The sequence below is a fragment of the Phragmites australis genome, chromosome 6 (genome assembly GCF_958298935.1).
Source record: "Phragmites australis chromosome 6, lpPhrAust1.1, whole genome shotgun sequence".
NCBI classification, from domain to species: Eukaryota; Viridiplantae; Streptophyta; class Magnoliopsida; order Poales; family Poaceae; genus Phragmites; species Phragmites australis.
Window position 1 is genome coordinate 2,057,037 of NC_084926.1, and position 122,312 is coordinate 2,179,348.

A 122,312-nucleotide genomic window follows, 5' to 3' on the forward strand; every position below is an offset into this window, starting at 1 on the left:
CCAAACCCAAATGAGATTTCTTTTCAGAAATCTGGTGCGGAAAGTGTGAAAGTGTCCGAATTGGGTTTCAGATAGTTCCTAGTTTGATCTTATGGGTTTAAGGTCATGAATTCAGTTGGGATGTGTATCCCTCTGAGTATATTTTCATAGAGTCCAAAATCGTCGAAATCGAACTTTGTGCTAAAAGTTATCGCCGTTTTTAGGGGTTAGTTCTGTTCAACTCGGATACTCCAGGTTGACCCGGATACTCTGGATTGTGCGAAGTCTTCGGGTGAGGTTCTGAGCCAGGTGATCTGTTAGGGTCTAAATATTTCACCCGGATACTCCGGGTTGAGCTCCGGCCATGGCTCTCGGTTATGCGTTCTAATGCTAAACTGGATACTCTGGGTTGACCTGGATACTCCGAATCAGTACAAAAAGCTGTGTAATAGCTAGTTTTTAGGGGTTAGGTATAAATACCCCTTATCCCTATCCTTTGTTGCTGCTGCTTAGCCACGAAAGAAAACCTTTTAGAGCCAAAAGAACTCTTTTCCACTCCGATTTAGTGTGAGATTTGAGAAGAAAAGTGAGTTGAGTTGAGAGATTGGAAGATTGAGTGCAAGTGAACTAAAATCCATCCTTGAGCACTCGAGCCATCGGCAAGAAGTTCAGTATCACATTTGTTACTCTTGGAGCCTGAAGCTCCTATGCGGTTAGGCGTCGTAGGCAAGCACCCAAGGTTGTGGTGTGTCGCGAAAGTTTGTGAAGGATTTGATTTCGCCTCCGCAAGGGAAGAAATCAAGAGTGTAAGCCAAACTCAAGTGTGATCGAGATTGGAGAGAAAAATGGTTGAGAGAGACCCGGCTCAAGTATGACAAAGCCCCTAAATGGAGATGTAGGAACCTCTAGAATAGGTGTCCGAACTTCGAGAAATAAATCTTGTGTCTCCTCTCTTGTTTTCTTGTTCTTGTGTTCTTACTTAATATTTGTGTATTTTTCTCGATCTAATTGTTCGTGTGTATTCAATTGTAGGTTGTCGGAGGATTAACTCCTGTCGCAGGGATCCCGAGAGACCCCTTTTTAGAGATTCGGTCGGGGGGATGATCCTGAATAAGTTCGTCGAAGAAATGAATGAGAGTAAATGCAACGGCCGGTGGTGGGGGTGATGATCTAGTGCAAAGAGAAGTAAATGCACCGGAAATTAGACAGGTTCGAACCGCACGGGGGCGTAATACCCTACTCCTGTATGGATGTGATAACTGTCATGAGGAAGTCCCTCAAGGATGTTACTGGTTACAAGAATATTTGTCTAACTAAGAGCTTGAGGCTCCTTGTTCTTGGGCAGGGACTATGCTTTGAGTTGGTCTATGGTTCGATTCTTGGTGCTTCTGTGTTTGATGCTTGCGGTCTCTTGCTCGATTGCTTGTTCGCTTGTTGGGTCACTGGGTGGTTTGTGGGATGTATGCTTCTCTTCTGTGCTGTCGGCTCTTTTAAGCACTTGCCGGCTGCGACACGCCCCGAACGGGAAAGAGGGGGCACTAGTTCCAAGACACCACGACCGGGAAAGGCGTCATCATTTCTTCTGGGTGAAGTGACCGGGGGGTGGAAAACGCGGCGCACGCCCGGTCACCTGTCACCATAAACGCCCTGGCAACGGGCGCCGTAGAGGGGGCCCACCGGGCAGCCGCAGAGCAACCCGGCGTGCCCGCCCTGTCTTGTTCCTCTGCCACAGCAGGGCGGCAGACGAAACGCCTTGATCCTGGCGATGTTATCCCGAGACACACCGGATGATACGGGACGGGACCCGTACAATTAATAGCCCCACGCTTCTCTGCCAAAACATGGCAGGAACTGACACTGCGACGGGAGCAGTTGGGGATGTCAGGCCACGCACGCTCATTGAATGCGGCCTTGGACCTCTGACTGATTGACACCCCATCGGCGGGTATCTCGGGGGTCTTTCTGAGTCGTTGGGGCACCGAGTGCTCGGGGGTACTGTTCACCTCCCTGGGTACTCTCTCCCGAGAATGCCTATCCTTGCCCTCGGGGTACCGGGTGCTCGGGGGTACTGTTCACCTCCCCGAGCACTCTTGCACGAACCTTCGGGGAACTGAGTGCTCGGGGGCTGCCACGTGCAACCCCGAGCACTCTCTCCCTAACACTTTTGCACAGATCTTTCGGGGAACCGAGAGCTCGGGGCTGCCACATGCAGCCCCGAGCACTCCCTCCCGAGCACTTTCACACTGACCCTCGGGGAACCGAGCATCGGGGGTTGCCGCACGCAGTCCCCGAGCACTCTACTTCGGAACTTAGCTCTTCTGATCGTCGGGGGACTAGGGTGCTCGGGGGTGACCGGGCACTTCCCCGAGCACTTTCTTCCTGGAACTTAGACTTTACGGATCATTGGAGAACTGGGGTGCTCGGGAACCAGGGACTGTGGCCCCGAGCACCTTCTCCCGGGACTTGAACTTTCCTCACCCCGCAGGAGGGGCCTCGCGGGATGGCGACACGTGGCGGATGACCGGCCTGGCCTCGGGACTCAGGGACCCCCGGTTCCTGATACACCGACATAGGTTCTCCGTGGATCTATTTGAAATCATCACTTGAAACATACAACTTTATTTGGTTTGAGCTAGAACTCTTTAGCCGTTCTTTAATATCAGTTTCGAGCTCATTCTGTACAGAACCCGGATATTCCAGATTAATCCGGAGGTTCCGGATACTGTACAACCCGAAGTATTCAGATTGATCCGGAACCGTGCCTCGCAGTCCTCAATGGAGTGCGCCCACACCGGGAACTCATCGTCCACTGCTGCCGCCGCCTCGCCCATCGTTGCTGTCAGTGCGTCACGCCCCCAAGACGTGATCTTTCGCACGGAGGATCAATCTCCTCGCGGAATTCGACTCCACAAGACGTGATTTTGGCGGCCAGCCACCAACATCGGAGGGACTTGAGGTCGCCACTCGGGCAATAGTCGATGGCGAACTTCGGCCTCCAATGGCAGAAGCAAAGAGAGAGATTGCGGGAGGGAGAGAGCAAGTTTGTAGGGAAGTGGGGAGAGAGGAGCGGAGGGGGAGATTCTAATAATCTGGTGCTATTTATTTTAGATCGTATAATTTATATTATAACAATCTATATTCTAGATGTAAGAATCAAAATCTAATGGTTAGAATAACAATAGAAAACAAACAGACTATTAATATATGTATAGCTTGCTTAGTTAGTAAGCATTACGTTTGCTACAATAGCATATACGTGTTTGGAGCTGGTGGTCGAGACACTGCTAACCTGGTATGGATAGGGTTTAGACTGTGGTTTTTAAACCTATCATCTTAATTTCTCTCTGTTTTAGTTAAGATTATGTTTGGACTTTTGTTTAAGGTCTATTTTGTTTTTAGTTTTTTGGCTGTGCACGTCTCAGTTACGCAGAGGTTAGAAGTGGGCTTGGGCTCTCGTACAATTATATTATCTTATATAACAATAGGAGTTAATAGAAACTTACTTTATCGAAAAATAATTTCCAAGCTCCGATAAACCTTGAACTGCCTTTAAACACCGAAAAGTTTTTTTTAAAGGAAACACACACTTCGATCCCGGGGAGCATTATGTAACAGTTGGCACGGCTGCGGCCCAACTCTAACTTGTAGTTGAGGCCCTATAAAGAGCGGCCCATCTGGACCCCGCCAAGACCCGCTTCCGCGTCCTAGTTTGCCGCAACGCCGCCTCCAATTCGCGCCTCGGCGAACCTCTCCTCCCCGTCGCAGGCTCGCAGCCGCCTCTCGGCAGTTCGGCACCAGTGCTCTTCGCCGGCGTCCGCTCCTCCTCCACTTTTCGACAGTAGTCTGAGGTGGGCTCCGCCGCTGAATCGCTGATGGTAGCCATGGCGAGGAAGGACGAGGAAGTGGGGCCCTCGGACCGCGTGCCGCACCTGCCGTGGATGCGGCGCCCTGTCGACATCGACGCTTTCACCGGCTGCCCCGTCGAACATCTCCCCCGCCTCCACCCCAGGTGCGCTCCCTATGCTTTCGCTTTGTCCTTGTGATCATTTGAACATGTGATTCGCTAGTTTTGGTTGCGGCTCCTAGGACTAGAAGAGTACGCCACAGAGTTAACTGCGCGGCTTTGATTTTGATTTAGCTGTTGATTAGTGGGTGGGGTAATGACAGCGTGGATGCTATTTAGTTTTCACTCTCGTGAACTTGGGATTGGCCTGGAATAAAGTTTGCCTTTCTTGGTTGCACGTTGGAACTGTATGCTGGTTGATAGGTATCCTTCTGCAATTCGTTAGGCCGGCCTCTATATCAACAGCACGTCAAGACGTCAAGAATATATATAGCAATTTTTATAAATGTGAGCACTTATGCCGAGTCTAGGACTCGAACCTGGGTGGGTAGGTTCCACCACAAGGACCCTAACCAACTAAGCAATTCTTTAGGTCTGAGGCACTATTCCAACTACGCTGCATTAGCAAAGGTACAGTTGTGTTTGTATGCTTAGCATTTTAGTTCCCAACCTGGCATTCTGCTGAATGGCTTGTGTTTGTATGCTTAGCATTTTAGTTCCCTCGCTATTAGTGTTCAAATACATTTTCAGTACAGTTAATCTATCAAGCTAGGAAAGTGTCCGCTTAATTGTGCAAATATGTCAGAAATAAGTAAATAACACATTTAATTCTCTGCTGTCTATGTTTTATTGTTGTAGATTGGCGGATGCTTTGCAGAGAATGGGAATTGAATCATTTTTCCCGGTTCAAGAAGCAGCTTGGCTGGAAACAATTGGTCCTGGTGCTTTTGAGAGGGATATCTGTATCAACTCCCCAACTGGATCTGGCAAAACGCTTGCTTATGCCCTACCTATTGTGCAAATGCTATCCACTCGGAAAGTGAGGTGCTTACGTGCTTTGGTTGTGCTGCCTACACGGGATTTAGCCTTGCAGGTTTGTGCAATTTTCTTTTACCTTTTAGAAACATATCTCCGCTAGTCTATAGTGTCAACATTCGAGGTCATTTAACAAATTACGAGTATAACCTGTTGTTATTTAATTCCAGGTTAAAGAGGTTTTTGATGCTATTGCTCCTGTGGTGGGCTTGTCAGTAGGTTCAGCAGTTGGTCAATCGTCAATAGCAGATGAAGTTTCCAATCTTATCAGGAAGCCCAAACAAGAGCTTTACCCAACTATTGATGAAAAATATGTTCAGATGGAACCACAGACTAAAGTTGATATATTGGTCGCAACTCCTGGAAGACTGATGGATCACATTAACATGACAAAAGGTTTCAGTCTAGAGCATCTTCAATACCTGGTAGGCTTATTAACAGCAATTTATATGCCCTTTTTGCATAACTTGTTCTCTGCCTCCTTAATGCTTTATCTGTTTACTTTGGTCGAGAATCTCAGTTTGTTCTGGACCCACTGGTCCTTTTGTTCTATGGAATTGTTGTTTAAACCTTGAAAGATTGCTGTAGTATTGTGGTTGCATAGTACACAGCACACAGCAGTATAAATATAAAAGGAATGTGTCGTGCTGATTATTAGTGAGATTATGCCCTGGCAATGAATTTTGGTCAGACTATTTACAATGCTTCTTTGTGCGTGGTTTATATGCAAATATACAATACGGTATTGCATATGATATCTTCTATAATGGCGTCACTGCATGATTATTCATGGCCAATTTGGGCAACCAAGCAAAGCTCCCAGATTCACATCTTACTTTTGATCCTTACTATTGATGTCTTTCAGAAAATCACCATGCAAGTGTTACCTTTGCTTGCAACATACTTTGACATATGATGCCCTGTTGTTTTCAGAGAAATATTGGACTTAGACAGGCATCAGTTTGTAGTATTTGCCTACCTAGGCTGACATACAAACTTTAGCGTTAGCATTTTTAGACTGCTTTAGCCTTATCATGATTGTACTTTTCCAACTTATTAGTACCTTATACTTCACTTATTCATTATTATATTGGGACGCAGGTCGTTGATGAGACAGATAGGATGCTAAGAGAGGCTTATCAATCCTGGTTGCCAACAGTGATCCAGCTTACTCACTCAATTGGCCAACGTCATTCCTGGCTTGACACTGCCGGGAAAACTCTACTACATCCATTGACTACCATTAGAAGATTGTAAGCCCTATTTTTCCTAATTATATCCTTGTATATTTCCTTCTCTTTTATTAAGGATCACATTTCATGCTCATAGTTCGCCCCCCCCCCCCCACCTCTTTTATTAAGGGTCACATGTTCGCTCATATCCTTTGTACCTTGCAATCTTGTCCTTTCCTGCCATATTAACAGTTTATCACAACGGTTTATATTGACTTGAGGATTTTATTAATTTACCCTGTGCCACATAGGGGTGTCGAGCGTGGGTTTAAAGGTAAATGCTTTCCAAGATTAGCAAAGATACTTTTGTCTGCTACACTGACTCAAGATCCTAGCAAGCTTTCTCAACTTGAGTTGCACCATCCCTTGTTGTTGAATACTGGGAAGAAGCGTTACAGAATTCCTACGAAGCTGGAGTCCTACAAACTGGTTTGTCTCTATCTTTATGTGGCACCTGGATCTTATATAAACAGTTTTGATGCATCCGAAGTGTAAACAAACTGTCTGACACTATTGTGCACGCATGCTCATATTTGTTCTATGTTGCTGCTGCAGATCTGTAAATCAAACTTAAAACCATTATCTCTCATTGTTCTTCTCCAAGAGCTGCAAGGGAATAAGTGCCTAGTTTTTACCTCATCAGTAGAATCAAGTCATAGACTAAGTACTTTGCTTGGATTTTTTGAAGACTTACCCTTCAAGTTTAGTGAATATTCACGTTTGCAGCGTGAATCTACTCGGAGGTAAGTTACTTATATTTGTTTAACTTGGGAAATCAGGTTTCTTTTTGTGCAGTTGTGAGCGAGTAACCACAAGTTATTTTCTTTCTTTTTTTCAAATGTCACCTCTAGCTGGATCTGCCGTGCTCAAGTTCTGTGGATCATAACCTTTGGACCACATGAATGTAAACTTAGGAAAAAAAACAGTACTTAGAAAGTATGTGTTCTACTGATAATGGGATGAGAGGATGATATGTTGAACTCATTCCACCACCTTGAGACATCAATTGAACTTCTCTCTTGCAGGAAGACACTGGATGCCTTCAAGGAAGGCAAAATAGATGTTCTAATCGGTACAGATAGAATGGCTCGTGGAATACATATCGATGGTTTAAGATATGTTATCAATTATGATATGCCTCCATATGTGAAAACATACATCCATCGTGCCGGTAGGACTGCTAGAGCAGGGCAGTCTGGTTCTTGCTTCACCTTTTTAAGGAAACATGAGGTAATGCACTTTCTAACAATAATAGGTAGCTTTCCCAATACTACATCGTGGGTTCGTTTATTATTATTCCATGTTAATATGCATGACTACATATGTAAAAAAAGATGCAAACTCATCCCTGTTCAGCTGTACCGCTGAGGTTAGACGCATGAACAACAAGTTGATTATTTGTTGACTTGGTGCATGTTAGTTTGGTGCTACATGCTTTAGTATAGAAAGCTGTTATAGGGGCACTACTGACTACAAGCACTGAAATTTCCTGATCTGGGCTAGGACTTCAGAATGCATAAAACACTTTGATGTCCATTCTGGAGTGAAACATAACTATGTACACTACCAGATGCCTCCTTTTTTATCACCAAAAGAATACCCAAGTGTCCAGTGCAGTTGCAAATTTGAAATAGAATATCCTCTGTGTAAATATTTTATTTCTATTTCGATTGCTGAGCCAAATCCTTTGTAGGTTAAAACTTTTGACAAAATGCTCAAGAAGGCAGATAATTCCAGCTGCAGTCTTCATTCACTGCCTGAGGAATCAATAAAAACACTTTGTCCAGTTTTCTCCGGTGGTAAGATAATGGTCCTCCTGTAATTACGATATTCTGCAGTTTAATTACTTATCAGCCATATTTTTAGTGTTCCATTCATTCTAACTTTTGTCTTCTCGTTTGGTTGTTAAAAGCTCTGAAAAAACTGGAAGAGTCTCTACAATCAGAAGCAACAAGGAATTCTAATTCGGGAGATAAAATGCCAAGTGGCTCTAAAAGAAAGAGAACAAACTATGATCAGTAGATTAGCTCTAGTTCTGAAGTATTGGGCTGCATTTGCTACACAGATTTGGTGAGATTTACTTTCTAAGATGTCATGCAGTTCTTCTGTTGTGCCATTATATTTTTCTTATGTTCAGTGTCATGATGGTGTCGTGAATATGTTTATCCTTATTGCTTGGTGTAAGATGATCCGTCAACAGTAAATATTTGTCAGGCGACAATTGATTCCCAGTAAAATAAGTGGGCTAGAATGGTGTGATAATCAATTAATCATGTAGTTCAAAGTAGGCTTGACTTGGTTAAACAAATTTGAGCTTGGTTATTCTGATTCAGGCTTAAAGGATTTTAGCCAAATCTTTGTTCTGCCATTTAACTTGTGGATTTAGCCAACCTCTTGTATCAAATCGATTTCTGTTGCTTGATTGCTTGATTTGAGCTTGGTTGCTTGATTTGTATGCATGTCTCATGAGGTTTGACATTTCAACCATTTTGTTGTCCACTAACAAAAGATGGTTATATATGGTACTGCTTGGCTAAAGTCACCCTATTCTTCTATCGCGACATCAGACCAGTGGCTAGTGCCCCTTCCTGAAAAATTTAGAAATCAGGAATGACGAGAGTGGGTTGCATGCAGTTTGTGTAGAAATTGCATTCCAGCTGTTGGAAGAAAATTGGTGCATAATGTTAGAGTATATGGTAAAGGATCCGTTAAGATTCAGTTGTTATGGTAGGATATATAAAGTATATGGTGGCTTGTATCTCAAGCAATCCTAGAGGTAAGATGGAAACTAATCCTACCGTACCATAACAACCAGATCTTTTACCATATACTCTAACACGTAACATGAAGCACAATTGCTGAGAACTAAATAATATTCCATATCCTTTGTCGCACATATCTATTCGTCAGCATTAAACTTATTCAATTATTTAGTTATTTAGCTAATTTCCTTAAGAATCAAGGTCAGAAACCTTGAAGGATCTTACCTGTCCAGGAGGATCTAATGTTCTTATGGACTAGTAATTTGACAAGCATATTCTTCTACTACTTTTCTTTTTAGCGGTTATCATGGCTTGTTAATTGTCTGATTGACAAATTTATAGTTCCCTACTTTTCTAATATGCCCGTATCCTTTAGGTAATTCTCAGCCCCAACAATTCTGTAATTGGCTGAGCATTCATCACGGATATCCAAAACAAGATGGATGATTGCATATGTTTGCTGATCCATTTGCTGTGCTCTCTCCAAACAGCTTTCGCCATGCCTGCAACAGGCTGATCCATTTTAGTGCACGGTGCAGTAAGTTTCTCGGTATTACGCACTAGGAAAGTATTCTTCTTTTCCTTCTGTTGTGTTCATCATTCACTGTACATTTATGGCTAGGACGCTATCCCCAAAGAAAAGTTGGCTACCTTCACATCGATGTATCAACACTCTTAACCTTTCAGTTATGCTTTACACCTGGAATATTCTTTTACGTCTTTGTCAAACCTCAGTTTTTTACTCTATAATTTAGTGCCATTGATCGGAAAATATCAACCCAGCAAATCACTCTTTCTGAGGATTCCATTTCCTTTGTTTCAGCTTTCAACTTAATTTTTCCTGGTAACAATCGGGAAATCTTATCTGCATCCTTACAAAATTTGCATTGCCTTGTGGTCCAATTTTAGACTACCCTTCCTTGTGTTGCCCTTGTTCCTTATTATCACTACGAGTTCTTTAAAGCACGATCAAAGATGCCCTTCATTTACTTCACCAACGTGGGTGCATCTCGTACCAGAATCCTTCAATCTGTTGGCCGTTTCTGGTAAATATGCCCATGATTCTCTCTTCTCGATTTCCTTACGTGGAGCCAGCCCATCGACGTGCGAATTGAAATTGAAGGCAGGGAGAGAATATTGCCACTTAGTAGCCTGCATGCACGTCCCCATTCCCTTGCCCTTCTCGTGTCATCTAACTTCGTTATCTCTGCGTTGCAATCATTAATGCTGCTTCATAATTAAGAGATATGGTTAAAGAAACCAACTGCAGAATGTCTTTTGCCGTTGTAAAGTTGGCAGGATACTCCCTATGTAGACCTTGATGCTCTTTTTTTAGGGTTAATACTGGGGGTCATTTGTCGAACATTAGGCTTAGGCGGTTGGGCTTAGCGCTTAGTCTTGGCCTGGCCCGAGGTCAAGGGCGGACTTAGCCTAAAATTTGAGCGGAAGCATACTAGTCACTGCGTCTTTGTAACTTAAAAAACAAAGACTTCAGTCTACTTAATGCACTGAAAAACAAGAATTTAAACGGGAATATGTACCCTCGCTTGGCCTCTCCTGGTCCGCCCCTGCCGAGGGGCCGGGGTTGGAAGACCTGTAGTGTGAAACTTCAATTAAGTTTGAGCTATGCTCGGTTTCTCATCTTCAAGCATTCGCGTTTTCTGCCAGTGTCCAGTATTTGCGCAACTGCTATTACATGTTTGTTTTACAAGAGAGTATTCAAATCACTAGGCACTCGACACTTGTTTAGCACCGTACCTCTGTAGATAGCGACGCGCTACAAAATAAGCACCTTATCTGCCCTCCCCTCTATAAAATTGCATCGGAGATGGCTTTACGTGCTAAACTTTAAGTTACAAGCTCTGTATCTAAGGTTATCTGGTGGTCCGAAAAGCACCCAATTCCAGCAGTGGAGAGGAGACTTTGCAGCTTAGCTATAACGAAACAGCAGGCCTCCGCCGGTTTGTTGGCCAACTTTGCACTTGACACCGCCCTCGGTCTAAAACAAACATCCATTTGATGATTTCTACGCGGGATATGATCAGGCACCCCTTGGACCAATAATTTCGAATCCTCCTTACCTCCACCCAACAACAGACACGACAGCTCCACGACAAATTTAACAGAAAAGAAGGCTAGGGATTAGAGAGCAGCTCATAGCCCAAAAGAGGAGAGGTAAAGAGATCAGAAAAGCTATTGCACAAGAACATGAAAAGATGGAACTAAAGGTTGCATGATTAAACATCATTTCTTATAAACAAACAAAAGGGTCAGGAAAGGTGGACGGAGAAGGCCAGCTGCGCCATTTCACAATTCCACCCCTAGAAGACACCCTTCTGAATACACAACCTCCCAAGAACACTGCCCGACTAAATGGCGTCCAACTTCACTGTTTGCCGCCGGCACCATCATCCTTGATGGCCCGGGAGCCATCGCCGCCAGCACCATTCACCAATGGAGGCGACGCGGGGCTGCCGCCGTCGTGTAGGGGGCCTCCAGCGCCACCTGTTGAGCGGATGGAGGGGCGGCATACGAGGGACGACGAGGTCGCAGAGGAGATGGCTGAGGCTAGAGAGACCGGCATCAGGCAGAGCCCCTTGCCCTGCAGGTACTGCATGGCGGAGCCCATGTCCTCCTCCATCAACCTGGCCACTTGTTGCTCCGTCACCCGCAGGCTGCTGTCACCATTTTCACCGTTGCTGTTACTGTTGACAGCATTGCCGTTTCCGCTGTTGCTTGTACCATTTCCATTCCCATTACCCTGCGAGAAGGATTTAATTTCATGTGACTGGCAATTTGACTGATGCACAAGATAATAAAACATTGATGGTCATATGTCATTTTTGTCGAATTCGGAGTTGTTGACCTTAGAGTAGTTGGGACATGTTCAGGAGTTGGAAATTTGGAACTGTCCTTAGTGGGCTAGTACCTCCTACAGCTTAAATGCTTGATCAATACCTTGTGGGTCACTTTTCAGGCGTGTGTTTCCTTTTTGGCTCCAACCCTGAACAACAAAGATTCCTACAATATTTTTCTGTTGTGTTGGCCACTAATGCTTGATCAGTTCCTTAAGCAAACTAATGGCACATATCTCCTTTTGATTTCTTGCAAATTTATAGGCATGTTGTTTGTTTTTGTTAGCTCTTTTTGGTGACTTTTGGCCTCGAAATGACAAAAGTGGAATCTGTGATAAGATTTCACATATTTATTATATTTGTCATGTGGACTTCATCAGGGATCAACTTTAGACCAACATAAACATTTTTCGATGGCCCAAACGATTGTTAAATGGATCAGAATCAATATGCCAAACTTTAAAGATGAACAAAATTATGAGTACCTATTTGCACCTAAAACAATGGTAAAAAAGCGAACACTTTACTTATTCACTTTGTGCTCCAGTGAGCATCATTAGAGAATTTCAAGGTTAAACATATTTGGCCCACACAAGTTAGCATGTGGCTAGTATCGATTGGGTCATTGCTGGCACTTTAGTTTTTAAAATAAAATATCATATCACACAATATAGGTACCTCTGATGACATGTTAGCGATTAGAGGGCCAACCGCAGCAGCTCCGCCCAATCGACTCATGCTAAGAACCTGCAAGATCGGGAATATTTGATCAGGAATCATGAATTAAAGTTGTTTTGACTGCCCAATTTATGGGTATAATTTAGGAACTCGTCCCATAGTAACCTAGGTGTAGCAAAGCAGAAATACCTTGACTTGGAGCTGGAGGAACTTCACATAATCAACGATCTCGTCAAGCATTGATGCCTTGTCGGTCTGCAAACAAAATTCCATATTATCATTTCAGTGACAGTGATCTATGTCCACTCTAGTTTGTGCTATGGCCTATGGAAGCTCTATCAACTAAGACATGAGGAGTGATGTTTTTATTCCAAAGGGCAGCGAAACAGTATTCGCTGATGCTATTGCTTCAGATACTCTAACAGTGACTACAAGTTGTGCAAAAGGATATCAGATGTGCCAGTGGAAGCTCCAGAACAACTGTGGCACGTGGTGTTCTTGGAGAATAGAAGAAGCTGGAGTATCAGACGTTGCCCATGTCTCCTACTATAGTGTTTTGCAGCCGTCGTGTGGTCCAACTAAGGTACGTCTCGAAGTTCATGTATATATGTGCATTTTTATACCAAAGCCTGCTCAATCTGCCATTCCCCTCATGACCTACAATTGTATAGGAATCTAGTTGCTTACAATGATCATTGAGCCCCTAATTTAATCTTCACTCCCTCAGGAAATGTCATGTAGCTATTCACATGCTATCGCACTAGTTGATACCAGTTGTGGCCTTATCGGCAAAACATTTATCAGTATCCCCTTTCCAACTGCTTCCTTGCCACCATTTCGAAGTTACTAATCCACATCCTCCAGTGGAGGTCCGACAAGTGTCGCATCGCCCCAATCAGTAAAGAGCAATGCACCATATGCTGCCTCAATTACCGTGCATCGTTCCTATTCTATCACACTATTTTTTTGGGTCTAATCTTACATATAGCCTATGATATAGGAGAGCATGACACGTTATACTATAACAAACCAAGATAGTGGATCACTCAAAGACTGAATTTAAGGATATTGTACTCGTACAGCTCACAACAGTGTAAGAAAAAAAAAAAAGAATGCATCCTTGCCACATTTCAAGGAAAGCTTCCTACTTTGTTAAAAAAAAAAGAGCAAAAGGAGAAGGGAAAGGAGAAAAGAGAGGAAATTTTGGTCTACCTTGTTGGCGTTAGGGACCAGCTCCTGCAACGCCTTCATCCTCTCAGCTATCCTCTCCCTGCGAAGCTGCAAGAAACGCACGGCAAGAGTGAGGAAGACGACACAGGAGTCACAGCTGAAGAAGATATGACAGTGATCGGCAAAGACCCAAACAATTCGTCATACAGTTAATCTCTGCTGTATCTGGATGCTGAAGCCAACATTTGGAACCAAAAAATTGCTGCGAAATTGAAGTACGACTGTACGACAGTAAAGTTGAAGTATGCGACAGGGCAAACTGACACACAAGGTCCAAGAATTGTGGAGCTCCAGGCGCAGGAACACAGGAGACATGCAAACACTAAAAAATGGGGGGAGAAGGGAAAGGTGGTGGGAGAGTGGCGTACACGTTCGGCGATGCTGTGAGGGTCCGTGGCTTGTCCCCTCCTCGCCCGCACGCGCTGCTGCCGCGGTGGCGCCGCCCCTCCGCCTGACGACGCCCCGGCAGCCGGTGCGGCCGGCGCCGACCCGCCACCAGCGGCTGCGCCTCCCCCGAAGCTCTGCGCCAGCATTGATCCGCCCTTTGATGACACGAGGAGAAAGGACACGATTTTTTTCAGTCCAATTGATCAACCAAGAAAACAAAACTTGCCGTGCAAAACCAAGAAAAGAATTAGTAGTTTTGTCAGTTGTCTCCGCCATGAGTGAAGAAGTAAAAGTGGTTGTGAAAGTGAAAGTACAATCGCGCTGAACCGGACGAGGGCACTGGTTCTTGTCGTACCTGCCCGAACGGCGGCTGCAAGGTGGCGGCGCCATGCATCCCGGAGGCTCCGAATCCGTTGTACAGCGCCTGGTCAGCTCCCTGGAAAACCGCAACCCAAAACCACCTCAAAAACTGGCAAGCCGAAAGCTTTCCAGGAGGCAAGCAGCGGAACAGAAGAATCTTACAGCGGCATTGGGGCACTTGAAGGTGGCGTCCATGTCCTCTCGCGACCTGTCGGTGAACAGCGGCAGTGGCACGAACCCGGCGGCGCCGCCATCCTCGCCGCCGCCTCCGGCGGCTATGCCGTGTAGGTCGCTGAGGTGGAGCATGACAGGCTTGTCCCCGCTGCCGCCGATCTGGTGGTGGCGGAGGCGGGAGGCGAGGAGCACGGACTCGTCGAACGCGGGGTCCTCGGAGCCCCCCGCGGGGAGCTCCCAGGAGAACTTGCCGGAGCTGAGCTCGGACCACGCGGACGGCAGCTTGGACAGCATCTGGTAGAAGAAGTCGTCCTGCCCGCCGCCGCCCTGCATTTCGCGGCCGCTCGGCTGCATGGGTGGGGGTGGCGAGGTGGTTCTTAGCGGTGAGAAGAGTCCTAGAGTGAGAGGAAAGGTGCTCGTTGGGTTTGGAAAGGAATTCAGGAAGAGAGCAAGCGAAGGGAGGCTTGTAGTGTGGAGGGTTTTTATAATCGCGCTTTACGTGCCAAATAAACGTCTGTTTTTCACGATGAATGTGACGATCTTAATTCACGGTGATATCTTTTTGTTCTATCTTTCATCTTCAACATATCATTTTTCTTCTTACTCTGCTTAAGTTATTTTACCTTTACATCGTCAACCTCCTATCATCTCCGGTAGAGGGACCATCACCGTATTTACATCCACCGTCACACTAACCAATTTATTTTCATGTTCCCGTCGCCCCTAATTTATTTTCATGTTCCCGTCGCCAACCGCACCACTGCCCATGACGCTGCCACCTTGCCATGCTACAGCTCATCGCCGATCTGATTGTGACCTAGTCTCCCTCTAAATTTGACATCCGGTGAACCCAACCATCCCAAACTCTAACCTCCTCCTACTGTCAACTAAAATCAAATCTTCATACCAGCGTCTGAGACATAATCTCATTTTCAGGGACCTAAATTTTAGGAAAGGAGCCAAATAATGGTGTCCGGTTGTTCAAGTTAGAAAATGGCGTAGGGAGGCCCTTGGATTACCTGGGGTTTTTGTATTGTAGGACCCTGAAGAGTAGAGTAATCACTTTTCATTTTAGCATCGAAAACCACAATTGGATCTAATCGAAAAGATCCAAAACGCATGACTAAATTTTACTGCGATGGGAATGGGAAGAAACATCAAATTCAGGTAGAACTCTAAAAAATCCAGCGTTTGAAACATTGCTTTGTAGCTCAGATTTGGCTTTTTTGGCACAGCCAAAAATATTTAGCAACTACTCCCTTCACTTATAAATATATGATGTTGTGAATAAAATTCAGATAAACTTTTGATACTTGACTATCAATAATTTTTAAAATATTGGTTTCAAAACCAGAAAAATTATAAGCGTGAATTTATCTTAAAAAATATTTTTATAATCTCATAAATTTATTAGACTTTAGAAACATATTATAGTTAGAAATACTGATAAATGTAAGCATTGAAGAACATGACATATAAAAAACATAAGTATTTTTTATCGGAGAGAGTAGTAAGTTAGTATCCGCTAAAGTCTGGGAGGATTCCGGTAGGCTTACTGTCGCTGATAAAAGGGTGAGAAGGACCATGGCAATACGAAGCTACCGCTCCTGTCCTGTCCATTTTACAGCGATCACATCCGTCGGATAGGAAGGAAGCTGCTATCATCATGTGACTGGTTCTACCGTTGTTGTGCACCTGCCAAGCAGTTGGTGCCGCGTTTGACCACAAGGGCAAAAGACGTGTCCCGTTCCGTTTCGTTCCGGCCTTCTTCCCCGCTCGAGCGGTCGAGCCACACCACCGGTCGAGACTTCCTGCAGCTGGAAGCCTGCCTGCAATGGCGCGATCTCGGATATTTTTTCGCCTGCGTGCACCAGTCACGGATATTTTTTGTACAGCACGAGGACGATGAAGATTCACTGAAACTCTCTAGCTTGTGAAGAGGATAGTTATTACACGGTAAAATAAAATTTCCATGCAACGCAAACACAGTTGAAACGGTTTAGTAGCTTCATTTCGTGGCAAGCAAAGTTGAGGCTTCGGCAGGCCAAAAAATTGCTGATTTGTCATTCTTAACAAATATATCCGCAGAGACTGACGTATAAACCTCCGTATTAAAAATGGTAAATATACAAATCTCTCCTCCGCAGGCACAGCAGGAGAATCCGGCTAGATTTTCCTAGGAAATTCCTTCCAGAGGGGGATCAGAAATCGCGAGCGAGACTAGGGGCATCGGAATAATGTGACGGTTGACAAATGACAGCCAAAGCCAAAGCCGCCGCCGGTGTCGGCAGCATAGCCTACTCCTCCCCTTCCCCTCTACTGGATGCAGGCAGGAGGAGCAGAGGAAGAAGAGCAGATACTGCCACATCTGGGACAAGACAAAACACAAGCACACCCTTGCTTCTTGGCTTCTCCTATCGAGAGAAAGAAAACGCAATGGATGTCACACGCTCGCAGGAGAAGGCCTGTGACTTCCTTTGTCCTCCCTACCACTGTCACACCTGCTGACTCGTTCATCACTATCCGTTAAGAAGGTTATCATGCTAATACGTCCTACGTACGTACAAGACTAGCAACAGCGTCATGTCAGGCCAAGCCTTTACTGGTTGCGTGCTTACAGAGAATATATTGTATCTATCACAATCTTATGATGCCTGCTTTGGACGTAACCCCGGAGGGCAGGAGACATACGTGCGTCTACTACCTATCGTGTAACCCCATTTCTCACGCTTCTCGTGCATGTTTCCAGTGCAGTATGTAGGTCTCATTTGGATATGTTTTTTTCTCTCTTTTTCTTAAAAAGTCAAAAAGCTATCTAATAGACTGGTCTTTGTTCTAGTTTTTTCTCTGTTTTTATTAGCTTTTGGCTGACTGAGTAATCGATTATAGCTGAAATGAACTAGAAGCTATGATGAGTTTTTCTAACTTTTAAAATGCTGAGAAATTAAAAAATTATTATAAAAAATAACAACTAAAATTTAACAGTCACGACCGTTTTTTAAGATAACGAGAAGCTCTAAAGTTACATTCTATTCAAACAGGGCCATAGTCCCTCTAATCTCTGTGTTTTTTTCTTGTGAATTTCCCACGAACACGTTACACATTTTTTTGCATTTTTAACAGACTCTTGGTATGTCACTCCAAAGATAAGAGGCAAATGGTATTGAAATATAAGTGAATTATCCATTTTTTTCTCATCACTTTAGGTTTTTGGATGAGTTAGTCGGTGCATGCAACTCAATGTGATATCAGAGCCAAATATCTCGAGTTTAAGTTCTAGCGAACGAAATTAAATAAAAAGTTACATCAACTCTTATTTCTACATCTAAAGCCTAAGAGAGTTTACACGTGAGAAGTGGTATTGAAATAGAAGTGAATTGCTCACTTTTTTATTAGCTTAGTTTTTTAGATAAGTCGGTTGGTGCATATAACTTAATAAATAGCTATAGCTTGTTAAGTAGAGCTATAACTGGTTAAGTACTCACTAAAGCAACAATATTCAGTGGATCCCAAGCCTCCTCCAGCAGTCATGCCCTTGCCACTATTTAACCACGCACGATAATGATCACAGCAGCTACCAGAAGTGTGGTTCTATATCTTCTAAAGTGATACTGCTACATTGTTATCTATGACAACTTACAAATGTGATAAAGACTTTCAGATTCCTCGATCAAAAAAGGAGTACATGACAAGGCCTTACAACCAATAACAAAGTTGAGAAGAAAGAGACGCTTAATTAGTGTACCTCTATTATTCCCCGTCAACTTTATATCTGATAGATAGAAGTTAATTGCAATATCAAAAGTTGCGAGATTTACTTCTATATCTAGTGATAATTGTTAGAATTGATCTTGGCAAGCAGCTAACGTATCCTAACTAACGAGATCGAGAGATGAGAGGGAATCCTATTCCCATACGCATCATGATCGGAGACGCAACCAACACATAGTTACGGTTCCAAATCGAACAGCGCCATATAAAAATAAGAGGGCCACACACCTAGCGGAACTAACCAATCCTGTGAGGTTCAAAATGCCCTAACAAAACTTCTCCGATCCTAACGGTGACGTTGAATCGACTTGAAGACCGTCGCCGTCATCACCATCACCTCTAGCTTCACCGACTCACCCACGACTACATCGTCCACACGCCGACACTGCATCAACTTACATGGATAACACCTATCTGATCAACTATTGATGACGCCACCGAATGCAGGTTAGACTTCATGCTTTCGCAATTACGTGTATCTGTTGTTAGGGCTAATGATTATGAGTTAGGACACGTATTAACTGTAACAATAATTGCAGCACATATTAATAAAATCGTACTACGCTCTTTTACTACCAGTTGGCAAACAAAGCAAAATTACAAAAGCCATGGCAGATTGACACGTCACTTGAAATTGCACTTGATGGAGACATGGACACTACGAGGATAAAATATTAAGACGTGTGACACCGGGAGGAATCAAATAAGCACATCCGTGTATTAGATATTGTAATGATGTGCTAATAATCATAGTCAAAAAGTAGTTGAAGTTGAATGAACTAAAGAAACATTTGGGCCCTGAAAGATGCACGGGGTGGCGAAGTCAGCATCATAGCGGTTGCAACACATTCTTCTTGTAGTTGTAAACAGAAGAGAGATCGAGAGCTCAAGGGGGAAGAACATGCAGAGGTAGTGGCTGTTTCTGCATCACTGGCGGCGTTAACTGCGAGCATCGGCTCTCAATCAAATCTCTTCGCGCCATATCTAATGGCTAAGCTCGTGGATTAGTTTAAGCCTCACTGTTTCATAAGCTCCGAGCATTTATATATGCATTTATATATGCAAAAACCCCCTAAAGTCACTTGGATTTTAATTTTCCCCTCCAAAAATTATTTTGTTGCAAAAAAAAAAAACCCCAAAGGTTTGATTTTGTTGCAAAAACACGTCCAAAAATTTAAAAAATTTAAAAAAATCACAAAAAATTCTAAAAAAAAACTAGAGACAATTATAAGACCTTTTGTGAAATTTGTTTTAAAAAATAATATCCTTTACATCATATTACATGGAGAGTAAGTTTGAAAAAAAAGAAAAACGTGCAACTCATTTATTAATTCGAGTTAAATGCATAGTTAATTATTTACTAATCCAAAAATTATAAAACAAAATTTTTTAGTCTTCTTACATGATCCTCTATCTTGTAAAAATACATAAAATCTTGAAATAGTTATTGTAACATGCAGGATTGAGTAAATGTGTTGCAGATAGATTAATTCATAACTAATCCATAACATCCCAAAATTAGTGAAATCACTTTTATTAGTTTACTAAAATAATTAGTTTACAATTTGCTGAGTGGTCTGATGAATTGAAACAGCAAAGATATATATACGTAGTATATGTGCTATATACTTAATTTTTTTGCAAAAAAGTTGGGTATTCAATTGAATACCCATGCATCATGGTGGGTCCGCCCATGTGCATGGGTGCCACGCTTTCTCCTTGCCGTATCGCATGTTGCAGCCGATGATGAAGTGAAGTCTCTTGAACTTATTTTTCCCTTGGAAGGAGCCGAGCAGATTTCATGTTTAATGAGTACCAGAAGAATATTCATTTCTTAGGTTCGAGTGTGTAGATTTGCTTATGTCAGAAAAGCTAGTAGTCATTTTGAACAAACTTTGGTTAGAAGTCCTGCAAAGGTAAAAGCCCAGAAGAAAGAAAGCGAAAATTTTCTGGATCCTAGTCATCAATCACATTCATATTTTATTTTCTTTTCTTTGTAAAGTAGTACCGGCTTGGCTTAACCTGAATAAAGTTAAGCAAGTAGATCAATATCAGTATACGCCTTTGCCCTTTGGGAAAGAAGATTGACGAAGGCAAAAGGAGGCGTGACAAAAGAAAAGTTTTGCCCACAGACCTGTTTGGGCTTTCTCGACAAAATCATATGCACTACGACGATCGTATAACTAGAACAGTTGGGCAGAATGAGACTGGCAAATTAGATTGCACCTTTGTTATTCATCATTGACCATATTGATCTGGAAACAGTAAATATTACCTCACATATCAACCAACATAAATCTCAAACGGTGTACCACAGACCATGCCTCTACTCTTTCCGATTTAGCATACTTCTCGCCACTAGTCAATGGATGATCAACTTTTTTTTAAGAAATAGACTTTTCTCGGCTTATATTAAAAGTTAAATTAGACATTACAAAGTTTTTAATATTTGTTAGGCTACTAGCTTACCAAGACCGGCTCAGACTATCAAAACAGAGCCAACGACTTAAAAGAAGTCTAGCTACATAATAAGCTCAGAAATACAAATCCATCTGAAGAACAGAATAGAAGGAGTGCAGGACACACGAACAAAGACTGAAAAACCGACAACATAATGATGTCAGTAAGAGTCTCCTAAGTAGGTGCAAAAATTTTCAATGGATGATCAATTCAAAGGGTCTGATCTCTTGATGAGGCGAGGAAGAGTCCAAAGCGACTCGAGGTGACAGGTAAGGAAGAAGATGACGGTGTATTCGTGTGGTGAAGGCAAAATCTTGACAAATCTTGCAATCCTGTTGCGGTCGGTCTTTAAACTTTGATTATATGAGACCAAACTGTGAATCCAAGAAAACAAAACTGAATTTGACGCTAATCCAGGAGGAAAGCTCGTTTGGGCCCAAGTCCATAACTACAGCTCATTTGAGCCCATAAAAAAATTGCCACTAAATAATACCCATCCGGCCATAAATACATATCGTTTTAAATAAAATATAGTCTTCAGTATATAGATTTGACTACTATTTTATATTAGAATATATTTATAAATTTTATTAAATTTGTGATATTATGTAAACATTTTTTAAGACACATATGCCCACTAAATACTTTGAAAAATATTGTTAGCCAATATTTTAAAATTTTAACTGAATTTTTTCTTAAACGAGATGTATTTATAATTGAAGGAGTATCTCATATACGATGTGGCTGCAAATGGGCCCGACTTGGTCAGGCTTTATAGGCTCAAAATGGAAGCAAATCAAGTAAATATATTATCGAGCTAAGAATCCACATGCTCCTAAGCCATCTACTACTGTAGTACTGTAGCACCATATCTCCGCGGTCCAACAACGATCCAACGGAGCCCGCGCGCCAAAGCCCTCATGCTTCCACGTTGCATCGGACGTGGCCCCTGCCGATTGTTGGTTCGTGCCTTCCGGTCGGCCGCTGACTGGCTCGCAGCGCGACGTGTGGCGCACGCCCTCCGCTCACTAGCTAGCAAGAGAGAAGCTGATGAGTATACGTGCATGTTCATATTTTTTTATTTACCTCTTGATTTTATTTACAGGGATTAAAACTTTTTAAATATTTTTACTTGATTAGATCTTACTAGCAACCCATTTTAATTAGTTTATCCAGAATCATACGCCAATATTTAATTAAAATTCACAAAAAAGGCATATTTTTATAAGTTCCAGCTATTTTTTACATCTCAAATAAATTCCATTTTTTTAAAAAATAAACTAATATTCTTTACATGTGATATACTAATTTTTAAAAATGTTTCCAACCCTAGATTATTTGTAAAAAAGTGATTTCTTTATAATGCTCTATTTATATGTATTTTTATTATTTCATATGAATTCTCAGTCATTGATGCATTGTTTGCGTACCATCCCCAAATCACTGACTCGCTAACAAAAAAGGTGTTGTTTGTGTGGCATATGTGCAGCACCAGATCAAGGGGGATTTTATAAGATATAGCATGAGTGTATTGGATCCTCCCTAACTTTTGATAATTTACAACATATAAACAAAATTACATACATACGATTAGAACATATATACATAATTGTATAAAGATCTTACACTATAAGATCTTACATCCACGATCAACCGAATAAATTAAACAAAGTAAACATCCTAAACCCAGGATGTCTTAGCCCATTCGGCATGTGGACATAGGTTGCTCCAAGTTTACGTAAGCCCCCGTCTCCTGCAAAATTACGTAGTTAGACAACAAAACAATATACGTTTTATGTTTTGACCCTTGAGTTCGGTACATATCGTACTTCCTACTGTTCAAAAAACATTCCAAACACTATATATTAATTAGGTTAAATATTTTAACCTGATCCAATGGGTCCTGAACCCATCAATGCAGACTGTAACCAGTGGATCACAATAAAAAAAAATATTTCAGAGTATTTTGATTTTTGAGAAATGAATATGCCGAAATAAATATTAGTTATATTGATAAATCGATTGAAATAATCTAAAATCCATAGAAAAACATCTAGAACTCAGAAAAAAAATATTAAACCAATTTTGTTGGGTGCATATTTTTGTCGTCTACATTTCAAAATTATGTGCATGTATGAAATTGATACTGTTTTTACTATAATTAACTGAATGTGTTAGATATTGAAAAATTCATATCTAAATCCTGAAATGCCCAAAATTAATGAACCTAATTTGTTTAGACTTCTTTTGGCATGCTCTGTACATGAAAAAAAAAGGTCTAATCACGAAAAACAGAACGGGTGCGGCATAGCATGTCTTCCGCCCTAATTTTTTTAGTCTTCTTTTATCAGATAACATTACCGTAATCGTATTGCCCAGACATTATCTCCTCTGCTCTAACCAGGTACTAAAATCTCACAGGCGCGTATAGACGCACCAATCAACCTAGTTTTATATTATAGAACCGGGTCTCGATCCTCTCCTGCATGCGACACGTGTTGTAGGAGGGGGTTGACGTAGCTGAGGTGTCGTGTAAGGAGAGGGTCTCACCGACATCGTTTGCTACGGGTGTTATACAATTTGCTTCGGCCTAAAACAGTGGCCCACAGAAAAGGACAAGCAGAAGCCGCCGCATCCCCGAGAACGCGCCGCCTCAAAGCCGAACCCGCCTCCCATGGTCGCAGCCTCTTCGTCGACTCCGCCGTTAAATTTTGCCTCGGTCCGGTTCGATTCGCTGCGGGCGCACGAGCCCTACGCTCCGGCGGCGGCGGGGGCAGCGGCGCGCTGCCCTTCGCCGAGAAGCTACTAACAATGGCGTCAAACAGGTGAGGGAACAGCTGCCACCTCCTCTCCCCTCACCCCCTTCATTGCCCCCCATGGCTTGCCCTAGGGTTACGGCACGGAACCGCAACTCCCTCTTCCCGTCCGCCGGCCGCGTACGACAGCAAGGCGCCGTGGTCCTTGACCACCATCAAGGCGCGGCCGCCGTTCTACACCTCCCAAGTCTCTTGCTATGCGTTGCACCCGGACGGCCGCGCCCTCTTTGTGTCCGCCCGACGGAGGAACTGCTCCTCGGAGCAGGGCACCTTCTCCTTCGACGCAGAGCACCTCGAGTAAAAGAAACCCTGGCCGCAGTTGCATCTAGGCGCCAAGCTCGTCTACATGGGCGACAGCAGGTTCTGCCTCGTTGAGTCCATGTTTCACAAGGACGAGGAGCATCCGCTCCCCGACTCGACGGTCGACCTCGACATGCGCGACCCGCTGCCGCGCCGGAGTTTGCTCCGCATGACCACGTTAAGAAGGGACAGCTGCGGACCATGCTGCGACGAGCTAGCGCGTGTAAGATGTATAAGTAGTCTCATGATTTCATGGGATCATTGGACCTTGCTTCGGCATTCTGGCTCTAAGTTTCAACGTGATGATTGCAAGCCATGGATCGAAGACGAGGTGGAAGAGAGCGTGATTATTCATTCATTCTCTTGATCAGTTGGTTGCGTGGATTAGGTTTTTGTATCTAACTTTTTGTTGCAATATGCTTAATTAGCTGTGTATTCATGCCCATCTCTATCGGACATTTCAGATGAAACAGAGATCGTGCTGGTACTTCTCATGTAATCTTTGTCATTTCAGCATGTCGTGCTTTGTGGGTTGAGCATATCTAACAATTGTGCAACTTTTCAGCATGTAATCACTGTTCTGAATGTGCTGTACTATCATCCACGGTCCACGCCTCAACTTCTCCATCAGTTGCATTCTGTGATTCAAAAGTGCAAATGTCCTATTGGCAATATCGACGTATATATTACTAAATAAAATTCGAGAAAATTAACATAGCACAATTGCAAATAGGCATGAACATTGTAACACACTGTCTAATGTGAAGATAAGGATACATATAGTTTACAACTTGAGCGATGTTTCAATGAATCAATGCCATAGAGGTAATACATAGAACAAAGGGGGCTTGGGCTTGCCAAAAAAAATTGGTAACAATTCAGATGAGTGCCAAAGCCTTGAGGATAACCAAAATCTGGTATGGCAAATTTGGACACAGACCAAACATGCACACACAATGCATAGAGTTTAGTGTTAATTAATATGCAAACTAAACAAACATCTAGCATCAGCAGACATTTGAATTATTGAAAGAGCTACGACAAATTTAACTAGTATTTGAAATACGCCAGATATCACTAGATGGGCAAGTTGCCTAGCTAGCAGAAAAAATAGCATATATATGGGTCTGTTTGGCAGAGTTTCAACTCCAAGAATTCTTAGAGCAAGATATCTGTAGCTCCAGAAATTCGTGAAGCTAAAACTGAGTATACACTGGAAATATTTATGTGAGTTATTTTGTTTATATTCTAAACTAAAAAATATATGCTTAAGCCATTTTATACTCATCTACAAATACCAAATCTAAAGTGAATCTGAAAACCACAGCTCTGCAAAACAGGATCATAACTATCTTTGATTCTCTTCCCCTGTACATTTGGAACTCATTTGCTTTCTTTGTTTTCTCTCGTACATAACTCCAGGTGGGCCATTTTTTATTGGGCCCACCTACAGGCGAGAGTTGGGCCGCGGCGGTGCCAACTGGCAACAGAGCTCATCCATCCGAGCGGCTGGGCTTGGCTTGCACAGGAAGGCAGCAACAAGTTGGCACGGCCGCTCCAACGCCGCGCCCATTTCATTTTGGCATTTCGACCCGACTCCCCCTCCCCACTTCCCCAGCCGTTGCCGTGCGGATCCCCACCTCCCCGACCACCGCTCGCCGGGAGGATCCCGCCGCCGCCATGAGCGAGATGAAGCAAGGAGGAAACGACGACGACGCCCTGCGCTGCCCCCCGCACCCTGGATTCATCCGCGGGCTCTGCTTCCTGTGCGGGGTGAAGGAGGAGGACGCGGAAGGAAGTAACCCCGGAGCCGCCGTTGGTTACGAGATGAGGAAGCTAGGAGGAGACGACGCCTCCGCCGCCGCGCGCTGCCCGCCGCACCCTGGGTTCGTCCGCGGGCTCTGCTTCCTGTGCGGGGTGAAGGAGGAGGACGCGGAAGGAGGCGCGTCCCGAGGAGCCGCCGTTGGGTACATCCACAGGGGACCGACGCTGCCGGCTTCGGAGACGACTAGCATCCCGCGCGCGTCCGACCTGGCGACCCTCCTGCGCACGAGGAAGCTGACCCTCATCCTTGACCTGGATCACACGCTGCTTAACTCGACGGGGCTCCACGAGCTCTCCTTCATCGAGCAAGACCACGGGTTCACGTCGAACATCAGGGACGATCCCAGCATGGGCCTCTTCCGATTGGACTCCTCTCCCCCTTCTGTGCTCACCAAGCTGCGGCCGTTTGTGCGAAGCTTTCTGGAGCAGGCGAGCGCCATATTCGAGATGTTCGTGTACACCCTGGGAGAGCCGCATTACGCGAGGGCGGTCGTCAAGCTGCTCGACCCAGACGGCGTGTACTTCGGAGCGAGGATCGTGTCGTGCGAGGAGTCGACCAGGCCGGACGTGAAGAAACTCGACGTCATCCCGGGTGCCGAGGCCGTCGCGTTGGTGATCCTCGACGATTCGGACTATGTCTGGCCGGAGCAGCAGGACAACCTGATCCTGATCGACAGATACCACTACTTCGCCTCCACATGCTGGAATTTCGGCTACCGCGTCCCGTCACTGGCGGAGCAGAGGCGGGACGAGAGGGAGCACGACGGCTCGCTAGCCGTGGTGCTGAGCGTCCTGAAGCGCGTCCACCGCGGATTCTTCGACGGCCACTGCTCGGACGTCAGGGAGGTGATCAGGAGTGTGCGGCGCGAGGTGCTGCGCGGCTGCACGGTGGCGTTCAGCCGGTTGATGCCCCTGGAGGACTTCGCCGAGGACAGCCCCATGTGGACGTTGGCCGAGAAGCTCGGCGCCGTCTGCGAGGTCGATGTCGGCCCGACGGTCACCCATGTCGTCGCGGAGGATCCGGGGACCGAGAAGGCGCGGTGGGCGCGGGACAACAACAAGTTTCTCGTCAACTGGGATTGGATCAAGGCGGCAAGTTTCCGGTGGTGCCGGCCGAACGAGCAAGAGTTCCCGGTGACCCGTGGACGTTGAACAAAGCCGTGTGGCTTCCTGCTGCGGAATGGTATCGCCAGCCTCCGTGACTTGCTTGCTTCAGATCGTTGAGATTGCCTACTAACCTGATCGGTGAGAGTTGTGTGGCGCATTGATTCACTCGGGCCAAGTTTTGTTGGAAAAATCAGCACTAACCAGATGTCTCTGTTCAGTAGCTATCAGATGTTCATCGATCGAAATGGGGTTGCTAACCTTCGACACTTTCATACTTCGGATAGTTGAGACTTGAGATTGCCAGGGTGGTATTGTGGAAGGTGGTATCTCGATTCACTCGGGCCAAGTTTTGTTTGAAAAATCATTTTCAACATCTACCTTGTGGAGATGTTTCAGTGTTACTGATCCGTTGTGGTGAACTACAAATGTCGTTCTGTGTGCAGAACCTCTGTTCGGTTACTGTCAGGTGTTCAGAATAGGGAGTTTGAAATCTTTTAGTTCCTGTCAATGATCTCTGTTAAAATGCAAAACAATGGAAAAGGTTAGAATACGGCATAATCTGTGATGATGTCAATAAAAGGCACATGTGACATGCCTATGCATTACACGGCTAACCTATGAGTTAATGACTTGCTGTATTTCATTTCTATTTTCTTGAGATGACCGCATGTTTTCCTCTGCTTTGGATACTGATATGCTTGACATAATCGGTCATTCATCTTCAAAATACATATTAAAGTTGCACTCGCAAATATAAAATTGGGAAGATCTATCGCTCTATCGACTGCAATCGCTTTAGATTTCATTCACTTTCCTGTTAAGCATGCATTTTTGACCCAAATTGCGATAACATTAGTCACATTAGTCTTCATTAATAAGATCATCTCCAGTAGCTACCTCAAATTTTCATTCTCAAAAATACTATTACAGTATCCTCTATCACTATTATAATATCTCTTATTTTTTCATCTCTAATAGCTACCTTATTTTCTAACTTCTACTACTCTTCCTCTCTCCGTTCGTGCTCAGCCTCTGTAAACAGCACTGCTACAGTGTCCCTGTGAACAGTACCGCTACAGTGATGCGCACTGCCACGGTACCCGCAAAGTACGGACCAGTGCTCTTTCGAAACACTGTAGCAGTACTGTGCGGCACTGTAGCACCGAATGAGGTATCTTTGCGGTACTATAGCACTGGATAACTCTACTGTTGAAGTTGGCCTAAGTACGCATCTAGACCAAGATCTAACAGCCTAAAAAATTCATTGCAATGTAAAATAATTTTCAAGCTCCTGAAACAATAGCAACACTGATAAATCAACAAACCAAAAACTAAGCACTAGAGATACTAATCAAATTCCCTATGCACTAACTACGGCGACGTAAGGTAATTCCACCGAGCCCATATATAGCTCGCCGCCTTCCCTCTCCACCACCTCGGTTGGCCTCACGCTCTTCGGCCCTCTCATCACCTGGATCACCTGCCCATCGGCCCCGATCCAAAGGGCAACTCCGACTTCTCCCGGTGCAGCGCCACCCAGAACCCGCCTCCACCGTCGGGCCTCACGTTGTCAGGATAGCCCGGCAGGTCAGCAAGCGGCTCGGACGTGCTGGCCCTGGGGCCCTTAATCCAATACCTAAGCAGCTTGCACAGCCTGGTCAGCGCGACCACGAGGTGCCTCCGATCGGCGCTGGTGGCGAGGCCATTGGGGTACGTGATGCCGCCCCTTAGCACGGTGACACGGTTGGTTCATGAGGCAGCCCGTCGAGTCCCCGGTGGCTGTGACCCTCTCGTGCTGCGACCGCTGGTAGTTCATGCTGCTGTCGGTAAAGAACACGTCGCCAGTCACTTGGTCGACGTCGACTCCATTGGTGAAGCGGGGCGGCACACCGTCAGCCTCCGCCTCCGTTGATGCAGAAGGAGAAGTGTGTTTAGGATATAAGGCTTGTTTGGCAAGCTGGCCATCTCTGGCTCCGGAAATTTTTGGAGCTAAAGTTGTGGAAAGATTAAGGGTTGGGCACAAAGCCAAGACAATCGAAATCGTAGCACGGCTACGTCCGGCCAGCACGAGGTTGAGCTGCTACACAGTCGACGGGTTCGGCACTTCGGCGTCAGTGGTAACGGTATGCATACGTTTTACGGCGGACCCGGCGCGATTGAGTCGGATGGATGATGATCTGTTGGGAAGCAAGACTGATTTATCATGTAATAATGAGAGCCGATATGAGCAAGACAGTGTTGATCACGAAAATGTGAAAGGCGTATCATTTGCTTGCGTTCATGATCAGAGTGATTTTTTTGACGAAATGCGTTGTGAAGTACAAGCGACGTTGGTGCAGTTGAGGGGGCAAAAGTAGCGGGCAATCCGTGCGCGGTGCTGGTAGGTGCTTTGCTTATTCGTCTACCTGAGCCGCGACTCGTCCGTGAAGCGGGTGGCGATCTTGGCGGTGTCGCGCCACCGGCACGCCTCGCGCTCGGCGTCTCGCAGCTTCCTCCGCGCGCGCTCCAGCGCCGACTCAAGTTCCGCGATCCGCGCCTCGTGCCGCGACTGCAGCAGCTCGTGCAGCCTTCGCTCCAGTTCGCGGGCCGACACGCCGCCGTGGGACGGGCTCTTCTCGATCCCCTCCTCGCACTCCTCCTCCTCCTCTTCTTCTTCCTCCTCCTCGTTGTCTTCGCCCTCGTCGCAGCCTTGGTCTGTCACTACGTCGTCGTTGTCTGAGCAGATAGTTGAGTGGCTCCCCGAAGTGGCATCTCTCTTCGCCTCCATCTGCGAGGATCGATCAGAATTGAGCGCACATTGGCAAAAAATGCCCTGAAGCATGCTTCTATCTGCACAGTACCTCGAGTTCGTGATCACGCCAAGGACTCGCACGTTCCTCGTCGTTCGAGGTCAGCTGCAAGCGCGACAGTTCCGCCTCGAGCTCGGCTTCCATCTGGTCCATCGGACGGTTCCCTGCATCTTCGCTCGCCCCGCGGCTCGCCGAGGCGGCCGTGCGCGAACCATCAGACTGGAACAGGGCGCCCTCCTTGTCGGTGGCGCAGACGACGGGCTCCTTGACGACACTGGCGCTGTCGGTGTGATTGTCGGACGCGCCGGGGCAGCCGTTGCTGCTCCGCACGTCCTCCCTGAAGTCCGTCAGCAGCCGCTCCATCTGGGCACGCAGCTCCGCCATCCTTCTCAGCTCCGCCGCGCTCTTGGAGAGCAGCAGCACGAGGCTCGCGCCCAGCCCCAGGCTCGCCGGCAGCGCCTCCTCCACCCCCGCCGCCTTCTTCCCTGCACGCCATGAACGCCATTTGGTTATGCAATGCTCAAGACACCAATGGGCAATATCCGCTCCGATCGCCATGGACACACGCATGTACCAAGAGAACTCCGAGGCGACTCGCGAGGCTCCGCTTGGCTGCCCACCACCTTCGGCGCGGGCATCTCCCTCGCCTCCTCCTTGGCCGCCGCGCCGCTGGAAAAGTAGCGGGGGAGGCGCAGGCGGCAACCAAACCCACCGCCGCGGCCCCTGTGGAGGATGCGCGAGAGCAGAGAGCGCGGCGAGGAGCACTCGCGGGCGGCGGCGGCGGAAGCATTGGCAGCCGCGGAGGCTTCGGTGAGGAGGGCTCCGACGGTGGGAGGCGACGACTCTGAGACGCGCGGTGGCAGTGGCAGCGCCGGCGCCGTGCTCCCCTCCACAGCCATTGGTGACGGCTTTGAGGATTCGAGAAATATTTGTGGAGGATTTGATGGGTTTGGATTGGAGGATTCGATCGAGGCCTGTGTATTTATAGATGGCGGCAATCATGGGGAGGAGAGGGGTTTATGCTGGGCTTTGAAACGCGTGGGTTCAGGCTGTGTTTGAAAATGGCATGGACGCCCATGCAATTCAAAGTTCAAACAGTTCGCGAGCCATTTCGACCCATGTAAATGCCGCAATGGAAGGTAGGTTCCCCATAATTTCTCAAACGCGTGCACAGCATCACAACTCATTTATGGCACCAACAAACCGTGGTTCTCCAAATTTTCAATAGTGTTGGCGACATTTAGGGAATGCAAATCCACCGCAGGTGTAGACACACGGGTTATCTCATTTGTCTATTCCTCACATATGATATTTATATATCCGTTGATTCTTTTATATACATATAATTTTTGTTCACCTAACTCTTCAACACTATAACTCATGCGTGTGCAAGAGCTGGTAGAATTTTCTCCTCTACAACATCCATCTTATTGGCGTTTTTGGCGTCAAACGCCGCCTTCAATGTTTGAATTGTTCGTTTGGCAAACGGTGACTAAATACTTATGCAAGGGTGACTTGATGTCAAATTTTGAATGCTACGTACGCCTTTTCTCCCCCCTCAACATAGATGAGATAATTCGCTCAGAAATTTAGTGAAAATCTAGACTACAGGTGCTTGGATTTGGATCCAAATCCATCTCGACGGCGACCATTGTTCCACATACTTGAAACCAAGCTTGATTGAAACCAACTCATTTACAAACTCCAGCTAACTTCGTCGATCCCAATGGGGGCTCTTTCAAATTTCCAATTCCTTTGGCTCGATTCACATGAGCCACTGCATGCAATGGACCTGATCACCTGAATGCTAAACAGTTTGTCTGGTAACACAATGGCGCGAATGGTTCGCCCACTACATAGTCACGATAGTATCAGTTTCTTTAGCGTAAACATAATTGGGCAAACAAGTAAATACATGACACAATTAAAATTCGACAGAAGAGTTTTCACTTCATTTCTCTATTAATTAATCGACAAAAAACAAATAATTAAGGTACAGTGATCGGTCCAAACACATAGATAACACACACTCCGAAAAAAAAAGAAAAGGAAAACTGATTTCAAAACTGAATGATACAACAGTCTGCTTCTCCAGTGTGTCATATCCTGAGAGGCTGGTTACCAGATCTGGCCTGGTCAGCTTTTAGTCTCATCCTCGGCCGTGATCTGATGCTTGCCGTCTCTTGGAAAGGGTTTGGCCCACTGAAGTCTCCCTTTGATTTCCTGACCTTCCTCCTTCCACGATCGTACTCCTCGTTCCTGGGAACAAGGTGCCATGAGTGTGCCTACTGTTCTGATTTTTTAAGAAGTTGTATAATCCAAAATCTACAGCGAACCTAGAAATTGCAATCTAAGCAGAACCATGCTATATCAGCATATTCTTGAAGGCTTTTAAAGCCTACTCAAGTCCGGCCAAGGGGCCAGCCTGCTCCAGCAGGTTGTTGAGATAAAACCATCCAGAGTCAATCTGATTTGCATTCAGGATACCCAGAGAGGTCTCACCAATGTTAGCACGAGGCAAGAGAACTCAGACATCCTTGCATCACCGTCAAAATGAAATGAATTATAGACTTATAGTACTACTACGTCTACATGTAAAACTTACCATTCATCTAAAACATAACCAATGCTGGTGGAACTCAAATATTGCAGCTCTTTTGCCGTGGTATTTGGCATGTCATTATCATCCCATCGTGGAACTGCAAGAAGAAAATGATAAGATATATTGTTGATGGTAGAATAAGGAAAATGAAGAAAATCTATGGCTTGCACATTTCGGTGAGGCTGCACATACGCATGCAAGAGTCAAGGGAGGAGTTGTACACTAACCAGTGATTTCTCTTAAACCCCTTGTGAGGAGATTAAAATGCCAGGAAACATTCTCATTTGTATATGTACATTTTCCTGAATCAGCATTTGCCACAGAGCTTGGGCATGAGCTTGCTAGCTCAGCACTAGCAAGCGTTGCATCCTTGCTGTCTTTCTTGTCCATGGTACGGTCAGCAGCACTGATGGAGTCTCCAAGATTTTGTTTCTTGTAAAAAATCTGGGCACCATCTTCAGAACTTGCAGTGTTATGTGAGCGTTTCCGTCTATAGGATTTACATGATATGCCGCTAGTAAGAACAGTTTCTGATGTTGATGTCTGCTGATCATTGGCAATGCTTTCAATGTCCATAGAAGATCTAGACTGCTTTTTAGTTCTCCTCTGTTTCCTTTTCTTGCGCACTTTTAGTGAAGCCAACAACAGTTGTTTAGATCCAAAAAACAAGTTGACAACTGGATACTTCACATGCTTCTTTGATTTGATTTTCATGTTTTTATGTAAATTGCCATGGCATGGATATTTATCTAGCACCTGCACAGAGTCTTCAGAGCACATAGCCTGTGCACAATCTTCAGAGCAAACCACCTGTGCAGAGTCTTCAGAGATTTTATTCTCAGAGTTGACCTGTCCAATGTCCAGTAAATTATTCTGCACGGAGATCTGCGGAAAAAACATTAACAAATGAAATCACATAACAATATGAATGAAGAACTCTCTTTTTAAACATGCAGTAGAGCAGCAGTGAACACATGGCATAACCATTGTTACATGGGGCAGTGGAATGCACACTGTTGTATATAAACAACCAAAAAGAAAAGTGAGAGAAGCAGTGGTTCAGTACCTGCTCATCCGCACCAGCCATATGGTCAGTGTCCATCACAGAGAGCTCCTTCACCAAAGCCTGCCCATCCTCCAGTGTATTGTTTAGCACAGAAGCCTCCAGAAGCAAAATATAAAAAGAATTTTTCGTGTTTAGCAAATCAACTTAGTTGTGCATGCATAAAACATGGGTCAGTAGCATACACAAGAAAAAAAAAAGAGCATGGGCAGGGCTTGTTAGATACCTGCTCCTCTGCATCAGCCATATGGTCAGTGTCCATCACAGAGAGTTCCTTCACCAAAGCCTGCCCATCCTCCAGTTTGTTTGGCACAGAAGCCTGCATAAGCAAAATATAAAAAGAATTTTTCGCATTTAGCAAATCAACATAGTTGTGCATGCATAGAACATGGGACCATAGCATACGCAAGAAAAAAAAAACATGGGCAGGGCTTGTTAGATACCTGCTCCTCTGCATCAGCCGTACGGTCAGTGTCCATCACAGAGAGTTTCTTCACCAAAGCCTGCCCATCCTCCAGTTTGTTCGGCAAAGAAGCCTGCAGAAGCAAAATATAACAAGAATTTTTTGGGTTTAGCAAATCGACATAGTAGTTGTGCACGCATAGAACATGAGGCCATAGAATACGCATGAAAAAAGAGAGCATGGGCTGGGCTTGTTAGATACCTGTTCATCTGCATTTTCTTTCTCATCAATGATTTTCACAGAACGCTCCTTCACCACAGCTACCTCATCATGTTGCTTAATAGGCTCTGTCTCTTTAGCTTCATTACCACTGGTAGAATCTTCATGGGTTGATACTGTTTCGTTAGAAACAGCAGTATCCTAACATGTTGGCAAGAGAAAACAATAGAGTAAGCATCAAGCATTAGAAACTCAAATCTATGCGATGAGCCCAAAAGGGGACTATGGCAAATGTCACAGGATTACCTCAGTTGGGATGATCTGTGCAATAGTCACTGTATCACTATCAGAAGTTGGTTTGCAAAAAGGATCTGTTTGAGGTTCAGTAGCCTGGTTGTTTGCCCCCAATAATCCATCAGAGCCATTGCATATTGGAAAGGAAACAGCAGCTATGTCTTTGCCTGAATCAGTGAGTGAACCATCAGATTTCAGTTGCAGGTCCCGCAATGTCTTCTCACATGTCTTCTGATCACAGCTTGCATCATGAAGAATACAAGCATCAGGCTCCCTTTGACTATCTGATGTTATTTGGTTTGTTTTGGTGAACAGGGTAGCAGCACCATCTGGATGAGGGCAAAGGGCTTGCTGCACTGAAGCTGGCTCATTGTTTTGGGATGTTGAAGCTTCAATAACTTCAGTTTTGCTATATGCATTTGAACACTGGTCTTGCAAAGCGTTACAAAAATTGCTGGGATGACCATTATCTGGGTTCTGCTTCTGCAACTTTGTATCTTCATTGGTAAATGAACAAGCATTCAATGCTGTTTCCACTAAACCATTTCTAATTGCACCATCCATAAATGCTATCTTCTCAGGGATCATTTTCTTATCTGGCAAACTGTAAACGCCATTATCTCTATGAATAACCGAGCTCCTTACTCTGTCACGCACATAAAATAGCATGTATGCTTTCTGCCTCAGTACATCTCCCTCACGGACTTGGCGGACCTGGAGGTAACCACAGATAATCAACAAAAAGAGACAAAAGCTTCAAGCAAAAGAATTATATATATATATATATACACACACACACACACACTGCATGTATATTCTGCAGATATGCTCACTGTAGTTTATGTCTACGCACACCCCATAAGTTGTAACTCACAGTGTTTCGAGTTGTAACTGAAGAATGTGCGCAGTGCGAATAACAAGTTGTAACACACAGTGTTAACTTCTCGTGTTGCAATTATGCATTTCTGGACATCAAGTTGTAACTGGTCTACCTAACAAGTTGTAACTCATAGTGTTTCAGGTTGTAACTGGGGGATGTGCGCAGTACGAATAACAAGTTGTAACTCACAGTGTTAGCTTCTCGTGTTGCAATTATGCATTTTTGGACGTAAAGTTATAACTAGTCTACCTAACAAGTTGTAACTCACAATGTTTCGAGTTGTAACTAGGAGATGTGCACAGTGCGAATAGCAATTGCGCATAGGCGCAGAATAGCCTCGCTGTACACACACACACACACACACATATATATATATATATATATATATATACAAAAGACGACATGTTCAACAATTAAGTGTAGCAGAGATGCGTATGCCGCGATGTATTTGTAGCTACACATGAAAGGATTGGATCCGAAATAATGATATAAGTGATAGGGTAGGGGTAGCGCTAATTGAAAAAAAACTTGTCCAACATCGGTTGAGATGGTTTGGACACATCCAATAGAGGCCTCCAAAGTCACCTATTCATAGCGGGATACTGATGTGCGCTAATAATATGAAGAGAACCAGGGGTCGACCAAACCTAACATGAGAGTATTTACAGGAGAAATCTATAAAGAGAGACTTAAAGGAGTAGAATATTCTCAAAAAATCATCCACGGATAGAAGCGTGTGGAAGTTAGCAATCCCCGTGCCAGAACCATAACTTATGCATCAGTCTCCTTATACTGTAATTCCTTTTATTTTGTTACTATTACTAGTACATTTATTATCATTATTGTTTTCATATCATCTTTTTAGTTGGATCTTATGGGTTTCATCTCTAGTCTACCCTAACTTGCTTAGGACAAAGGCTGTTATATATGCCCGTAATGCACATAACAAGGTACGAGTTAACTTAAGCACTCCAATAACTACCCTTTGGAACAACCCCTGTGCCAACCTGAACAAAAATCTCACCCACACAATCCCTTTTTTGGTAATAATGGCGCCGCCCCTTCCAAAGCCAACCATTCCCAACCCCAACCCCTTCAAACATCATACCCTTACACAAAATAGTGCAGCATGAAATAGATAGCAACTTACCTGACAAATGAGCTATCTGACATAAATATGGTAAAAGACGCAAGACAAATAGATTAAGAAATTAAGCAATGCGACAAAATCATTGCCATGTGCGCAGTATGTACTATTCGGACAATAGACGAATATATAATACGGCAATTTCTAGTGAGCAGGGGACTGTAACTGTTGCAGCGAAATAAGTATCAAGGCGTAGACTTCACCACTGAAGTTTATAAAGTCCCTGTAACATATGTTGGCTTTTTCTGTACCAGACCGGACAAAATATGGTTGACAAGTGTATGCAGAGGAAGAATAAAGATGAGAGATTTTGAAAGAAAAGAAAAACGTGGTGCCACTTGTAAATCAATAGTAAGTCAGATATGTGTAAATCAATAGCAGGATCGAAATTGCAACCTGGTTATCATCAAGATTGTGCCATATCCCACTGGACGTCCGAACAAAGCAATAATAATGACCTGACTGTGTATTCCAACCAGCATGAACCAAAACACCATAAAGGCTATATTTGAGATCCATACCCTAAACACATAAACATAACGGTTATGAAAGATAAATAAATCTTATTAAAACAAATGCAAAATTATAATATGAAAAGTTAGTAATTTCAGGAACTAGTTACTCACTTCAGAATTGCTGACAAATGGCTTCAAGTTTAACGTTGTTTGAAAATCCACCTTTTTGTCAATCTTTTGAAGAGGGTTGAAAGGACTAAAGCGCTTCAGATGAATCGTCAAAACAGAAGGAGCCTTATCAATAGTAAACCTTTTCTTGGCCACAACTTTCTGCTTGCAGTGCTGGCAGTTGTAGTGTTTTTCCCCACCATCTAATAGCTCCTCCTCGGTAAAATTTTCAAGTGCTTTCATCAATGTGGCGGCATTGCCAATTTCAAGACTGAGATCGAGGAAAGGATCAAATTTGTTGGAACAGTGTGAGCACCTTGTACATCTCACCTGTAATATAGACAGTGATGAATATTAGCTTCCTTTGATATTATTCAGACCATGGTAATTGAGCAATTGACATGGTATACCTGACTTCTTAAGCGGCCACCAAATATTCTGTGAACTAGACTCTTCTCATAAGCGCTTGGAGACTCACTTGGTATACCAGAAGGTAAACAGCATTTGTGCATCAACTCAAGCAAGTTGACCATTAGCTCATGCGCATCTTCCTGCCTATAATTGTGAAAACTATGTGAAATGCCTATCTTGAAGTTAAGGATTGCAATATCAACGCTTGAACGAATGTAGATAGGTTTTCATATTTTTAAATTTAAAAGAATAGGAATTGCTCAAATAGGCTATAGCACAAGAAAGGATACATCTTAAGTTCTTGATAAACTGCATTGGTGTCAAAATCTTCCCAGTTGACTGTAGAGCACACTTAACATGGTTCTGAAGAGCACATAATGCACAGAATCCAGCAGTCCGACCTTTTAAAAAATGATAAACTGAATTAGAAGTATTCACAAAACAACACCTGCCTCCTAAAAAAGGCCTAGCACTTGCCGAAAGTAAAGGAAAATGCTGGTATGTAATGCTCTGATAGATAAGGTGGAAGTACAAAATAGATTTTCCATTAATCATCAACAAGTCATGAGATATATGGCCTGTTTGGATTGAGACCTCAGGGGTATTAACCCCCACCAGGAGCTGCAACATAACAAGCGGCTAAAACAATGCACATATGTGCCCAAAAAACTAATGAAAGAGAGAGGAAGTTTATCGACAGCAACCACACCAGCAGGTTGTATAGCCGATTAAACTTTTTTAAATATATTAAAATAAATAATGCTCTTGGGCAACAACAAAGGATGTTCCACTGCTTGGACTTCCACAGGCAACATCAATCATACCATGCAGAACGTCTACTGGCCGGTTGCAAGTGGGCAGCAAACTTACATGAGGACTTGTGCTTGCCGCTCTGCAAGTAGGCCACGAACGGCTCCGTATATGTCAAGCACTGCAGAACCGAGTTGAGGTAGCACGTATTGCCGAGGTTGTGCAAGCCAGCCCCCTGAGTTGCATACAGCAGCCCACCTCAGTGAATTCGCCAGCATGTTTCAGGTGAATCGAATGGGCATAGTCCCCAAGTAAAAGGAAGCGGGGACGATAAAGATAACCGAATTTCAAATGCAAAGGATTCAAATTTTTGGCATCAGCGGCTTCAAAATTGATTCATACACTGACAAAACAAAAAAAATAACATTTAAGAATAAAATGCAGGGAAACTTGAGCACAAACAGCAATTCATCATTTTCGAACCAAGCGAAGTTTTTAAAAACAAAAGAAAAAACTCCGAACGAAATTGGGATTTATATTCATCAATCAGCTAAAACCCTCCAGACTGTAGCTTCACTAGCGAACGAAAACTAACTGCAAAATCGCAATAAAAATCACGAACTGCACACTCACAATTCTCCGCAGGTAGATCCTCGCCGCGCTGAGCTCCGGATCGAATCCACTCCCGCTACTCTCCCATTTCTCCAACCTCCTGCCCTCCCCATCACTCCTTGCCGCCGCCGCCGCCGCCACGCGCTTATCAGCGCCCGCGAAGAGCCTCTCCATCCGAAACCCTCCAGGCACGTCCACAGCCGCCGCCGCACGGGGCTTCGTGGCGGCGTGGAACTCTATCCTCCGGTGCATCAGCCCTTCCGCGCCCGACTCCCCCATTCTTTAGGGTTTCGCGCGGGAGTGGCGGCGCGCGAGCAGATCGGGTGGTTACGAACGATCAGACATTGTTCTCTAATTTCTGGGTTTAAAAGCTGCGGTTTCGATCGATTTGGGAATTTTGGGGGCTAGTTGATTGAATGGGGACGGGCCCGATTTGGGAGACGGGGGAAGCAAATTTTTATAGTATCCTGTATAGAAATTTTTTTCGGAAATCTTATTTACACCATCTATTATTTAATGGTTAGATAAAAAAAGTTAATATATATCATCGTAAGAGAAAAAAAAATTATAGAACATGATGTATAGAGTTTACTTTCGAGGTAGAGAGTGATAGGAAGAGGATAAGGTGCGAGGTGTAATTTATAGTTAATGTGTTCTTACTAGATGGATAACTGAGATTAGTTGAGTGGGGTTACAGGACGATCTGGGGCGTTGATCGCGGGACCCGGTGTGGTTTTGGAAGCTAGTTACGGTGGTAATAAAAAGAGGTGTAGAATCAAAGTGAAAGGTAGCTACTTTTCAGTCAGAATCTCAAAATATTTGGATATTGGTCTATGAACCTCATAGGTCCGATTTAGATGATATAAGTGTATCATATAGTCTAGTTAAGTATAGTTATATTTGTTAAAAAGAAAAATATTCGGTTGATTGTATTTATTTAAATAGGCTAAAGTGAGTTTCCTATCCATGCACCATCGTACACTATCAACGGGTCACCAATTCAGCAAGAAATTCCACAGATGAGTTTAACGTTAAACGGCCAATGCATTGTGCAAAGCCTTTTCAGAACACAGATAAAACGAGATCAGGCTGAGGCAACAGCTGTGGGACGGAGAGAACATGGAAAGGAAGGCGAAGAGGCCGGGACCCACGTGCGACACGGATAACCGGAATGGCGGAAGCCGACGGGAATCCATTGCCTGTTCCCAGTTGGACGGCATGCAACAACCCCACGCCGGGGAAGAAAAGGAGATCTGGGTCGGCAGAAGCGACGACGCGGCGTCGATCGGTGATTGAGCGGACACGCCGCCGCAGGCAGCCTGAGCCGAGTTGGCAACGCTGGATTTAACAACTCGCCGTGCCGTTCGCCGGCGGCGACAAGTGTCGACTCGACGAGCACACAACATGCTTTCAGCTTGCGATGCTACTGCTCTGCAACTTTCTTAGGCTCTTCGCGTTGCAGTAGCAGGCCCCAACAGTAGTCCGCTTCACGATCGATGGGCGCTAGATGGTTCGATAGCAAAGGCAAGCCATGATTGTCTCCTGGGATGGATGAATCATGTCGTGCCGGTTTTGATGGATGCCTGTGACCATCTGCTGGCCACGAGAAGCCACAATTCTCTCCGAAATGTTAGGTAGACAGATAGGAGTCCCCATCATGCTGTTATGCATCTCAAAGAAAGCTTCAAAATTCCCTGCAGATAGGTGACGTGCTACCAACCCCTTTGGCGCACAACACAAGCTTGTGGAGTAGGGCACATAATCCAACTTTAGGCAACCACCATTATGCTCGTAGTATCAACCAACTACCAGGCTGTATTAGCTTGGGCTTTTTCAGCCTGAAAAGGGAAAAGTGATACTACCAGAATTCACCCACAAATGCACCAGTGCATTCTGCTCATGTGTTTCTACAGGACTCATATTTCGAAAAAAGTTCCTACAGGATTCGTGCTCAGTAGGATCTTTTCCAGGCTCGTTTGAGCTTTGATGATGTGCCTCAGATATGGATCTGGTAAGTCTTGCCCAGAGCTTGGCGGCAAATCTAACTACCAACCGCCGACCCTACCCTAGAATTTCAAATCGCACATCACTGCCTCCTAATTTGTTTTTTCAGTTAACTACAAAACCAGTGTCACTTTAATTGGCGAAGAAACTAAAAAGCCAAGCCTTGGTAAGAAAAATAATTGTGACAGCATCTGAAGCTTCTTCTCAATTAGAAGAAACCGACATTTTGCTTCTAACGCATCAATTAGTAGAAACACCCTTTCTAAAAGTTACTTTTAGCAGTTAATTTATAAAAGAAATAAACACTCGTTCAGGAAAAAAAAAACTAGAAGAATTAACTCGAAAAATAGTATGAATTAGAAAAACGTAGGGTTGACATAAAGGATTATTGAAAATGGAATAAGTAGTTCAGGTTATATATCTGGCCTATGACACACTATTATAAATTAAACCACCGAATAAAAAATCTACTTGAGAAAAATTTAAAGTAATTATAAAGAAAGGGGTGGAGTAAAAGAGCATCTCAAAACGAAATTCACCGCTGCGCCTGAACACAATTTTTAAATTTAGTCAAACGCCCAACTCCAATCCCTCTTCCCTTATCATTTCCCAAAATCACCACCCAAATCAACTGAAATACACCTCCTTTTTCTGCGCTCTTTGATTCCAGACACCCTCACTCGGAGTACTCGGAAAAGATTTCTCGGAGCCGGAGCAGGAGCAGTTCTTGATTATTTTCCTGCAATCTTTCTGGTGTGTCTCAGCTGCAGACATGTTAAAAAAAAGGGCGCCTTGATTTGAAAAGCTAAATCAGTTACAGTCGTCAATTTCAGTAGAAACGCAAAGAAGTACTTTGTTTCCAAACTCTTACTAGTCACAGTTGGACCAACCAAGCTAAGGGACATATCGTTGTGCACGAAAATGTGTCGCTAATAGCATATGGCAAGAGCCTTTTTCAGCGAGAATGCTCAAGCTTGGAAATAAATTATGAGCTGAAAGGGAAGAGAGAGAAATATAGTCTATGTAATCGGAAAAATCTGGTGTCTCCTTGTCTATCTATACGGGGCTCTTTTACAGAGAGAAGTGATAGAAGAAATTACCAACTTGTTTTTAAGATATTGTGTTATAATAATATACATACGATGGCATTTTATGCCTTTCACCCTTTTACATGTGAAGTGGTAGGTGGGTGTCGGAGGATGAACTCCTAAAGCGGAGATCCGGAGGGACTATTTTGAGATTTGGTCTGGGGGATGATTCTGAATCTACCTCGTACGTGAATTAATGAGAGTAAATGAGATGCAGGTGGATGGATGATCGGATGCTAGAGAAATAAATGCTAATGGGATTTTAGACAGGTTTGGGCTACACGGAGCGTAACACCCTACTCCTGTGTGTATGCTATAAATGCTCTGAGAATGTCTCTCTGTGGATCTCTTGTGTTACAAGAATTTTTGTCTAAGTCTAAAGCTTCGTGTGCCCTATCTTCCTTATCTTATCTGCGTCTGTTGAACTTCTTGAATTTGTCTCGGTCTTCTCCAAGTTCTTTTCGTTGTCGGGGTGCACCCCCTCCTTTTATACTGTCGGGGGGGGGGGGCTTGGCGTGTCCAGAAAGGAGGGCACGAGTCCCCATGAGCCATAAATGGAAAGCAACCATCATGAGCTGCAGCTTGATGCTACAGGGGTTGAAAAATGCGCCCCGACCGGTCCTGTCGTCATCATGCCGCTTTTCAGCGGGTGCAGCAGGGGGGCCCACCGGGTAGCCACCGAGCAACCCCGCGTGCCCGCCCGGTCAAAGCATGCCTGACACAGCAGGGTGGCAGGCGATATGCCTCGAACCCAGCGACGATATCCCAAGGCGCATCGGATGACGCGCGATGGGACTCGTCGCATTAAATATCCCCACGCCTCCCTGCTAGGCAGTGACAGGGACTGATAGTATGCATGGGGGAGTGATTGGAAGTGACAGGCCACGCTCCCTCTTAAATGCAGCATCGGGCCTCTCAACAACTGACACCTCACTGATGAGCCCTCGTGAGATCCACTGGCAAGGGGCTTCTCAAGTCCTCGGGGAACTCTAGGTGCTCGGGGATTACTGTTCATAGCCCCGAGCACCCTCTCCCGGATATGCCTTTTCTCGGTCCTCGGGAAACTCGGGTACTCGGGAACCACTGTTCATGGCCCCGAGCGTCCTCTGTCGAAACTGTGTCTTCTCAGGTCCTCGAGTAACTCGGGTACTCGGGGACCACTGTTCATGGCCCCGAGCGCCCTCTCCTGGAACTTGTATTTCTCGGGTCCTCGGGGAACTCGGGTGCTCGAGGACCACTGTTCATGGCACCGAGCGCCATCTCCCAGAACTTGTACTTCTCAGATCCTCGAGGAACTGGGGTACTCGGGGACCACTGTTCATGGCCCCGAGCGCTCTCTCCCAGAACTTGTACTTCTCGGGTCCTCGGGGAACTGGGGTACTCGGGGACCACTGTTTATGGCCCCGAGCGCCCTCTCCCGGAACTTGGTCTTCTCTGACCTCGGGGAGATAGTCCCCGAGGGAAGGCGTCACGTGGCATTCTGTTGTCCTGGCCTCGGGACATGGGGACCACTGGTTCCCATGTCACCGACAGTGGGATACTATAATCACAATAATGATGGTGTCGCACGTCGTCTGAGTATCTCATGGCTATGGTGTTTCCCCAACAGCACTCCCTCATCTGTCAGTTCCGAGGTCCTGAGGGGCGAGCGAGTATTCAGAGAAGTAGCTTCAATCCCCCTCCTCTTCTTTTTTGAATTCAGGTTATCTCGGACTGTTCCCTGTCATTGTAGCGCGAACATCTAAGGCAAGGAGCGAAGGCCATAAAACTTATCGAGACTGCACACCAGGGGTTCCGGTGGCGGGGCTCAGAGCCAACGGCGATGAGGTTGTGACCCTCTCAGCAGGTAGCCGTGGCGATGTTCGATGGAGGCAGAACCGTCTAGAGCACCGTTGCGAGGTACGGAGCGCAAGGTGAGGCTCGGCGGAGGAGGGGGCTGGGGGTGAAGTCGACGATGAGGCTGAGGGGGTAGTCCGCGACCCCCTTGCATGTAGTCATGGTGACGCTATACGAAGGCGAGGTCGGCCGGAACATCGCGGTAAGGGTTGGGAGGGCTTCGATCGTGGAGTAGAGGGGCACCCCACCCACGTAACGAAGCTAGCTCGCGGAGGGACACCGATTGTGGAGGAGAGAGGCTCCTACACAGCAGAGTAGGGCCCCGACCGTCAAGTGGAGCGGCACCCCGGTCGTGGAGCAAAGCCCACGAATGGATGGACACCGGTCGCAGAGAAGAGGGCTCCGACGTGGCATAGTAGGGCTCCGGTCGTGGAGTGGAGCCCGAGCATGGAGGGACACTGATGTCGGAGAAGATGGCTCCATCGCGGAGGTGTAGATCTCAAAGCCAATCCTGAGGGCGGAGGATGACCTCCGAAGAAGGCAACTTGAGGCACGGCTAGCCAGAGGTGCGTGTGTATGGTGAACTCCGGTGTGGAGGTGAGCCGGTGGGTGGCATGAGCACGTGTAACTGGAGGGGGGGTCTCCGTTCACTGGGGCGCCTGAGCGCACAGTGAGCGGGAGTGCTATCACGACGGTGCTCTTAAGGGTCCAGAGGCCAACGCGACGGTATGCCAGAGGGTCCAGAGGGCCAGCACAACGGTGCGTTGAATAGTCTGGAGGGTCGGCCAAGCGCGGTAGTTGGAGGAGGCCTCTGGTTGAGGGGCGCTCGAGCGCATTGTAGTCGGAGTGCCATCGTGGAGGTGATGAAGTTGTTGGGTGCTTATGTCCTGTGGCACAACACACGTGGTCTCGAGCCATGGAAGAACTCTGTGTCCTGCATGCATGGTTAACCCAAACAAGAAGTGTGTACGACATACGTGGTGGTCTCCGTGCCATGCACGCATGAGAATATTTATGAGCAAGTGGGGCGTGAGCATGTTGTGCTGCCATAATTTAATGTGTCTGCCTCTGACAACAAGATAAGCTAGCCAGGGATAAGGGTACGCGGGAACCACAAAAGTCAAGAGCTATCCTTCAGCCACGTGAATTCTACAAGCTATCTTTTTCATCTTACATGTGCTTTCTGATGTAGACCGCAGACTATAGAGACTCGTATTTGTGCATGACAAGTAAAAAATATGTTATTACTTCTTACGCCTAGTGAATAAGCATAATAGCGATACGGTCTGAACGCTGGAGGACTTTAGTCAAGTGTTGCGATGCTATGCCCTGCTATGAATAGCGCTTATGTTTGGTGGGGCCCCATAGCTTTTGACTAACCCAGCCTTCCGTGGCACTTCTGTATGGCAGAGTAATTGCAGTCGTATTACTTAGAGATGGGCATGCTCTCTTTTTTTCTAGAACATGCACAACCCATCAGCTGATGCGAGTAACTACGCCAACATGGTCGGTTTGCAAGGCGCACTATAGCCATGCTTATGTGATGAAAGCACTATTATTACTATTTAAACCATGACGTATGCAACCATGCGAGCGACAGGTAGGGGCGGCTTAGCCTACATCCAGAGACGTGACCCTACGCGACCACATGTGTTGGATAAATGAAAGGTCACTCGAGTTTCCAACCCAGCAAGGAATTAAAATATACCCGAATGCATATCTGGTGACGAACCGGAGGGGCTCGAAAGGCCCTCATACTCCTTCCAGAGGGTGTGCGAGGGCATGCTCTGGGTCGCGTTTGTAGGTGTAGCTATGTATGAGCTGTCACATTTGTACGCACACAGTTTAGGTCACAACTCGCTCGTATGGTCGACAAAGCTCTTTGTGCGTCCCCACGGACAACACCATCTGTTGCTGAAAGGACAATGATATTGTCTAGGGGGGTGAAAATCATAAATATGATAGGCTCAACTAGTGCACAAACACCCTAAATAAGTGTGACTATTACAATCCTAAGGTGTGGCAAAGATTATTCAGATCTAGCAAGATATGCAACAAAACTCTAATTGAAAGTTTTAAAATTACTGTTCACCAAAAGTTTCAAGTTCAATTCGGAACTTCCGACTATATAAAGCAACAAAATGAGATCTAGCTACGCCTAATGAATTTTAGCTCAAACCAAAAGTTGACACATGCTACAAGAATTATTTTCTAGCTATTCCATAGATCCCCTACAGTCAAACAAGTATGATCACATAGATTGGGCAAAAACAAGTATGAAGGTTAATGAGCTCAAGAACACAAAGAATAAGCAAGCCAAGAGATGAGACACATCGATTTATTTCCCGAAGTTCAGACACCTCCACTTGAGGTTCCTACATCTCTATTGAGCGGCTTGGTCACACTTAAGCCAGGTCTCTTTCAACTATTTTCCTCACCAAGCTTGTTCACACTTGAGCTTGGACTTTCACTCCTGATTTCTTCCTTTGTTGAGGCAAAATACAAGCCTTCACAAACTTTCCACGGCATATCACAAGTTTAGGTGCCCATCGATGATGCCTAGCCGCCTAGGAGATTGAATCCCCAATAGTAACAAACACTTCGAGAAACTTCTTGACAACGAACTCGAGTGCTCAAAAGTAAAGTTTAGCTCACTTACACTTAATCTTTTAATCTCTCAACCTAACTCACTTTTCTTCTTAAATATCACACTAAATCTGGGAGGGGAGAGCTCTAATGGGTTTGGCTTTGAGTATTTTTGTGGAGGCACTAGCAGCTCAACAAAGAGAGGGTGAGGGGGGGGGGGGTATTTATACCTAACCCACCAAAACTATCCGTTATGCCTAATAGTGAATACAATATGGAACTTCCGGATTTATCCGGAACTTCTGGATTACTCGAGTTAGACCCACCCGAGGACCCATGTCCGGATCTAATCCAGAATATCCAGCAAACCCATAACTTCTAGGTTGAAACATTGGTTCACCACAGTGGACCTCTGGCCGGATTTAATCTGGAACATCCGTCAACCAGGAACTTCCGAGTTTACTTAGAAGTTCCGGGTTTGATTAGTTAAAACGACTATAACTTTTTACTCTGATGTCTAATTTCAATAATTTTGGACTCTATGAAAAGCTTATTCAGAGGGCTACCTATCTCACCAGAAATCATGATCTCAAATACATTAGATCAAAACTAGAAACACTCAGGAATCCATTTTCTAACTGGCTTTCGTGCTTTGGTGAGTCGTCCGAGATCCTTTCGATGACCTATGTTGTGTTGAAGGGATATCTATATGATCCGATCGATTGCATAAGACCCGCGGTAGCAATAGAACGGGGAAAGTATACAGAAAAGACAGTTCTTTTCAATTTCGATTATCTATATATTAGTTCGTTTCTATTTCTAGATATCTATTTCTATATATTAGTATTAGTTAGTAGTACTATTCTATTAGTTAGCGATCCCGGCTCTGTGAGTTCTTTCTTCCGTGATGAACTGTCGGCACCAGTCCTACATTTTTTCTCTGTGGACCGAGGAGAAAGGGGGCTCAGCAGGAAGAGGATTCTACCATGAGAGAAACACAGAGGTCAACTCGCTTCAAATATGGAACCCCCCCACCCCCCGGACCGCTTGGATCCCACGAGTGAATAGAAAGTTAGATCTACATGGGATCTCACCTGAATCGCCCCATCTATCCTCCTGAGGAGAAGTTTGTTTAGTTTTTCTTTACGGAAAGATAATAAGATGGCTCCCTGTGCTCTGATTGATTATTTGTATTATAATCTATCTAGGAGCAACACCAAAGTGTTTCAAAGGAGGATTCAGTGTTTGCTCGTCGTTTAGGCCGGTGAGTGACATTTTTGCTCATTGCAGTCACCTCCGGGGTTCTTTGCACCTGGGTAGTACCAGGACCCTTGTGCCCCGGACTGCACTGCCCGCCCTATGACCCAAAACTCAAAACGAGCCTTGCGACGAGACGCGGACATTCCTCATGCTACGGTTCCCTCCGGTCTATTCCCGGGTTGGGTTAGGGGAAGATCCGAGCGGGAGGGTTACAATTTTGAAGACGCAGTACTAATTAGCGCATATATAATAATATGGAACATTAAGATGAATAGAAATCCAATCTTATTTTCTTAATATTATTTGAGAATATCCATTTTTGGAGTAGGTTATTTCAGAGTATTCTTTTTTACTTATTGAATATTGCATTTTTGCAATCCATTGATATTGCAATTTGAATATTGCAATAATTTATATTGAAAAGATGATAGCCAATTTAATTTATTGGCTAATTCGAATTAGTATGTAGAATTCGTATAATTATGACTGTTGAAGCCTTAAATTCAAGTCTCTTGGCTCTTTTCACGCTTTCTCACAAACAGATTAAGAATCATTTGTTAAAGTTTGGATAAACCATTGCTTCGTCTGGTGTCTACAATACATCTAACTTATATAGTACTAATTTCATTTTTACCAGATTGAAAAATTTTATGTTGAAAAGGAAAATTAATAGATCCAATGTCACATTCTGTAAAAAATTATGATACATGTATAGGATGCACTCAATGTGTACGAGCTTGTCCAACAGATGTATTAGAAATGATACCTTGGGATGGATGTAAAGCCAAGCAAATTGCTTCTGCGCCGAGAACCGAAGATTGTGTGGGTTGTAAGAGATGCGAATTCGCCTGCCCAACAGATTTTTTAAGTGTCCGCGTTTATTTAGGGCCTGAAACAATAAAACCCGATCTAGACACTTTCGGCACCGGATTCCTAAAGCGAGCTCTCAACATAAACACAAGTTAGCACTACCCGGTGTTCATGGGTGTTTTGTATCTCTTACTTTGGGTTGGTTAGATACTCTTGAGCACTGAGACATGCCAAATATTCTACGTTGCATCTATCTTAATAGTGCGGCATACCTATACCCAAATTTAAATATAAAACTAGTTTGAACCACTTTGAGCCTTTTAATACCTTCAAGTACTACTTCTTTCTTTCAAACCATGAGGGTTGCCAACGTTCATATAATTCTCACTCCATCTTATATTGATTCTTCATGTTATTGATGCGAATCACCATTAGCTTTCCATGGCCTCGCACGATCCATTGGCACAAAACCTTCACTCGCCCTTCACCACCGCCTTGGTCCTTCGTCGCCAAGCACTTTGCTTGCCCTTCACCACCGGATGGTCTATCGCAGCCGAGCATCGCTTGCTCTTCATTGTCTTGTCATAAAAAATTACTTTGTATCTGGCATCTTTGATGAATCACTTTATCATATATGAAGTCCAATATTTGTTCTTCGCTCTTGGCATATTGGATATGCCAATTCAACTCATGCCTTCTTAGGTATCTTAACCCTAACTCACTCTCAAGCGCAAAGCACATGAGTTAGTCTATAAAACTCTATTGATAATATCATACATTTAGTTACTTGATCTTTCGCAAATAACTTTGCCTTTTTTATTGTCAAATTTCTTGAGCTTCTCATTCCCCTTATGAGCATCACTAAGAGTTCAAAGACATCGATGCATTTCTTGATCTCATGGCATTTCTCAACAAATTCATATTTTATCACTTATGCATTTTTCTATGGAGTAATCTACTAACAATTCTCAACAATATTGTTAGTTCATAAGTATTATCATTAACTTATCCAAGCATCACATAGAGCTCATTAATCTTGATGCATATCTCTTCTCCATATATCACCTATGGAACAACCTATTAACGATTCTCAGTAACATTATTAGTTCATATATACTATCATTAATTATCAAATTCACACTTAGCGACTAGATGCGCTTTCAGTTGATGCACGAAAACATACCCCGAACAGTATACGGCAAGAGCCTCTTCCAGCAAGGAGGCTCAAACTTAGGGATGAACTATGAGCCGAAAGGGGGAAGAGAGGGAGAAATGTAGTCTGTGTAATGGGGGAAATCTAGGGTCCCCTTGCCAACCTCTGTAGGGCTCTTTTAGAGAGAGAATGAATATGAGAAATTGCTAGCATATCCTAAGATATTATGTTACAACAATGTGCATACGACATACGAGAGTATTTTGAGACTTTCAACTTTTTACATGTGAAGTGGTAACTGAGATATTATAATCGCAAATAATGATATCACAACACGTCGTTTAAATATCTTATGGCTAGGGCGTTTCCCCCAACCCATATAGTTGTAGGAGTCCTTGCTCTCTGGTAGTTTGACACGAAATTGAAACCATCTAACCTCCTGCAGCATTTTGCTTTTTTTTTTTGCAACTTAGCAAACACTTTTGACGATGACAGAAATTGATATATGTATCCACCAAATCTTCAAATCAATACCACTTTACTTTTGGATTTGCTGAACAATAATTATTCCGTCATTTCTGCGGACAGTTGTCTCTACTTTTTCTAAGCTTCGTGAAAACGTTTGAACCAGCCCACGCTGAGAACGTTAGACAATGGAGCTGGAAAAGAAAAGAGCCCAAGTGGAAGCAGAAAGAGAAAAGGCGAAAATCTGCTCACAAGAAGGGGGGTCGCTGGAGCTAGGAATTCCAAACCGATGACTTCCTCTTACCGCATCTGTATAGAACACATTTCACTAATTTTGTGCCACTTGATCCCCTAGATCTGTGGCAGAAAGTTTTGTAGCACTCCTTTGAGAAGTTCAGCGAGTATGACAGGTAAACAGCTACGTAAATCGGAACAGTCATTTCATCATTATATCAAGATGACCTTTGACAGTAGCACAATCCTATCTACCTTGTTGGTGCTGACATTGGCTCTTGCAGTTTTTCCTTGCAGGGAGATAGGTCGAAGTAATACAATGTAGTCTTAATATGACAATTCACTTACCAGATAATCTAAAGTGTACAACTGGTTCTTAATGTACATAGGAGTTTCAGATCTGTTGCTAGAGTCAAGAACTGTTTCGCAGACGCGTTTTGTGTACAAAGGGAAGTACATTTTCTTGGTTATTTTGGGGATTCCCCTGTTATAACAAATTTGTAATCTTGTTTCCATACATGGAAGATGTGCATATTCTCCATGTATCGATGCTTTTGTACAGAAAGGTGTAACATTGTAACTACAAGAAACGATCACTCGAGCTAAACCCCTGTATAATGTATTGCAACACGACCAGTCAGCTACCTGCTGCTGCTGGAGCTGCCGATCAGCCTTGTCCTTCCTTCTTGTCGGAATCAGATAGGGAAATGATGTGAACCTATCACGCATGCTGCTGCGAGTACAATGGTTCAACAGAACTGCGAGTACAATGGTTCAACAGAACTCGCGTCATGCATGGCTGCTCTCGTATCGACGTCCATTTCGTTCCAGTGTCATTCGAGTGCAAACTGGGGTACTCTATGGAGCGCGCTCTCGAGTCTCGACGGTAGCAGAGTGCACGCCATGCTCCCCTCGCTGGCTCACTCACTCCCCTTCTTCTCCAAGTGGAGTACCATCCCTGCAAACTTTTCTGCCGCCTCCGCCCTTAACCGGCGTGCCTACACCAACAGCTGCCGTTCTCTCTCCCTCTCTCTCTCTGAAAGGCAGAAAAGCTCGCCATGGCCTCTCACGCTTTTCCGTAAAACGAAACCAATAAAAAGCCTCATCCACCTCTGAGCCGGAATCATCGAGCTGCACGCTTCAACTCCTAGTCTCCTGGTCTAAGTAGGGTATGTTTGGTAGTGTTATCAGATCAATTTTTAGAGTGAAAATAGTAGTAGTTTTGTTAAATATTAGTTTGCAGTTTTAGTTTTTAGAGGAATTTCGTAAGAGTAATTATCTAAAATAAACTAGACGTTAGGAGCTTAAAAAAAACTAACTTCTTATTATTCATTTCTCTATATAATTATTTTCTTCATAGAGTTTATCTTAAAAAATTATTTTCAACTATAAATTTACTTTTCCCAAAGAATTTGGATAAGGGAAGTTTTTCCAAACATGTCCACAGTTACACAGCTCATATGACAGCAGGGTTTCAAAAACTGAACTTGGATTGAAAACCGGTCCCAGTAGTTTCGTCAGTTTTTGTGAATTCTGCTCGAAAACCGACGAAAACCAATACAATTCAGACAATTTATTTGCCAAAAAATTTAATTCTAAATTTGAATTTGACCGAATTCTATCAAATTTCCCACCGGTTTCAATTATCGAATCGCAGCAAATTTACCAAAATTTGCAAATACCGACCGGTATTGGACGAATTTGTAAACCCTGGCTGACAGGTGAACCACTACCTCTCTTGGTCGCATCTGTCAGAGAAGCAGGTAGACACAGCGGGGAACCTCGGCGTGCGCGGAGCGGTTCTGCGGAGGGCAGCCGTGCCGTATCCGGAGCGGCTGACGCATACAAGGGCGCGTCCCGATCGGACGGCTGGGGACGCAACCGCGGCCGATATATACCTCCGCTCCCGGCTGCTCCCATGGCCACCGCCGCATCCACCTCCGCCGCCGCCGTCCTCGCGTCCCGCCTGTTCCGCCGCTCGCCGCGCCTGCTGCGCCGCCTCAGCCTCTCCTGCGCGCCGCCCGCGGCTCTGTCCGCGCGCCCGTCGTCGTCCCGCTGCCCCGCGCTCCTCGGCCGCCCACCGCCCGGTCACCGCGCTCGGATGGGCCACACAGCTGCGGCCACGGCCGCCGCCCCCGCGCTTGGCCTCACCAAGCCCAACGCCGTCGAGCCTCCTCAGGTGTGTTCTCGCGCGCGGGCTCCCGTCTCTGGTTTCTAGTGCTTTGAATCGTCGTGGTTTCGTCTGCTTTATCAGTATCTAGCATCCATCTGCAGAAAAAAAAAGCTGCCGTCGTAGGTTGACTTGATCAAGACTTACTGTTGAAACGCTAAACAAGTGCTAGATCGAGATCAAAACTAGTGTTTTCCTATGCAAAACCGCATCTTTGTTCAGATTTGCCGATTTGCTCCGTGGGAAGCCGCTGCCTTTGCCCTGCAGTGAGCTCAACCTGTACTCTCTTCGTGATCTTGTAGATTACTTTTGCTGCTAAAGACATCGAATTCTCCGACTGGAAGGGGGATATACTGGCTGTCGCAGTCACAGAGAAGGACCTGTCCAAGGATTCGGACTCCAAATTCGAGAATGCCGTCTTGAAGAAGCTGGACGGCCAGCTCGGCGGTCTCCTGTTGGAGGCTGCAGCAGAGGAAGATTTCACCGGGAAAGCCGGGCAGTCGGTGGTTCTCCGCCTCCCGGGGCAGGGTTTCAAGAGGGTGGGTCTGATTGGTCTTGGCCAGAACGCCCCGTCCACCGCCGCTGCTTCCCGGGGCCTTGGAGAATCAGTCGCATTGGTTGCGAAGGCTGCTCAAGCTAGCAGCGCTGCTATAGTTCTTGCCTCCCCCAGTGGGATCCAGGAAGAGTTCAAGCTGACTGCTGCAGCAGCAATTGCTTCCGGTACTTAATGCTTCTGCATATATATTTTTTATGGGATGGTTGTGGAATTCATTAGCTTGATGCTGTATTTTGTGCCTGTTGTAATTGCAGGAACTGTGCTCGGATTGTATGAGGACAGCAGATACAAGGCTGAGTCAAAAAAGGTGCTCCTTAAACAAGTAGATCTTATTGGACTGGGTTCTGGTCCGGAGGTGGATCAGAAACTTAAGTACGCTAATGATCTTTCGTCGGGCGTGATATTTGGGAGAGAGCTTGTGAACTCTCCTGCCAATGTCCTAACCCCTGGTCAGTAGATCTTTTCAGCGAACTGAGGGTTCTCCATATATTTCTTTTCAGTATTTACTTACTGCAGTTCTCATTCGTCCTTTCAGCTGTGCTTGCGGAGGAGGCATCAAAGATCGCTTCTACATACAGTGATGTATTCACTGCCACAATATTAGATGTGGAGAAATGCAAAGAGTTAAAGATGGGCTCCTACTTGGCAGTCGCTGCTGCTTCTGCTAACCTTCCTCACTTTATCCATTTGTGTTACAAACCCACTGATGGGAATGTCAAGAGAAAGCTGGCTATTGTTGGGAAGGGTCTAACCTTTGACAGGTTTGTAGTATTTTAAACATATTTCATGGATTTATTACAACGACAGATATGATTGAGTAGATATACATGCTAATATATTTTGTTACGATGAATGAACTTTGGTTATGATATTAATAATCATTGGCTGTTCTTATACTTGATTCACCTATGACTTCAGCGGTGGCTACAACATTAAGACTGGGCCAGGCTGCAGCATTGAACTGATGAAATTTGACATGGGAGGCTCCGCCGCTGTATTTGGTGCGGCAAAAGCTTTGGGCCAAATCAAGCCTCCTGGAGTAGAGGTACTAAAGTTAATTCTAGTATGAATAATATCTAGGTTTTACCCTTTTATTGTATTTGCTAACTGCCAAAGATTTCCCTTCTCACAGGTTCACTTTATCGTTGCTGCCTGTGAAAATATGATTAGTGGCACAGGCATGAGACCTGGTGACATTGTTACTGCTTCCAACGGGAAGACAATTGAGGTATGTTTCTTCCAGCACGTTGTAAAAGAAGCTCCATGATCCATGATGCTTATCCAGTTATCCTGCTTGTTTGAAGTGTTATCTAACCGGGTTTTAGATCATACTAGTTCTTATGGTCCGTGTTGTCTACTGGTTTTTACTAAATGTTCCTTTGAATGTGCTTCTTCAGGTAAATAACACTGATGCAGAGGGAAGGCTTACCCTTGCTGATGCTTTGGTCTATGCTTGTAATCAAGGTGTTGACAAGGTAATGAATTATTTCTATATTGATGACTTGGTCTGTTCATATAATTAGCATTTAGATGTTCTTCTGTAAATCTTGTTGTCATGGGCATTCCTATAATCCTTTTGTAGTTTGTACTACCGATACTCAATTCCTTGCTCTAGCATTATGGATGCTAAATTATTTGGTAGGTCCAGTTTATAGAGTTATCATTAATTCGATTCCATAGAAAGAAAAATAACATGTACTACAGTGATGCCTTTATTTAATGAGTCAGTTGCGCTTGTCACTTTGTAGGGATAATATGCTAAAATACAAAATTACAGACTTTGCTGTGCGTTGGTTATGCAAAATTCGATTTTGCTTTATTAGTCTATTTTGTGTATTTTTAGATGGTTTGTTGTCTTTTAGAATGCTGTGCGACTTTATGGACCATAACTTGCAAGTGTTCTGCTTGTGGACTCATCTGTAATTATCAATTGCAGATTATTGATCTGGCAACGCTAACTGGTGCCTGCATTGTTGCACTTGGGCCTAGTATTGCCGGTAAGCCTAACCAAATTCTACATCATATTCCAATCTGCACTCCTCGCCACCAATTGTAATTTCACTGTTTCCAAAATGGTTGCATACTAAAATGGGGCATTTTCTGTAGGGATTTTCACACCAAGCGATGAGCTAGCCAAGGAAATTACCGCCGCTTCTGAGGTATCAGGAGAGAAGTTTTGGAGATTGCCACTGGAAGAAAGCTATTGGGAGTCAATGAAGTCCGGTGTTGCTGATATGGTCAACACTGGCGGTAGGCAGGGCGGTTCTATTACCGCTGCACTATTCCTGAAACAGGTACATCTCTTCCTCATGCTTGCTTCTGGTTTGCTACTTGAATGAAATTTGAGCATAGTGATACCAGCGAGTAGCGACTAATAAGCAGCCTCTAATCATGACAAGTTATCATGTGCTCTAGAGATGTGCATTTTTCCCTTCCCGGTTGATTCAGCCATTGGTTTGTTGTCTTTGATATAAATGACATAATGATGCTTTGGCTATATTGGATCAGATGCAAAGTGGATAAACTTTCTTAGTTCTAGGCCCATATATCTTTTCAAGACAGAATTTCCAGAGCAGTTCACTAATGGCTCTCGTGCTTCTCTTGCAGTTTGTTGACGAGAAAGTTCAGTGGATGCACATCGACATGGCCGGGCCAGTGTGGAACGACAAGAAGCGGGCAGCCACCGGGTTCGGAGTCTCCACCCTGGTAGAGTGGGTCCTCAAGAACTCATCATCCTGAACAAATCCTCCCCTGCTTTTCAAAGACATGATCAGTGAAGGGAGCTTTGGGTGTTCTTTTGTACTACCATTTTATAGTTGCAAACTGCAAGCAAAGCCGACGCCGCTTTTGGCGCCCCAAGTGGGGTGATAGAATAAGCAAAAGGGTTGGCCTTATGAGTCGTGTGTGTTTGGGTTGGGTCCATGAAAGCATCATGTTGGTCGCGGTCAAGCCGTGCTGCCGTGTAAAATTCTCTCTGCCAAATCGAAATAACGGTGCTATTCCTTTCGTCTGTATCATCTGTTGTGTGATCATGTTTTGTTCGATTCTGCCGAGACGTTGTTGTTTCTTGCTTGCGTTGTCCTCCGCTGTGCTCGTGCCATCACAAGGCTGGCATGGGCCGTCGCGAGCCAGGACTTTTTTCTTCGCGCGGCGTCTTTCCCAGGGCGTGCGAGGTGAGCACGTAGCTCAACTTGAGCTGTGTGGGCGTGCTCAAGCGTATGCGTAGCTTCTCTGCAGCCCATGGGAACCATACAGCTGTGTGAGCGTGGAGGGCCCTCCGCCGTGTAGACCACGACGGAAAATCTTTTATTTATATATTTTTATTTTTTAATATTTAAAAAATACATAATTATTCTAAAATATTGAACATCTGAAAAAGATGTCACCCGTTAAAATGGTAACCTAGATGCATACTATTTTAAAATTGATTTTATTTTTATAAATATTAAAAAAAAATTACTACTTAAAAAATACATAATAATTCCTATTCTAATACCTCTGTTTTCGTTTACTTGTCACTAGCTTTTTACTGTAATAATTTTGACTTTACGTTTTTTCTAAAAAAAATTACAAATACTTAAAATTATCTAATACTAATAAAGTAAATTTCACGATGAATCTAATGATACGAAAGTTTTAATTTTTTGTAATATTTTTAAAAAACGTAAGGTTAAAATTGCTACAGTAAAAATAGTGACAAGTGAAAAAACGGAGTAGTAGTTTTGGTATTTTCGGCGCCCACGTCCCGTGCCCGTACAGGGTGCTCCCGCGTGTTATCGCGTGCTCTTGCATAGTACTGGCTGCCACCCACGCTCTCACGCCCGTTCCCGCGTGAACCCGGCTGCCGCGCGCTCCCGCCCACACTCCCGCTCCACGCAAGCCTACTTCCCACGCGCGGCCGCGCGAAACATGTGCAAAAATTCGACGACGACGCTCCGCCGAAGACACGCGGCCCCACCCGCGGCGCGCAACGGTTCGCTTCTCACTTCCACAGGCAGACAAGCTCTCACGTGATGTGAAGGGCCTGCTCGCTGGTGGCGGGGAAAAAGAAAGCAACAAACCTCGCGGGCCGGTCAGATCTGGGCTGGGCTGGGCCGGCGCGGCCTTTTGGCTTTTGCGTTTCTTTCTTGAGCCCCAAGAAGGGGAGAAGAGACGAGACGACGGGCTCGGCCGCCGCGCCGCAAACAAAAGAGAAAGAAGCAGCCGCACGACACGGTGCCGTCGCAGCCGCCGCGTCTCGCGGTTCACAGGAGCACAGCAACGCGTGTCGCTCGCCGGAGTTCCTCCCCCAGTTTCCGTCCAGGCAAGCGGTAGTTTCTTCCATCATATGGTTTGGGTGTCCGCTTGTTTTTGTGTTCTATGTTGACGCAAGAGCTTGCTCGAGTTGACTGCTTTACGATGTATTAGAGGGTATCAGGGTTCTATGCACTTGATAAATCTTGCGATCACTACTAGCATATATAGAGAGCCTCAATTGCTTGTTTGGAAAATCGAGTACCACAGTAGTATGTTAGGTTTGGCGAAGGAGCCAACTTTGGGGGCAGCTGATTCTGTAAATTCACCGTAGTAGTGTTATGCTGCAACGTCACAGATTATAAGGCGGATGCTGCTATATGGTTTAGCCTCTTCTTGAATTTCTTTCTGTTTGTGACTAGCCAACTTTTGTGACTACGTACCTGAGATGGGTGACAGTTCCACGTGCATCTCTTTCACTGAATAGGATGGGAACTACAAAAGAAAAATGTTATCCGAGGGGAGAAGGGTCTCTAATGATGGAGAACAGGACAGTAGTGCTGAAATTTTACTCAAAGCAGTTCATCCATCTCACCATCACGTAAATGTAGAGCTCAGTAAGCAGTCTGCATGTAACCATTGTTTCATATATGTGAGCTGCTTCTTGCCACAGTTTTGTTCTTTGGTAGACTCCAGAGATAAGACCCTGGAAATATGACCCTGGTGATGCACAGAATGATGTCTCCTTTTGCCCTCATTTTGCAGACAATACCTGCTGAAAATGGGCAGCACTGAGGTTCCAATGCCTGTGCCGTCACCTGAAAGCCCAGCTGTGAATGAAGGGTCAGCTCCTGCTACCGACTCGAAGCCAAAAAAGAAGATATGCTGCGCGTGCCCTGATACCAAGAGGCTGAGAGATGAGTGCATCGTTGACCATGGGGAATCTGCATGCACAAAATGGATCGAAGCTCACAAGCGATGCCTCCGTGCTGAGGGGTTTAAGGTCTGATTCTTCTCTGGTCTGCTTAATCTGTGGTGTGCTGGTGTCTGCTTGCAAATTAGAAGTTACATAACATGTCAGATGCAACCAGGACCCTGTTGCTCCTCCCAAACTTTCTGGGCTTTGGAACCCATGCTTATTGTTTTGCTATCCTGCTCTATTAATAGATGAGGCAACTCTCCTGCCTCCGTTCAAAAAAAAATACTGATGAGTGATGATTGTTGGTTATGTTTAGCAATTTACTAGCTGCTTTTTTTAATGGCATGGAAGAAAAGAACTGGAGGTGAAATTTGTGTCAGACACATTGAGAGCGAGGCTTGGAATTTATTTGTTCATCGTAGCAATGCTCATGGTTTCCATGGCATAACCATACTTATTCTCTTCTCATCCTTTTTCAAACACCAATCAATCACTCCTCACCTATCTACTACACGCCTATCAACTAGTTATTTTCTAGTTGCAAGCACTCCCCTCCCCAGTACCTTCTTCTCATCCATCTTTTACATAATTTTCAGACTTGTAGCTAGACACCAGCTACCCATCATCAGCTCATGTCAGAAACATTCAGGATTTCGGCAATGGCTCCCCTGCCAAGAACGACAGGAACATCCTGAAAGCCCTCCTGGGCTGAAACAGTGGCACCTCATGCCCTGCGCCTCTCACCGACGCGAATGTGAGCCCTTCATACACCTCAGACCATCCTCCTACCTGTACACACACAAATGCGTCTCAAAGATGTTACATAACAACATGCTTACTGCTTAAACTGCAACTGCTAAACAGCAATGGCAAATTCAGTACCTGTCCAGCTGAGTACCATGGGTACCAGCGGGTCTTGATCTTAAGACCGAGATGGCTGATGGCAAACCTCGTAGCGGTGACTGGGACGACCGAATCCGTATCACCGCTGCATTTTGTCAAGTGACAAAGCATCATGCTTACTGACAACTTCTCTGCTGCAAGTATAATTTTGCCCACTTCAGATTCTTCAACTTACCTGAACACCCATATCCTAAGCCCAGCTTTCATCAGCATCTTGTATGTTGGCAGCATGGAGAACTCAGAATCTTGCCATGTCTTGATGAGCACATCACTGTCAGTGTTAGGAAATCCAAAATAAATCCATCGTTACTCTTCGATAGCCAAATCGATCACGACAAGAATGGAAAAGGATGTCAGGAAAGAAGCAATGAAACAAACCTGCAAGCAGTCCATCTGTAGGGGATCCCTGTGGTGTTTGCATGCATTGCCTTCTGCACGTCCAGCCTGTTGTAGTACTTCTCGGCGTAGGTCTCCGTGCAGGGGTCGTAGCCGAAGGATCGCCGGCGGATGAGGGTGTTCTTGAACCTCAGCACGGTGGCGTTGGACCTGGCCGCGGCGCAGGACGGGGTGTAGATGCTGTACTGGTCAATGTCCCCGAACTCTTGGTTCATGGCGTAGTTCATGGCGCGGTTGCAGCTGCGCGAGACGTTGGTGCTGGTGAAGTTGCACGACTTGAGGATGGCCTTGTAGGTGCGGTCGGAGATAATGGCGTGCGTCCACCAGTAGGTGACGGTGCCGATGTTGTCGTAGTAGTTGTCTGTGACGCCGTTGCCTACCTGAGGGCAGGAGATGCATAGATTTTTCAGGTTAAATTCGCATCAGGGTGTGAAGAGCAGGTGAAGTAGTGTTAGCAGTTTGGAGTTGGAGTCTGCTCGTGTTTGATGATACTCACAAGGATTCCTTTTAGATTGATGTAGGGGTATGGTGAAGCCTTGTTGTGTTCAACGATTTTCCTTGCCAACTGGGGAACGTAGTGGCCTAGAATTAAGCGGGATAATAAGAACATGTTGCCATTACTGACATGGTTCCAGTATCATAGTATCGTAATTTTCTTCTAGTGCCGTTGAAGTCGGAGTACTGAATGAAATCCAGTGGATTCATAGCTACAGACTTACCAGCGTAGCTTTCTCCAGCTATGTAAAAATCTCTATGTCGATACTGCGGGAATCGCGACATCCAACTGATCAAGAACTGCAGTGCATCTTGAGCTGCATGAATTTCACAATGACATCAACTGAGACTTAGGCTACAATTCACAATGACTTGGTAGTTCCAGCCTTCCAGGATTTACAGCACCCAAAAGGACCAGTTATGGATTACCGGTTCGCTCGTCGCCTGATGTCTTGAGTTCCGAGGTTGTGTTCGTGTAGGAGAAGCCGACACCGGCAGGTGACTCCAGGAAGAGAAGGTTTGCTTCTGCAACAACAAATTTCGCCCTTCTTTTCATCAGTCATTGGTGCTGTATCACTTGGCACAAGAGTAGTCTCTTCTGAGGTCTGGTTACCTTACCTCTGTTCCATGAGTACTTGTTCAGAAAGAGCCCTGTCCCATTCGGTTTAATCCGGAACGGACCAATCTCTTCAGATGCTCCATACGCCACCGAAGAGCATCCAGGACCTGGCAAATGATCAACAGTGGTGTTCTTCAAATTGTTCGACAATGGCGTTCTTTTCAAGCCATGAGAAATGCAGATGCAGCAAAGAACGATCTACAGACAAACAGAGGAGCAACGATGTTTTGTTCTTACGGACATAAATTAAACGGATAGTTGGCATGTCAAATCGAAAATGATTGGATCATCTGTTCTGCAAGGTATCACTGCAATATGGCATGACTGAGACGGCCACAAAGATTCAAAGTTGACCTCCATAATGATGTTGACTGCTGAGCAGATAACTTTAAAAATTTCATAAGACAGTCTGCAAGCATAGTATCACTGCAGAAGCTCCAGATCTCCTAAGATAGTAATATTCTAAGAAAAAGGAGAAAATGGAGAATCCATGAAAGGGCCAAGTCGCATCAGAAGCGTGCACCGCCCGTTCTGCACCGCAGCCGCATTTCCCAAGGCACCAAGTCAAAGAAAACAAACCATGGTGCCAGTGGAACCCAAGCAGTGTGTGACTGTGTGTGTGTCATCGGCTCATCGCCTCCCATTCCACATTTTATTCTCATTTCCTTTTATGTGTAAGGAGACCCAAGGCCAGGAAAAGGCCACAGTCCCTGAATGACTGCATCCACATCTGTACAGGCACACACAAACACAGGGTGCCATGGTTAAACTTGCTGTGCCTCGCAATGCCAGTGCGCAGGCCAGTGAGTCGCCACACAGCCCTATCCCTGTGCACAGGGGCAGGGCTTCTTGGTGTTTAGCCCGTGTCTTTAGTGCTTTACCCGGTGTCTGATGCTGACCGGAGACGAAGCAAAGGGAATAATAAGCATAAGCGGTGGGAGCGAGCAGCAGCGAAAGATTACTATATAACAGCAAAAAAAAGGTGGCGCCTTGCCTGATCGCAGCTTTTGGATCACACTAGCTCCCAAAACATCTGCGGCTTTGGGCACCACGCAGCGCCATCATTTCCTCATGGGCCATTGCTTGCAGCAGCAGGCATGCAGTCACATGACCTGAGGCGGCTGAGGCGCCGCCACCCTGTGGCTAAGGTTGCATCGATCTCGAAGGACGGTTCATTCATCAGGATCCAGAGCTGCTGCGGCTGCTTGCGGCCTTCAGATTCAGAGAAGTTCTGAATCGACGACCGATGAAAAATTCAGGTTCAGAATTGCTGCTGCTGACTGCTGAGTGCTGGGTGATGAGGACAACCCTGCACGGTCGCGGAGGTCTGTGCAGCAGCAGAGAGCATTTGAATATCGCAACCCATGGAGCAGGAGGGAGAGAGAATGCGTTTTTTTACTGCTAATGATCAGATTGGGATCCAAGAAACCCTGGCTAGCCTCAGTAGTTAGAAGAGTCTGACGCCTAACTATTTGCTTATCCCTTCGCTAGTGACCCTGTCACAGACTGACAGTCGGCGATATGGATAAAAGAATGACCTGAACACTCATGGCATGACACCGTGGAAACAATCTCGGTACCACCACACCACATGCGGCAGGACAAGAGAAGAGATTGGAAGTTGAGGAAGTAATGGCGAGAGTCCAAGCGTTGGGATAACAGTTCGTCAGCCGGATCAACGAGTATGCATGCATGCATTGTTGGGAACTAGAGTCAACTGCAAATATCTGGACAACCTGCATGTGATCACTGATCATACTCCACACAGAACCATCTTGGTATCAAATCTGAATTGACCTTATGGTCCTTAATCAGCATGCAGTACTCCACTACTGTTGGTGGTCAAGTACAACAATACATATTCATGACCGTTGTGCGAAATAACTACAGAGAAACAGACTAAGTATAATGACACGTAGTTCTCCTTTGTATTTGAGAGGGGGGGGGGGGGAATCTGACTAAGCATCTTCTGCAATTGATGCTTGTAGATCAAGTTGAGTCCAGGTCGAGGGTCAACGTGAACAAATGAAGGCAGTGGAGTAGTACAGCAGCTATACTAGGGTTAGATCTTCTGTCGGAGCTTAGTGGCAATAATAATGCACACGAGAGAGACAGAAGCCAAGCATAGCATGCATGGTTTAGTATCACATGCATCTGTTACAGAAACAAACAAAACACTGTACAACAGAAGCGACACCACCATTACGAGTGCACTGTCTGATAAATATGCAAAGTTCGACAGTGCTTTTAGCAGATGACCTACTAATGCAGACAGTGTACTTAATTAGGTCATGCCTGTTATTCAGGATGAGTGAACATGTCCCTAGTGGCATAATCTATTACTAGTAGTACTGTAGCATAAACTGCAAAGATCATGTTTACAAATCACAGATGTACCAGCCCTAATGGTTTTTGACTTTTTTTGTCCCTCTCTCACAAACACTATTTTTTTGCGGGGCAATGGTAGGAATTCTGCTAAATTAATTAAGAGAAGGGAAACAAAAACATCTAATTACAGTTAGCGGACAGCTTTGCGAACGAGCATGGTGCTCGATGGCAAAGCCGCAGGAGGCGGCTGAGCCTATCAGGGTTCGATCCTCCGGCGTTGCACGCCGGTCTACCCTCCAAAGAAGATCACATGAAAAAGGGCCCGGTTCTAAAAAAAATTACAGCTGGCGAACAGTCGCGATAATCTGTCGGTCTATCACTCTATCCTAAGCTTTCATACCAAAAGGCTAAACAAAAGGGGCAAAGGGGCTGAAGGATAGAACTTGCCATGTTGCCCGTGTCCTGCACGTAGGCAGCCCAGGGCAGGCGGCTGCTGCTGCTGCCCCCTCGCTCATGTTTGTTTGTTCACAGGCAGTGGTCATGTCTATGCACACATTTACTCCGATCCCCTGCGTTTACTACTGCACTGCACCCTGTACCGCCTTGAACAGCAACCACTTTCTCAGTTAATACTCCCTCAAAACGCATTTTTTCTCTCATGACTAACACCACGTTAATGGTCTCTCTCTTTTCACACTCTTATTTGTTATAGTATGTACAATAAGGTTGGAGCTTCATGTCAAAGAAAAAATATCGGTGATAAACCCGGTTTACCAGTCTACCGGTGGACCTGGTAGAAAAATGTACTGTATTTATTGATATTTTGTTTTGTTTGAATTTTATCCGGTACTTCAGGTAAACCGTGTTTACCGGTAATCTCCAAAAGCTTTGGAAAGGTTTTGCCTAGACAAAAGCTTTGGAAAGTCTTTGCCTGATCCTTTTAAACTCCCAAAACCAGCAAAAGTAAGGGCACATGAAAAGACTCTAGCAAGGGAGTGTCTGGTCAACACGACTAAGGAGTATGATAAGATCATCTTATCATAACAAGACCAGTGAAAACAAACAATAAAGTACTATCATTAGCTATCTAACATGAAAAGAAACATCATTGCAGCAAGATGGAATAAGCAAACATGCACGGATCAAATTAAGAGCACATGTTAAAATTAGAAGCACTTGTGTAGGCACAGCAGGTATGCAAAGATGGAGTGTGAGTGGTTGCTGGGTCACTCACCTCCGTTGAGCCAGAGCACCAGCGGCTTCCTGGCCGAGTCGCCGTCGGCCTCTGTGAGCCAGTAGAAGAGCGCGCGGCCGCGCTCCTCGTTCACCGTCACGTACCCGGAGTACTGCGCGAACGCCACCGGCGGCTGCCCCGGCAGCGACTCGACGCGGTCGCTGCGCGCCCTCTCCTCGCACTCCTCCACGCCGGCGCCGGTGCCCGCAGCAACAGCACCTCCAGCCAGCATGCAGTTGATCACGACCAGAACGCTCGCGACGCCAACCGCCCCCCCACGCCGCCGCTGCATCGCCATTCAGACGCACCGAGGAACAGCGACCAGAGAATTGGTGTAACTAGCTATGGAAGAAGCTGAAGCACACGAGCTGCGTATTTATCCTTGGAGGTTGGAGCTCAGCTTGCTAGTGGCAACTGGCAAGTGGAGTGGTGGTCGTGGCAATAATGGGCCATTGGATCGGGCGAGACGGCGCGCGGGGGCATTTAAGCTTGCTCTGCGGAGGAGGAGAGTGCATGAGGAGGGGACGGACGGAGGGCAGGTAAGCTTTGCTACGCCGCCATTAATAGTCCTCCGACCTTGGCAGCTCAGCAGAAAGGGAACCGCATGGCCTGAGTGCTGGCGCTACGTTAAAAAAAAAGTTATTAGTGACTCATAATAACCATGTTATTAATAATAAGTTAGTAGTGACGGGTGATGACCCGCCAATAATGAGGTTATTAGTAAAATGTTATAACCGTGATATGTCATTAATATTCAGTCACAAGTGATGAGTCGTAACTGTTACCTATCATTATTGATTAAATATTAGTAACGGGTTGTAATTTTGATCCGTCACTAATGATTGATAAATATTTTCATATTTTTTTTAAAAAAGGTTAAAAATTATTTTTTTCACACGAGCTATCTCAACGCAGGCCCATCCCATATGCCTCACAAGTTACACTTTTTTTCACATTATTTTCAAGTTTGCGTTCCATGAGAATCGAACCCGTGACCCCTTCTCGCGTGTGTAGCCATCTTAACACCTCTACTATTACGTAGTTATGATAAAAATTGAATATTTTATCATTTTAATCTTCTTTGCCGAATATCATTAGTGACGCGTCATAACTATGATCTGTCACTAATAATTAATTTTGTCAAATTTCATCGAGGGTTATAATTTGATAGGTGACCCAAAGTGTATTAGGTAAAATGGGCATAATTGTTGCATACGGGCTTTAATTTTGACGTTTTTTTTACTCTATGGATATAAAGAAATTACATCCATTTCTCTCCCATTTTATTGGGTTCGGTGAATTTTTTAAGACAAAAAACGGTTTGGAAGATTGAGTTCTAGTCTTTGTAAGTTTCTGTACTATTTTTGAAACATGTATTTGTGTCTATAGCCGTCATAGCTTATATCAAACTTGAGTATAAATGTACAGTGATTCATATTCTAGTGCTGCTGATGTGAGAAAAAAAAAAGAAAACAATAAAATAAAAAATATTTGCGAATATTATCATTAGTGACTGGAGTTGATCATTAATGACGGATTACAAGTTAACCCGTCATTAATGATTGGCATATGATGACCCGTCACTAATGACTTGATTATTAGTGACGGGTCAAGTTGTGATTCGTCACTAATGACTGACCTAAGACGACCTATCATTAATAATTGGTTTAAGACGACCTGTAACTGATGACTTTATCATTAATGATGGATCACAACTTGACTCGTCACTAATGACTGGTATATGACGACTCGTCACTGATGAACTAGTGATTAGTGACGGATCACAACTTGATCTGTCACTATTATCATCAGCGACGAGTCTATATTCGGTACTGATCAGAAGAGATATTAGTGACACGTTTTTATTAGATCCATCACTCATCCAATATTAATAATGTATGTTGAGCAGTCTCTTTTGCTAGTTTTTTTTATGTAGTGTGGGCTGGAGCCGTAGGGATGAGATGACCAAGGCCATAAATGCAACGCAGCTAGCGGCTCCTCTACACACTGCAGTAGTCCACTCCACTCTCTCTGGCTACACACATTCGGTTTCCCTCGTCCTCACGCTACCGCATTATAGCTGGGCATTTGTATGGTTCAGTCAAAACAAAAGCTGCACCAATGTCAAAGGCATCTCTCTGCTGGTCTGGGTACTAAAGGCTCCCTGTACTGCAGAAGTTTGGAATGCTTGATTTGCTTGGCATTGGAGCAACTTTCTACTGCATAGTATTGGAAGAATTTTGTTTGACCATCTATCACCCTGACTTTCTGAGGCCCTTCGATATAGAGGAGGTGCTGCTGCACTGCATAGGGTAATGTTGGCTTGTTGCTCACTCGGTACGGGTAGACAAAAGAAGGTAGCAGTGGTACGTCGCAAGCAACACTGAGTCACTGACAAGGCAAGGAAGCGTGTGACGAGATCGATCATGGAATGATGGATCGCCTTGGTAAGGAGCAAGAAATAGCTAGAGTCAAGATGCAGCTAGCCGTAGCCTGCAATTGGCTACCAGCTGAGGCCGCGTATCCATTACTATTACTATTGTAAATAACAGTACTCCATTGTATGGTAAGTAAGCATGGTGTGCGCTGTCCCGATCACACATTTATACGTGGAGGTCACTACGAGCCCATACCACGCCATGCCATCCGAACCTATCGTCGCACTCAATCAAACAACAAGGGCCGCAGGAGAATTTCTTGGAGGATACAGCAAACGTTCACATGCGAGATGGCGTAGCCCGATAGCAACGACAACTCGACCACGAATCTTCCGATCCTTTTTACTGCAACAGTTTGTCTCCATTGCTAAAACAGAAAGAACACTAGTAACATGTACTGTCAAATTCCACATTCAGAAAGTATCATACGGTAACATGCAGCGACGTTTAAACCATGACCAGTTCTGCTCCAGAAACAGGAGATTAATTTTGCTAATGCTGAAGGCTGCAATGCAAAAACAAAAAACAAAAAACAATGGCATGCAGCATTGCTGGCTTGCAGCTAGATCCTCAATGCATGCGCAGACAATCACCAGATCGGCACGGCGCCGCCTGGGCTAGGATTGAAAACAATTTCTCGCGTCGCCGTCGTAGCTCAGCGACAACTCTGTCCGATGTTTGACAATTTGACTCGATTAAGAAAAACCCCTGCGCGCTGCCGCCATGAGGGCCCAATAATTTCTCTCCTGTACCATACTCCTCCGGAGCTAGCCCCGAGCATCTCACCTCCGCATCGCCTGCCGTGTCTCCTCGCGAGAAGCAGATAAGAATGATGCCGCTGGCACCCGTCGCGTCTCTTCAATGGACTAGATTAATCCCTCTTTCTGCTACTGCTGCCTGCTGGTGTGGTGTGTATGTGTATAAATGGACTCATGAGGATTATAGATTAATCATAGGATCGAGCACTGAAGCATTCATGCATTTGCTCTGTCATTAACGGCCTAACAGTTTCTTGCATGGAAGTACTCCACTCACTCACCTGCTACTGAGCATCTCTGCAGGCTTGTCGGGGCGCCCTTTATGTCCTTGCTTGGTAAATGGCGCCTAGGCTAGAACGAAAGAGAGGGGTCTCCCCTTCCAAGATGCCACTGCACTCTGCACTGTACTTATCTCTTGGAGCTTAGCATTTCCAATTGCAAGGCTACAAGGGTAACTATTAACTAGACATGCATCCATCTCTTCCAAACCAATGTTTACATTTGTAGGCTCACAGCACTAACCTGACCACCTCCCCTAGGTAGATCTTGCTTTGCTTGGGGCAGTATAGACACTGTGCCTACATTTGTTTTGTTCTCTACACAATGCCATGGCACTGTGTGTGTAAGCATCAGGGATCAATCATACTAGGTGATACAGCAAACCGTGTCATTTTCTCCATGCTCAAGGCCTCGTTCTCCATGCTTGTGCCTGCTGTCTTCGCCATTTGGACGACTGAAAAGGCCCCTAGGATGCCTGCAGTGGACATACATGACATTACTATGTGGTATACAACATAAACAATCACTAATCGCAAATTATACTACGGGCGACTACTAGTAGTAGTGTGTGCTCTTACACGAGACAAGCGAGCCAGGCAACCAGCATCAGGCTTTTGCATGACAGTACATAGCCAGCCGTATGCAGGGGCGGATTCAACGCCACCCCCCCACCCCCACTCTTGGAAACATTCGAGAGTCCTACAATTTTTGGGTATGAAAGAGGAGGGAGAAGAAGAGGAGAAGAAAATAGAAGAGAAAAAAAAAGGAGAAGGAGGAGGAATAAGTTGAGCCCCCTAAAATTTGGCTCTAAATTCGTCACTGGCCATAAGCTAGGTGGTAGGTGCGGATTGCTTCGAGGGTTTTGTTACCAATAAATAAAATCCAGCAAACATGATTTACCGGATATATTGAATATACCGAATAAAATTTAAACAAATATAGGTAAATCTGGTAAAATTTTCTATCAGGATCCGCCTGTAGACCCGAGAAACCGGTGACCTCCAATGTGAGCTTTTGAATTGAAGTCGTTGCATGGAATTGATGGTGTGTGAGGCCGACCTGCGATGAGGATAGGGCCCTGCAGCTGCAGATATCTCCGAACCTTTTTTTGGGTGGCTGAAACTTGCTTTCTGCTTGCGAAGGCCAAGGGGAGTAAAGGGGCTTCCATTTCAAGTAGTGTAGCGAGTAGGTCCGTATGCCGATGTTTGGCACATGAATTCAATGCCACACAATTGTATTTCCATTTTTTGGGGGAATTTCATAATATTGCTGCTAGAGCTGCATGCTGCGAGGAATTCAAGTGTGGTTCTCGGCCACCGACACAAAGATCATCCAAACTCTCTTCATGAGTTCGGGCCCACTTGTCAACGGTCCGGTTGTCCCTGTCTCACTGACAAAGGCCCAAGGGATCCGGGAACCCAATTGATGTGCTCTGCTCGCATCTGTGGGCCTACGTACCACCTCGTGAAAGAAACAGCACTATGTTCAATATACACAGATTGTATGTTCTCTTCAGATTTGAAACTAGACAATGGAACTGTCATTCCAAGGATACGAGATCAGATCGCTCCTGGCTCCCTGAGGCTGGTTTCCAGTCCGATGCTAGGATAGCCAGCACGAGAAAGGATCAAGGGGCCTGTTACTTGCTCCGGTACGTGTGGCACGGCCTCCAGCACCGTGGAGATTTTCATGAGATGGCCACAAGTTTCTTCAGAGCAGGAACATGGGAGATGGGACATGGAAGTACGCACGGTGTTACTGTCATTGAAGCCTGAAAGGTGAATGGAGCAAGACGCAGGGCGGGGCGGGTGTGCCCACAAACACATGCGCGCGCACTCATCTCCCGTCGCAGGGGAGCAGACAATCCACATGCGAGCACGAGATCCTGAAAAGGAGGCTTTCCTCTCCGAACCATTCGGGAACTACTGGTGGACGGTCGCAGAAGATCTGGAAATGTTTCACCCGCGCATGCATACATAGTTTATTACCACCGTTTATTTGTATTAAGATTTATGTTGAAGAAGTAAATAAAAAAAATTATAAAACAAATAAGAGAATCAATAGATATATGAATATTAAGTGAAAGAAATAGACAAATGAATGAGATTAGATATGTATGCAGCAGTGGATATTGAGTTGCATGTCTCGCGTTGATGAGCACAGCGTTTCGGAGTGGAAGCAGCGACCTACACTGCTCCACGGCAGAAGCTCTCGTCGTCGTTGCCGTTGGCGCCACGACTGACCGATCGAGCGAGAGATCCACACGAGGACACGCGTGATCGAGATCCAGGGACAGAGCGTGGCTGGACCGACGAAGACAGTCAGGCCAGGAACTTGTGCCCAGCTGGCCGGCTGGTCGATGGATCGACGACCAGTTCTTGCGATCGATCACAACTGGCGATAATGCCAAGTCGGCACACCATATGTCGACGAGTGGCCTAGGAACCATGCCGCGTGTCAGTTTCTGTTTTACATATATGCATACGCGAGAATGAGATGGGTTGATTCCATTCTTTTTTCTTAAATAGGCATGAGGGCTGCACATCTTTATATTATATTAGAGAAGAAAACGAAAGTATTACAACAACGCGCGGAGCTCGACACGACTGAAGAATTTCATTTTGCTGTATGTGCGCATGCATGTTGCATCCTGTGTTTCAAGGGGAAAAGGATGGTGATTGCATTTTGCAAGTACCACTAGCTTGGAGTAGTCGGTGCGCTGATCTGTGAACGATCGAGGAGGGCCTGTGCAAGTGTGTTGCAGATCTTCATCAGCACAGTACGTACGCGCGTGCCAGACCAGCAGGTCGCATCCTCGCACAGTGCAATGGCGGACAGCTCGGATCGGTCGTCTGACATGGCAGGAGGAGGATGTACGACGCGTGAAATATATGCATCCTAGCTACCACTGTTGCCTGGCTGAGGAGCAATAATGAGCACTGCCCACCGGCGAAGCTGCACGCGTAGGCGTAGCTAGCATGCTCCACTGTTTGGTCCCAGCACGATCGCCACCGATCTGCGCCCGTGCATGCGTGTTCGTGGCAGGGAGTGCTTGGTCCCAAGCAGCAGCACCGCGCGCGGGCTCTGCGCATCCCGTGGAGTCGAGTCGTGGGCGTGCGTCCGGCGCAGCGCCAACCACGCGAGCAAGTTGAGCTATAGCACGATCGATCAAGCGCTTGACCGAGCCCGTGTTGCGTCCACCTCGACCTCCACTGCGTTGCACACTACCTACTTGCTCCGCAAGTCCGCACGACCGCATCCGCGTGGTGCATGCCTCGGCTATAAAAGTTGGGAAACAATCATGCCACACATCAGCACCCCGCTCACCATGTATACTAGCAGCAGCTAACACATGCAGTGTGTTGTTACATAATCTAGGGCAAAAACAAACTCAATAAGAGACAAACGGCACATATAGTAAGCTTTTGATTTTTCCTTGATGTTGCATTTCCGGAGCTGAATCATACTCATTGCTTGTAACTGCAGGTTGTAGAACTTGGCAGTCAGTCTTAAGGACAACTCTTACCATCCCAGAGATATAGCTTCTCGCATTGTATGAAGGAAAGCTTTTGTTTATGCATGTAAATCATCCGCAATATATCGGATATGGCCTGCAACTGCTACTAAGAATGCCACCAGAACTGTCCCATGCGATGAAGCCCGATCCACCATAGTATCGAGTACTAACAAAAGCACCATCTGAATTAAACTTGATGCATCCTTCCTGCGGAGGATGCCATTTACAAGTCGGAGTAGAAGCACTTGTATTATAATTGCCAAAACAATCCCAAAACTCGCGTGCTTTTCGTTGTGTTACTATCTCAAAAGCATCAATAGATTGACTACTTTCCTGGGCATTCACAGCATTTCGATCTTCCCACCATGTCCATAATAAAGTCACAACCAACAACCGTTGCTTATCATCCATTTTTAGAATCTCCGCAACCACTTGGGATGCTGAAACACATCAATCAGCTTAAGGCATATCTCCTCTAAGCACAAGGACCTCCATCTCTCTCGAACCTGCTTGCATCTTAGGAACAGATCGATGTCCTCCATCTTCGTCAAGTCGGTGACACATCGGATATAATCGTATCAATTTGCATTCCACTGTGCTGTAGATTATGGAGAATTGGAAGGCTGTTATGTGCCAAACGCCAAAGGAATTGGTGCACTTTCCCCAGACATGGTAACAACCATATTTGCCTGCAGTTTAACTCTGGCTCATGTTGCAAAGAACACTGGCCCTCGCTTCTGAAAAATACATTGTATGCACTTTTCACCAAGAAAATTCCTCTATGAACCTTGCTCCATGCAATGAAATCCTTCACGTCCTCATGGACAGGGATGGATAATGTATCCACATGATCCTCAGGCCAAAACATATCCATGACAAGTTCTTTATCCCAGGTACCTGTTACTGGATTAATAAGCTCGACCACACGGGTCAGCAGACAAGGACCTCTCGGAGTAATAGGCCGTCGCATAGATCTGCCCGGAACCTAAGGGTCACGCCATATATATATTGACTCACCATTGCCAACTCTCCATATCATGCCCTCCTTCAACAACGCTAGGCCTTTCAAGATGCTTCTCCATGTATACGACATCCCTGGAATTGGTTGTGCTTGCAAAATACTAGAACTGTGAGGAAAATACTTTGCCTTCAAGACTCGGCCACACAGAATATGGGTCTTGAACAAGTCTCCACGATTGTTTGCACAGCATGGCTAAATTGAAGCCATATAAATCCCTAAAACCCAGACCCCATCCTTCTTTGATTTCTGCAACTTCTCCCATGTGAGCCAATGAATTTTATTCTCCTTATCATGGACACTCCACCAATATTCACACAAGGCCTTTGTTATATCAAAGCATGCCATTGCATAAGTATTGCCCGAGCCACGATTAGTATAACTTTTTCCCGCCTTTGACAAGAGTCGTTCTTTCCATCCTTTACTACGTTTCAGAATCTTCTCTCTCTCTTTTTAACAGCCGGATCCTTTTCTGGATCTACATTGAAGATCTTAAATGTAGGTGCACGTCCGAGGATCGAACTCCGAACAGGGAAAGTCGCGTCCGTGAACCTTGAGAGTGAGCCGTTCGCTCGCATGCGGAACCTTCTCCTTTATATACTTGAATGTCTCTTTCCTTGATTTGCCGACATAAACAGGTAGACCCAGATACTTGTCATTTGCTGCCTCGCTTTGTAATTGTAGTTCATGCATCATGTCTTGCTTCACCCTTCTCCCGGTGCTACTCTATTAATCATTTGACCTGAGAATTTCTCATATAAATCAAGAATTCGCTGTATTTCCTGTGCACTGTTTCTACTTGCATGCACTAGCAACAACGAGAATTTACAACTGTTTTAAGTAGAAACGAGAACTTGTATGTTATAATATATCGGAAACAACTTGCGGGGGTCTAGTGGGCTTTCCGACCGGCAATGAAAAAAAAGGGGCCTACGAACGTACCATGCACATTAGTGCTTCACATGCACACATCAACTAGGTTGCATCTTGACTAATGATGGCTATTTAGCAAAGCCAATTATTTTGCAACCAAAATACTATATTAAATACAGCAAGTATCGATAAACTGTTTTTTTAAGCGAACCTAGTTATAGGATGAGTGTGTAGCACAACTACACTACAACTGTGCAGAAACAACACCGAAGAGAAAGGCACACCCCACCCCCTCGGCTGCAAAATCTTAGGTGCTAAAAGACAACAGAACACCCTCCCAGAACAAAGTAACATAAAGAAGAAAAGACAACTAAGACCACACATAGTATCTCTGATTAGTGTCTTCTTTAATCAATCTTGCAACCAACTCCGCATCAAGGACTTTTCCTTGGAAGACCCGACGATTTCGTTCTTTCCAGACATGCCACCAAAAATAGATTACCCCTCCGTTCGGTTTTCTTTGGTAACTTTGCGTCGTGCTTCTTGCCACCACTTGGTTACCGTGACCCACTGTGAGAGGTGTGGCACATGGCTCCACCCTAGCCAAAGCGATATATGTTGCCAAACCTATCTAGAAAAGGTGCAATCTTTTGCCAGATGCCTGCAATCCTCATCTGCCACGTTACATAGCTTGCAAACTTTATCGTGGGGCCAGTTTTTCTTAGCAAGGTTTTCTGCCATAAGGATTTTCCTTTGGATTTGGAGCCAAGCGAACGTTTTGCACTTAAACTCAGTCTTCGCCGTCCAAATTGGCATCATGTTATATCTCTTGGTAGCCTCGGCAAACTGAAAGTTGTAAGCGCTCTTCGTGGTGTAGATCCCATTCGGTGTCCATCTCCATTTGATTGAGTCTGCTATATTAGGTTGCAGGTGGATCTCCTGGAGCGCATTCCACAGGTCGATAAATTGATGTAGTTCTTCTATTGTGGTCAGAGGTCGTAAGTTTCAGATCCAGTCCTCATTGTGTAACTCCCTACGGACTGTTCTTTTCTTTCACCTAGCCAACTTGTATAGATTAGGTGCAACCACCCTCAATGCCATACCGTTCAACCAGCTATCATTCCAAAAAAATAGCTTTGTTCCCATTTCCTATTGACACCTCCGTGGACACCATGAACAGATCTTTGTTGATGGGATCACACGATAGCGAGAGGTTGGCCCATGGCCTCTCCAAATTAGTCCACTGGTACCACATCCGACGAATATGAAGCGCACTGGCAAATTTCTCGATGTCTAGAATTCCCAGCCCGCCGAGCTCCTTTGGCCTTGCAGTGGAGTATCAGTTGACTAGGGAGTGTGCACTGCTGACCTACTCAGGCCCCTCTCCTCTCCAAAGGAAGGCCCTTTGGATACGGTCAATTTGCCTCGCCAGCCATTTTTGCAACAGGAAAACCATCAGGTGATAAGTGGGCCAAGATGAGAGCACTGATTTGACAAGCGTTTTCCTGCCTGCAAGCGAGAACAGATGACCCTTCCAACCTGGAAGTCTTCCTCCCAACTTGTCTAGGAGAGGTTAGTGATCAACCTTCTTCAGCTTTCTTATATGAAGAGGAAGACCGAGGTACTTGTAAGGGAAATATTTAATGTTTCTAGGGAACTTAGAACCGACCTCCTGAAGGTCTAAGCCTTGGCATCTAATCGGATAAATCTCTGTCTTTGACAGGTTGGTCAGCAGCCTGGTGCACTTGCCAAAAGCCAGGAGGATAAGGTTGAGAGCTCGCATTTTTTCCTTGTCTGGGTTAGTAATGAGGGCAACATCATCGGCATATAAGGAGCACCGGAGCTTAGCTTTGATTCGGAGAATAGGACGTAGAATGCTTTAATCCTCGACCATCTTTACAAGTCGCTGCAAAGGGTCTATAGCTAAGATAAATAGCATTAGGGAGAGTGGATCTCCTTGATGAAATCCCCGCGCGTGACTAATGAATTGTTCACTCACCATTAAGCAACACACGAGAAGACGCTGATGCAAGGAGTTGCGAAATCCAATCGCACCATATTTGGTCAAAGTCAAGAGCAGTCATGACCTTGAACAAATAAGCCAAGCTGACCGAATTGAAAGCTTTCGATGTCCAACTTCACAAAGAGGGAAAGCCTGTTCTTCCTTTTTAATTCTCCGATGACCCTTCGGATGTAGACAAAATTATCATGGATGCATCTTCTTTTAAGATACGACAACATCCAAAAAACTGGTTTTAAGATACTACAACATCCAGAGTCCAGACATGCCCTGAACGTTGGTTTGATCAGAATGTCTGGATCAGCACTTAGCACACGGCAATTTTAAAAAAGCTGGTTCCAGAAGGCAGAAAAGTTGGTTCAAATGTGGAAAATAGATCACTTTTATACAGAGAAATCTTGCACAACACATTCCTAGGGGAGGCAAGGGTAAAAAATTCGTGGTAGTAAGCGATTGTTAAATAGATACAATTGATCTTCTCTACAACGATTGGACATGATAACTCGAAAACCAAAATAATGTAACCGACTACATAGTGCTGGAGAATACTAGCAAATTCTCTATCTTAATGACTCACATCGGTTGCTTCCTGTGGTCGCACAGTTCACAACGAACTTCATTTTTGTTCAATACGAAATGATCCATAACTCTTCAAGTATCATCCGCCACTGCTGAAATAGCAGGCTCCTGCTTCTTTAGCCTTTGCAAACAAGTTGTGCAGTATTCTGCCTGACTGCCTAGTCGCCTAACCGAAAGCTTACGGAGATGATGTGAACAGATTTAGGCACGGACGGACGATATTGTTGTGGCACAACAGCACCAGCCTTGTATCTTACACAAGAACGGCAGCAATTACAGAAATGGTACCTACATGATTATATGACCAGAAAAAAGAGAAATGATCAATACCATAAACATTATAAACTTGGACAAATTGCATAGAAGGAATCACGAGTAAAGGAGCATTTAATAATAAAGAACGAAGCCTACCAGAACAATTTCACTAAACATGGTTAGCCTACAAATGCACGTGCAAATGAAAAAAAACAGGAGTTACAGGGAACGAGAAGAAGATTTAACATGAGACGCATCTCAAATGCATATATTTATCATTTTCAGTAATCGCTTTGAACAAGGTTCAGTGATGTGGGATCTTCGTTCTGATTTCATGATCTTTCGCAACACAGAATCTGACAGAATAAATTTCTCAAAGTGCGCTTTTAGCATCTGTTTTGTTGTTCCAAATTCCAAAAGGATGTCCAAATACATAGCGCAGAGCTTGACATCAAGAGTAGCACCAAGGGAAAGTAGATTGAGTCAACTACGAGAACAGTATTGTTTTAAAGCATAATATACCTTGTCAAATCAGAGAAGACACCCTTCATCTTTACTGTTTAATCAAACATTTGCTGAGACTTCTGCCTCAGGCTCCTTACTTTGCTCCAGTTGTTCAGTCAGAGGTCCATCACCGTTTGATTGGTCCTCTGCTCGGTCCTTCACTTCTTTATCCTTTTTGTTCAACTCGTCCTGCTCTTTCTGTATAGCTGCCTTATTGGGCACCATAATCACATATATATTCCTCTCTGCGAAATTTTTACTTTCTTCTGTCGCTAGCTGAAATACAATAACAATATAGCTGATTCTACTGATAGGATAATTAGTACAACTGCTAAAGGTGGAGAACAAAGATCGTTTGCTCTGAGATGAATGAGTTGACTGTAGAAAAAAAAGGCACCCCTGTGCTCTTCATTCCATCTATGCATAATACAGTAAAACCAGATTACCTCACCAACATCATTTTGGAATCTTCTAATAAGTTCAATCGCCTCTTTTTTATACAAGTTTTGCCGTCCTTTCAAGTTCACCATTATCTTAACCTGAAAAGGGCAATCTGAAGCAATAAGTTACACTAAAAAAGAAAAAGGAAAAAAAGAACAAGCACAATTCTTATCACCTTGTCACCAGCTTTAAGAAACTTCCTTGCAGCTTTAAGCCTCACACTGTAATCATGAATATCAATGTTGTACCTGTCAAGGAAATACAAAAGGAATTCAACATCACCTCAAGTTATAAAAAGTTGAACAAACACATACATCAGTTATCATTTATGAGCCTTTGAATGCCACAAACAAATCATGACTATCCATTATGTGAAATAGTCTACAACAGCTCCAGCCTTTTTTTTATGAGTAATTTTTTAAGTTACATTATGTCAAATAGCTCGAGCCAGCTCCAAACAAGTATGTCCCAATAGTTCTAATTTTCAAACAATAGAAGCAACCTAAGCTATGCAAGGTGGAAGCAAAATAAAAAATTATCCTTCTGGTCTAATTAGAAGTTCCACGAACATGCCACAATTCAGACATAATGGTGAATAATTGGTTGATCAAAAAACAATAGGACACTTATGGGCCCATGTAACAGCTAAAAGTAAACTGATATGATCATTACCCCATTTTCAGCTCCTTCAAGCCCATGCGTTTTGCTGTAGAGAATAAACACCAGTAAACATCAAAATTATAAAGTTGGACAAATTGTACAGAAGGGATCACAAGTAAAGGAGCATTTACTAATAAAGAAGGCAGCCTACCTAAACAATTTCACTAAACACGGTTAGCTTACAAATATAAGCACATGCAAATGAAAAATCCATTCCAAAGAAGGATACCTTTCAATATTTGGGATCCATGCTACAAAGGGATAGTGATATCGATGAAGATGTTAATCATAGAATCAAAGCCGGATGGATAAAATGGCGCCAAACTTCTGGTATCCTATGTGACAAGAGGGTGCCACAAAAGCTAAAAGGTTCGTTCTATAGGATGGCGATTTGACCCGCGACGTTGTATGGAGTAGAATGTTGGCTAACTAAAAGACGACATGTCCAACAATTAAGTGTAGTAAAGATGCGTATGTTGCGATGGATTTGTGGCCATACAAGAAAGCATCGGATCCGAAATTATGATATATTTGAGCACCAATTAAAGAAAATCTTGTCCAATATCGGTTGAGATGGTTTGGATAAATCCAACGAAGACCTTCAGAGTCACATATGCATAGCAGGATATTAAGGAGCACCGATAATATGAAGAGAGACAGGGTTCGACCAAACTTGAAGTCTGTAAGAGATATTTGAAGGAATGAAATATCCCCAAAGAACTATATATGGATAGAAGTGCATGGAAGTTAGCAATCCATGCAAGAATCATAACTTATGCATCGGTTTCCTTGTACCGTTATTACTTCTATTATATGTTACTATTACTAGTACCCTTATTATTATTGTTTTCTCATCATCTTTTTAATTGCATATTGTGGGTTTCATCTCTAGCCTACCCCAACTTGCTTGGGACTAAGAAGTTTTGTTGTTGTTGTAAACATCAAAATTCATCAACTTTGCATCGTTATCAACAAAGACTGTAGAAAATCAAGGTTAGAAAGGTTTACCAACAGATCTTTTCTGCTGAATTTTCTTCTTCTTCTGTTGTTCATACCTGTGTTTTCTGTAAAAACAACAAAAAAAAGCATTCAAATAATCAGAAAAAAGAAGAAGAGTGAATAAGAAAAACTGTATGACCATGCAAGCTACTGTAAAAAGGAAAAAAAAAACGTTGTTGGAAACTAATCAAACACGTAAAGACTATGTATAATGGACAACAGCACCATGCGAGACAAGCCTACTATTAATTTAATACCCAGTTTAAATGTAGATATTAGACAAACAGGGGATTTTGGGTTTTCACTTTTCAGTAGACAGACAAGAGTCATACAACATTATTTACTTCAACAACGAATAGTTTTTTTGAAGGGGGGAAAATGTACAATCATAAGTCAATGATTGAGATACTTATGGCATGTTTGGTCCAATGACACCAGGAGAAAACTTGTCGAGACTAAATGCTCTCTTGTGCTTGGTAGCGCAATGCATAGCCATGTTTTACAAATTGGAAGACGTTGTAGTCAAAAGTATTCATCAATGAGGAAAAATGAAGTAAAATTGTCTTGAAAGCCTTCAAAATATAGGTTGGTGTGGTGTTAATTGCAACATACTTGTATTCCTTCTCTTCAAAGAGTCGTAATACTGGAGGATCTCCATCCAGAGATAATATCGCCTGAAATAAGATAATATCAGCAATCCTGTTTCGTGTAAATTGCTGCACTAGTGTCACTTAATGAGACTAAATCTAGACGGATGTTCTATTAAATATGAAGGTAGTATGCACAGTTGATGCATGCCCCAAAAGAGATCTCACAGAGAAGGGTATGACAACCTATCATTGTCCGGTTAGAACTGCCAACATATTCTGTAACCCCAGGAACAAATTTTGGTGAAATAAGGTTTTAAGCCATTATCGGACAACTAAAACATTATTGCCAAATATGCATTTTCCTATTTAGAAGTCAATATTTTAGCTACTTAAATATCCATTTAGGTAATAACAGGCTATACTTATACACACTTGGCAATAAACAGCCCCTCGTTCTCGTTCGTATAACTTTATGCTGAAATGTATTCTTTAGGAGGAAAAAGGCTAAGTTAAATTTAATAAAGTATGAGATAAATAGTGTACCAGTATAAGATCATTGTCATCTGCAATTTGAACAGCCTCGCTTACAGAAACCACACCAACCTGTAGGAGGGAGAATGAAGTGGAATGGCCAAATAATCAGACATTCGACACAATAATTAAATATAAAAATATACGAAATTATGTAATTGGACATGAGAATTACCATTCTTTTCTGTTCATCCAACAGCCTAACAGTCGAGGACCTAACAAGGAGAAGTAACTCAAAACGTGAGTACACCGATATAAACACAGTAGGTTTGTGAATTTTTCTACAGACGAAACTGCACAAGACTACGATACAAAGCAAAGCTGCTAACGTGGCGAACTTTCCCCAGACTTAATAAGCATTTGGGAACGCGGACTCTCGAATTTGCCAACCTTATTTCCGCAAAAAAAATGTATTACTCCATCCGTTTATTTTTACTTGTCACTGTCTTTTTTTAGGGTAGTAAATTAGACTGTATGCTTTTTCTAAAAAGGATTTATAAATACCTTTTGTATTATTAGATTTATCATGAAACAAACTTTACTAGTATTATATATTTTTAAGTATTTATAAATATTTTTTAGAACAAATGTATGATCAGATTTGCTACAGTAAAAATAGTGTGACATGTAAAAGTAAACGGAGTACTGGACAACGCATAGAATTTAGCGCCAGTGCCACATATCAACTTTGAAGTATTCGGCTTTTAACGCCACAACACAGATAAGCAATCCGTACTCGATTTGCTCGATGTCGAGGGCGGGGTCGTAGTCGGGGTCGGGGCCGCGGTCCCTCCTCCCCCACCCACCGCCGCCGCCGAGCCCCTCCTCGTCCTCCTCCTCCTCGCTCTCGAAGGAGGACGAGTACCGCGCGACCACGACGAGCCGCGCCCGCGCCCGGGCCCGCCTCCACGGCCTAGCCGGGAACCACACCGACGATGACGTGGCCGAGGAGTGGACGGCGGCGTGCCTGTAAGGGACGCGGGACACGGCCGGCGCGAAGGCGAATCCGGCGGCGACGCCGACCATGACCGGCGGCGATGGTCGGTGCGGGTGGCCGCGGGGGCCTTATCTGGCGCGAGAAAGGGAGGAAACGAGTGGAGTGGGATAGATGGGAGGTTTGGGCGAGGCGAGGTGGGAAATGGGTCTCGGGTTGTAGGCCTCAAGCTTATGGGCCCATTTTAGGCCCAGAAGATTGTGGGCTGACCCAGATAACTCCGCTTCGGAGCGGAGGTTTGAGGCCATCGTTGAAGCTAGAGATTAACTAGTTATTTGGTGTCGTATCTTGAATTTATTCTCGAAGTTACGAGGTTGGCTCTTTTTATCTCAAAACACAGGGGGAGATTTTACAATTTGTCACCGAATAACTTGACATGTTTCTTATATTTCTTATATACTGTCATTATATCGATAATATATGTGTTAAAGTCTCACATGTCATCCTCACAATGGATATCATATTAGAGATTAGACAGTTATTTGATGATATATTGTAGATTTATCCAAACTGAGGTTGGAGACCTCGGAAACAAGACTCTCTCTCTCTTGCTTGAATCGTAGCTCTTACACAGTTGTAACTCTCTCTCTCTCTCTTTTGCATTTATGTGTTCTTACTTGGAGAAACTCGCTCAAAGAGCTAGTCGACCAGTACTGAAATGGGTAGTCGTGGAGGAGTTAGGCAACGACCCGTGATAAGTCCGGTTCCATTTCATCACTTTCACGAGGGGAAATGATGCAATTCCACATGAGTGGCGCAGCACCACGCCTCGTGCATGCGAAACAGTCCCGCCGTAGACGAAGAGACGCTGCACTGGCGGCAAGTCCCAGAAGACGAGGTCGAAGACCGTGAGCGGCAGTGCCTGTGGCTGGCTGTGTCCGGCTGCCGGCGAAACGTGGCATTGCTCCAGGACAGTCACGGGGTGAAGTTGTCCCGGCGCCATTGAGGCGGACAGACTCTTAGCTGCAATGATGCTTTCTCAGGCTCTGTTCAGTTGTTAGTCTCGATTATTTTTCGTTGTAGAATAATTTGTGCTCTCAAATCACACTGTTGTGCTTGTGTGCGAGTGGGAGGACCAGTAGAACTGTACAAGGTCCTGGAACTTGGAGGGTGCTGTGTGCTTGTGCAATTTCTCTGTATAGAAAGTGGCCGATCTTGCCGAACTATTTTCTTGGCGCGTCTCTAGTGCTGATTCTGACGCTAAGCAAAACCATTTTGCAAGTGCCCGGGCCGTTGTCCTACCTGTGCACCTCGGCGGAAGGGTGCTCCGGCTTGCCGGTCCCTGGCGACTTCCAGATGGGACGGGCGTCCTACGCGGTCTTTACTGATTAGCTCAGGAACGCACCGGGTGCAGGCTGATCCGCGACCGAGCTCGGAGTCCTCTGCTCCGATTTCCCCGGCCAGCCGAGCTCCGGTCCGCCTGCGCCTCCCAGCTACCCGCTTACGACGGCGGCCGCGCGCGCAGCGCAGTGCGTGCATGCCGGCTTTTGTTCGAGGCTGCTTAGGTTGAGGCTGCTCTGCCGTTTGAGACGGATCAGGATCTTCTCACTTCACCTTTTTGAAGTCATATAACTAATCAGAAAATATTAAACTACAGTGAAGTTAGGATTCAATCCTTGATGTCGATCATAGATTAAACAGTTCTTAGAATAAAGTATAGATTGAACAGCTCTTAGAGTGACTTCAAAGAAGTTGAAGTCAGAAGAGACATGGCGCGGCGCGGCGGTGTGCAAGCGGTACATTTGGGCTGGACAAATAAGCGCCAACGAAGGATGGAATCCTTTCACAAATGACAAAACTGACACTTCAAAGAAAAGTATCACGGTGAATCCGAGGAACGAGCGACTACAGGTGCTCGCACCAACACACTGCTGAGATGCAAATACACGTGTATTCACTTTCTCAAGAAAATTCAAGCTCGAATCAACTTGTGCAGGTAGAAACTCGTCTGATATCTCCAACGTGGATCAAATATTTACCGAAAGCAACCCTGCTGCAACATGCAACAAAAGACTCCCTGAATGATGATCGCATGAAAGCTATGCCCGATACTATGATATACAGCCATAGTCAAAAGAGGAAATGTCCTCGCAAGAAATAAAAAAAAGAAGGAACCTGTGCTGCACTGCTGCTATCATCATGCGCCCACACACCTCAAACAGGGTGGCAGAAAATTAAAAGGATAGCCATCAACCTAAGCAATGCACGATGATGGCGTAAGGATTAAACTAGTCTATTCTTTGGGGACCAGATTATGGTCAGCTATTAACATCAACTGTACACTCCATGCAGGATTCACTCATGCACCAGAAGGAGACCACGAATCGGAGACTTACGTGCATTGCACATGCAAAGTGAAAGCATGGGCAAGGCAAAACAACTTACGGTATGTTTTCAAACAAAGAAAAACGGCAAGCCAGAAACACGGCACGATGAGGAAAGAATATTCTATTTGGAGTAAGCAGAGAAGAACATAATATCGTATTCTCCTGACATGGTACTTACAAGTGATGGCAATGAAGTCGGTATCAGAAACATGTCATCTATTCTACAGTGTTAGGTTAGAAGTACTCGTTGCCCCTTGCTTGGATTGGGCACCGGCAATAAGTAAACTGCTACTGGAGTCTCTACTTCTACGGATGATGGCAATCCAAGGAAGATCTGAAGGCATTACACTGAAGGACAGAGAACTGCTAAACTTTACAGCAACTTTTCAGTTTTTTCGGCACATTGACAGGCTCGTCATGGATTAATCCATGGTTTCGTGGCGCTTCACTTCTCTTCCATGTAAGTTGTTTGAATAGAAATATGGGGAAGTAGAAATGAAAAGAAATATGGGGATACCTATTAGCTAATAAGGGAAGGAAAGGGGGGGGGGGGGGGGGAGTCGAAGATACACATATGCACCGTACAGTTACCGAAACTAATGAATGGTGTTACCTGTCTTCTTAGTTAGACATACAGGAGCTTAATCTGTTCACTCTGTTTGTTGTATGAGTTGTGTCCTTAGGCTGGACTCTTGAACCTGTTCAGAGGAAGATGAGTATTAGTTCAAATTGAGCAGCAAGGCACATTTTTCCTTTTCTTGTATAGTCATCTATTATGATTGCAGCTTGAAGCTCAGAACCCACAAGAGCCTGAATCATTATTATTCTCTAGTGTAGGAAGAAGTAACTTATTTTATACTTTTCACAAAAAAGAAAAAAAAGGACTATGGCTTCTAGAAACTGTTCGTACGAATAAAAAACATGTATATCCTCGCAAAGGAAATGACACGTTTGGATTGCTGGAACCGAACTACTTCCCATGGAATTACTGCATAATTCTTGCATTCCAAACCTTGCCTAAACATGTTTACAGGCATGCAGATGCCAAAAAAAGGTGATTTCTTTTACATGGTAACAAAATAGTAGTCAGATGCAATCATCTGCAGAACAAGCTTTGCCTCCAAAAAGATAGAGGTTGCCCTGAAATGGGGCAACTTTTACTGTAGTGCACGTAGTTATAAGATGAATAAATTGTCGAGGCATGATATCCCTTTTGTGCAAAAACTGTTTCTAGCCAAAGTAAAAAAGGCACTTACATTTCATTGACTCGACATCATATTCTTATAGAATCATTTGTGACCTTTGAGGCATTTACAATCAATTTATTTCAATAAATGTCACATTAGCTTGCTCAATGGACACTGATTATGATTGACATGACATTACTTTTTTTATTCTTTGTAGCCCTAGGCTCCCAGCAGCAGCAGAACGAAAGAAATGAAGATGACATGGGGGAAAAGAAACCAAGTTTGTACCTGTCGTGCTGCTGCTGTTGCTAAGAGTTCTCTGTACTCATTAAGCAAGGTACTTTCTTTAGCAGCAACAGCTGAAAGTTCTGTAACCAGAGAGAGCGTAGCCTGTAACTGCAGAGCATGAGTCAATGGTTAGACCTGAGGGTCATTGCTCCAAATCGTGAATGTCTAATAACCACACAAGGTGTCAGCAATTAATAAACCAGTCTACACAGTATATCAAAGCATAAACCACAATCAGAACCTCCAGGACATCTGTAACAACATAACACTTGAATGATTATCTGCTAAAAGAGAAGCCAGTATGCTAATGCTATTTACAGTCTTACATATATTCTTTTTCCCTAACCACAAGCACAAAAATAACCACCTGTCCTAAAATTCTGTTCAAAACTTGAGTTGTTTGCATTGAAAATTAAGTTGAAGTGCTAAGTGGAGGTTCATGTCATTACTTCAGGACAAAGGAAGTTACTTTGCATCTGCTGAAACACATCAAATTCACCAGAGGTGTTGTGCAACAATAGTTGTGTAAGTAAAAGGGTCTTTGATACTAACCTTTGATAGCAAATGGCAAATGGATGACCCCATTGCTTGCATAATGTCAACTGCTGAACTGACAGCATTCTTAACAGTAAGTACGTCAGCCTGCAAGAGGTACACAGTAAGCATCACTTCCACATTTTGGAAATAAAACAGTAAAAATGAGTTCTCAGAAAGAAAACTTAATTAGCATGTAAATAACTTGGTATCCCCCCCCCCCCCAGGTGTCACAATTCCTAAGTATTATTGCTTGAAAAAAGATGATTCCTAAGTATTCCCCCCTTAATTTTAACAAGACTCATGGACACATGAGTGATTTTTTTTTCGTGGGGTTGGGGGTGTCGGGGGATGGTTGATACCTTAGCTCCTCCTGTAACTGGAAGACGCAATGTGCTTGCTCTAAGAGCTTCAGTTGCGCTGTATAAAGAAGAAGAATGCTCTGTTTGCAACGCTGCCCAGTGATCCAGGTAATCCATCTACATCATGACAACGGAAAAATGCAATAGTCAAGGTCAAATTAGAAGGAAACACAAACATTAGTACATGTAATCAACAACAACAACAAAGCCTTTCAGTCCCAAACAAGTTGGGGTAGGCTAGAGATGAAACCCATAAGATCTTGCAAGTCTAGTCATGGCTCTGGCATGTGGATAGCTAACTTCCACGCACCCCTGTCCATTAGTACATGTAATACGAAAACAAAATCTGTCCAGAAAATTGGTTCAAGATTTACATTTACTGAGCATAGGGTGTACAAAAAATGCTTGTAGCTCCATTAAATGAACGAATTTCCACAGGCAAAGCAAAACATCTTTTAGAGACTACATATCTAAACTAACCAAACATGATCAGAGAAATTTAAAATTATTCTCTTATATTTTTCGAAAAGGTCAAGTAAAAATATGAATACCTTATCGCGCCTCTTCTTTTTGTGATTATAATAAACATCCACTTGTTTGAATGGAAGTACTTAAATAATGTTTTAAATGAATGTTGTATCTTGAAAAATTCTATAAACCCTTCTACATTCATGTTGAATATCTTAGCGTAACCATCAAACGAACTAAGTGCATGTGTGATCATGAAGATCAAAGAGATCTAATTCTGCCCCTATGGCATTGAAACAACAAATATCAGAAAACTAAACAGATCTTACTTGCTCTTTTAACACTATTCCCAATTTGACCTCTTGCCTTAGTTTTTGTACATAGCTCCTTTTCATAACCATAGAGTCACACATCCTTGAGTTAGCATCCCATACACTGTAGAGCATAGTCTGCTTCAAATGAATAAATATAGTAAGAACATGAATTCAGCAAATATTATACTGCTTAACCACATATTAGAATGAGGATGACACAAAGTAAAAGGATATTGGATTCAGACAAAACATTCATATTGCACTTTCTCCAACTCTATAACTGGATATGGCAAAATAAGAATATAAGATAAATGGGGAGTTGGGCACTGATACGACATATACAAGAATGATGATACCACAGAATCAAAGGAGCTTGGGTTTATACAAAACATTATTATTGCATTTTTTTCAACCCTCTAACTGCATATGGCAAAATAATATCGAAGATGAATGGGGTGTTGGGCACTGATACTATCACAAATCTAATGAAAAGAAGTAATGCTATGGAATTTACCTCAGCACTCATCTTCTGTATGGACAGCATCTCATCAACATAAGCATTTGTAAAACACCATTGCAAGTTCCTATTATATAGGAGGCGCAACTGATGGGTATCTTCCATGTGGCTGGGGCTCTTCTTCCCTCTTGTAGCATCACTGATGTAGCTAAAAATAGAAGAGGCAGAATCAGATCTACCAGAACTACATGGTGAGACAGGTGTTGAGGGTCTCGTCCTTGATGGGCTTGGCAACCTCCTAGAGGCAAATGATGATGTTGATGAAGCATTGCATGGTGATGAAGGGCGTATCAGAACACGTGATGGTGAAGACGATGTCCTAGCCAACCGCTTTGGAGGTGCAATTTTTTCTGAAATATTTGAAGGCGCCTCAGAACCAGCATTCTCCTCTTGACTTTCATTTCCATTGGCAGAACCAGGGCTCTCAGCATCACCTGACAAAAGTTCAGGGTCTTTTACTCTGTTATAAGCAAGAGGTGTTTTCCTTGGTGAAGCTCTGGATGGTTGCACAGTTGAAGAGATTTGCTGTCTGCTTTTAATAGTCAGATCCATGCTTCTTGACATGGCATTAGCACCATCTGGTCCCAGTATTCTTCTTGTAGAAACCACTCGTGAAGGTACTAATGAAGATATCGGTCCATTACATTTATCAGAAAAATCCATGCTTTTTGACATTACATTAGCACTATCAGATCTCACAGTTCTTCTTGGTGACATTCCACGTGATGGAACTGATTTTGTCATGGGTTTCTTGTCTTTCTCAGCAAAATCCATGCTTTTAGATATAGCATCTATGCCATCAGAAGCAAGTCGCCTTCTTGGAGAAGTTCCTCGAGATGGAACCTTCACCGATATTGCTCCATTACCTTTTAGAGTTGAATCAACATTCTCTGACGTAGTCTTATTGCCATCAGAGACAGGTCTAGTCAGTGATCTCTCTTGTGATGCAATGGACAACGAGGTTGCACCTGTACCGATGTCAGTAGAATCCGTTCTTCCTGGATCGTCACCATCACCACCATCTTGCAGTGCTGCAACAAATTTCTCAGTAATATCTATGCCTTTAACCAGAGCACCAGCCCCGCCAAGTCTACTGTCTGAAGCCCAACCAGACACAGCTGATGAGATAGGCTGTGCACTATCTTTATCTGTAATATCCATGTCTTTTGATAGAACACTAACACTATCAGATTTGGACCTGCCACTCTGCATAGTCCCACGCGATGCACTTGATGAGGTGGACGGTCTGCTATCTTTTTCAGCAAAATTCATGCTTTTTGATATGGCATTAGAGACAACCCTGCTTCTGGGTGAAGTCCCTCGTAATGCAGCTGATGAGGTAGATGGTCTGTAGTCTTTATCAGCAAAATCTGTGCTTTTCAATACTGCATTGGCACCATCAGAGGCTAGTTGTCTTCTTGGTGAAAGGCCTCGTGATGCCATTGACGAGGTTAAAGATCTAACACCTTTTTCAGTAAAATTTGTGCTCTTTGACATAGAATCTACACCGTCAGAGGCAAGCCGTCTTCTTGGTGAAACTCCCCGTGCTGCAGCTAAAGTGGTGGCGGATTTAATACTGTTTTCAGCAAGATCCATGCTCTTTGATATCACATTGACACCATCTGAGGCAAGACGTCTTCTTGGTGAAAACCCTCGCAATGCAGCTGACGAGGTGGTAGGTCTGGTATCTTTCTCAGCTAGATCCATACTCTTTGATAAAGTTTCAACACCATCAGAGGCAAGTCGTCTTAATTGTGAGACCCCTCTAGGAGCAACTGAAGAGGATACAGTTCTGGCATCCTTTTCAGTGAAGTTGATTCTTTCTGAAATGGCATTGCTTGCATCAGATGTGAGCCTACGTCGTGGTGACATACCTCGTAATGCAGCAGACGAGGTTGATGGTCTGTCATGTCTATCAGCGATATCTAAGCCTTTTGATATATTGCCAACTCCATCAGATGCTAATTGAGTTCTTTGTGAAATCCCACGTGATGCAGCTGAAGAGGTTGATGGTCTGTTAGCTTTATCAGCAAAGTTCATGCCTTTTGATACAGCACTGATGCTATCAGAAGCAAGCCTTCTTCGTGGAGAAATCCCACGCGATGCAGATGATGAGGTGGACAGTCTGTTAACCTTTTCAGAAAAATCGGTGCTCCTTGATATAGTATCAACACCATCAGAGGCAAGTCTCCTCCTAGGAGAAACCCCTTGAGATGGCATTGACGAGCTGACTACTCTGCTATCCTTTTCAGCAAAATCCGTATTTTTCACAATATCATTAACCCCAGAGGCAAGTCGCCGTCTTGGTGAAATCCCTCTTAATGAAGCTGATGAGGAGGCTGGTCTCCTATCTTTTTCAGGGAAATCAAAGTTTTTAGATATAGTATCAGTGCCACCAGAAGTTGTTCTTCTAGGTGAAAGTCCTCTTGATGAAGATGGGGTTGAAATGGGTCCATTAAGTCTGTCAGTAGATTTTGTAGTAGTCTGTGATGTAGTATTGGACACACTAGATATTGATGCACTTGGTGAAATACTGGGTGATGAAACTGACGAGGAGAGTGTGCTGTTATCTTTCTCAGTAAGATTCATGCTCTCTAATAGGGCCCTAGTACCATCTGATGTAGCTGTTCTTATTGGTGAAACCCTTCTTGATGGAATTGCAAAGGATGCAGGTTTGACATCTTTACCAACACTGATGCTTTTAGAGACATCATTTGTGCCGTTGGAAGCAGGTGACCCCCCTCGTGATGAAACCGACAAAGAGACCAATCGGTCGATTTTATCAGCAAGGTCGATACTTCTTGACAAGGCATTTGCAGCGGAGGACATCGGTGTTCTCTTCGGTGAAACCCCACGTGATGGAACCGATGGTTGAGCAGACCTACTGATCTTATCAGTGAGATCCACGCTCTTCGACATTGCACTTGCAGACACCCTGCCACTCATCATAGCAGGCCAGCGATGGTGATCAATCACCTTTGCGTGCGGATTCTCTGACTGCTCAGGGGCAGCCCTCCCTCTCAACGGGCTCCTCTTCCTGTCAGCTGATGTTGCAACCCTCGTCTTGGCCTGATCTGCTGAAGAGCTACTACTAATCCTTTTCCCCTTTGATTCGAGCTGGAAAGAAGAAGATAGACTCCGCATTGAAGGCCACAACCCATCAGGAGCCCGGCCACCGGACAACCTCCTCGGAGCACTTTGCGTCTCCGAGACGGCATCACGCACCGGCGTCGACGAGCTGGAGGATGAGGAGGAAGGGCTGGAAGGAGCAGACGACGGCGACGCCGGCGCAGAGATCCTGGACGGGGTAATCGGCCTCGAGCCGCCTGAAGACGGCCTTGACGGAGTTGCCGACCGCCGTTCGGTGGACTGGGACCTCTTCGCCTGTGACCCAGCCGGCACCGGGGACGACGCTCGGCCGGCATTCGGCGACGGGTGCCTCCTCGGAGTAGTAGGTGCCGCTGCCGGCATCGCCGCCACCTTGCGCCTCACTGCGGTATCGCTGCGGCCATTCGTATAATTCTTCTCCGCCGGCAGCTCAGATTTCTGCAGCAGCACTGCCCCTGGCGCCCGGATTTCGCAGGCGTCCATCCGCGCACCCACCGCCCAGGCTCAAATCCACCCGCATTGACAGCGCCAAGAGGCTACCACCAATCTACAACCCGTCTCAACCTGCCAATAAAACAACACAAATAGCAATCCAATGTCAGGACATACAATCCATCTCGCGCAACAAGACAATTCAGGAGCTCGGAATCACGCAGTAAACGAACCAGATCGGGGACCCGGCAATGGGATTCGGTAGGTGAAAAGGAGAAAAGAAAGTGCAGGAAGAAGAAGAAAAGGAAGAGGGGTGGTGGTTTTCTTGAATTCTTTTACTTCGTTTTCCTAATTATGCCTAGGAATTGAAGCGTCTCTTTCGGGTGTGGGTCGGGGCGAGTGAGTAAGTCATGGCTTGGTCTCTACCTCACGGGAACTCCACGGCCAGCTCCTGCAATCCAAGTAATGGCGAAGCCGAGCTGCCAGAGATGGTGGGAGAGAGAGAGAAACACGAAGCAGATTAAATGGGGGAGTAGGGTGCCCCGATCGCCCAGGCCACCGCGGTTAAGGACGAGAACGACTAACCAGTGGCTTAATTATGATGATTAGTACAGGCAAGTCCCCATTAAAAGTACCGTCGCGCTTTTGGTCGCCTGCTCTTGTAGTGGAGCATAAACTAATGCAACTGGGAGAGGAAGAAATCTTTGTGGTAAAAAAGATGGGGCAAGGTAAACAAGGCGACATTTTTATATGTTTACCCCTCCATGGAAGCGAGGCTTCTGGGCCAGGAGGAGATGTGCCCGTTGGTGCGACTCCAACGGCTAGCCAGGGAGCGGCAGGTGGCAGGGCCTCGTCTCTCGCCGTCGCGGCTGAGCAAAATGCAAGCAGACAGAACAGCAGGAAAAACTATACAGCCCGGACCAAAATTCTCCATTGAGTTTCCCAAAATTTCAACGCAAGCAGTCGCAATTGAGCATTCTGCTCCCTCGTTCTAAGGCCAAAGCCAGAAAGTCAATTCAATACAGCCCGGACAAAAAAGATAAGCAAAGAATTCGGTGGTTGGAAGATTCCAAAGGCTAGCAACAGCGATCCCGCGTCGGATTATGGGGATCGAGGGGGAAAACTGGAGAAATTTGACGGTTTTCTTCTCGAGCTTTGGTGCCGCACAAGAAACGGCACAGCATCCCGCGAGCTTTCGCCAATTCCATCCGTCCCGACAAGCGATCGAAACAAAAGTAGCTTCGATTCCTGGAAACGATTCCGCGCGCCAGCGACAAATGCCGCGGCCCGAAACCAAAACCGACGGGAGGAACAAAAGAGAAGCGATCCGATCCTGACCTCTGACCTCCTCGGCGCCGGAGAATCGCGGCACGCAGGCGCCACCGCAGCCGCCCGCACCCGCGCCCGAACGCAGCGACCCGGCCGAATCCAATTAGCGGGCGGGGATCTGGCTGGGAAGGCTGGAGGAAGCGACGAGGCGGGTGCTGGGGAGGGAGCGCGAGGAAGACTAGAAGATAATAGAATTGTTGCGACGGTTTCTCGCGGTTCCCTGACAAAGCAACGGGGAGGATGCTTTTGTTTCCGCGTAACAGAGGGCCGGGGTACTAGATGAAGTTTTTTTCCTTCCACAAACAAGGATAATTAATTGAGAATTATTAATTAATCAGAGGTTAAAAACACAAAAGCCGGAGATTAAGGCCCGGTTGGTTTTTGTTGTGAACTGATTTTCTGCAGAAGTTCATTCCTATCATATTATGAATTGTGAGATTTCGTAGTATAATATGAATCGTGAATTACAAGAGATTATGACCGTTTACCTTTTTTTTACTTTTAAGTTAGAATCTATAATTAAAATAGAAAATATATAGAGCCTAACTAATCGAGGGTACAATTTTCACTTTCCACTTTTCTTTTTTTTCCTTTTTCTTTTACTTTCTTGAATGCTCCTTGTCCACCGGAGGGCTAGTGAAATGATGTGATTTTTTCCCCCTGGCTGCGTGCAGACATGAATTGCCATGGAGATTGAATGAGTGTGACGAGTGAATACAGGAAAGCCGTTGAAGCATCGGCACAGCACGGCGCGCAGAAGCTGCGACCACACCCACCCACTGGCAATTGTACCGTTGTGTTGCTGTTGGGGAGAAAGGAGAGCCTGCGTGACGCTGATGCTATCTACTTTTACCATCTTTGTATCGTCAGATTTGGGCTTGGGCATGCAACATTCTCAACAATTTTCATGTTTGCAATGGGATTCGCACACAGGGTGAAGCATTTTGCCGGATCCTATAAATCTTGGTGAAAAGAGATTCTGTGATGTGTGAGAAGAATGATCTGACAGTCTGACTCTAGCACACCAGACCTTACCCAATTTGATAGCCAGATAACTTGCATAGGCAGTCTACACACCGAACCTAGTAACCTTACATGATTAAGTTTCTACAACAGCTTTTGTGTTTCAGCACCAAATCCGCACTAGCATCCATACGCACGACTTGCTTGCAAAGCTAGCAAGTTAATATTTTCGCAAGTTGTTGCAGTGTCGCCACCAGGCTACACAGCCTACACTACACTACACTACACTACACACTACTCAAACCCCTGAGCCGTCACAAACGGCGCTTGTTCTTCCAGGTGCATAAAGTGAAAAGTGAAAACAGACAGGAGAGGTAGTACGCACCCTGTTAGCACGAATAGTGAGCAGCGGTTGTAATTAGAGGGAACTGGCACGGTGGACAGTTCAGGCCAGCTAAAAAGAGCAGGTGCAAGCCTGCAAGATGTCAATAGAAAGTTACTTACCCCACAAGAGCTAGTGGTCCGTAATGGACGTGTACAGCAATGGCAAGCCACCAACACATCAAGATAACAACCATGCAGAGCAGAAGAAGCAGCTCTCCAGCAGGCAGAATGCAACGCGCATTGGACTGCTGGCTAAAAGTTCAGGAGTAGAAGAAGCTGACTGCCAAAGTGGACGTCCTGGCTGTAGTCACAAAGAAAGCAGGGTATCTCAGGTATAAAGGTAACGCAGCAGATACAAATGATTCATGCATCACCTTAGTGCTTTCTCTCGCGCCCACGCTCTCGCCCCGCCCTTGCCCATGCACCCACCACCACAACCACCGCTCACTCGTCTCGTCTCGCCAGCCATGGAGGCCTCTGATATGAAGCTTTACGCTGATGGAGGGAGACCATCCTCATGCCTTGCCTGAGGATTGGGATCCATCACCGGGCAAGAAGTTTCAAGCTAAAGTCCTCTCACGCAGTCACGCTTCAACTCATCGGTACACCATTCTTCCTCCTTCACTCATGGTTGCTTCTTGTTAGCTGTGTTCAGGAGGTTCACCTTCCGTCTTTTTTTAGACCAGGCCCTCCTTACCCGGTGTTCTTTGAACACTTTTACAGGGATATGCGGGACACGAGGATCCAACCCCCGCCGGCTCACTCCACCCATGGTGGTGTTGCCACTGAGCTACACCCTCGTCTGCAGTTCACCTTCCGTCTTACGGAAGCATCTGCGAGTTTAGCGAATACCCCATTTTTTAGACTTTTGGTGGTGTAATTAGTAATTATTGGAGTTCAATAGGGAGCTGAATCATTTGGACATGTCCTGTCAAAAACTTTGTTGCCATAGCTAGAATCTGCAGTCTATTGACAGTGCCATACTGGGTAAACCTGATAGTCTGTTATATGCTGGTGCTAGGTTAGGTACATTCTCAGTATTCAGTTTGGCAATATGAATTTAATTTGGTTGATTAAGTCCTAGATTATGATTGGGTTCTCTGCTTGCTCTATTCCTCGAATTAGAGCTGTTAGGGTTTTTCTTGTGGGTTCTGTGCTTGCTTTGGTCCTCGAATCAGAGATGTTAGGATTTTGATTGTGCATTCTCTACGTGTATTGTTCTTTAAGATGGGTGATTTGGAGTAACTGTAGCTGTTGGCAATTTAGGACCCGAGGGCTAAGAAGGGGTAGCATAACAACTGGCGGGAAGCTAATTCCCTATTCAGAAGTGTTGTTTATGTATATGTTCTCTGCATCATAACACAAAATGCCACATGATTAGAGAATAACTAGTTGGATGTTCTTGTTCTGCAGCACATATGCTACAAGGATGTTTGTAGATGTTCGTGTTTCTAAGTGGGAACCAGTCCAGTATGCTAAGCTAATTGTGCCAATATAAAAAATCAAGCTGTTGGGTGAGCAGAGCGAGAAGAGCATTCTGACGGAGCCTGCCAAACCATTTTTTGCTTCAATTCTTTTATTGATTGAAAAGATTAAGATGCATGGGTTCATTTTCCACAGGCCTCTTAGCATGTCCGATCTTATGGTAGATGAATTTGGTCGGTTCGTCATTGCATAGGGGACAGTATTAGAGAAGATAAGCATGGCTGGTATTTCGAGAGGTTATCAGAGTGCTGCTATGATCATCAAAGAAATCATTCGTCAGAGTTGTGGAGAGGTAGAAATTCCGGAGGACTTTCAGAATTGGCTGTCAAAGATGCAGAAAAAGAATACTCCGCATGCATATGTGATCTTGGTGCATCCCTCCTTCCTGCCTCTGTCTACACGCACACCAGCATTCCTGGATGTATTTGACTATGTAAAGGAGAACATGTCACTTGTTCAGACTGCAAAAGTAATGCAAAACCTGCCAGAATTTGCTAATGAATGGGCTTACATTGTGAGAGATGATAAGCTGCTGGCTAAGTTCTTCCACCATCAGGCCAATCACTTCAATTTCAAGAACCCAAGGCATTTATTCAAATGTCTGAGACATGTAGAGTGTCACTCTCTTGAATACCAGTTAGCTTTAGGCAAGTACAGCAAGAAGAGTGTCAGGATACTCGTTTTCGCCACTTTCCTATGGTGATGCCACGTGTGTTTTGGTCACTTTGGGTAGAAAATCTGCTGCCTGAGTTGGAAATGGAGAACTATTTTAGCCTATCAGGTGTGGCTTGTTGCCCTATTGGTTTTTGTCTCAGTAAGAGTATTAGACTCAAAATCAAGACAAGTAAGGTAAGCTCCTCTCTTTTATTATTACGGTAGTCATTATGTTCTGCTGATAGTTGAAGTGGTGCTACTAAATCAATTTTTCATGTCCATTTTTTCCCCTAGTCCTATTAAGAAAATCCCAATTTAACTTTTACTGATTTTCAAATGCTAATAATATGCAGGTGTAAGCAAATGATGTGACGCTGTTAGGGATGAGAAGACAACCTTACTACATTTAGAAAACATGCTATCTCTAGATGATGACATTGTTAGCGAGGAGAGACCTTCCTACATTTAGGACTGCTGGCCGTGATGCTTCTGCTCCTCCAGTCGTTGCCGTTCTCGCTTGCCACCATGCATTCCACAGCAGTTGCATTGAGTCTGTCTACGGTCTTGACGAGCCTTCCCAGTGTCTCGCCCGTCTTGAATATGGTACAACACACTAATCACTTACCAGAAGCATCGGTTTTAGCTTGATGAGCTATGGTATAGGATAAAAAAAAATCCTTTTAGAACGCATATAGAGAGGCTGAGGTCTCATGGCTATTGACAGAAGTTTTCTTTGGTATAGGCGACGCAAATCGAAGTTGAATACCCCATTTTTGTTGGCTTTTGGTGGTGTAATTAGCAATCATTGGAGTTCAATAGGGAGCTGAATCATTTGGACATGTCCTGTCAAAAACTTTGTTGCCATAGCTAGAATCTGCAGTCTATTGACAGTGCCATACTGGGTAAACCTGATAGTGTGCTATATGCTGGTTCTAGGTTATGTGCATTCTCAGTATTCAGTTTGGCAATATCAATTCGATTTGGTTGATTAAGTCCTAGATTAGGATCGGGTTCTCTTCTTGCTCTATTCCTCGAATTAGAGCTGTTAGGGTTTTGCTTGTGGGTTCTGTGCTTGCTTGGGTCCTCGAATTAGAGCTGTTAGGATTTTGATTGTGCATTCTCTGCGTGTATTGTTCTTTAAGATGGGTGATTTGGAGTAACTGCAGCTGTTAGCAATTTGGGATCCGAGGGCTATGAAGGGGTAGGATAACAACTGGCGGGAAGCAAATTCCCTATTCAAAAGTGTTATTTATGTATATGTTCTCCGCACCATAACACAGAATGTCACATGATTAGAGAATAACTAGTTGGATGTTCTTGTTCTGCAGCACATATGCTATAAGGATGTTTGTAGATGTTCGTGTTTCTAAGTGGGAACCAGTCCAGTATGCTAAGCTAATTGTGCCAATAGAAAAAATCAAGCTGTTGGGTGAGCAGAGCGAGAAGAACATTCTGACGAAGCCTGCCAAACCATTTTTTGCTTCAATTCTTTTATTGATTGAAAAGATTAAGATGCATGGGTTCAGTTTCCACAAGCCTCTTAGCATGTCCGATCTTATGGTAGATGAATTTGGTCAGTTCGTCATTGCACAGGGGACAGTATTAGAGAAGACAAGCATGGCTGGTATTTCGAGAGGTTATCAGAGTGCTGCTATGATCATCAAAGAAATCATTCGTCAGAGTTGTGGAGAGGTAGAAATTCCGGAGGACTTTCAGAATTGGCTGTCAAAGATGCAGAAAAAGAATACTCCGCATGCATATGTGATCTTGGTGCATCCCTCCCTCCTGCCTCTTCCTACACGCATACCAGCATTCCTGAATGTATTTGACTATGTAAAGGAGAACATGTCACTTGTTCAGACTGCAAAAGTAATGCAAAGCCTGCAAAAATCAGCTAATGAATGTGCTGACATTGTGAGAAACGATAAGCTGCTGGCTAAGTTCTTCCACCATCTGGCCAATCACTTCAATGTCAAGAACCCATGACATTTATTCAAATGTTTGAGACATGTAGAGTGTCACTCTCTTGAATACCAGTTAGCTTTAGGCAAGTACAGCAAGAAGAGTGTCAGGATACTCGTTCTTCGCCACTTTCCTATGGTGATGCCACGTGTGTTTTGGTCGCTTTGGGTAGAAAATCTGCTGCCAGAGTTGGAAATGGAGAACTATTTCTGCCTGCCAGGTGTGGCTTGTTGCACTATTGGTTTCTGTCTCAGGAAGAGTATTAGACTCAAAATCAAGACAAGTGAGGTAAGCTCCTCTCTCTCATTATTACGGTAGTCATTATGTTTTGCTGATAGTTGAAGTGGTGCTACTAAATCAATTTTTCATGTCCATTTATTTTTTTCCCCTAGTCCTATTAAGAAAATCCCAATTTAACTTTTTCTGATTTTCAACTGCTGATAATATGCAGGTGTAAGCAAATGATGTGACGCTGTTAGGGATGAGAAGACAACATTACTACATTTAGGAAACATGCTATCTCTAGATGATGACATTGTTAGCGAGGAGAGACCTTCCTACATTTAGGACTGCTGGCCGTGATGCTTCTGCTCCTCCAGTCGTTGCCGTTCTGGCTTGCCACCATGCATTTCACAACAGTTGCATTGAGTCTGTCTACGGTCTTGACGAGCCCACCCAGTGTCTCGCCCGTCTTCAATATGGTACAGCACACTAATCACTAACCAGAAGTGTCGGCTTTAGCTTGATGAGCTATGTTATAGGATAAAAAAAATCCTTTTAGAACGCATATAGAGAGGGTGAGGTCTCATGGCTTTTGACAGAAGTTTTCTTTGGTATAGGCGACGCAAATCGAAGTTGAATACCCCATTTTTGTAGGCTTTTGGTGGTGTAATTAGCAATCATTGGAGTTCAATAGGGAGCTGAATCATTTGGACATGTCCTGTCAAAAACTTTGTTGCCATAGCTAGAATCTACAGTCTATTGACAGTGCCATACTAGGTAAACCTGATAGTGTGCTATATGCTGGTTCTAGGTTATGTGCATTCTCAGTATTCAGTTTGGCAATATCAATTCGATTTGGTTGATTAAGTCCTAGATTAGGATCGGGTTCTCTTCTTGCTCTATTCCTCGAATTAGAGCTGTTAGGGTTTTGCTTGTGGGTTCTGTGCTTGCTTGGGTCCTCGAATTAGAGCTGTTAGGATTTTGATTGTGCATTCTCTGCGTGTATTGTTCTTTAAGATGGGTGATTTGGAGTAACTGCAGCTGTTAGCAATTTGGGATCCGAGGGCTATGAAGGGGTAGGATAACAACTGGCGGGAAGCAAATTCCCTATTCAAAAGTGTTATTTATGTATATGTTCTCCGCACCATAACACAGAATGTCACATGATTAGAGAATAACTAGTTGGATGTTCTTGTTCTGCAGCACATATGCTATAAGGATGTTTGTAGATGTTCGTGTTTCTAAGTGGGAACCAGTCCAGTATGCTAAGCTAATTGTGCCAATATAAAAAAATCAAGCTGTTGGGTGAGCAGAGCGAGAAGACCGTTCTGACGGAGCCTGCCAAACCATTTTTTGCTTCAATTCTTTTATTGATTGAAAAGATTGAGATGCATGGGTTCAGTTTCCACAGGCCTCTTAGCATGTCCGATCTTATGGTAGATGAATTTGGTCGGTTCGTCATTGCATAGGGGACAGTATTAGAGAAGACAAGCATGGCTTGTATTTCGAGAGGTTATCAGAGTGCTGCTATGATCATCAAAGAAATCATTCGTCAGAGTTGTGGAGAGGTAGAAATTCCGGAGGACTTTCAGAATTGGCTGTCAAAGACGAAGAAAAAGAATACTCCGCATGCATATGTGATCTTGGTGCATCCCTCCCTCCTGCCTCTACCTACACGCACACCAGCATTCCTGGATGTATTTGACTATGTAAAGGAGAACATGTCACTTGTTCAGACTGCAAAAGTAATGCAAAGCCTGCAAGAATCTGCTAATGAATGGGCTGACATTGTGAGAGATGATATGCTGTTGGCTAAGTTCTTCCACCAGCAGGCCAATCACTTCAATGTCAAGAACCCACGGCATTTATTCAAATATCTGAGACATGTAGAGTGTCACTCTCTTGAATACCAGTTAGCTTTAGGCAAGTACAGCAAGAAGAGTGTCAGGATACTCGTTCTTCGCCACTTTCCTATGGTGATGCCACGTGTGTTTTGGTCGCTTTGGGTAGAAAATCTGCTGCCTGAGTTGGAAATGGAGAACTATTTCTGCCTGCCAGGTGTGGCTTGTTGCCCTATTGGTTTTTGTCTCGGGAAGAGTATTAGACTCAAAATCAAGACAAGTAAGGTAAGCTCCTCTCTTTTATTATTACGGTAGTCATTATGTTCTGCTGATAGTTGAAGTGGTGCTACTAAATCAATTTTTCATGTCCATTTATTTTTCCCCCCTAGTCCTATTAAGAAAATCCCAATTTAACTTTTTCTGATTTTCAACTGCTGATAATATGCAGGTGTAAGCAAATGATGTGACGCTGTTAGGGATGAGAAGTCAACCTTACTACATTTAGGAAACATGCTATCTCTAGATGATGACATTGTTATTGAGGAGAGACCTTCCTACATTTAGGACTGCTGGCCGTGATGCTTCTGCTCCTTCAGTCGTTGCCGTTCTGGCTTGCCACCATGCATTCCACAGCAGTTGCATTGAGTCTGTCTACGGTCTTGACGAGCCCACCCAGTGTCTCATCTGTCTTGAATATGGTACAACACACTAATCACTTAACAGAAGCATCGGTTTTAGCTTGATGAGCTATGCTATAGGATAAAAAAAAATCCTTTTAGAACGCATATAGAGAGGCTGAGGTCTCATGGCTATTGACAGAAGTTTTCTTTGGTATAGGCAACGCAAATCGAAGTTGAATACCCCATTTTTGTAGGCTTTTGGTGGTATAATTAGCAATCATTGGAGTTCAATAGGGAGCTGAATCATTTGGACATGTCCTGTCAAAAACTTTGTTGCCATAGCTAGAATCTGCAGTCTATTGACAGTGCCATACTGGGTAAACCTGATAGTCTGCTATATGCTGGTTCTAGGTTATGTGCATTCTCAGTATTCAGTTTGGCAATATGAATTCAGTTTGGTTGATTAAGTCCTAGATTAGGATTGGGTTCTCTGCTTGCTCTATTCTTCGAATTAGAGCTGTTAGGGTTTTGCTTGTGGGTTCTGTGCTTGCTTTGGTCCTCGAATCAGAGATGTTAGAATTTTGATTGTGCATTCTCTACGTGTATTGTTCTTTAAGATGGGTGATTTGGAGTAACTGTAGCTGTTGGCAATTTGGGACCCGAGGGCTAAGAAGGGGTAGCATAACAACTGGCGGGAAGCTAATTCCCTGTTCAGAAGTGTTGTTTATGTATATATTCTCTGCACCATAACACAGAATGTCACATGATTAGAGAATAACTAGTTGGATGTTCTTGTTCTGCAGCACATATGCTATAAGGATGTTTGTAGATGTTCGTGTTTCTAAGTGGGAACCAGTCCAGTATGCTAAGCTAATTGTGCCAATATAAAAAAATCAAGCTGTTGGGTGAGCAGAGCGAGAAGACCGTTCTGACGGAGCCTGCCAAACCATTTTTTGCTTCAATTCTTTTATTGATTGAAAAGATTGAGATGCATGGGTTCAGTTTCCACAGGCCTCTTAGCATGTCCGATCTTATGGTAGATGAATTTGGTCGGTTCGTCATTGCATAGGGGACAGTATTAGAGAAGACAAGCATGGCTTGTATTTCGAGAGGTTATCAGAGTGCTGCTATGATCATCAAAGAAATCATTCGTCAGAGTTGTGGAGAGGTAGAAATTCCGGAGGACTTTCAGAATTGGCTGTCAAAGACGAAGAAAAAGAATACTCCGCATGCATATGTGATCTTGGTGCATCCCTCCCTCCTGCCTCTACCTACACGCACACCAGCATTCCTGGATGTATTTGACTATGTAAAGGAGAACATGTCACTTGTTCAGACTGCAAAAGTAATGCAAAACCTGCAAGAATCTGCTAATGAATGGGCTGACATTGTGAGAGACGATATGCTGTTGGCTAAGTTCTTCCACCAGCAGGCCAATCACTTCAATGTCAAGAACCCACGGCATTTATTCAAATATCTGAGACATGTAGAGTGTCACTCTCTTGAATACCAGTTAGCTTTAGGCAAGTACAGCAAGAAGAGTGTCAGGATACTCGTTCTTCGCCACTTTCCTATGGTGATGCCACGTGTGTTTTGGTCGCTTTGGGTAGAAAATCTGCTGCCTGAGTTGGAAATGGAGAACTATTTCTGCCTGCCAGGTGTGGCTTGTTGCCCTATTGGTTTTTGTCTCGGGAAGAGTATTAGACTCAAAATCAAGACAAGTAAGGTAAGCTCCTCTCTTTTATTATTACGGTAGTCATTATGTTCTGCTGATAGTTGAAGTGGTGCTACTAAATCAATTTTTTATGTCCATTTATTTTCCCCCCCTAGTCCTATTAAAAAAATCCCAATTTAACTTTTACTGATTTTCAACTGCTAATAATATGCAGGTGTAATCAAATGATGTGACGCTGTTAGGGATGAGAAGTCAACCTTACTACATTTAGGAAACATGCTATCTCTAGATGATGACATTGTTATTGAGGAGAGACCTTCCTACATTTAGGACTGCTGGCCGTGATGCTTCTGCTCCTTCAGTCGTTGCCGTTCTGGCTTGCCACCATGCATTCCACAGCAGTTGCATTGAGTCTGTCTACGGTCTTGACGAGCCTTCCCAGTGTCTCATCTGTCTTGAATATGGTACAACACACTAATCACTTAACAGAAGCATCGGTTTTAGCTTGATGAGCTATGCTATAGGATAAAAAAAAATCCTTTTAGAACGCATATAGAGAGGCTGAGGTCTCATGGCTATTGACAGAAGTTTTCTTTGGTATAGGCAACGCAAATCGAAGTTGAATACCCCATTTTTGTAGGCTTTTGGTGGTATAATTAGCAATCATTGGAGTTCAATAGGGAGCTGAATCATTTGGACATGTCCTGTCAAAAACTTTGTTGCCATAGCTAGAATCTGCAGTCTATTGACAGTGCCATACTGGGTAAACCTGATAGTCTGCTATATGCTGGTTCTAGGTTATGTGCATTCTCAGTATTCAGTTTGGCAATATGAATTCAGTTTGGTTGATTAAGTCCTAGATTAGGATTGGGTTCTCTGCTTGCTCTATTCTTCGAATTAGAGCTGTTAGGGTTTTGCTTGTGGGTTCTGTGCTTGCTTTGGTCCTCGAATCAGAGATGTTAGAATTTTGATTGTGCATTCTCTACGTGTATTGTTCTTTAAGATGGGTGATTTGGAGTAACTGTAGCTGTTGGCAATTTGGGACCCGAGGGCTAAGAAGGGGTAGCATAACAACTGGCGGGAAGCTAATTCCCTGTTCAGAAGTGTTGTTTATGTATATATTCTCTGCACCATAACACAAAATGTCACATGATTAGAGAATAACTAGTTGGATGTTCTTGTTCTGTAGCACATACGCTACAGGGATGTTTATCGATGTTCGTGTTTCTAAGTGCGAACCAGTCCAGTATGCTAAGCTAATTGTGCCAATAGAAAAAATCAAGCTGTTGGGTGAGCAGAGCGAGAAGAACATTCTGACGAAGCCTGCCAAACCATTTTTTGCTTCAATTCTTTTATTGATTGAAAAGATTAAGATGCATGGGTTCAGTTTCCACAAGCCTCTTAGCATGTCCGATCTTATGGTAGATGAATTTGGTCAGTTCGTCATTGCACAGGGGACAGTATTAGAGAAGACAAGCATGGCTGGTATTTCGAGAGGTTATCAGAGTGTTGCTATGATCATCAAAGAAATCATTCGTCAGAGTTGTGGAGAGGTAGAAATTCCGGAGGACTTTCAGAATTGGCTGTCAAAGATGCAGAAAAAGAATACTCCGCATGCATATGTGATCTTGGTGCATCCCTCCCTCCTGCCTCTACCTACACGCATACCAGCATTCCTGAATGTATTTGACTATGTAAAGGAGAACATGTCACTTGTTCAGACTGCAAAAGTAATGCAAAGCCTGCAAAAATCTGCTAATGAATGTGCTGACATTGTGAGAAACGATAAGCTGCTGGCTAAGTTCTTCCACCATCTGGCCAATCACTTCAATGTCAAGAACCCGTGACATTTATTCAAATGTTTGAGACATGTAGAGTGTCACTCTCTTGAATACCATTTAGCTTTAGGCAAGTACAGCAAGAAGAGTGTCAGGATACTCGTTCTTCGCCACTTTCCTATGGTGATGCCACGTGTGTTTTGGTCGCTTTGGGTAGAAAATCTGCTGCCAGAGTTGGAAATGGAGAACTATTTCTGCCTGCCAGGTGTGGCTTGTTGCACTATTGGTTTTTATCTCAGGAAGAGTATTAGACTCAAAATCAAGATAAGTGAGGTAAGCTCCTCTCTCTCATTATTACGGTAGTCATTATGTTTTGCTGATAGTTGAAGTGGTGCTACTAAATCAATTTTTCATGTCCATTTATTTTTTTCCCCTAGTCCTGTTAAGAAAATCCCAATTTAACTTTTACTGATTTTCAACTGCTAATAATATGCAGGTGTAAGCAAATGATGTGACGCTGTTAGGGATGAGAAGACAACCTTACTACATTTAGGAAACATGCTATATCTAGATGATGACATTGTTAGCGAGGAGAGACCTTCCTACATTTAGGACTACTGGCCGTGATGCTTCTGCTCCTCCAGTCGTTGCCGTTCTCGCTTGCCACCATGCATTCCACAGCATTTGCATTGAGTCTGTGTACGGTCTTGAAGAGCCCTCCGAGTGTCTCACCCGTCTTGAATATGGTACAACACACTAATCACTTAATAGAAGCATCGGTTTTGGCTCGATGAGCTATGGTATAGGATAAAAAAAAAATCCTTTTAGAACGCATATAGAGAGGCTGAGGTCTCATGGCTATTGACAGAAGTTTTCTTTGGTATAGGCGATGCAAATCGAAGTTGAATACCCCATTTTTGTAGGTTTTTGGTGGTGTAATTAGCAATCATTGGAGTTCAATAGGGAGCTGAATCATTTGGACATGTCCTGTTAAAAATTTTGTTGCCATAGCTAGAATCTGCAGTCTATTGACAGTGCCATACTGGGTAAACCTGATAGTCCGCTATATGCTGGTTCTAGGTTATGTGCATTCTCAGTATTCAGTTTGGCAATATGAATTCGATTTGGTTGATTAAGTCCTAGATTAGGATCGGGTTCTCTTCTTGCTCTATTCCTCGAATTAGAGCTGTTAGGGTTTTGCTTGTGGATTCTGTGCTTGTTTTGGTCCTCGAATCAGAGCTGTTAGGATTTTGATTGTGCATTCTCTGCGTGTATTGTTCTTTAAGATGGGTGATTTGGAGTAACTGCAGCTGTTAGCAATTTAGGACCCGAGGGCTATGAAGGGGTAGCATAACAACTGGCGGGAAGCAAATTCCCTGTTCAAAAGTGTTGTTTATGTATATGTTCTCTGCACCATAACATAGAATGTCACATGATTAGAGAATAACTAGTTGGATGTTCTTGTTCTGCAGCACATACGCTACAGGGATGTTTGTCGATGTTCGTGTTTCTAAGTGAGAACCAGTCCAGTATGCTAAGCTAATTGTGCCAATAGAAAAAATCAAGCTGTTGGGTGAGCAGAGCGAGAAGAACATTCTAACGGAGCCTGCCAAACCATTTTTTGCTTCAATTCTTTTATTCATTGAAAAGATTAAGATGCATGGGTTCAATTTCCACAGGCCTCTTAGCATGTCCGATCTTTTAGTAGATGAATTTGGTCAGTTCGTCATTGCACAGGGGACAATATTAGAGAAGACATGCATGGCTGGTATTTCGAGAGGTTATCAGAGTGCTGCTATGATCATCAAAGAAATCATTCGTCAGAGTTGTGGAGAGGTAGAAATTCCGGAGGACTTTCATAATTGGTTGTCAAAGATGAAGAAAAAGAATACTCCGCATGCATATGTGATCTTGGTGCATCCCTCCCTCCTGCCTCTGCCTACAGGCATACCAGCATTCCTGGATGTATTTGACTATGTAAAGGAGAACATGTCACTTGTTCAGACTGCAAAAGTAATGCAAAGCCTGCAAGAATCTGCTAATGAATGGGCTGACATTGTGAGAGACGATAAATTGCTAGCTAAGTTCTTCCACCATCAGGCCAATCACTTCAATGTCAAGAACCCACGGCATTTATTCAAATGTCTGAGACATGTAGAGTGTCACTCTCTTGAATACCAGTTAGCTTTAGGCAAGTACAGCAAGAAGAGTGTCAGGATACTCGTTCTTCGCCACTTTCCTATGGTGATGCCACGTGTGTTTTGGTCGCTTTGGGTAGAAAATCTGCTGCCTGAGTTGGAAATGGAGAACTATTTCTGCCTGCCAGGTGTGGCTTGTTGCCCTATTGATTTTTGTCTCAGGAAGAGTATTAGACTCAAAATCAAGACAAGTAAGGTAAGCTCCTCTCTCTCATTATTACGGTAGTCATTATGTTCTGCTGATAGTTGAAGTGGTGCTACTAAATCAATTTTTCACGTCCATTTATTTTTTCCCCTAGTCCTATTAAGAAAATCCCAATTTAACTTTTTCTGATTTTCAACTGCTGATAATATGCAGGTGTAAGCAAATGATGTGACGCTGTTAGGGATGAGAAGACAACATTACTACATTTAGGAAACATGCTATCTCTAGATGATGACATTGTTAGCGAGGAGAGACCTTCCTACATTTAGGACTGCTGGCCATGATGCTTCTGTTCCTCCAGTCGTTGCCGTTCTGGCTTGTCACCATGCATTCCACAACAGTTGCATTGAGTCTGTCTACGGTCTTGACGAGCCTTCCCAGTGTCTCATAGCTTGATGAGCTATGGTATAGGATAAAAAAAATCCTTTTAGAACGCATATAGAGAGGCTGAGGTCTCATAGCTATTGACAGAAGTTTTCTTTGGTATAGGCGATGCAAATCGAAGTTAAATACCCTATTTTTGTAGGCTTTTGGTGGTGTAATTAGCAATCATTGGAGTTCAATAGGGAGCTGAATCATTTGGACATGTCCTGTCAAAAACTTTGTTGCCATAGCTAGAATCTGCAGTCTATTGACAGTGTCAAACTGGATAAACCTGATAGTCTGCTATATGCTGGTTCTAGGTTATGTGCATTACCTTGCGGCTTGGAGCAGCAGTTCTCATCCATCTGGCATTGTGACATGGTGCATTGGGCCTAGTCCGTACTATGAAAGGAGGCAGGCCTATTGTTAGCTATTGGGCTCAGTTTGGCGATTGGTAGCCGGCCTGTTAACGTATGCATCACAAAAGAAAGTGTTGTACTGGAGGCTAAGTACATGTTGTTCACATGGTCTCCGCCTTTGCATTCACACGCCGCATGCAGGTGACACTGTGCCAGTGCAGCAAAATTGGACGAAATTGGGAGCAGTTGTTGTCTTGCATCTGGCCCCTAAGTTTTAGCTGTACGTTCTGGATGGATAGTGAGTTTTTTTTTTGTAGTGTTCCTTTTTTTGGCATTTAATGAATTCAGTTGGTCACAGGAATCTAAATAATTTTAAAAACATTTCGTATGAAAACTATTTCTTTTGACCAACTAACTGCCAAACTAAGCCAGTAATGGAGCTTAGTACTGACTGACCCTGCGCTGGACAGAATCAAATAGTACTAGCAGGGAGGGAGCTGCTGAGTGCTGACCACAAAGGATCCGGAAAAATCAACCGCCAAGTACGCCGACGAGCGCTACCGTCGCAGAAACGCCGTTCCTGACATCGTCACGTCCATCAGAAGTGCAACCGAAGCCAACGACGACACGGCCAAGAAACGGGAGTAGCTTCCAAGGCTCGTAACCAACACATCCATCCCTCAGCCCAGAACCACAAGATAGCGCAACCAACAAGGCACCGCGCGCAAGACGGCGAGAGAGAAAGTAGCGGCGGCAACCAGCAGAAGGGGGCCGAGCTAGCTTGGAGTTGTAGCCAAGGAGCAGAGGTGAGATTCTGACTGTTTCGTCGTCGTCGTCGTCGCCGCCGCTGATATGGCATGCTTTCTCATGGAGGCGAGGCCTAGAAAGAGGAGAACTTTAAGGCGACGGGAGCGGAGGCGGGTGGTTGCCTCTTCGACGCGAGATTTAGCAGCGCAGCTGATGGGTGCAATTGTTTTGTGCTGCAGGGAGGGAGCAGCAAGGCATGGAGGAGGAGCCCGCTCCCGCTGAGCCCCCAAGGATTTTCTGGAAGTTGAGGAGGAGATCAGGTGCTTGCTATATGAATTCCTAGCTAGAAATAAAAAACATTTATAGAATTCGCTGATTTGAAGTGGTGCTCCCCCCCCCCCCTCCCCCCCCCCCCAAAAAAAAAACAAAATAATCGTGTTCTTCTGACTCGTCCATCCCTATCTGATATTCTCTTCGTGAATTTAATTCTGGTGAATTTCAGTTCACTTTTCTGCAAGTTTCTGGAAAATCATATAGGTCGTAAATCAGTTAGAGTTACACCCAAAAAAAAAGAGGATGCAAATTGGTGAACCCACCGGCTTTTTTTTAGTTCAACCAATAATACTATTTTTGCAAATTAAGTAAATTTTTAGAAAACTAATATAATTAATTAAACTAAAGAGGGTCAGTAGTTACCCTTATTTTTATTAAGCTGCACCCCTAACGTAAACTCGGCTACTTTCGAGCCACCGGAATCCCCTCCTACGAAAACAATTTTCTTTTCGTTTGGTACCAGAACATTTTCCTTTTTGTTCACAAGTTTTGGTACTGATGCCCTGGAATGTGCCAGTGAGATATTTCGTGTCGGGATGAATGATTGGCAGCTCACACGAGTGATAGAGTAGACTAATTCACCGGGCACGCTAATCAGGCACCCGTGCTACCAACTGCTGGTTGGTGATTATTAACGACCCGTTTGGTGGTTCACGTGAATCTGGTCTGACTCTTCGGTGTCCATTTCGATCTCTTGTCACATTTAGATGCGGCCCCCTTTGCTTGTCTTCACCGCTAAGATCCCAGGACTGCAGCAGTCGATGACTTAGTGGTGGTCTCGACTCTCAAGAATATGCTTGCAGCAAGAAATCATATTATTCCCTTTTAACTTGCTGCTGTGGAATGAGACTTCGTGTACTTATTTGTAAAAAATAGAGTTCGGAGTATTTGCTGCTCTGTGTCTGTTTCTGTTCCTCTCTGCCGCTGTTCTAGGCAAGGCCAAATATAACTGCAACCGTTCTAGCTTCTAGTTACCTAGGCATGGACGCATGGCCACAGACAAGTATGCAATCGTTCTAGCCGTCTAGGCATAACCACACATACAAGTATGCAACATCAGGTATATTACAGTCTTGTACTCGTATATGAGTATTCTATAGCATATGTCTGGATGGCAGTATGTTTGTGTGGGTCAGATTAATCAGCGTTCTTGTCGGGCCTTTTTGGAATGCTAAATCAGATCAATCTGATGTTACATCTAATTGATACTGACCAATGTGTTCTCTAAGAACAAGTGATGTTGACCGATTAGCTTAGGTCAAATAAACCAGCTCTTGGAATTACTCTCTGACAGATAGATAAAAACAATATCTCAAACTTTTATTCGGAACTTATGATCTTGTGGGGAATACTATGTGCATTACAGTCTGCTATCTCAGTCCGTTCTTGGTTTTCTTCTTTGTCAAGGATGGTATATACATGTAGCATACTTGCAAGACACTGAAAGGCTGTAAAGACTCAACCAAGAAGGCAAGAACTGAAAAACACATCCCTTGGCTCTTCATAAGCTCTTCACATGACAGCCGAAACCCATTCTACTTGTCGGGGTTGTCATGTGTGCATTAGATTTTAACTGGGGAAGTGCACTGACTCTTGATCTGACTAACAATATGTATGTTCCAGCCAATGGCCGGAGCTTGCAACAAGAACCTGACAAAGAGGCTACTGAAGAAGCGAATGAGCAGGCTCAAGAAGAATCTATGAAGATCGACGATGCAACTGAGACAACAGCTATTACAGCCGATGATGTTCAGTTGGACCCAAAAGCTAACTTATCTGAGAAGCGAAAGGCACTCTTTGAGCCTCTGGAGCCTGTCAACGGCAAGCGCAGCTCCGCTGAAATGCTGCTTCCACCACCAGACTTTGAGCCCGCCTCATATCCTAAGGGATGGTTGGTGGGCAAGAAACGCAAGCTCGTCAATGTCGACGTTGTGGAGAGCATGAGGAGGATTGCAATCCAAGAGATGAACAGAAAGGTTCATGATCTTTCTAATGGTTTGCCGCTGCATATTAGCATGTTATTGTGCAGCATGAAATGCTATTATTTCTGGTAATTGCATTAATGTCAATGCTGGAAATCCTGAAACACTAACTTATCTTTACCCTATGATATGAGATTGCTCTATTGCGCTGCCTAAGGTAAATTGTAGGCAATTTTGTTGTTGCTAAATGTGCATTATAGACTGATGCATGTTACCATGGGAATGGTGTGGCAGGACCGTGAGATCAATGGACTGAACGAGCAGCTAGAGGAAGACTCCCGCGTGCTCGAGCTTCTCCAGAAGCAGCTCGCGGATGAACGCAAGAAGCGGGCAGATATAGAGAAGGAGAACTCTATGCTTCACGAGCAGGTGTCCATGCTGATGAACATGCTCGACGAAAATGAGGGCTTCGACGAGGAAGGAGAAGCTCCACCTCCCGATTCCTTCGATTAAGCAGTATTCTCCATTTTCGACTATTACAAGTTTTACTGGGTACAGGTTTCAGAGTATCCCAGAGACCTATCTTGTGTAGAATTCCATTTATCTATGTTCATTCAATGGCTTGTTTCCTGTAGATGAAGGGTGCCTGTTTATTGTACCTGCTCCTTTCTAGGTTGCAAATTTTTCTAGTATGTGAGAAACTAGCGACATAATATATTTGAATGGAAGTGTATGTACATGTTATATGAATTTTTCCCTTTTCAATTTGCCAAGATTAGTGCTAACCAATCTGCAATAATTTCGATTAGCATTCGGCATACACAAGTCACAGTGATGCCTATGTCATGAGTTGGGTGTAACATTCATTATCACATCCGAAAAGAGACTGGTATTCTTGGGACAACATCTGATGATCAGAGAGCTTATAACGTACCTCGTATGGAAGTAGCAAGCCGAGTATGAGAAACAGAAGACAACTGACACGACAGAAAGAATACTAAACAAAAAGATAAGTACATTAAAATTGTAAATAAATTGCCATTTCAACGCTGCATGAGATTCCTCAGTACGAACTAATGAACAGTCAATTCTGTTGGAGAAATCTAATGAATCATTTACAGAGGGAGGACCAAAACGCAATTCTGGCAGTGCTGGCTTATTGCTCAATTTGTACAGCGGCTGCTCTAGTTCGAGGAATGAGAACCAGAAGTCCACCGTGTTTTATTTATCAGAATCCTCTGGTATGTCAAACAACAACTGCGGAATAGATGCTATCCGAGGTAGGTTCAGCATCAGATCCCCAAAGGAATCCTTTCTGGAGATGGCAGGCGGTTCTGTGCCTCCTGCAGTTTTCCTAGCAGGTGCTGACTTGAGATCCTCACCAGAGCCATCAGAATCCACTTCGACTACGCCAAAGTCGCCACCGTCAATGCCCTCAGGCTTGGGTATGGCGGATGGCACTTCGTCTTTCTCAAGCAAAGAGTAAAACGAGTCCACCCTTGCCATCAAATACTTATCATCTGAGGCTGACGGACCTTGTGTGTCGGTGAAAAGGTACTGAACAAGATCTTCCAGCACTTCTTTCGATTGTTCCTCATAATTGGCTAAAGGAGGATTGCCCTCAGTCCTTTCCTCAGCTATGCAATTACCTAGATGGTTTACGAAATCGTTCACAGACATGGATGCTCTCAGCTCAGGCACTATCAACTGATTCCGCCAGTTGGGGTTCTTTGGTTCTTGAGGAGCACCACTGGCCTGGAAATCTGCAGCACAAGATCCTGGGAACACCTTAACATTAGAGGCGACTATACCAACAGGTAACATATGCAGCACATATAAGCCCACGCACACAGGTAGGGAGGGAGGGAGAAGGGGGAGTGAGCATATCTGTTCTGCAGCTTGCCAGAAGAATATATTACCTATGTTTATTGGCTGAGCAGGAAACTCTGGTTGTCCAACCCTCTTGGACGGTGAGGAAAAAGCACATGGTGAAACAGGATCAGGGAACTCGGGCAAAGACATTTCACGTTCATACTTCAAGTCATCAAAACCATGGCGGTCCTTTGATTCATTTGGATTTTCAAAAATAGAGCACCTAGGTTCAAAATTTGGAGTTTCCAATATGATATCTGCCTGTTGGCTCAATTCATTAAGCCGCTGATCACACTGAATGATCTTTTCGAAATTCTTGCTTAACAAATTCGAGGGGCAGTGCAAGGTATGTCTCCTGCATGTAGATCCTTTAGTAGTTAGTTCCTTAGGCAGGCAATGAGAATCAAATAAAGGAATCAGCATGTAATAAAAGGAATGGCACCAAAGCAGACATTGAATCCAAACAAGAAAATCTAGCTAGCAAGTCAGCTTATCAATGCAGTTACAAAACATATATGCATACAAGAAGTAATTCACGTTCAGGAAACAATAACAGTAGGCACATAGCTCACAGGCTCTCCACTAAAAGACTCTGAATTATGCACTAATTCTTCACCTGTTTAAGCTTGCCTGTCCATTGGTGAAATCAGATGCAGCCTGCCATAGTGTATGTTTTCTTGGTAGAGGATCAGTCTCTTTGAAGAAAAGGGGTGGTCGGGCCAACTGAACAAAAGAAAATGGAAGGTTATCAGAGGCAATAATGATAGGATGCAAAGGACTATAACAAAACATGCCATTCCCAGGAACTAACCACCAGATCCAAGGTCCCTTGTTCATTCTCAGGGAAAGTTGCCTTCAACGCGGTAATATCTGACCACTGAATTTCTATCTTACTCTTGAGACCATCATCCAGAACCTCCCAGACCAGTTTATGCTTTGCAAAGTAGCACTTTGCCACCAAATCACCTTCATAGCGTGAAATGTACTGTTCCAAAATATTATTTACAGTTAGACTAAGTTGTTTAGGAAAGCTACAAAGTAGTACCTTGTTATGCACCCCTTCAGTAACATATATCACATTAAACAGGAAAACTGCATGTTCTCGAAGAAACAATAAATAGAAAATTTCTTACCTCCCAAGTACCAATTTTCAAAACATTTGCAGGAAAATTTGAAGCTTTCAGTCGTTCACCAGCTGCAAGAGTCCCAGATTTAACCTCTTTCTTCTTGGGTGTATCAGAAATACTATTTTCTACAACAAACTGTCCTGCAGCAGATTTTGCCTGAATAAGCTTCATCTGAATCAGATCCACCAGAGATGGACTTTTTCTTAGCCGCAGACCCAATGGGCTAGGTTCATCAAGTACATCACAAGCCATGTCCTGCAAAAGGTCATGTGGTAATCGTAGTACGAATAAAAGGGCTTTGCAATCTAGACAGTAATTTAACAAATCATTAATACTTAATATAAAATATATGATCAGTTAGCAATGATTAGAGATATTTTTGCAAACACTTTAGAACAATGGTACATCTCCGAAACACGGAAACACTGATTTTATGAACAGTAACCCCGTAAACACTGATTACCTCCATAACCAGTGCCCGCAAACACTGATTTTATGAACAGTAATCCCGTGCATAAAATTTTATGAACACTAATCTCATAGACAGTCCTTATAAATAGTAAATTACTGTAGATTACTGTTCACCTAGACTCACGTCACTGTTCACCTTTGACTTACCTCTAGTAAGTCAGCAGAACTGGTTCCCGGAAACACGTAGCAAACATGAATCGCAGTCGAACCTAACCAGAGATGACCAAATGGGCCACTTGGACCAGCCCGGCACGTCCCAGCTACGGCATGGCCCTATTGACTCGGCTACTGTAACGGGTCGTGCGTGCCGACCCGCGTGCCACACCATCGGCCTACAACACGGCCCATCTGCCACTATGTCATGCCAGACCAGCCTGGGCACTGTTGCGGCACAGTCGGCCCAGTGGCCTAACGGGCGAGGCGGGGCGGCGACGCAGAGGCGGGGAGGCCGAGGGCGGGGCGGCACGACAGAGGGGCGACGAGGTAGGGAGGTCGGGGCGGGGCAACCGGCGGCAGGGCGATCAGGCGGCACAACGGCCGAACGGGGCGGGGCGACCAGCGACAGGACGGGGCGACTGGCGAGGCGACCGGGAGGGGCAGGCCGTGCCCATGCCAGTCCGTCTAAACCGGGTCGTGTTGCGTCGGCCCGCTGTACCGAGGCATTAGCCCAGGCATGGCCCGGCTAGTGTTGTGCTAGCCCGGCCCATCTACCATTGGGCCGTGCCGTGGTTAAACCGTGCCTACAGTGTCGTACCTCGGGCCGTTCTAGTAGGCACGGACTAGTTGGGTATCTTTAAACCTAGCAAACACTTAATATAAAAACTAACTAATGTTCTTTTTAGACTTCCACTCTAGAAGCACGATATGACCGATAAATTATCATGATCTCAGCCAGTCGAACCATGAATCATCGTGACATCTGCTAGTCATGAAACCAGAAAAAGATTATCTCCCTATCAGCGACCCAGTCAATCACAACGAAAACTGAAGACATGACCAATGCGGCAACAAACTGAACGCAAGAACATGGCACAACTTCCCAGATTCGTCCACGAGTGGCAACGAGGCCCTTTAGAGCGCCACCTCTCTCTCGTACGAGCATCTAATCCGCGAACCACAGAAGGAGTACATCATCGATAGCATACAGCATAACAGCAACTAGATTCCAATTCCACATACCTCGTAGACGAAATCCTACGCGGCAACTCAACCCAAATCCCACCCCAAAATCACGCGCCGTCACAACAAACCAAATCACACTAGATGGAAAAAGAAAGGGGAGCGAAGCTGGCTGATCCAACCTACCTGTGGCGGCGGCGGCGGCGGCGTCGCCTTTAATCGCTTGTGCAGAGGCCCACTCCCGTCGCCGAACCCCTCCTCCACCTCCATCTTGACGGCTGGCGGCGGTGGCGGCGCGCGCCCCGCGGCGGCCGGCTCGGCCCGCCGCTTTCCCGAGCCCGGGAGCTGCACCATTGGGATCTCCACAAATCCCAGCCGCCCTCCTCCTCGCCCCTAGGAGAGCTCGACGCGGTCGAGGAGGCGCGAAGAGGGCGAGAGGCGGCGAGGGGTTTGGCTCCGCCGGCAGGCTGGCTGGCTGGCTCCTGGGAAAGTGGGAATCCAGAAATAGGTTGTACTGTGTGCATGACATGTGGGGACAAAGAGTTGGGCCCGCATGTCTGTGACGGGACGCGGGGAATTTGGTTTGGATTGAGTGGCGGGGCCCGCGTGGGGGCCGCCGTCCATGTGCGCAAGTGGGCCCACTGTCATTTTGAAAAGTTGAAAGGTAGGTGCGTCGTGGGACCTGTGGTAAATGTGGGCCAGGCTTGTCAATGACATGCAACGCAAGGAGTAGATAACGGTGGAATTGGCATCTTTGCGTTCCGTCCTCCACGGGCGTCGTTGCAGACTTGAAGTATTCCCGCTGGCGAGTATTCCGGCGGCCCCGGCGGCCCGGCTGGAAGCCTGGAGCACGCCACCGAGTTCGCGCCGCGGCTTACGCGACTCGACGGCGATGCGGTTTCGGCCGTCCTGATAGTGTTGGCTATATGCCTCTACTCGCACACCGGCAGGCCCAGAATCCAAAATCCAAAGTGACGGTACTGGTGTTACCTGACAGGACAGGAGAGTTAAGAATCTAATTTGGATTTGACTGTTCGATTTGATAAAAAACATTAAATTTATAAAATATCTTGGAATATGACCCGACCCAAATTTAGAAGACAGATTTGGTAAAAAAAAAAATAGACAATACCAGTGCTATAGGATGTTCTTGCAGCTCGCCGTAACGGTTCTCGTGATCTAGACGCTTGCAAGAGCACCGTAGGTTTTTTTGTTCCAGGCTCGCAACATCGGGCGGACTCTGAGATGCAAGCATGATGAATTTTGTTAGAAACAAGACTACTAGCTCAGCTTTATACAGAAAGCCACAGTTCTTACAAGAAGGAAGGGAAAAGAAAATATCAATATTTGACAACAGCGATACAAACAAAGCACATCACCAAGGCAGCTCCACCCTCTTACCACCATCCAAACTACTCGAAACAGTCTAAAATCGCATAACCATGAACACTACATCAGCAACAAACTGAAACTGAAATCAACAACTAAGACAACTTCCCCATCAACAACCATGAGGTTAATAAAATACCACAGCTATACCAAAAAACCAAGCCCTTTCCAAAAACAATCCTTCAAAACATCAGAGAACGAATGGCTTGCAGATGTAGCCACACTCAGCAGCTTACGCTCACCTAAGCCGACGTGCCACCTCCCTGATTCTCACAATGCCGGTCTCCACCTTCAATCTCTTCTGATGGAGCAATAATATCTTCTGCTGTTGTTACGGGAATCGAACCCGTGTCTTCGACATGAAAAGACGATGCCCTAAAGTAAAAATTATTTTGAAAAGAATGTCAGTTGGTTTAGAGAGCAGTTTTCTCACAATTGTTATCTTATTCCTCACCCTCCACAGCACCCAATAAATTACCCCCAAACTGAAAATAAGAAACTTGTTATGTTTCTTAGGTCCTCCTAACCAGTTAATTGAAAAATCCTCCAAAGAAATTGAAATCATGTCCCATCCTAAGACATCTTTCAAAACGCACCACACAAACATAGCCATAGGACCGGAAAACGTTATATGGTTGCAATCCTCCACTTGTCCACATAAAGAGCAACCAACTTTACAAGGTCATTTTCTCCTTTTTGAGCTCCACAACAAATTGTAACTTGTCATAATGCATTTGTCAAAGAAAAATCTTCACCTTGAAACGTAGTTTAGACTCCCACACCTCATGCATTCTTCTATTAATCACCCCTCCAAAGCAAATTTGCTTGTAAAGAGATTTTGTTGTGAAACTACCATGTTTCTCCAAAGCCTATATTACCTGATCATCCTCTAGTTCTAGATTCACTTCATCTAGTAAAGATATCAAATCATGCCATTGCCTGTCCCGATCTTCTGATAAATTCCTTTTAAACTGAATATGTCATCCTTCCTTACTGAACATATCCACCACATTAGCTTTTGGGTTATCACAGATTTTGTATAGGTCTTGGAAAGCCATCTTCAGAGGAACCTCACCCAACCACACACCAGATCAAAACAAAGTAGATTTACCATTTTTCACTTTGTGAATGGCTCCCTATTTGAATAAGTGTTTGACTTTATGTAAACCCCTCCAAAACTGAGATCCACCTTGACCTTTAGAGGAGAAAAAAATCACCTTCAGTTAATTTTTTTTTTAAATCAATTGACTCCACAAACATCTCTCTGAGTTATCTTCCATATCCATTTCACTAACAAATAATCATTCATGATCCTTGTGTTGATGAAGCCTAATCCTCCAAACTCCTTTGGTTTGCAAAGCACCTCCCATTTGGCCATATAATATTTAAAGTTCTTACTACCTCCCTGCCAAAAAAATCTAGATCTAATAGAGTCGAACTCTTTATGTTGACCCTCAATTAAGTGATAAAAACCTATCATATATATTGGAATGCTACTTAGACATGAATTTGTGAGAATCAACCTTCCTCCAGAAGAGCAACTTGCCTTGCCAGGGATCAATTATTTTAACCAACTTCCTGTTGATAATTTGCATGTCTTGTTTCCTCAAATTATATGGATGAATAGGTATGCCTAGGTAAGTCATTGGAAAATTACCTAACTTGCAATTCAATTTTGCAGCTACTGCTCTCTGTACCTAACTTGCAATTCAATTTTGCAGCTACTGCCCTCTATGTCTACTCATCTCCTCTAATTAGAAATACCTCACTCTTATGATAATTGATTTTCATTCCACTCATGCTCTCAAAGCAATACAAAATAAATTTCAAGTTGATAATATTATGATTAGAATTCTCAATCAGCAGCACAGTGTCATCAGCATACTTGAAAGTGTATCTAGACCCCCTATGTGGGTTTTGGATAATTGATGACAAACGATTAAGGGACTAACGAGTTTATTGAGGTTTTGAACAGGTATTAGTCTCATCAGAGAAGTTAAACGACATTGACATCCCTCAAAAATAAAAGAGAAGCGGCATATAATCACTCAATAGTTTTGAATTGATTTTATATTCGCATTAGAGTTTAGGTGTGTCATATTATCAAGAGGGATGCGTTTAGATTGACATGAAGATATCTCGGTGCTCAAATGACTCTTTTAGACCAAATATGAGCAACACAATCACCCCACAAATACTGGGAAGGTCTTAGTGTTTGTCTGCACCCGGAGTGTTCGGGCTGACCCAGAGTCTCCGGGTTGCCGGAACCTCCGGGTAAGGCTTCGGCCAGGGGTGCTCGGGTAAAACTTAAGTTCTGAACCCAGAGTCTCTGGGTTGTCCTGGATACTTTAGATTCTGGTTAGTGGCATGGAGTTTTCGGGCTAGACTCTGAGTCAAGCTCTCTATTTGGGAATGAGTGCCCAACCCGGATACTCCGAGATCTGGTGAAGGTCCGGACCCTCCGGATAGAGCTCTGGACAGAGGTCTCTGTGGCGCTTTCGAAGGCCAACCAGGATACTTCGGGTCAGTAGAAAAAGTATTGTAACAGGTAGTTTTAGGGGCTGGGTTTAAATACCCTCACTCCATTCATTGTTGTTGAACTAACTCGAGACAAAACACTTCATACCCTCCTTAGAGCCTTCCCACTCCTCTAGTGCATTAATTCTAGCAAGGATTTGAGAGTTTGAGTTGGAAAAGTGAGATTGAGTGCTAGTGAGCAAAAATCCATCTCTTCAGCACTTGAGTTCATCGTCAAGCCGTCGACTCGCATTTGTTACTCTTGGAGCTTCGAGCTCCTAGACGGTTAGGCGCCACCCGAAGAACACCAAGCTTGTGGAGTGCCTCAGAAAGTTTATGAAGGTCATCCTCGCCTTCGCAAGGGAAGAGGAAGGTTGAGTAAGCCCCCATCTCGATCTTTGTGGTCGTCGGTGAGGATAAGGGTTGAGAGAGATCCGACTCTTTATGAGAACATCAACAGAGCCGTAGGATCTTTGGATACAAACTTTGGGAAATAAATTCGTGTCTACTTTGCTTTCATTGTTGTTTTAGTTGATTTTGGGTTTTTTTGTCCTGATCTACGTAATTGTGTGTTTCTAACTGCAGGTGAAGTGTCAAAAGGATTATATTTAACCTTAGAAACCTGTGGTAACACTCGGAATCTATTAGAAGTGCTTAGAAGTTTATAGATTTCGATTTCCTGTTTTACTCGGACTCTCCGGGTGAGCCCGGAACCTCCGGATTCCGGAGTATCCGATTTGACCCAGAGTATCTGGACTATTTTAATCCGTTGTAAAACTTTTGATTTTCAGAAACCGCCTATTCACCCCCCCCCCCCTCTCTAAGCGATATCATGTACATTCAATACTGCAAGTGTGTAATCCCACCTTCTACCAGATGAGGAATCATGCCCTTAATCTTCCTATTTTACTTAGCAAAATCAAACATAGCAGACAAAAGCATCCACCACTAAATTGAACAATAAGGGAGAAAGTGGATCCCCCTATGTAAGTCCCTTATATGTTCTAAAGAAACCTCCCTGATCATTGTTAACATTAATGCAAACTTTACCACCCTCCACTGATTGCATAACCCAATTAATTCACTTCTCAGGAAATTTCTTTTGTTGAAGCACCTCCTTCAGAAAATCCCAATGGACCTTATCATAAGTTTTTTCGAAATCTAACTTAACTATGATCCCCTCCATATTTTTCACTCTGAGTTCATGAAGGACTTGATGAAGGATAAGCACCTCTTCCAGAATGTATCTCCCCTTAATAAAAGTTGTTTGTGTTTTACTGATGATCATGTCTGCCAGCCCTCCCAACTTGATGGGTAGTAACTTGGTGAAGAGCTTGTAGAAGACATTTAAAAGGCATATTGGTCTGAACTGTTTTATGGAAATTGCCCCCCTTCATCTTGGGAATTAGAGTGATCGCATCATAGTTCAACGTTCTCAAATCAAGGTCAGCATTAAAAAAATCTTCCACCATCTGCATCACCCACCACTTCATTAAACCCAAAATTTCTTATAAAAGATAACTGGCATCCCATCAGGACCTGGAGCAGTCTTTGTTTTCATCCCTTTTAAAGCAAATTTCACTTCATCCAGGGTAAAAAGTCTAATAAGGAAAACTTGTTATTCTTCAGACAAAGAACCTTCTTTCCTCCACATACCCGGCCTACCCCTATCCTCAAACCCAAACAACTTCTTGTAAAAATTATAGATATGCTCCATCAAGTCTTTTTGTTCAGTAATCATTTCTGCCTCAGTTTGGAGATGATCAATCAAATATTTTCTCCTCCTACCATTAGCAGCACTATGAAAAAAAAACATGTGCTAGCATCCCCCTCTAACAACCACTTTTCTCCTCCTCTTTGTTGCTAGTATAGTTCCTCTGCCGGTGATTTCAGCCTCTAGCTCATTTCTATGTATCCACTCCTCCACAAAGAGACCCTCTGATTCTAGTTTCAAATCCAATCAATGAAGCTTATCCAGGATTTCAGCTTTTTTCCTTTTTCTCCCCCCCCCCCCCCACCCCCACAAATTGACTCTATAACCCTTTAGGAAATTTCTTAAACCTCCCATACATATATGCCACATATCTAAAGCAGAAGTATATGGAGTACTTAAAAAAATCTCTGCAATTTTGCAAGAGACCACCTCCTTAAAATATGGTTAGAGGAACCATTGTTTCTCAAAATGGAAATGTATACCCTGGGCTATCATAACCTCTCCATCAATCATCAAAATAGGAGAATGATCAGATCCCACCCTAGTTAAACAAGAGCAATGTCAAAGAGGAAAATGGTTATCCCATTCTGGAGATACAAGAACTCTATCAAGATTCACCATCACAGGATATGTTTGTTTATTAGTCCAGATAAATCTGCTACACTCCTCAGTTCTTGCAAGTGATTATGTGCAATGAAATCATTAAACAACCGAACCAGACTCCAGTCTATATTATCATTATTTTTGTCTTCAACACTTCTAATCAAGTTAAAATCTCCTCCAAAAACCAATGTATATTCTGCCTGTTGATAAAAAAAGACAACTCCTCCAAAAAAACACCAGAACATTCATGTTGAGCAGGCCCATACACCACCACAATCCACCATTTAAAATCATCTTTCTTACTTCTAACTAGAGCACTAACATAATAATTGCCTTGACCAAAGGCCCCCACTTCAATCACCTCCTGCTTAACCCTAAGTAAAATCCCTCCATAATGGCCATCTGCAGAAAGCCAAGTCCACAAAAAATCATAGGCCTCCAATGTGCTTTAACTCCTTATCAGAAAAACTTATCTTGATTGTTTCCTGAATGCCAATCACATCACACCCCTCCTAGTTGATGAAATCAATAATCTGTCTCCTCCTATCTACCTAACCCCACCCTCTAATATTCTAGAAGAGGTATTTCATGTTAAATCTGTTTCCTGGTATCCCTCCTCTTTATTAGCACATCTTGCTACTATTCTACCTCTCTTCTTACATGAACCTCCTTTTTTCTTATTCTTCTTCACTACCTTGCCCTTCCTCTTGGGTTCACCTCAATTAAGCACTTCTGCTTCCTTCAACACCTCCACTGTTCTATCTTCTAATTCCTTCAACACCTCCACCTAAACCACCTTGTCATTCACAGACTGGACCACTCCCCCACTTTGTTTAGAAGCAGTATTATTCAAGGCTATCTGAGCTATTTCCTGAGCCCTAAAGGTATCTAATTGATTCTCTACTTGACTATCACTTTCTCCCAGGGAAAAATGAGATTGAGAAGCTAATTCAACTAGATATTCATTACTAATTGAATTGAAAAGAGCAAAAGAGTTACCTAGAATGTCATTAAGCTCAGCCACTCTTTTTTATACCTTCTCAGCAATAGGGACACCATCTTGTGCAATCCTGGAGCTCTTCCTTGAAGGAACCATATGCTTAGTAGTAATCACCTTTCTTTTTTGCAGAAGCGGTATTTTTTGGCTGAATCCAAACATCTTGGTGATCATTCTCCTCCTCAACATCCTCTCCATCTAGACCTCCCTCCTCACCTAGCCAAACATCCAACATATTTTCCCCAGACTGAATTTCCTCTAAAACATCTACTTGCTCTGCAGTCCAAGGTAGAGCAGTAATAGGTTGAATCATTTCAGGTGAAGTACCCAGCAATCCTTCATCTCATTGATAAATCTCAATGGCTTTAGATAGATCCTCAGAGCATTGCTCTATTGATCCAGAAGAAAGACCATGTTTGTTCTTGATAGCTTCTAGCACTTTCCTACATTCTTCCAATCTAAGAGTATTAAGCACCAACATTTGAGGAATATCCTTAGATCCAACCACATTGGCAGCAATAGGAGTCACCACTTCCAAATTTTTCTCACCATCTTGATGGATAGGAGTATAAGGCTCCAGCACATGGTCAACTTGGGAATCACTGGGTAGAGTCACCATTACAGTCAGTTTAGTCTCAGATCCCTCCTTCAACTTCATATTGCTATCTAATTGAGATAACCCATGAATAAATTTAGGACTTAAAACTTTCATCACCAAGGCTTCCTCTGATTTCTCAACCTTAGATAAGGTCACCGACTCACAATCATATACTTCTATAGGAAGCATAGCCATCTATTTACCTAGGGTATGGGAACACCCACCATGCTCAGATGATTTATCCAAAGATTGTTGCTTAAGTTTCTTCTATATAGTTTCTAACTCTCATCTTTCTTAAAATCTCCAAACGATTCACTATCCCCATCATCTCCCAGGTCCTCTTTGTACCCAGGTGAGCTGCCTCCCCAATCTAAGAATTCCTTCTACGGTGCCTCACCCTCAAACTTGATTTTGGGACCAAAATCATTGAAGAAGAACTATATGATGCAATTTACCTTGGCAGGATCTCTACATTTAATTTGTACCCTATCAGGACCCCTCCTTTTTAGAGCCACTGTGTCCACCTCCATAGGTTTACCCAGCAAGGAACAAATGCGCTTTAAACCCCCCCCCCCCCTCCTCTCTATACTCCTCTCGCACACCAGTAACCTTAATCCAGGTATCCAAAAGTTTGGCAGAATCCCTCACAGGCAAATTAGATATAACAATTTTAGCTTTAACAATGGTAGAATTGAAATCAAAGCTTTTCATCTTGCAAAAATGAGTCTAAATATCTTTAGAAGGGAAGACTAACTGGAAAGTGTCCCGATCTTCTTGTTTCACCTTCCAGTCCCACTTATCATCATAGTGTTTCATCTCTGTTGTCACCAACGCCACATTGGCAACCACCTCTTGAATGGTCAAGACGCCAGCAAACTCCTTGATTTTCTTACCACCCCCTCCTCCACATGAATATGATAGAAGCCTTGCCTAGGCCAGCCAAAGCCATACATCATCACCCCTTGTTTCTTGATTT

General features: G+C 44.3%; 12 protein-coding genes and 1 pseudogene across 24 annotated transcripts; 5 read left to right on the forward strand and 8 right to left on the reverse strand.

Annotated features, from left to right (window-relative positions):
* The first annotated feature begins 3,692 nt into the window (after positions 1-3,692).
* On the forward strand, positions 3,693-9,560 carry LOC133921022 (DEAD-box ATP-dependent RNA helicase 1). 3 transcript variants are annotated; one of them, XM_062365720.1, is made up of 10 exons: positions 3,693-3,988; positions 4,682-4,916; positions 5,029-5,283; positions 5,960-6,111; positions 6,342-6,519; positions 6,646-6,833; positions 7,116-7,320; positions 7,784-7,889; positions 8,003-8,160; positions 9,229-9,560. In XM_062365720.1, the coding sequence occupies exons 1-9, from the start codon at positions 3,852-3,854 to the stop codon at positions 8,110-8,112; spliced, it is 1,566 nt and encodes a 521-aa protein (XP_062221704.1). In that variant the 5' UTR covers positions 3,693-3,851; the 3' UTR covers positions 8,113-8,160; positions 9,229-9,560. The 3 variants fall into 3 exon arrangements, with proteins under 3 accessions (XP_062221704.1, XP_062221705.1, XP_062221706.1); XM_062365721.1 differs by having other exon boundaries at positions 9,240-9,560; XM_062365722.1 differs by lacking the exons at positions 7,784-7,889; positions 9,229-9,560 and having other exon boundaries at positions 8,003-8,442.
* A 1,459-nt stretch (positions 9,561-11,019) lies between these two features.
* Positions 11,020-14,999, reverse strand: LOC133921023 (bHLH transcription factor RHL1-like). The gene is made up of 7 exons (XM_062365723.1): positions 14,525-14,999; positions 14,358-14,438; positions 13,984-14,157; positions 13,598-13,663; positions 12,575-12,640; positions 12,386-12,454; positions 11,020-11,613 (listed from the first exon to the last, which is right to left on the reverse strand). The coding sequence occupies exons 1-7, from the start codon at positions 14,888-14,890 to the stop codon at positions 11,239-11,241; spliced, it is 1,197 nt and encodes a 398-aa protein (XP_062221707.1). The 5' UTR covers positions 14,891-14,999; the 3' UTR covers positions 11,020-11,238.
* A 10,515-nt stretch (positions 15,000-25,514) lies between these two features.
* LOC133920774 (RNA polymerase II C-terminal domain phosphatase-like 4) lies at positions 25,515-27,349 on the forward strand. Its single transcript, XM_062365362.1, has one exon. The coding sequence runs from the start codon at positions 25,564-25,566 to the stop codon at positions 26,857-26,859; it is 1,296 nt and encodes a 431-aa protein (XP_062221346.1). The 5' UTR covers positions 25,515-25,563; the 3' UTR covers positions 26,860-27,349.
* Positions 27,350-28,131: 782 nt separating this feature from the next.
* On the reverse strand, positions 28,132-29,019 carry LOC133920775 (protein STRICTOSIDINE SYNTHASE-LIKE 10-like; annotated as a pseudogene).
* On the reverse strand, positions 28,831-30,543 carry LOC133920335 (protein POLAR LOCALIZATION DURING ASYMMETRIC DIVISION AND REDISTRIBUTION-like). Its single transcript, XM_062364946.1, has 3 exons — positions 30,178-30,543; positions 29,655-30,088; positions 28,831-29,581 (listed from the first exon to the last, which is right to left on the reverse strand). The coding sequence occupies exons 1-3, from the start codon at positions 30,500-30,502 to the stop codon at positions 29,216-29,218; spliced, it is 1,125 nt and encodes a 374-aa protein (XP_062220930.1). The 5' UTR covers positions 30,503-30,543; the 3' UTR covers positions 28,831-29,215.
* A 990-nt stretch (positions 30,544-31,533) lies between these two features.
* On the reverse strand, positions 31,534-39,077 carry LOC133921024 (ubiquitin carboxyl-terminal hydrolase 23-like). 5 transcript variants are annotated; one of them, XM_062365727.1, is made up of 14 exons: positions 38,629-39,077; positions 38,116-38,230; positions 37,536-37,646; positions 37,245-37,417; positions 36,838-37,164; positions 36,608-36,733; positions 34,197-34,898; positions 33,933-34,091; positions 33,712-33,804; positions 33,495-33,587; positions 33,272-33,331; positions 32,433-33,054; positions 32,209-32,302; positions 31,534-31,862 (listed from the first exon to the last, which is right to left on the reverse strand). In XM_062365727.1, the coding sequence occupies exons 1-14, from the start codon at positions 38,884-38,886 to the stop codon at positions 31,703-31,705; spliced, it is 3,093 nt and encodes a 1,030-aa protein (XP_062221711.1). In that variant the 5' UTR covers positions 38,887-39,077; the 3' UTR covers positions 31,534-31,702. The 5 variants fall into 5 exon arrangements, with proteins under 5 accessions (XP_062221711.1, XP_062221710.1, XP_062221709.1 ...); XM_062365726.1 differs by having other exon boundaries at positions 32,433-33,090; positions 38,629-39,076; XM_062365725.1 differs by having other exon boundaries at positions 33,272-33,367; positions 38,629-39,076.
* Positions 39,078-51,858: 12,781 nt separating this feature from the next.
* On the forward strand, positions 51,859-55,786 carry LOC133921026 (leucine aminopeptidase 2, chloroplastic). Its single transcript, XM_062365729.1, has 10 exons — positions 51,859-52,222; positions 52,516-52,933; positions 53,024-53,218; positions 53,305-53,530; positions 53,688-53,814; positions 53,902-53,997; positions 54,167-54,244; positions 54,706-54,766; positions 54,876-55,063; positions 55,377-55,786. The coding sequence occupies exons 1-10, from the start codon at positions 51,962-51,964 to the stop codon at positions 55,506-55,508; spliced, it is 1,782 nt and encodes a 593-aa protein (XP_062221713.1). The 5' UTR covers positions 51,859-51,961; the 3' UTR covers positions 55,509-55,786.
* A 1,076-nt stretch (positions 55,787-56,862) lies between these two features.
* Positions 56,863-58,305, forward strand: LOC133921028 (cytochrome c oxidase copper chaperone 2-like). 4 transcript variants are annotated; one of them, XM_062365735.1, is made up of 3 exons: positions 56,864-57,079; positions 57,490-57,654; positions 57,768-58,305. In XM_062365735.1, the coding sequence occupies exon 3, from the start codon at positions 57,784-57,786 to the stop codon at positions 58,009-58,011; it is 228 nt and encodes a 75-aa protein (XP_062221719.1). In that variant the 5' UTR covers positions 56,864-57,079; positions 57,490-57,654; positions 57,768-57,783; the 3' UTR covers positions 58,012-58,305. The 4 variants fall into 4 exon arrangements, with proteins under 4 accessions (XP_062221718.1, XP_062221719.1, XP_062221717.1 ...); XM_062365734.1 differs by having other exon boundaries at positions 56,863-57,619; XM_062365733.1 differs by lacking the exon at positions 57,490-57,654 and having other exon boundaries at positions 56,866-57,079.
* A 16-nt stretch (positions 58,306-58,321) lies between these two features.
* On the reverse strand, positions 58,322-64,441 carry LOC133921027 (serine carboxypeptidase 24-like). Its single transcript, XM_062365730.1, has 9 exons — positions 63,897-64,441; positions 60,334-60,441; positions 60,145-60,240; positions 59,940-60,032; positions 59,717-59,802; positions 59,203-59,600; positions 59,000-59,095; positions 58,804-58,909; positions 58,322-58,710 (listed from the first exon to the last, which is right to left on the reverse strand). The coding sequence occupies exons 1-9, from the start codon at positions 64,192-64,194 to the stop codon at positions 58,567-58,569; spliced, it is 1,425 nt and encodes a 474-aa protein (XP_062221714.1). The 5' UTR covers positions 64,195-64,441; the 3' UTR covers positions 58,322-58,566.
* A 10,722-nt stretch (positions 64,442-75,163) lies between these two features.
* On the reverse strand, positions 75,164-80,483 carry LOC133921029 (translation initiation factor IF3-4, chloroplastic-like). The gene is made up of 10 exons (XM_062365736.1): positions 80,095-80,483; positions 79,534-79,573; positions 79,371-79,430; positions 78,850-78,911; positions 78,247-78,302; positions 77,251-77,284; positions 76,754-76,826; positions 76,584-76,676; positions 76,156-76,413; positions 75,164-75,666 (listed from the first exon to the last, which is right to left on the reverse strand). The coding sequence occupies exons 1-9, from the start codon at positions 80,382-80,384 to the stop codon at positions 76,198-76,200; spliced, it is 924 nt and encodes a 307-aa protein (XP_062221720.1). The 5' UTR covers positions 80,385-80,483; the 3' UTR covers positions 75,164-75,666; positions 76,156-76,197.
* Positions 80,484-82,785: 2,302 nt separating this feature from the next.
* On the reverse strand, positions 82,786-91,446 carry LOC133921030 (uncharacterized). 3 transcript variants are annotated; one of them, XM_062365737.1, is made up of 7 exons: positions 91,228-91,446; positions 86,347-90,021; positions 85,848-85,967; positions 85,051-85,167; positions 84,707-84,796; positions 84,155-84,262; positions 82,786-83,377 (listed from the first exon to the last, which is right to left on the reverse strand). In XM_062365737.1, exons 2-7 carry the CDS (start codon positions 89,938-89,940, stop codon positions 83,330-83,332), a joined length of 4,077 nt encoding a protein of 1,358 aa, XP_062221721.1. In that variant the 5' UTR covers positions 89,941-90,021; positions 91,228-91,446; the 3' UTR covers positions 82,786-83,329. The 3 variants fall into 3 exon arrangements, with proteins under 3 accessions (XP_062221721.1, XP_062221722.1, XP_062221723.1); XM_062365738.1 differs by lacking the exon at positions 91,228-91,446 and adding an exon at positions 90,123-90,450; XM_062365739.1 differs by lacking the exon at positions 91,228-91,446 and adding an exon at positions 90,316-90,446.
* A 15,011-nt stretch (positions 91,447-106,457) lies between these two features.
* Positions 106,458-109,679, forward strand: LOC133921032 (protein HEADING DATE REPRESSOR 1-like). 2 transcript variants are annotated; one of them, XM_062365742.1, is made up of 4 exons: positions 106,458-106,733; positions 106,914-106,994; positions 108,631-109,057; positions 109,224-109,357. In XM_062365742.1, the coding sequence occupies exons 2-4, from the start codon at positions 106,931-106,933 to the stop codon at positions 109,243-109,245; spliced, it is 513 nt and encodes a 170-aa protein (XP_062221726.1). In that variant the 5' UTR covers positions 106,458-106,733; positions 106,914-106,930; the 3' UTR covers positions 109,246-109,357. The 2 variants fall into 2 exon arrangements, with proteins under 2 accessions (XP_062221726.1, XP_062221725.1); XM_062365741.1 differs by having other exon boundaries at positions 106,476-106,733; positions 108,631-108,983; positions 109,224-109,679.
* A 248-nt stretch (positions 109,680-109,927) lies between these two features.
* LOC133921031 (uncharacterized) lies at positions 109,928-113,994 on the reverse strand. Its single transcript, XM_062365740.1, has 6 exons — positions 113,705-113,994; positions 111,935-112,183; positions 111,613-111,786; positions 111,418-111,524; positions 110,849-111,156; positions 109,928-110,707 (listed from the first exon to the last, which is right to left on the reverse strand). The coding sequence occupies exons 1-6, from the start codon at positions 113,870-113,872 to the stop codon at positions 110,151-110,153; spliced, it is 1,563 nt and encodes a 520-aa protein (XP_062221724.1). The 5' UTR covers positions 113,873-113,994; the 3' UTR covers positions 109,928-110,150.
* Between the last annotated feature and the right edge of the window lie 8,318 nt (positions 113,995-122,312).

What these genes read in the sequence shown, in the direction of transcription:
- LOC133921022 (XM_062365720.1), top strand. Translation starts at nt 3,852, where the DNA reads ATGGTAGCCATGGCGAGGAAGGACGAGGAAGTGGGGCCCTCGGACCGC. An exon ending in AGCTGGAGTCCTACAAACTG is followed by an intron (nt 6,520 to 6,645) that starts GTTTGTCTCTAT and finishes TTGCTGCTGCAG; the next exon opens with ATCTGTAAATCAAACTTAAA. An exon ending in TTGTCCAGTTTTCTCCGGTG is followed by an intron (nt 7,890 to 8,002) that starts GTAAGATAATGG and finishes GGTTGTTAAAAG; the next exon opens with CTCTGAAAAAACTGGAAGAG.
- LOC133921023 (XM_062365723.1), bottom strand. Translation starts at nt 14,890, where the DNA reads ATGCAGCCGAGCGGCCGCGAAATGCAGGGCGGCGGCGGGCAGGACGAC. An exon ending in TGGTCCCTAACGCCAACAAG is followed by an intron (nt 12,641 to 13,597) that starts GTAGACCAAAAT and finishes TTTTGTTTGCAG; the next exon opens with ACCGACAAGGCATCAATGCT. An exon ending in TCCTCCAGCTCCAAGTCAAG is followed by an intron (nt 12,455 to 12,574) that starts GTATTTCTGCTT and finishes CCGATCTTGCAG; the next exon opens with GTTCTTAGCATGAGTCGATT.
- LOC133920774 (XM_062365362.1), top strand. Translation starts at nt 25,564, where the DNA reads ATGAGCGAGATGAAGCAAGGAGGAAACGACGACGACGCCCTGCGCTGC.
- LOC133920335 (XM_062364946.1), bottom strand. Translation starts at nt 30,502, where the DNA reads ATGGCTGTGGAGGGGAGCACGGCGCCGGCGCTGCCACTGCCACCGCGC. An exon ending in GTCGCCTCGGAGTTCTCTTG is followed by an intron (nt 30,089 to 30,177) that starts GTACATGCGTGT and finishes CATGGCGTGCAG; the next exon opens with GGAAGAAGGCGGCGGGGGTG. An exon ending in GGCGTGATCACGAACTCGAG is followed by an intron (nt 29,582 to 29,654) that starts GTACTGTGCAGA and finishes CGATCCTCGCAG; the next exon opens with ATGGAGGCGAAGAGAGATGC.
- LOC133921024 (XM_062365724.1), bottom strand. Translation starts at nt 38,886, where the DNA reads ATGGGGGAGTCGGGCGCGGAAGGGCTGATGCACCGGAGGATAGAGTTC. An exon ending in GGGTTTAAGAGAAATCACTG is followed by an intron (nt 32,303 to 32,432) that starts GTTAGTGTACAA and finishes TTCTTCTTGCAG; the next exon opens with TTCCACGATGGGATGATAAT. An exon ending in GGTTATGTTTTAGATGAATG is followed by an intron (nt 31,863 to 32,208) that starts GTAAGTTTTACA and finishes CCTTGTTCCCAG; the next exon opens with GAACGAGGAGTACGATCGTG.
- LOC133921026 (XM_062365729.1), top strand. Translation starts at nt 51,962, where the DNA reads ATGGCCACCGCCGCATCCACCTCCGCCGCCGCCGTCCTCGCGTCCCGC. An exon ending in TGCCAATGTCCTAACCCCTG is followed by an intron (nt 53,219 to 53,304) that starts GTCAGTAGATCT and finishes TCGTCCTTTCAG; the next exon opens with CTGTGCTTGCGGAGGAGGCA. An exon ending in AAGGGTCTAACCTTTGACAG is followed by an intron (nt 53,531 to 53,687) that starts GTTTGTAGTATT and finishes CTATGACTTCAG; the next exon opens with CGGTGGCTACAACATTAAGA.
- LOC133921028 (XM_062365734.1), top strand. Translation starts at nt 57,784, where the DNA reads ATGGGCAGCACTGAGGTTCCAATGCCTGTGCCGTCACCTGAAAGCCCA.
- LOC133921027 (XM_062365730.1), bottom strand. Translation starts at nt 64,194, where the DNA reads ATGGCGATGCAGCGGCGGCGTGGGGGGGCGGTTGGCGTCGCGAGCGTT. An exon ending in AGCTGGAGAAAGCTACGCTG is followed by an intron (nt 59,803 to 59,939) that starts GTAAGTCTGTAG and finishes GCTTAATTCTAG; the next exon opens with GCCACTACGTTCCCCAGTTG. An exon ending in TCAATCTAAAAGGAATCCTT is followed by an intron (nt 59,601 to 59,716) that starts GTGAGTATCATC and finishes TCCTGCCCTCAG; the next exon opens with GTAGGCAACGGCGTCACAGA.
- LOC133921029 (XM_062365736.1), bottom strand. Translation starts at nt 80,384, where the DNA reads ATGGTCGGCGTCGCCGCCGGATTCGCCTTCGCGCCGGCCGTGTCCCGC. An exon ending in TGGATGAACAGAAAAGAATG is followed by an intron (nt 79,431 to 79,533) that starts GTAATTCTCATG and finishes TCCCTCCTACAG; the next exon opens with GTTGGTGTGGTTTCTGTAAG. An exon ending in TTTGAAGAGAAGGAATACAA is followed by an intron (nt 78,303 to 78,849) that starts GTATGTTGCAAT and finishes TTGTTTTTACAG; the next exon opens with AAAACACAGGTATGAACAAC.
- LOC133921030 (XM_062365737.1), bottom strand. Translation starts at nt 89,940, where the DNA reads ATGGACGCCTGCGAAATCCGGGCGCCAGGGGCAGTGCTGCTGCAGAAA. An exon ending in TACAGAAGATGAGTGCTGAG is followed by an intron (nt 85,968 to 86,346) that starts GTAAATTCCATA and finishes CATTTGAAGCAG; the next exon opens with ACTATGCTCTACAGTGTATG. An exon ending in TTTGCCATTTGCTATCAAAG is followed by an intron (nt 84,263 to 84,706) that starts GTTAGTATCAAA and finishes CATGCTCTGCAG; the next exon opens with TTACAGGCTACGCTCTCTCT.
- LOC133921032 (XM_062365741.1), top strand. Translation starts at nt 106,931, where the DNA reads ATGGAGGAGGAGCCCGCTCCCGCTGAGCCCCCAAGGATTTTCTGGAAG. An exon ending in GAAGTTGAGGAGGAGATCAG is followed by an intron (nt 106,995 to 108,630) that starts GTGCTTGCTATA and finishes TGTATGTTCCAG; the next exon opens with CCAATGGCCGGAGCTTGCAA. An exon ending in TCCAAGAGATGAACAGAAAG is followed by an intron (nt 108,984 to 109,223) that starts GTTCATGATCTT and finishes ATGGTGTGGCAG; the next exon opens with GACCGTGAGATCAATGGACT.
- LOC133921031 (XM_062365740.1), bottom strand. Translation starts at nt 113,872, where the DNA reads ATGGTGCAGCTCCCGGGCTCGGGAAAGCGGCGGGCCGAGCCGGCCGCC. An exon ending in CGCCGCCGCCGCCGCCACAG is followed by an intron (nt 112,184 to 113,704) that starts GTAGGTTGGATC and finishes GACCTTTTGCAG; the next exon opens with GACATGGCTTGTGATGTACT. An exon ending in TGAAAATTGGTACTTGGGAG is followed by an intron (nt 111,787 to 111,934) that starts GTAAGAAATTTT and finishes ATTTTGGAACAG; the next exon opens with TACATTTCACGCTATGAAGG.